We start from the raw sequence: 144,179 nt of genomic DNA, 5'->3' as shown, positions 1-144,179 counted from the left end.
TACTGCAGGTACGTAACACATTAGTTCATCATAGCATTCAACCTATTCAATCCCTACTCTGAGGCACTGATTGGAATGACAGTGTGCATATTTAATGGAATAATGACAGAGGAGTGTTCATGACAGTCTGCGACCTGGTTGTTCCAGCCCTGGAACTTTGGACTATTAGATCGGCAACGTAGTACTGTTCGTTGAAAGTGAGAAAGTGGGCGGTTTTTCATTTGATAGAGTATTTTATATGACAACATTGCTTTCAATCGCTTCATTCCTACTGACGTTTTTGTAATGACCTATGTTGAGTTCAGTTAGGAAAACCACCAAGTCAGTCTTTCTGAGAATCCCGTAGCGAAGCACGGGTACATCAGCTAGTCTATATATATATATATATATATATATATATATAAAATAAGAGTTTTGTCTGTACTTTGCTCAGAATTTGAAAATAATGGTATTTCTGTATCGGTCATGTCCATAGCAACAAGGAAATGCACTTTTTACTTTTCCGTAATGTCTGTCTGTCTGTCTGTCTGTCTGTCTGTCTGTCTGTCTGTCTGTCTGTCTGTCTGTCTGTCTGTCTGTCTGTCTGTCTGTCTGTCTGTCTGTCTGTCTGTCTGTCTGTCTGTCTGTACACGCATCACTAGAAAACGGCTGAAGATAATTCAATGAAAATCGGTATGTGAAGTCGGGGGATGAGCCACTACAATCTAGGCTATAAATCATTTTACTCACGCTGAGTGAAATGGTAGTTTAGGGGAAGGCCTAAAATTGAATTCTCAAATATTTATATTATTAGCAGTCCTATCGATAAATATTACATAACTAAAGTTATACAGAATTAAATTTCCGATCACTTACTTCATACATTGTTACTGAACCGGCTTTGATAACACAGATATTCATGATTTTGTATTTTTGTTGCCAAGTACATATCAACGCCCAGCCACAAGAAATGGGTTAACAGAATTTAATGAATGAATGAATGAATTTATTGAACTGAACATAACAGGCTTTCGCCCAGTTACAATGTTCCAATAAAATAAACACTCACAGACTATTTATAGCTAGACACTAACTACTTACTACTTAACTACTTCTAAATCTACTTTGTAGCATCTTGCACATGGGCGGATCGCCAGCTCCACATGCAACACACCACCTAACTAAACTAACTACTTTACTACATGAATATACTACTTAACTACTTCTAAATCTACTTTGTAGCATCTTGCACATGGGCGGATCGCCAGCTCCACATGCAACACACCACCTAACTAAACTAACTACTTTACTACATGAATATATATTAAATCTATCCTAAATCTGTCTGGCCGCGACATCACCCCTGGTGAGGAACTGCTACCACCCTTCCCTGGGATGTCACGACCAGACACGCCTCATGAGGCTCGGAAACCGATACCTCATAGACCCTTTAAGCTGTCAATGTTATTTCCTCACCACTCCTTCCTGTAACAACCCACATGTGTGCGGATTGCCTAGCTCTACATGTAGGCTGTCACACCTATATTTCACTGCCGAGACGGATTCTATAACTCGCCTCATCTTCCACTGTCTCATTGACAACTTACTTCCTCTAACCTAACACTATTCACTACTTTACTCTACTTTACATGTGCAGACGTACCGAATCAACACTTTAGCTTGAGATAGGTCAGGCCTATCCCCCCCTCTTCCAACTCTACTGTACGTCAGCAGCCAAAAACAAACAAACAAAACCAAACTAAAATAAAACCAAAATAAAATAAAATAAAACGGGCAGACAAACAACCAACAATCTCATTAGAAGGTAGCCAAAACAAACTAACTAACAAAACCAAAGTAAAATAAAACAGGCAGACAAACAACAAACAACCTCATTAGAAGTAATACAGTACGGCTTACATATCAATGAACTGAATCTACTAATTAGAAATATACAATAACTAAGGAACAATGGAACAAAACTGAACAGATATAAAAAACGAAAATAATACTAAACTTATAATTATTGTCGCCCTTAGTTATTAGTGAGTTAAACTCTATAATGTTCCATATCTGTGAATCAAAGTTGTTTTATGTACATACATGATTACAAAACTTCGTTATTATTAACCCATACAGAGATGATACTTCAGAGATAACTATTTTCCGTATGTTTTCTTCTACTAACTATAATCAATTTTAAACTTCTTATTCAATGTACGGGTAACTGGTCGATTTGGAGTCTCCCTCTTCCAACTTCGGTCTTCCGAAGTAGGAGAGCCGAGACTTGGTTCATCCTGAAATACTAGCATGCATTCCTGAATGTGTAGCTTAAGTGTCCCATAATATCCTTTTAACCATGTGTACTCGTGCTGATTTCGCTGTTTCATTTTTTTCAGCAGCATGTGCCCCTTCCCTCATGCACTAATTTCATTTTTTCTCCCACAAGCTTTTTATAATTGTGAATAATTTTGATAGTTTCCCTGGCCTTCTCCATTCCCTGTTTATTAATTTGACAAGATTATAGTACTCAGATTCTCTTTCCATTTTATTTATGTCTTCCGCTTCCAAGTATTTAACCCGTAATGCTCTTGTACTTTCACACTGTCTCAAGAAATGTGCATTTCCTAACTCCTTTTCACACAATAAACATGTATTTGCAACTTCTGTAAATGCCTTATTTTTATAAACTCCCATCAACCACCATATCATTCCCCTGTATTCTCTTTTGGTTAATTTATCATGTATTATTTTCATACCTCGATACATATTCATGAATTCCTCCAGAGTTCTCCTATTATTACCCTCAGCTCTTAGCCTTTGTATTTCTATATCTGCTACCCTCTGTGCCACTCTCCCACAGACTTTTCTTTCTTCTAATCGTTGTCCCAATAGTTCCCCATCCCAATTCCTTCTAGTATTTTCTTTAAGTTGCCCGCCCAGTACCCATCCTGATACCTCATTTGGTGTCGGTAAGCTATATCTAGAATTTCTCCCCCTCATCTCCTTTTTAACCTAAACCAATATTTTATTAATCTCTTAATTATATCCACTTTTATATTAATGTCAGTACACATTAATCTTGCTCCACTATTCGCTGTACACATTGGTAAGCCTGTAATTATTTTAATAAATCTACTAGTGACTGAATCGAGCATTACTATTTCCTTTTTTGTGCCCCATACTTCTGAACCGTATATCATTTTAGATTTAATCACAGCGTTGTATACATTTCTTTGTGCCCTAAAATCAAATTAGGCATCCTGTTATCTAATATTCTTATACTAGCTAGGGCTGCTGTACCAATCAGTTTTGCTCTCTTGACGTGTTCAGACCAATTTCCATTTCCTGATATGATAATTCCTAAATATTCTCACTTGTTAACTACTTCCAGATTTATTCCTTCAAGATACCATTTTTCCTTTTTTGCTAATTTGTTCCCGTTTTTGCACACCATTACTCTATTTTTCTGTGCGTTAATTTTCATATTCCACTCTTTACAGTACTTCTCGATACCATCAATACTTTTTTGCATTGCAACTGGCGTTAGTGTGAACAGGAGTATGTCGTCAGCAAAGACAAGACCGGGAATATCCTGATTTTCTAAACACGGCAGTGCTAATCTTTCCTCAACTTCAAATTCTAGTATATCGTTAATGAACAATAGAAATAAAATCGGTGACAATTTACATCCCTGTTTCAAACTCATTTTAGAAATAATATCTCCTACTACTACTCCTTCTTTGACTCTCACAGTACACTTTACTTTAGCATATATCTTTTCTATAGCCCTTATCATTTTACATGACACTCCTACTTGTCTCAATCTAGTAACGACTGCCCCCCTGTTCACAGTATCGAATGCTTTGTCTACATCTATTGATGTAATATAGAGCTTTCCACGTTTTTCTTTACATATTTGTCAATAAAAGTTCTCACAATAAAACAATATCTGGTGTCGTTCTCCCTCTTCTGAAGCCACATTGAAATTTCGAGAGGATTGAATGTCTCTCTGCTCAGTTCTTTAGTCTATTTGCTAGTATACCCGTATATACTTTCCCCAATGTATCTAATAAGGTAATTCCCCTATAGTTTCCTGGATTTAATCTATCCCCTTTATTTTTGTATATAGGGCATATAATCCCCTCTTTCCAAGCTTTTCGAAATATCCCTTTCTCGAATATTTTATTGAATATCTTTGTCAAAATTTCCAACATGCCGCTTCGTTCTCCCACCTCTTTCCAAAATTCATATGTGATACCTGAAATAGCTCCTGATTTTCCCTTTTTGGCTCGTTGTAACAGGTTCCTTATTTCATGAGTCGAAATAGCCTCATCTAATTCAGGCAGAGTGACACTCAAACCCCTCGAAACAGTAATCCCCTCATGCTGAGCTCTCCATTTGTCTTCTTTATTCAATAATTTCTCGAAATACTGGACCCATGTACTATAACTTATATTGGTCCCCCCAGAGCCCGACTTCTTCTTGGTTATTTGATTTATTTTATCGCATACTTTCCTACTGTCATTGTCCTTGCACTTTTTATTTATGTCTGCAGCCATCTTTTGTTGCCATTCCAACTTCGTCTTTCTTAACAATTCTCTGTATTCTTTCCTTTTTTTACAAAATTCGTTTCTAGTTACTTGACCACCATCCACCCTGTATCTCCTAAGTGCCTTCATAACTTGTGACTTTTTCTTTACACATTCTGTATTATACCATCCACCTCTTATCTGCGTTTTACTTAGATTTTGCCTCATACCTTTTCCTGCCATTCCTATTAAATTTTCTATCCTGGTTAGGGCTTCCTCCACTCTATTCTCTTCTATCAATTTTACAATACCTATTTTCCAAATCTCAAAATTTTCTCCATTGAAGTACTCTCTGAATTCATTTCCTAATTCTTCTTTCCAACGATACCTAGCTATTTTCCTCTCCTGTACGCTATCGTAAACGATCTCTTGCGCTCCTATCTCTTGAATAATTAATTTTATAGATACTGGCATATGATTTGCCTCTGCTCAATCCTTAATGCTTATCTCTTTGATAATTTGCAAACTATCCCTACAGCATACAACTAAGTCAATTGTACTGCCCCCATTTTCTATTATATAGGTTAGTTTTCCACTCTCATCTCCAAACCACCTCCCATTCAATATATAAAGCTCCCCTACCGCGCATAACTCTAGTAGTTTTTCTCCATTTCTGTTACATTCTTTATCCTGGCTATTTCTATTAACTAGTAATACCCCGTCCTCAAGTTGACTATAAACTGGTTTCTTGTCCCCTATCCTCGCGTTAAGATCGCCCATAATAATAATGCTTGCCTGATCATACGTACTTTTCATTCGTCTAATTTCTGTCGCTAAATTATCAAAAAAATCATTCTGCGCAAAGGTGGATTATATATAAAAGCTATACATATTTCATTCCTCCAATTGACCCTATCTAATATTCTTATCCAGATTAATTCCTTAAACTCAGATTCTAAGAGCTGTATTCTATCTTTTAAGTTGTTTTTGATAACCACTGAAATTCCGCCCGATATCCTTCCTCTATTGGATCTCCTTGATCCATATTGACTCCATACGATACACCCTTCTATCTTTAAGTCTTTTTTGTAATCAGCCCAAGTTTCTACAAGCCCAAGGATGTCCATTTCTTCCAGTAGCTCTTTAAAGTCTTCGTTACCTATTTTGCTCCATACTCCTTCAATGTTAACACATGATACCTTTAACTCTAGTTATTTTTTACTTCTATGTTCTAAACTCCCTGACTTACTTCTAGTTATTCTAGATCTTTACACTTCCATTATACTTCCCTCCGGAGAGCAAATAACGTCCTTCTCAGATAGTTCTTCCGTGAGTTTTAATCTACTACCTGAACCCATCCCCTTCTTCTGAAAAAATTCTTTTAGACTCACTGACCTACGCCTGGAAGTATCCTCAGCTCCTCCACGCGGCGCCGCTGTTGACATCCGGCTCGCCTCGTCGTTCCTCCCACTGTTATTTAACTCCGATGGAAGATCTGACGTAGGCTGTTGAATCGCCTGTCCGGGGTTATCAACCCGAGCATCGCACGTATTCTCTGGAATCCCTTGTGTCATCACTCCTTCACCATGCACTTCCGCTGATGACCCAAACTGCTTACTTCGTTCCTAAAACATATCACCCAGATCACTGACCGTCCACCTTCTCGCCCAGGTATCTCCCATCACATGCAAGCGGTTTCCTCTTATAAATGCCCGTGGATTCGATTTTCTTGCTTGTCGTAAATGGAATTGTAGAACTCTTTGCTCTTGGAGGCTGTTTCTGTCCATATCCCTTTTTATCCAAATTCTGCTGCCCTTGAAGTTCCTCGCACTATTCAAAATTCGGCTTGCCATTAATGAGGAAACAAACTTAATTCTAATAGGTCTTCTTCCTCTATTCTTTCCCATCCTATACACATCATCTATCTCCCTTTCGGTACACTCAATGCCTAATTTCTCTCTCATTAGCTTAAGGACTGAGCTCATCAATTCCATCTTAGATTCTCCTTCCGTTTCGTCCAGTCCGTAAATAATAATATTTCTTCTCTTCTCCTCCTCCGTTCTTCTGCTATCTCGCCATTGAAGTACCTGTACTTGTTCTTCTAGCTCCTGGATCCTCTGATTTATTATAGCTCTTTCTTCCTTGTCTTCTCTTATCTTCGCCTTTATTTCTGTTAGATCTTTGGTTATGCTGTCCTTCATATCGTTGATTTGTTGGAACTGTGCTTCGAACATTTCTTTGGTCTGGTCAGCCTGAGAAGCATCGCGGACAACTTCCTTGATTTTCTCAATGTCCTCCCATGTCAATGGGCCTGGGTTCATCTCGACGCCTCCGATGACTAATAGAGTAGCCACTATAGCTGCCGCCATCAACAGTTCTGTCAGTCCTATTTCTTTATTAAATCCTGATTTACACTCCGTCTTGATCCACTTGACCCGGTTGTGCCATCGCCCTATCACACTCCTATACTGCTGCACTGTTACGCCCATATTGCTTTTCCTGCACTTCCGCACCGTTACCACGCACGTCTGCTCACTAGCTCAGCTCAGCAAAGACTGAGAATTTAATGAAAGTCAGTATTTAGAGTCGGGGAATAAGGAACTACAGTCTAAGTTATAAACAATTTTATTCGCCCTGTATGAAATTGTAGTTTAGGAGAAGGCGCCTAAAATTTTAAATACCTATGTTATTGGTCCTATCGAAAAGTACCACATCACAAAAGTTGTAGAGAATACAATTTCCGACCATTTATGTTTTATTCAATTTTTACCGTACCGACTATGATAAGAGTGGTATTTTAGATTCGGAATAAAACTAAATATGAAGGCCTACAATATTGAAAGCGCATAACATCGATCAACAATAACATTACAATGACCATTGTTTGTGGTGATGTTCTTCGTCTCTTATGCTGCCGCCCAACTCCGATGGATGGGATTACTGCGGCGTATCGACTATAACAGCCTGACTGAATATTGGCGGGAAATAGCTGGGGAGTTAGAAAACTTTCTTCTTTAGCATGTAATTCCTCAGGTTCATACATTTTCTGATACCGTACTGCTGGTACGTAACTCACTGGTTCATCATAGTATTCCAGCTATTCGATCCTTACTCCGACGCGCTGTTTTGTATGAGCAGTGTGCACTTTTAAGGCAGAGACTCGCTTAGTAGTAGTAGTAGTAGTAGTAGTAGTAGTAGTAGTAGTAGTAGTAGTAGTAGTAGTATGACCTGGTCTAGAATTGCAATTTAAGCATATTCAAAATTATAGCACCACAATTCACTAAATAACTTAAAATGCAACCCTGAAAGGAGCCGTTTCTTAAAAAGAGCTTCTTCCTCTTCACTTTTATTAAATTCTACATTCATTTTATTCAAAATTAGCAGTGAAGAAGGGGTTTCTCCTCTGGCTTGGAGGAAAAAATTGCCTCCAAGTCAGATAGATTTTTCCGCCGCCAGTGTAGTGAATTGAGATTTTCCGACTCATCGGGTACTCCTAGGAAACTGATTAGCAAAAGGGCATAGATTTTGCCCTGGGACTCTCCACTATTCGACCCCACCCTTTCCGGAAGAAGACATAGTCTTCACGGATCACGGCTGTCTGCAGCCTGGTCATTCCAGCTCTGGAACTTTGGACGGTTAGATCGGCAGGGTAGTACTATAATAATTTCGTGTGGCTAGTTCTAGCCGGGTGCAGCCCTTGTAAGGCAGAATCTCCGATGAGGGTGGGCGGCATCTGCCATGTGTAGGTAACTGCGTGTTATTGTGGTGGAGGATAGTGTTATGTGTGGTGTGTGAGTTGCAGGGATGTTGGGGACAGCACTAACACCCAGCCCCCGAGCCACTGGAATTAACCAATGAAGGTTAAAATCCCTGACCCGGCCGGGAATCGAAGTCGGGACACACTGAACCGAAGGCCAGTACGCTGACCGTTCAGCCAACGAGTCGGACAGCGTAGTACTGTTCATTAAAAGTGAGAAACTGTGTGTTTTTTCATTTGATTATTTCATGTGAAATCATTGCTTTTACTCGCGCCATTCCTACTGACGTCATTGTAATGCTGCTTGATGCTTGTTGTTTTAAGGGGCCTAACATCGAAGGTCATCGGCCCGTCATTGTAATGACCTATGTTCATTTCAGTTGGGAAAACCACTAAGACAGTCTTTCTGAGGATGTAAAACGGCAGGTGGAGAGTGAGTGTCTGCCATTATAATGCAATTCCCCAACCTGATTGTGACAGATGGTAGGCAAACGGGCGTACCATTACAATGAATATTCCCTAACGCAGTCTTCATTTATGAGAAGAGACGTTTGGTGATTTCTCCGTCGTGTTTCCAGGATAATGTTAAGAGCTATGCAATTTAATACAGTCTTGCTCACAACGTGTACACTACCTAACCTAGAATTTTGTATACAATGTAGAATTCCGTAGCGAAGCACGGGTACATCAGCTAGTCATTTATATATTCACGGGTTCAGAAAGTAAAAGTAGGAAATAATGTAACGCAGGAAGAGAAAGTTTGGAAGGGAATTGCACAGGGTAGTATAATCGGTCCGTTACTTTTCTTAATATACTTAAATGATTTAGGGAATAATATAACATAAAAATAAGATTGTATACAGATGACATAATTGTTTATAGGGAAATAAATAACATTGAGGATTGTTCAGAATTACAAAGGGACCTTGAGAGTATCCAACAATGGGTTGAAGAGAATAATATGAAGGTTAATGGAGGCAAATCAACTGTTACAACATTTACAAACAGGAGTTTTAAAACTGAATTTGAATATACTTTGGATGAGTTAGTTATCCCAAATGATGGCAAGTGCAAATACTTAGGTGTGAGATTTTTCAAAGATGGCAGCACGATGCTCTGTTGATTAAAGATGGCTGCTGTCAAAAAAAGCACGTAGATGTTTTTTTCAAATTACCCGCCACCAAATTTCAAAGGTAGTAGCTAAAGATGGTAGCACGATGCTCTGTTGATTAAAGATGACCGCTGTCAGGAAAGCACGTGGAAATTTTCAAATTGCCCGCTAGCACGTATCTAAGGTAGTAGCGAAAGATGGCAGCACGATGTTCTGTTGATTAAAGATGGCAGCTGTCAAATACCACGTGGCTTAGTTTACAATACAAGAGCACGCGGAATTTCAAATTGCCCTCCACCACATGCACAAGGATCTTCATAACAGCAGCTGCCATCTTGTGCAGTAGCCTCTAAGCTAGCTTTCTTCATAAGAGCCCATGCGTAGCCGCCATCCTGTGCAAGAACCCCTAGGCCGTGACATAAGGTGCAATGTAGGGTCACCACCTTGTAGAATTACATAGCCGCCATCTTGCGCAAGCGCCCTTAATCCGTCTCATAAGGAGCTGTGTATATCCCCATCTTGTAGAATTAGATAGCCGCCATCTTGCGCAAACACCCTTTAGCCGTCTCATAAGGAGCCGTGTATAGCCGCCATCTTGTGCAATTGGCGTAGGGAAGGGCATCCGGCCGTAAAACTGAGGTTAGGCCCCCTCCATGACTTTAGGCTTGCTCTCTTTCGCGTTAAAGGTTAGGTTAAGCCCCTCCAAGATGGCGGATGTGAGGTTAAGCATGCATTCTTAGCCAGCGCAATCAATGAGGGGGAGGCCTCTCCCGAGAGCGTGTGGAATCATGTTGGCTGCCACTTCTTGGCCTTGATAGTTAGCCCTATTATCACTTCAATGAGTTGATGAGATTATATGTTATTGCAAATTAAAATGATATCACCCACACTCTCGTTTATTGTCTCTTCTGTATTCGGTTTCATGGTTTCTGCTACTTATGGCTACATTCTGAGAACTGCTGCGCAACAAGCAGCACATACAGTACGGCCGTTGGTTGCGGCGTAAAATACCTCTACAGCATCCTCTCACTGTCGTAAGGGATCACTAAACGGGGTAACCCCAGCTTCTAAACTTGAGACCACCCGGCCCCTGGCTAAGTGTTGCGTTCCTTCCACACAAGTTTTACGGTACGGTATTCTACCAGCTTCACCGCTTTAAAATGTCTATCGGACCTCTCTTGGTCAACCATGGCCTACATTTATTTATTTATTTATTTATTTATTTATTTATTTATTTAGTTAGTTAGTTAGTTAGTTAGTTAGTTAGTTAGTTAGTTAGTTAGTTAGTTAGTTAGTTAGTTAGTTAGTTAGTTCGTTCGTTCGTTCGTTCGTTCGTTCGTTAATTAATTCATTTAGTTAGATAATTAATTAATTAGTTCAGTTAGCTAGTTTAACCTTGCACGCCTTCCCAAAGACCGTACTCCATCACACAACAACCTCTCCGGATACTTTTTATGGCAGATTCAGAGGAAATAAGCATGTTTTGACTTCCAGTGTCATGGCTGGCAGTGGTCCAAGTAGATTCAAAGATGGGTATCAGATTAGCAGTCTATATTTTAATGTCGTTGGTTGCGAGAGTATGGAATTTGAACTTAGCCAAAAAATCAGCTAAGGTTAATATGATGGCAAACATAATTGGCAGCCATATCAATTTTATGGAGCAATGGAAGGATATGCATAGATACTTTGGGGCAGAAACAGCTTCCTCGAAGGACATTGCAGCGATAGTTAATGAACAAGGAGATTGTACGTGTGAGGTCTTACAGAGGGCAGAAATCTCCAGTCAGCAGCATGCAAATTTAGTTGGTCATAAGGATACTATCCAGGCAGATGAGGCGAATAATACGAGCGAATTAATGAAATATACCTATAATTAAAGAGACGTTAACAAAAAGATACAAAAGTTGAGATTTATAAAGGCAGCTGATATTGATTATATTTCCGGGGGTATGGTCCCGTATGATATGATTGGGATATAGTGCAATATCTGAAATAATTATTTCATTACTGCCTGTATGAAGGAGCGATGACAAATAAATAAAATGTTGCAATAGTAACCCCAACGTACAAGGGAAACTGTGATAAACATAAAACGGATAATTACAGGGCAGTCAGCTTGACATGTGCTGTTGTAAGCTCTTGGAAAGCAGTTTGTGTTATATCAGACACGGTTCCGACATTAAAAATTGGTCTGATAGAAACCAGTTCGGGTTAGGAAAAGTTATTCCAGTGAAACTCAACCTACAGGATTCCGGGAAGATGTAGCAGATATTTTAGATTCAGGAGGTCAAATAGTCTGTATCGCTAACGATATATCAAGGGCTTTTGATAGGGTAGATCATGGGAGGTTACTGATGAAAATGAGGGCTATTAGACTATACATATGAGTGATTGAATGGATGGCTAAATTTCTGGGAAATAGAACACAAAAATAAGAGTAGGTGAAATGTTACCCTATCCTGCAATAATTGAGAGGGGATATCTCAAGGCAGTATTATTGGGCCTTAGTTTTTACTCATATGTATGTAATAACACGAGTTTTTTAATTTGCTTTATGACGCACATATTATAATCATTATAAAATATCGAAGCCATTTCTTATCAACAGTGCTGATGTAGTTAATTTCATTATTATTATTATTATTATTATTATTATTATTATTATTATTATTATTATTATTATTATTATTATTATTAATTATATACAGTCGTATCAGCACACACTTTATTAAAACATAACCGGTTTTTGGACACTAAGGTCCATCATCAGTGTTAAATTTAATTTCACGTAAGTGTGTCGTCAAAATTGGTTAAAATGAGTTTAAAATGTAGCCCTGTTGACATCAACTGTAAAATAAGAAAAAGAAAAAACAAGTGTAAAAATTATGAAAAGAATACATTTAAACTTACAATGTTGTTGTAAAAGGTATGGATTTGCTGACAGCAACATTAAATTCATTATGGTAAAAGTTAAATTTCTTGGACCTCACATTAACAAAAACCGACACTAGGATAGATTTCGATATTTTTAGGAAACCCACACAGGCCATCACCACCATAAATAAAAATTCCAACCACCCAGGAACTCACAAACAAGCAGCTTACAACAGCTATATTAATAAATTATTAAAACTTCCCCCTGAGTAATGAAAACAACTGAAAGAAATTAGAATAATAAAACAAATTGCTAAAGCAAATGGCTACAACCCAGAAATGATACACAATATTATACGTAAGAAAGGAAATGGAGGAAAAAGGAAAAACCCATAGAAAAGAAAGAAAGAAAATCCATAAACTTAATCAATTTATAACATTTACATATTTTGGAAGTCAAGTTTTAAAAACTGCGAATATATTTAAGAAATTTCAACTTAAAACAGCTTTTCGAACCAGAAATAAAATATCAAAACACACACACACACACATATATATATATATATAATGCACATAGTGTCAATAAAAAAGATATATATACCAATTTGGGAGTATACAGGCTCACTTGTAACGACTCTAAAATGTTTTATATGGGAAGAACTGGGCGAACCTTAAATCAAAGATATCAAGCATATTTCAAGGCAGTAAAATATAACAGATATTCAGCTTTCGAGGAACACATTTACTACAAAAACCACAGCTTTTTAGGGATCGAAAAGGACATGAAGTTAATTTTTAAGGGTAATTATAGATTTGAATTAAATACACATGAAAACATTGAGATATTTTTGGCGCAGATAGGGGAACAAGATAAAATTTTAAATGAAACAGTCGCAAACAACATTTTGTTTACAATCTTGAGTTGACGTAACATCAGGTGCTTCCAACGAAACCTTAAGGTGACGTGACATCAAGTGCTTGCAGCCAACGCCACCTAGATTACAAAGCCTTTTAGCTCTCTGCTCTGAGCTGGTGACGTCACTATCAACAGGGGAACGTGTGTTCCGTGGTCGTATTGTCGAGAGTGGTGTGCACGTGGTGTTTGATTTATCAATGGAAATATTTTAAACAGGTTATTGCTGTTGATATAATAATGGTTTTTAAGTGTTGTGTCCCTAATTGCAGAGGGAATTACGATAGTGCAAACAATGTGCATGATTTTAAATTTCCCCAAAATGAAGATTTGAGGAACAAATTGTTAAGAGGCATTAAGAGGAAAGGTTTTTAAACCTACAAAGAATTTAGTGGTGAGTACAGTTATTGACTTTATTTATCGTGCCATATGTTATACTGTTCGGGACAACCAGTTTCCCTCTTCCTCAGATATGAGCAGGTTTATAGCTTATAATTATAAGAATAAGAGATTCAGCAATGAGGTTATGTCTAGATGATATAGGTCACCGTGTAGTTAAGCCGACTCATACAGATAAAAAGTGACGTTCTGTCATCCCCTGGGTTATTACAGAAGGTTCTTAAAACAGGAGTAGGTACATTTAGGCCTATCATTATAATTTGTTTGGTTATGGTAATCTACCTAGCTAATGCCATGTTTTTAATTTTCAACAGGTGTGTCACTTACATTTCATGGAAAATGACACATCGTGGGAATCGAAAGCTGTAGATTCAAAGACTAGGAAGACCTTAACTGTGCCATTAAGTAAACCACAGTTAACTAAAACAGCTATACCATGTAAACTTCCAACACATTAAGTGAATTCAGAGAAAATATTCCTTTCGAACATTTTATGACTTAACTGAGAGATTAAGTTATGTAAGAGTTGCTGATAAATGGTCAGTTGTAAATAAGAACCAGAGTGTTATTTTTCTGTACATAGATTCTGACAAAGTGCCACATGATATTGTATATATAATTATTAATTGAAACCTCCGTGTTAGTGTATTTTTAGGTGGTTATGAAATTAACTGTAAAGATATTCCTACAGTAGTGTCTTCTATTCCAGAAATAGAAAATATCATGAAAACCTGTCAGAGTTTCATGTTAGAAAGAACTAATAATCACCAGTGCAGTGATCTCATTGTGCAACTTATGGACAACTTAAATTGTGGAGAAAAAAAGCAAAACACTGTTGAATTCTTAAAATCCCAACTTCAGTAATGTGTTACACAACCTGAAAGACATAGGTTTGACTCAAATGTATTGATATTCACATCTTTACTGTTTTTCATATCAGCCCATGCATATAAATTCTTAAGAAGTTATGGATGTATTATTCTACCTCATCCAAACACTATAAGAAAGTTATGTGGATATGTGAATGTTGATCCTAGTAATGAAAACTTTTGTCATACATGATAGATAAGGTGCAATAGCTAGAGGACTATGAGCGTGTAGTAACACTCATGTTAGATGAAATACACCTAAAAACCATACTTAGATTATAAAGGTGGTAATGTTGTTGGTATGGCATATGATACAGCCATGCTTGCTACAACAGCACATGTGTTTATGGTTCAGGGTGTTGTTTCCTCTCTCAAGGACGTGGTTAATATTTTGCCTGTCAATAAAATGACTGCAGACAAATTGTTTGATGTAACAAAAAAATGTTGTGGTTGGCTTAGAGAAATTAGGTTTTAAGGTAATTTGTATAATTACTGATAATAACTCTATAAATAGGCGAGCTATTTCTAATTTTGCAAACCCACCTCAAATGAGTATTGTGTACCCCCACCCAGCTGAACCTACAAGGCCATTATTCTTTTTAATTGATGCTGTCCATATATTTAAGTGCATAAGAAATAATTGGATAAATTTGAAGAATGATGGCTGTGCATTTGTCTATCCTGATTTCATTGAAAGGGACAACACTAACTATGTTACATTTTCTGCTCTTCGAGGTCTGTTTGACTCAGAAAGACATAAATTGTTAAAAATTTGGGTATGGATTGAGTATTAAGGCTGTATGGCCATCAAATTTAGAGAGGCAAATGTCAAGCTTGTAATGCAAGTGTTTAGTGGTCATATTGCGAACAGTCTCTTAAAGCTAGGTCCTACGAACAATCTCCAGAACTATGAAGGCACTGCCAAGTTTATAGAAATAATAAACAAATGGTGGAGTATAGTAAATGTAAAGACACCACTCAAAGAATTACGATCAAGGGAGGAGATGCAGAAACCTTTAACTAACAATCCATCAGATGAACGAAGAAATTTCTTGAAACAGTTTCTGCTTTGGCTTGATGATTGGGAAAATGTGAATTTACCAGGTGGAACACTAACAAAAGAGATTCACTCTGCTCTTAAATTAACCACTTATGGTTTAATTGAATTGGCTGAATATTGTCTGTCTTGAGCTCAAAATGTCATATCTTCTACCTGGTAAATTTCAAACTGATGCCTTGGAAGCAAGGTTTGGTTCTCAGTATCATGTTTCTGCTAGACAGATATTTGAAGCTGAAAAAATTAAGACTTTCAAGTTCATTTTGCAACTATCTTTAAAGCATGGCACCTCCAGTAAGCTATCCATAAGCAAACTAAATGTAGATGAAGAAGATTATCCATTCCATAATGATTGTTTATAAACTGAACATTTCAAGCACATAAATGTATCTGAAACTGATTTGAAAATATCTGATTCAGACTTGGCAGTGCTGACGTATGTTGTTGGCTATTGCTGTTATTCTATTTTAAGGAAGCTCAAGTGTCAAAACTGTTCTGAATTTTTAGTACTGGATAAGAAATTGGCATGTGGCAAAGAGCATGAGTTAATCACAGAGTTAGATAGGGGAGGATTAAAATATCCTCAGGAATTGCCAGTAATGATTGTTATGTATACATATCTGTTCATGCAGAAGCTGTTAGGTGAGGAGAACATTGAAACCTTTTTTAAATTAAAAATCAAAGGTCAACAGCTTTGAAACTGATATCTGAATGAATCTGGTCAATTGATGAATTTGTTATGTATCAGTTTTGTACACAGCATGAATGTAAGGAGGTTTGGGGAAAAATTACATGGATTTGTATTAATATCCTGATGAACAATTATTGCAAAATGGTGAACAATGACAAATCTGTCCAAAAAAATCTTGGTAAAAGAAACTTGAGTAAATACTCTTACCAGCAAAACAAGCCCATGTGTTATCAGAAAGAACCTAATTTAATTTCCATACTGTTACTTAAAAGCTCCTGCACATAATCATTGTAAATAAAATGTTCATGTTATTAGATAGTGGAAAATAATTTTAGTTATGTGGGCTTATTATAATTTGTTTAGTGATAAAGTATTACTTTATGGTAGGCCTATATTTTATAAGTATAGAGCTATTAGGTTATAGATACTTCATTATACAGTATTTTTGTATGGAAAAACTTGATTTGCTTACATTTTAAGTCTGTTATAATTATCATAATTGTCTGTTGTATTCTAATTATTGTGAAGAACAATTCCAATGGTAATATTTTCATGAAAATAAAATTGCATTTAGTTTAATACTGTCCCCTTCGAAAGTGGAAATAATTTATTAAGGGAGAATGATTTATTTCATCAGTGAGTTGAAACATTATTTCGATCGCCAGGAGGGTGAGATTTTACACTCCCGTGCTAGCGTGAACAAGCCGCCTGCGAACCGGTTTTCCCAACGTACCAAGAGAACGAGGAAGCAGGGTGAAATTCCTGTTAGGTGTTCTTCAGACACATGTGTGTTTGCCACGTGATCGGGCGGGCAGGGTGATTATAATCGATCAATAATGCAAGGTCGTGTGACGTGAAACTTGGGCAGCCAATAAAAATGACAACCTTCACAGGAATGCAACAGATCCACCAATCAGATATACTTAAGAGGCACACCTCCGTCTTAAGACTGAATTTATAGTAATCCCAAAGAAAATTTTATAGAGGGTTTTTTACCTCTAAACACTTGATTTGAGCGTTACTCTGAATGCAGCTACGGTCGATACTGGACGTCGTTTGCTTTACTGGGAGACTTTGCATTAGAGAAGGCACTGAGGACTGAATAAACTGCAATTCAGGCATTTGAAAAACTTCTCTACGATTTATTTATGACTGTCATAAGATAAGTGTCCATCTCCAAATTATTAAACATCGCGTGTGTATCCTGGACTATTGCTAAGACTTTTATTAGTTTCAGCTTTTCTACGAGAACTCAGAAGAAGGAAGGTCGTTGGTTCGAGCTCGCTTCAAGATGGCTATCCCTTTCCGAGATGAATCCTGCTGTTTCCTGTGCACCTTCGTCTCCTCCATGAGTCACTAATTATGTAAGGCGTCGGACATGGGCAAGACTTTGTTCGATGGAAGGTGATGTGACCATGTACTAGGTCATCAGCCACAATCCAGTTAACACCAGCCACATGAGTATTCTTTAAGAATCCATCTTTCTATCTTTCTGTAAAATGTCTGTAAAACGTAGCCTTACCTTATTCATTTAGATTTAGCAGTAGTTTGACTTTCCATTCTTCTTTCCTCGGTGGGAGGTAGTTTGTGCTCTGGAATGAATGTGTATTCGGTTCTATTAGTTAGAGATAAGAGTGAATGTCATCGAGAGAGACCTCAACTGTCCTAAAAATTTAAGACGGCAAGAGAAATAAAAGTAAATGACCTCCGCGTTAATCTTGAATGATTTTGAAATAGTTTGAAAATTAATTGAGACAGATTAGGACAGTGGTCTAGTGTTTTTCTAAGTGTCAAATTTCATTCTACGATTATACGACATTTCTGCGGACTTTAGTTCGTTTAGAGTCATCTGAATAATTTCGTACGATAGCTTTGCAAGTGTGATTAGGCACGGTCAATAAATATAATAATAATAATGAGTAAAAATAATTAAACCTAATTACGGGCTAAAATTTGAATAAGGTCATGGGTTTAATGTTGGGTTGTTCTTGGAAAGAATTATCGTGTGCTCACTTTATGTAAAGTAGGCCTGGAACATGGCATCCTCCGGACGGAGTAATGATGAATTATACGTATATTTTACTGTGCTATTAATTTGATTATGACTTGCAGATGGACATTATATATTGTGTGATAATTTATGCATCCATTAGAGTCATTTTGGAAGAAATGTGTCACTGGACAGGATTACTTCGAGCTTGAGTGCAGATTAATCGAGAGCCACGATATTGTAGGAGAATAAGAATAAATGCCGCAACTCATGTACCGTAAGCGCGTATTCTAATATTTTGACCTGTGCTGTAGGTATTTTACTTGCTTATTTTGAATGATTTCTGTTTAAAGGATTCCCTTGAACATCGTTGTATAATTAATTTCTGCATAAAAGTGATAACCTTAACTCTATCACGTTCTAGATCGATACCTGGAATATACATCATATTGTCATCTAGAGAATGATTTCCCTAATTTGGAATAAATCCAAAATTTAATAATAATGGGTTAGTATTCGTGTAAATAATATGATAATATTGTCGTGTACCTATGTGTGAATGTGTGATGTGTGATTTGATTATATTCTGTGTTTTGTGAATTTTCTTGAATGGTTTGATGATGTTCTCCACTGCGCGCGTCAAATTTTGACCGGTTTACGTTATTTTCGCGTGTCCGTGATTTGATGAATTATGAATCTTTAGAAGATTTTATTATAATTTAAGGTATATTAGGATCTAGTTCACTAAAATAAATTGAATAAGAGAAGGCAACGTCCGTGGATTGATGTCACGAGGCTGAATTTTTAGTTATTGTACAGTTACTTATTGCATAACAACCAGTAACGTTTAGGTTGATATGAGATCAAATAAGAATTAATTATGAGAAGGTCAGTCACTTAATAATTATAAAAATGAATTGATTGATTAAGGGAAAGTCTAAGGAAGACTTAGTAACCACAATTTCTTGAATTAAACATTTTTCAATAATTTTAATAAGGGAAAGAAAATGATCATTTTCTTGTAGAATTAAGTGAGATCCAGAAGGAATATTTTAATTTAAGCAATTTGATTATCATTATTGGAGAGAGTAATACCAGATAGCATTTTGATTTTCAATCCAGTTTATAGTAAATTATCCCTATTATTATTATTACAGACAAGAACATTCGTTGAGCTTTAATTTGATCAAGATTCCTTATAGACGATAGCACGAGGAGAAGAGATTTTCAAGAATTAGTCCCAGATTTTGTAAATGTAATTGTTTATTGGAAGAGTGATAGTTTTTAATAAATGTATAAACCTATTTTAGTTTCTTTTCATTTGTCGCTAGTCCTTCATCTATTCCTGCCTTTAAAATTTTCTGCACAGCCGATAAGCGAATGGTCTACCTCTGAGACTCTCGTTCACCGGCGAGCTGAGCCCGGCATGATGGGGACAATACTAAGGTGCAAATATTGGAAACACTGTGCTAATAAGATTAAGATTGAAATTAATGAGCCAAAGTACTGTTTCCAAACTTACCATTTTGGAATTTACTGGTTCGACACAAACGTAGGCCTAATAATATGTGGAACTGGTACTTTATACAGAGTATTACAAGTATATTCCTAGGTAGGCCTTTTGGAGTTATTGGTTTTATAAAATCAGCTAAACTGCTAGAATATCAAGTATAGGCAATTTTTTGTTTAAAAAATACATCTTGACTTACACTAAGATAGTGAGCTGTAATTCCACATGCACCAAGTTATTTATATAATAACTTAGCTCTTACTTGGTAATTCAATTTGACTGTGTTATACATAGTAGGTATTATGTTTCAGCACATTATAATCATATTTGTAAATAATGTGGAAGTCTCTGCAGCTGTAATACAGTAGGTAATTCCAGTAGTAGTTTTCACATCAACTTTTATAATTGATTTCTGAAAATTATTATGAACGCCTGGTTTTGGGGGACACAAATAAAATAAAACTGCCCCATTAGGATGCTCAGAACACATACAATCAATCATTTATTATCATAACAAATGAACTAAGTGAGATGGCTACGCGGGTCACGTAGTTGTCACCTTTCATTCAGAAGGTAGGGGTTCAAACCCCACTGTTCGCAGGCTTGAATATTCATTCTCACACGAGGCATATGCTGTGGCTGTCCTTTAATTAAGAACACAGTTGCGTGCTTGTTGCCATGAACCCTGCCTGTGTCAGTATGATTTAAAACATATAGAAAAACAAAAACAAGCAACAAATGCTGAAATATCTTCAAACTTTAACTCTTCGTATTGCAGTGTTATGTTTTCTTCCAGTATTTATTAGCATTTGAGTAACATTTTGTTGGTAATTTGTGTAAACTGATCGGAATGAAGGTATATAATCTCAAAGTTCCTGCCGGTGTTCTTGCGTTTATAAACAAATAAGCTCTTCTTGGCGATACTTTTAAGTTGTAAGGTATGGAACATTACAGCTTGTTATGATATTTTCTATGCACCAATCATAAAGCTGAAGAGTTGCCAAATTTGATTGCTGTGGTCTGACATGTGTAGCTAGTCGCATAACAGATCCTTTCCACACCATCATATGCCCTCTTCCCATTGGATGTTGCGTAGAAATGCCATTAACCCATACACATTAAAACCAGCCTCATTGTTACAAAGGTTAATCAAATCACTTTTATTCCACCGGGCGAGTTGTTAATGTGGTTAGGAGCGTGCAGCTGTGAGCTCGCATCCGGGAGATAGTGGGTTTGAACACCACCGTCGGCAACCCTGAAAATGGTTTTCTGTGGTTTCCCATTTTCACACCAGGCAAATGCCGGGGCTGTACCTTAATTAAGGCCACAGCCGCTTCCTTCCCATTCCTAGGCCTTTCCTGTCCCATCGTCGCCATAAGACCTATCTGTGTCGGTGCGACGTAAAGCATTTTATTTTATTCCTGCACTGTGCAGCTGATCCATCAGAAGAAATGGTATGTATGTTTCAATTTTACCTTTTTTCTGAGAAAGAGCAAAGTTCGAAATTTCAGTTGTGGTGGCCTATCAAACTTTTAATTGTAGGTATGTTACAAAAACATCGTGAGAGTAATTAGACCCAGAATGAACACACCACTTAACAAAATAAATAATAACAAGATTTTTTGAGTTCTTGCTTCAGACTTTCAGAATACAGTATGGCAGGAACATTTTTGCGTTCAACTTTTGACTTTAATTAATATATTTACAAAAGTAAGGTGTAGGATTCTGAGAAATTAAAATTACAGTTCTTGTCATTTTGTGCTTGAAAATTAAAACTTAAAAAAATGTATGGGACTTGAAAGGTGCTTAAAATGAAAGACCGATATTTTTCTTTGAAAATAAGCTGAAACTCAATTGAGTTTCTTAAGCAAAACCAAAGATATATCAAAATATGTGAAATGCTGCATCTCTAAGTTTAGCAATATTTCAGTAATTCATTTATCAATGACTCTTGAGATAATTATCTGGAAGGTACATAATTTTGTAAAATGCCATTTCTTGCTGTTTGTAACAAGCATTTAAAGTATTTTTTCAAATCGTAGGGGGTTAGATTGTTTTCCTTTCAAAGGTACTGACTCAATATGGTTTATATATTTTCAGTTATTTTAAACATCGAAATGTGGTAAAAAAAAATTAATGTAGGCTATATCTAACACGAGCATTGCTACTATACTATGGTAATAAAATCAATTTTAAATGATATTTTTGTGAGAAACTTACGACGTGATAAATCACCATAATTAAAATTGAATTCCTGACTTTGAAATGCTAACTTTGAATTATTCATCATCATCATCATCATCCAGGTTCGGCCACAAGGGCAGTGTCCTGGAGCTTCAGACTCTTGGTCGGGGGATACAACTGGGGAGTATGACCAGTACCTCGCCCAGGCGGCCTCACCTGCTATGGTGAACAGGGGCCTTGTAGGGGGATGGGAAGATTGGAAGGGATAGGCAAGGATGAGGGAATGACGCGGCCGTGGCCTTAAGTTAGGTACCATCCCAGCATTCGCCTGGAGGTGAAGTGGGAAACCACGGAAAACCACTTCGAGGATGGCTGAGGTGGGAATCGAACCCACCTCTACTCAGTTGACCTCCCGAGGCTGAGTGGACCCCGCTCCAGCCCTCGTACCACTTTTCAAATTTCGTGGCAGAGCCGGGAATCGAACCCGGACCTCCGGGGGTGGCAGCTAATCACGCTAACCACTACACCACAGAGGCGGCACTTGGAATTATTTCCATATATTATTATTGCATTTTATTTATTATGAAGAATAATACAGGTGGTGGCGGCTTTTTTCGAAACGAAACTCGATTTGGTTACTGGCCCTCTCGGATGTCAGATTGGCAGCGTTCGCCTACAAGCAGTGACGTCATGGTTGAGCTGGAAGGCTTTGTCATCTAGGCGGTGTTGTAGCAGCGCGGTTCCGTACTTAAAGCTGAACGTTTGTCAGTACTCGACCAACAGCCTGAGCACGAGGAAAAGACAGCCCTTCCTATGGTATGTCCATACCTTTTACAACAACATTGTAAGTTTAAATGTATTATTTTCATATTTTTACACTTCTTTTTTCTTTTTCTTATTTTACAGTTGATGTCAACAGGGCTACATTTTAAACTCATTTGAACCAATTTTGACGACAGACTTACGTGAAATTAAATTTAAATTTTAACACTGGTGATGGACCTTAGTCTCCGAAAACCGGTTATGTTTTAATAAAGTGTGTGCTGATACGGCTGTATATAATTAACAACAATAATAATAAAATTATGACGCACAGACACAGTTAGGTCTTATGGCGACGATGGGATATAAAAGGGCTAGGATTGGGAGGAAAGCAGCCGTGGGCCAGTCCGGCTCCATGGCTAAATGGTTAGCATGCTGGCCTTTGGTTCAAGGGGTCCGGGGTTCGATTCCCGGTCGTCTTAGGAATTTTAACTTCCATCAGTTAATTTCAAAGACTCGAGGGCTGGATGTTTATGACGATTTCAGCATTAGATTTCATCTTAGGTTGGGCCCCATCCTCACAGACGCGCAGGTCTCCTATACGGCGTCAAATCGAAAGACCTGCACCAGGCCCCTCCGGAAGCCACACGCCATAATTATTAGCCTTGGGATTAATTAAGGTACAGTGACATATCGTATATGCCCCATGAATATCACGTGCAATATTGCGTAGCAGTGTGAGCTCATTTCAAGAGGGATGGCTTGGTGTAAGAGGAAGTTACACAACGGAAGCTTTCTGAACGGAAGCGTGAAGTTGGAGACCAGCCGGTATCTTGCCTAGCAACAGCGTTCAGTTTGAATATTCCATATAAGTTAGCTGGGAATGTCACGAGATCGCTTGTGTGCGGTATATTTGAAAGAGACCAATCGCGAGCTTGGAGGCGGAGTTTCTAGCGGTAGGGATCCCCAGAACAAATGAATCCAGGTCTACCAGTTTCGATTTCTGCCGTGCTGGACCATCATCATTTTACGTATGACATCTGTTATCAAGCCACACTCCACGGTTTTGATAGGTCTAAGGAGTTAATTATGAAATTACAACTACCTGTATGTAGGAATATTGATTATTTGTGATTCTAGTAAAGAAATGACACTTTTGAACGAATCAGCTCTTTGCCCCCAGTATGCTCTTGGAGAGTCCAGACTATCGTGGGAGTTTCCCGCGTTTGATAGAAGCCAGGAAGTCTTCAGGAGAGCGTGTAGCGTGGGACGCGTCCTCGGTCTCACTCTGCTTCTGAATCTCGGCTGTGCTAGTAGGCAGTTGACGCGCCAATCACATCTTGTGCTTTGTACTTTTACAAGTGACGCTTTATTGAAGCTAGGCGTAAAGGACTATGTATCGCTAATTGTGAGACTTATTTTCGGACTAATTAATATGCATTATCCTTGTGCAAGTGAACTTATTTAAATACAGGTGTGAAAAGCATGAGTTATGAAGCAGTTACCTCTGCTAAGTGTGTTACATAACGGTAATGCCAAAGTGCGGGCTTGGCACGGGAACAATGAACTGTGAAAGACGGTGTAAGACGGTATATATTATCGATATTACAAAGCCCGTGGATTTAGTTTGCATTCGTGCGATGCATAAACTATAATCGCTTTCGTGGTCGCGAGAATTGTGAGTGCGTTTCGTTGCTTACCGCTCGGTATATTGCTATGCCTGGGACTCGAACCCTGAACTAACGGCGTATGAACGGAACTATTTAATATACCGGCTGTTACTTAAAACCAGCCATTATTTAGGCATATGCATAAGTATACGTGTACTTTGAGCGGAGAAGAGAACCTAACAACATTTTCATTATAGGAGCACCACATTTCAAAGACAGTGATTGCAGCAACCAGGACCAGCAGTGTGTTTTCTAACGTCATGAAGTGTGTTGCAATGATGGCTTAGACGACGAGACATAGCGGTCTGGTGACCGTTATGAAAGCAGAAACCGGCACAAGTTCAAGATGTAGGGGTCTATTAAATTATAAGCATGCCTTAGATACAAGAATTAGCCTAGTTCGATCCTTTGTAAATATTAATGTTAAATGTCAGTTTGTGGCTGAGTTGTGTTTTAAGTTAAAGTAATGTAATGGTTGATTCCAGAGGATCTGCATGTCTGAGCCCTTGGTTTTCCTTTTATTTGTATTTCCTTTTTATTGGATGGGAAGGAAGGAATTTAATAGGTATAGTTAGGAGTGTGTGTCTGATATGTTATTTCAGTGTATTACATTATGTGGCATGAGACGAATGACAGATTCTTTAATGCAAAGGCTCTGCGGCCTTTAGATTGATTGGGAACGTATTTCAGTAGGGAATAGATTAATTTTTTAATGCATGAAACATGCTTTACAGGCGACGTTGTACATATAGTGTCTATCAATCATGCAAAGAGGAAAAGGTAAACGGGAATGTGGTGAATGAGAAATACAAGAGAAATGCAGGAATAGCCGGAGAGACTTACATGTATCACAGGAGTGGTGAAAGAAGAATTTGTAAGCTACGAAAAAGTTAAAGATGAGACACATGAAATTCTAGGTGTAAGGCTCATTTCTAAAGATAATAGGCAACTTGATATATTTGAGTGTACAGATCGGGAAGGGGTAGCACTGACGCGGATTCGGAATTATTTGATAGGATAGTCAGCTATGTGGGAAACGACATGGAAAGAAATGTGATTGTAGCGGGATATCTGAATTTGCCAAGTGTCAATTGGGAAGGAAATGCGAACGACAGGAAGCATGACCAACAAATAGCAAATAAGTTAATATGGGAAGGACAGCTGATTCAGAAAGTGATGGAACCAACCAGAGGGAAAAATATCCTGGATGTCGTGCCGATAAAACCAGATGAGCTCTATAGGGAAACTGAAGTAATAGATGGTATTAGTGATTATGAAGCTGTTTTTGTGGTAGTTAAAAATAAATGTGATAGAAAGGAAGGTCTTAAGAGTAGGACTGTTAGGCAGTACCATATGGCTGATAAAGCAGGCACGAGGCAGTTTCTAAAAAGTAACTATGATCGGTGGAAAACGGTAAATAAAAATGTAAACAGACTCTGGGATGGGTTTAAAGAAATTGTTGAGGAATGCGAAAACAGGTTTGTACCATTAAGGGTGGTAAGGAATGGTAAAGACCCACCTTATTATAATAGAGAAATAAAGAGACTAAGAAGGAGGTGCAGACTGGAAAGAAATAGAGTTAGAAATGGCTGTGGAAGTAAGGAGAAATTGAAGGAACTTAGTAGAAAATTGAATCTAGCAAAGAAGGCAGCTAAGGATAACATGATGGCAAGCATAATTGGAGTCATACGAATTTCAGTGAAAAATGGAAGGGTATGTATGGGTATTTTAAGGCAGAAACAGGTTTCAAGAAGGACATTCCAGGAATAATTAATGAACAAGGGGAGTGTGTATGTGAAGATCTTGAAACGGCAGAAGTATTCAGACAGCAGTATGTAAAGATTGTTGGTTACAAGGATAATGTCAAGATAGAGGAGGAGACTAAGGCCAAAGAAGTAAGAAAAATTGCATATGATAACAATGACATTTACAATAAGATACAAATGTTGAAAACTAGAAAAGCGGCTGGAATTGATCAGATTTCTGAGGATATACTAAAAACAATGGGTTGGGATATAGTACCATATCTGGAGTACTTATTTCATTGTTGTTTGGTCGGAGGAGCTATACCAGATGAATGGAGAGTTGCTATAGTAGCCCCTGTGTATAAAGGAAAGGGTGATAGACATAAAGCTGAAAATTACAGGCCAGTAAGTTTGACATGCATTGTATGTAAGATTTGGGAAGGCATTCTTTCTGATTATATTAGACATGTTTGCGAAATTAATAACTGGTTCGATAGAAGGCAATTCGGTTTTAGGAAAGGTTATTCCACTGAAGCTTAACTTGTAGGATTCCAGCAAGATATAGCAGATATCTTGGATTCTGGAGGTCAAATGGTCTGTATCGCCATTGACCTGTCTAAAGCATTTGATAGGGTGGATCATGGGAGACTACTGGCAAAAATGAGTGCAATTGGACTAGACAAAAGAGTGACTGAATGGGTTGCTATATTCCTAGAAAATAGATATCAGAGAATTAGAGTAGGTGAAGCTTTATCTGACCCTGTAATAATTAAGAGGGGAATTCCTCAAGGCAGTATTATCGGACCTTTATGTTTTCTTATATATATAAATGATATGAGTAAAGGAGTGGAATCGGAGGTAAGGGTTTTTGCGGATGATGTTATTCTCTATAGAATGATAAATAAGTTACAAGATTGTGAGCAACTGCAAAATGACCTCGATAATGTTGTAAGATGGACAGCAGGGAATGGTATGTTGATAAACGGGGTTAAAAGTCAGGTTGTGAGATTCACAAATAGGAAAAGTCCTCTCAGTTTTAATTACTGCGTTGATGGGGTGAAAGTTCCTTTTGGGGATCATTGTAAGTATCTAGGTGTTAATATAAGGAAAGATCTTCATAGGGGTAATCACATAAATGGGATTGTAAATAAAGGGTACAGATCTCTGCACATGGTTATGAGGGTGTTTAGGGGTTGTAGTAAGGATGTAAAGGAGAGTGCATATAAGTCTCTGGTAAGACCCCAACTAGAGTATGGTTCCAGTGTATGGGACCCTCACCAGGATTACCTGATTCAAGAACTGGAAAAAATCCAAAGAAAAGCAGCTCGATTTGTTCTGGGTGATTTCCAACAAAAGAGTAGCGTTAAAAAAATGTTGCAATGTTTGGGTTGGGAAGAATTGAGAGAAAGAAGAAGAGCTGCTCGACTAAGTGGTATGTGCCGAGCTGTCAGCGGAGAGATGGCGTGGAATGATATTAGTAGACGAATAAGTTTGAATGGCGTTTATGAAAGTAGGAAAGATCACAATATGAAGATAAAGTTGGAATTCAAGAGGACAAACTGGGGCAAATATTCATTTATAGGAAGATGAGTTAGGGATTGGAATAACTTACCAAGGGAAATGTTCAATAAATTTCCAATTTCTTTGAAATCATTTAGGAAAAGGCTAGGAAAGCAACAGATAGGGAATCTGCCACCTGGGCGACTGCCCTAAATGCAGATCAGTATTGATTGATTGATTGATTGATTGATTGATTGATTGATTGATTGGACTGAGATGTCTGTGAAATTTCAATAAAGGAGAATTATGTGTTATAGCTGCGTAAACAGAGAAGGGCTTGATTTGCCTAAGTTGTTCATTTGTACAGCAAGTGGTCGAACTCCCGTACCGCGAGAAAGAAGACCGGATGTGCCGTGAGTCTTATAATGTAGCTGTGTTTTATAGAAATGTATGATTGAGGCCTTATAAATGCAAGGTGAAGAGCATTGAGATAGAGCAGAGGCCTAGTCTTTTTTAAGATGAACAGAGCAGAAAGTTGCAGCGTAAAATGAAGAACCCCAATGTGATAGTTTATCTCAGGCAAACAGCGAAAACCACCGTTAGCTGATGTCACCCTTTTGCTAGGCAGGTCGACTTACTGCTGGGAGCAGTGTCATAGTGACGGTGGAAATATGCCATTACGAGCCCGGTGATGTAATCTACCCTCGACGTGTATGCAACTGGGCCAGGATTTCCCAGTAGCCTCAATAAGAAAAACTGCATTATCTCATGTTTATTTATTTCAGATATATGGATACACAGTGATTTTCTCCTTGTTTTTTGTATTTTTATTTACAGGTTTAATTGAGTGGTTTATGTTTGATTGTGTCAAGTTATTCTATTGATGTCAATGTGTCATAATTTCAACGTTGTTTAAATACTTGCATTTTACATATTAGCCCGATGCTAATTTTAATGGGATGTCAGCTTCATGCTATCCAATTTGCGACAGAACGTTCTGTCTGTAAATTCAGTGTTTTTTAATGCATGAAGCATGCTTTACAGGTGTATTTACATGGCAGATGTATCCAGTATGAACGTACGACGTTGTACAGGCAGTGTCTTTCAATCATGCAAAGAGGACAATTGAACATCTGTGCTGCACCAAGGAAGGGAATGAGTTCCTGTGACGATTGGTCGCTGGAGACGCGGCACGGCGTCATCACTCCGAGCCCGAGTCAAAACGACAAAATCTCCAGTGGAAACAAGCAGGGTCGTCGCCACCCAAAATATCCAATGTGAACTAAAGACGGCTCTGACAAGGAAATATCAGCAATGGTTAAGTCGCCGATCGCGATGAAACTTGGAAAACACATTGAGGTACCCGTAAAAATGATGTCAGCATCAATTTTTGGTGCCGACATTCATTAGGGCGTTAACTAAGGGGCCTAAACTTTGCGACATTTCAAGGTCCGCGCGAACAACAACCGAGCTCGATATCTGCAGTCGCTTAAGTTCGGCCAGTATCCAGTATTCGGGAGGTAGTAGGTTCGAACCCCACTATCGGCAGCCCTGAAGATGGTTTTCTGTGGTTTCCCATTTTCACACCAGGCGAATGCTGGGGCTGTACCTTAATTAAGTCCACGGCCGCTTCCTTCCCACTCCTAGCCCTTTCCTGTCCCATCGTCGCCATAAGACCTATCTGGGTCGGTGCGACGTAAAGCAACTAGCAAAAAAAAATACTACAATTGTCTTTAAGTACTTCAAATTCAATATTTCATGTATTCATAATATAACAGGGGTACCGTACGGATTTCTAAGCTCCAGTCAATTACGTTACGTATTTTGACAGACAATATTAATAAAAATAGAGTAAACCAAGTTGTAAAGAAGTAAAAGTATATACAGTACATCAGCACTTTTGGTGATTCTTGTTTCTCAAGAAATGAAATTTTGGTTCTATTAATCATCTTCCTATTCAATGTATTCATGTCATTTACGAGTTATACAGTTATATATACATGAACAATAGATGCCCAGTAAAATTCTACATGGGGAATAGTTGTTTGTTTGTGTTTATTTCAGTGTTTGGCACCTAAATCCTCTAAATTCGAATACACCTGCCTTTGGTTATATATACTGTACTTAAAGACTCAATATCCACCGTGTCTGACCTTGGTCGCTGGCGTAGGACGTGTTGCGCTCTGTAGGCAAACATCAACACTATTTTTGCATGGTGTTGCACTGGGTGCGTCCGGCGCGACGCAACAAGCCTGTCTCTAGGAAAACAGCCTGTAGTGAAGTACACAACACACTGAATCCACTTTAGCTACACTTTAATTTTACATCACAATTATCGTTACACAAACGTACAAAAACTGCTCACTCCATCTTTACTTTTATCTGCCGCCTTTCTCCCTCGGCAAAGATCGGTTATCTTCGGATTTTAGTTCAGTCACAGTCCACTAGGGGCGGCCTACACCGCTTCCCCTCCAGTAACCAAGTTACGATACAAAGATAATACCATAATTACAAGAATATTAAATATATATAACGTCATCTAGCTGTCATTTCTTTATGGATACAGTACTTTGCATCCATCTCTTGGCACAGGCCAGAGTAAAGTGTAGCTTCCACCGAAGTCCCAGTCAACATCCATGGCTGTGACAATATGGAAGTTGCTGGGGTATGGATAGTGCTGAGTAATGACATTCAGAGCATGACTAATGCATCTGAGTGTTATGAAAGGTGCTGCTCATAGGGACAGTCGTGCTGCAGTAGTACTTTCTGACCCAGTGAGGAAAGCAATGGCAAACTACCTCACTCCTCATCTTGCCTAGTACGCCTCATTTTGGTGCTGTCATTGGTTTTTGGGGTTTCCTTACAACCACATAACCTTTGGTGGTGCTATTTGAGGATCCAACCAGCCTCTGGGCTGATGACCTAACAGACAACGTCATCTAAATAACGAGTGGGAAACCTGACAGTCCTTCCACTATGTGATTTTGTTACCACTTTCTCCTTGCTGGGCTTGTCCTGGGAATCCACCGTTGATCCATCAGGGGGGCAGAGTCCTTGCAAGACACCTGGACGTTCGTTCTTCATTACATGCTGTAGAAATCCCATCATCTGCTGCTATGAAGCAGGCTGGTTTCAGGCGATCAATGGAGACATTCACGGATTCAACCAGGAGGCCATATAAAATGTCTTCTGGAGCAAGTCTGACCCACATACTGAGCATCTGTTTAGAAGAAATGATGTGAATAAGCACTCTGCATTTACCACCCCACCTTTTTTCGCAATGAATGCTGAAATTAAATGTATTCTTATCTACCGGTACTGCTTTGCTTTATCTTGATACTTTCTTGTCCAGTGTTTGAAAACATCACTTTTCCTGCCATAAATGATATAAATATCAACAAACAGTACAAAACTTACCATATTCTGCAATACATAGAAACAGTTCCTAAAAGCAGAATTATAATTCTTCACCATAATAAATCAAGCCTTCAATGAACATACACTTCTTTCTTCTTCATCCATTCCCTTTTCCAGATTCTCTCTGGGTAGAGTAGTGTACCAAAGCCCTCCACTTTACTCGATCTTTCCACCACTCCTCTTCTAGTACTTTATTGCTATCGACTACTCTATTTGCAATACAGTCCACAACAGAGCTCCTCCATCTCATTCTAGGCCGTCCGCTAGGCCTCTTTGCATTCTCTATATCCATGGATGTTCTTGAAGTTTACACACTCCCACGCTTCTCCCGCACATACTATTCTGTATAAATGGCATCCAACATACCAAATTAACCTCTTATGTGAAAAATAGGCCCAACAGTAGGTATTTTATTTCTTTAGAAAACTACATCAACATTTGATCATAATTTAAAGTATTCATACTAAAACACAATAAAAACTCAGAACAGTAACAAGCTATAAGCATGGGACAAAAGGAAAACCAGTTTGACCACAGCGATGTTCGCTTTTCATTTTAAAGCCACCAATGACGTTTTGACTTTTCGGTATATGACAGCCAATAAGATCACCTTCAGCTATTCACAGAGATCAATAAGGACCTATAGCCATTGAAGAAACAATCAGAAATGGTGGAATTTTCAAAACAATTTTAAGTTCTGTAATCATTGGCTTAAAACTGGGAGAAACATCAACTGAGTGCGTTTGTAGGCGTTACCGAAAGACAAAGAGCACTCAGTAAACTAATCTTAACACAATGAGCAATACTGCCGTCTATTCACGGCAGTGTTGCGCGTGGCCCACGGGAGTACTGCCGTCTATTTACATTCTCGAAGTTCGCGCCTGAACAGTACCGCCGTCTTTTCACGTTTCATGTTGAATGTTTTAAATTGTTTTCTGACATTGTACGGGCGGGTTTTCAGAACAAAGTTGGGGGATGTTTTGACATGTTCAGCAAACTTTACTTCGTGTTTTACCACATCTCGTATGTCCTGTCGCAGCATCCGTAGTTACATAACCTAACCTCTTACGCGATTGTGCTACACATTACAACACTCCGGAACTGCTTTATATTATTGTTTCCTGTGAGTGCAATGCATGACTATTCCTTGACACACACGTTTCTTTCCCCCTCATCTCTGGTTTCCGTAGAAGTAAATACACGCGATAATGGCGGGATGGAATCGAGGATGTGAGCTTGCTCCGCAAGATGTAATGTTTTATCTAACGAGGTGTCTGACACAATTTTTGCGTGATTCCTTTTATTAACAAGTGTAGTGACTGGGTAACAGTAAAAGAGCCCACAAGCCTCAAGTAAGAAGAAGAAAAGAGGGGTCTGACAATGAAAATCAACAGTCTGTTTCTAGTCATTCGACCAGGTCAGGAATGGAATGAATGAAGCCCCATCTGACGGCGAGGATAGGAACTGTGCCGGCTGCCGAAGCCTGTCGCACTCCCCTGGGGCAATGATTAATGAATGACAGGTGAAATGAAATGATATTTGTGTTGCTGGAATGAAAAATGACAGGGAAAACCGGAGTACCCGGAGAAATACCTGTCTCGCCTCCGCTTTGTCTAGCACAAATATCACATGGAGTGACCGGGATTTGAACCACGGAACCCAGCGGTGAGAGGCCGGCGCGCTGCCTCCTGAGCCACGGAGGCTCTGGGTCTGACAATTAATTTGATATTTATGATCGTGATTGCATTGTGTCCGATGAGAGTGAAATTGGTTATTCCTCGAAACACAACACTGAAATTGAGGACGAAGTGCAGCGCCCCGCTGTCGCAAAGAAGCCTAAGCTGTCAGCTGTTCAAACTAAAGAAGAAAATGGAATTCTGTAGCCACTTTTCTCCCTACGCTTTCTACTCATTTTGATCCATCAAATTCGGGGGTTAGTGATAATCTTCATTTAAACAAAGACGAGTCAAGACTTTAAGTGTGGATTTTCAAAGTTGTTGATCGCAATATGAACTTTAGTGTCAGAAATAAACAAGTACTACTTGTTACGGAAAATTCAGACGTAAAGGAAAAGTTGAAGTTAGTGGCAAGGCATAACCGTAGAGACTGTTTTCCTGGCGACCGTTTTGTTGATGGGCCATGTGAAGAAATGCGGGATGAAACACTACTGGTCAACAAATAAAGAAATTGATCAAAACACCGATGTTCGATTAAGTGACCAGTCTGGCATCTTAGTCGACATATACTTAAAATTCCTTATAACATCATAAAATATCAACAAATATAAAAGGCCTCAGCCTTTGGCTCAGATACATAGATGACATGCCTTTGCTGGCAAGATGTAGTGTTTACAGTGCACTATGTCTTCTGGTATGGGCTAGAATAAAATTGTTACTTTCATTGACCTGTCTCAGTCTTATCCTTGGCTTAGACAATATGAAAGTTTCTGAGGTATGAATGACGCTAGTAATGCCATTCCTTATGCAGCCAGTCCCTGCTACGAATGGTGTGAAAATGTCACTCATAGGGTCGGTTGGTGCACGCATTTCAGTGGACTTATCAGACTGATATGCAATAGCAACTTCTGGCTCAGTGAAGAAAGCAATGGGAAAGTACCTCCTCCTCATTTCCCTAGTACGCATCTTCAGTGGCACCTAGGCCATCTATGACAGCTACTGGTGAACCTGTTGAAGATTCGACCAGCCTTCGGGCTGAATACCCTACATACACGTAGATGACACATTTGTAATATTATTAATAAAGAACTCAATACTGTAACTGCGATATTATTTTATATTTCCTTAATAACCTAGACAAAAATACAAAATTCACCAAGATGAAATCAATAGATCCTTAAACTTCCTAGATGGCACAGTAACAGGTAATATTGACAACTTTGACTTCCAAAGTTATAGAACCCCAATCCACACCGCAATAATAAAAAAATACTTCATTACATTCAAAATTCCATTAACTAGCTACTTCCACAGTTCCGTAATTTTTAATGAATGTTATTTGCTTTACGTCCCACTAAGTACTTTTACGGTTTTCGGAGAAGCCGAGGTGCCTGAATTTAGTCCCGCAGTTATTTTACATGCCAGTAAATCTACCCACACGAGACTGACGTATTTGAGCACCTTGAAATACCACCAGACTGAGCCAGGATCGAACCTGCCAAGTTGGGGTCAGAAGGTGTTGTAGGACAGATATCCTAATTATGATAAAACCTTCAATAATCGTATTTTGAAGTTTTACGATGAGCCGAAAGTATTACGTTAATATATTTATGTTTCGTGTCCATGGACGTATAACGTACATATGCTTATCCTGGTTAACATAGCAACGGACGTACGGACACACAGACTTTCAATATGGCGTCAGGAAATAGCACCATTAAGTCTCTGATGTGAAACATGTATATATTCTATGTAGATTGTTTTAGAGAGCGATTGTTTTCTCTCGAGGGATTGTTTTTGTTTTCTTCTTTTGGTAGGAAAGAAATAAGGTTACGACTGTGGTGTTTTTGTTTAAAAAGGAGAGTTTGACGAGACTAGGATAAGTTTCGTAGTGATAATAAAGTCGTTTAGAAATACGTACACGTGTTCTCGTGTGATATTTTTCCTCCGTAAAATAAAAAGTCGCATATAGAGAACGATAAATTGGCGACCGCGACAGGATTTCGAAAGTTAACGATGAAAATTGATCAAATGACCGTAGTGATTTTACGAAAGGCGCTGATATCCCGAGGGTTACCGACGGCTGGGAGCAAGTCGGAACTACAAGACAGACTACTCCAGGATCTGATAGAAACTGAGGAAGACCCAGGCAGTTTCGATTTTGAAGTCATCTCGGAGAAGGAAGCCAACGACCGGGTAAGCATTATGCTTACGCATTTAACTACTTTGATTGGGACACAATCTGAAAAACTCGAAGGGAAAATCGAGGCCCAGGCTCAAGAGATAAAAGGCCGAATCGATTCCTTGGTAAGAGATCTGAAAGAGGATATTTCAAAAATTTATGACAAAAGCAACAGCGTAGAATTAGATGTACCGGTAGATAAAGTAGTAAGTGATATGAACACCTTGGAAAACGAAGTCAAGAAGAAGAAAGGTGAAGAGAAAACCATTTCAGAGGCTAACAATGCAAAAGATCAAGATTTTGATGCTCATTCTACAACTGAAGAAGGTCAACGAAAGAAACCTGCGTATGATCTGTCCTGTCCTCATTGCTTAATACAATGTGACACAGTACAGGAGTACAAAATGCACCTCTATTCACCTAAACACATAAATGCCGTGAGGAAACAATCATTATTACATAAGCAGACCTTGCAGCGAATGCGTATGAATCAACGTCAAAAGCAACGCATGCTAGAGGAAACTGAAGAGTTCCGGCATACACTGTCTGATAGAACGAAGTTCTGTGCCATTTGTAAGCTCAGTTACAAGCAGCCCAAATCAACACACATGACTTCTGAGGATCATGAGAATATGGTGAAATTCTTGAATCCATATTGCCGGGTGTGTAAACAAAGATTCAGTACACTAATGTCTTATGAACATCATCTGTGTTCCTTGGATCACATCAAGTTCAAGGCACTCTTGGCTGACAAATCCAAGAGTGACGAAGAAGAAAGTGGTGGAAAGGATGATGAAAAGGAGCTCAACCTTGTCAACTTTAAGATTCTTGATTCAGTAGGTTCTGTTGATGGTGAGGAAGGAGAAAGCGGAGGAGATGAAAAAGCTGAAAAGAAAGCCGGGGGAGAAGAAGAGAAGGAAATCAAACCCAAATCTAAAGCCAAAACTGAAACCATAGGTGCTGAATATGCCCGTAATATGGGGGTGTATTACTATGATTTGGGTCGTACCTACTTGTCATGGTATGAAGAACAAGAGAGAGTTCTAACCATCCATTATCACTCAAGGGCACACTTACGGCGATATGTACGTTATCTTAAAGATAGATTTCTTAGAAAAGAGACTGAGAGACTTCATCAGAAAAAGTTGGCAAGAAAAAGGCTGAAAAAGAAGCAAGGGCCGAAAAGGCATCTGGAGAGAAGGATCAATCAGATAGTAAAACAGCTGAAAATAAGAAAAAAAGCGAGAAGAATGGTGAGAAAAGCTCAGAAGATACAACAGGTGAATCTTCCAAGAAAAAGAAAAAAGACGACTGAAATGGCAGTGAGGTTTCTCAAGGAGAAGATGTTATCTCGACCCAACAGGAGAGCAGAGGGACCGGAGAGTGGGCACTCTCTGGGGGGGGGGTCCCGGAGGAGTACGGACTTCGGAGAGGATCAACATGCACCGATGCCTGTCCTGGAGGATGGAATAGCTGAAGACATAGATATCAAGACGCCTAGATGTAATTTGGGACCTGGAGAAGAGAAGGTCCGGGATGAGTATTGAAGGTTTTAGGGGGGATAATTGTCGTAGGACAGATATCCTAATTATGATAAAACCTTCAATAATCGTATTTTGAAGTTTTACGATGAGCCGAAAGTATTACGTTAATATATTTATGTTTCGTGTCCATGGACGTATAACGTACATATGCTTATCCTGGTTAACATAGCAACGGACGTACGGACACACAGACTTTCAATATGGCGTCAGGAAATAGCACCATTAGGTCTCTCTTTTTTTTTTTTTTTTTTTTTGCTAGGAGCTTTACGTCGCACCGACACAGATAGGTCTTATGGCGACGATGGGATAGGAAAGGCCTAGGAGTTGGAAGGAAGCGGCCGTGGCCTTAATTAAGGTACAGCCCCAGCATTTGCCTGGTGTGAAAATGGGAAACCACAGAAAACCATCTTCAGGGCTGCCGATAGTGGGATTCGAACCTACTATCTCCCGGATGCAAGCTTACAGCCGCACGCCTCTACGCGCACGGCCAACTCGCCCGGTCATTAGGTCTCTGATGTGAAACATGTATATATTCTATGTAGTTTGTTTTAGAGAGCGATTGTTTTCTCTCGAGGGATTGTTTTTGTTTTCTTCTTTTGGCAGGAAAGAAATAAGGTTACGACTGTGGTGTTTTTGTTTAAAAAGGAGAGTTTGACGAGACTAGGATAAGTTTCGTAGTGATAATAAAGTTGTTTAGACATACGTAAACGTGTTCTCGTGTGATATTTTTTCCTCCGTAAAATAAAAAGTCGCATATAGAGAACGATAAAGGCCAACACCTCAACCGTCTGAGCCACTCAGCCTGGCATAGTTTAATTTACAGAGCCTTAAAAATCCCTCTATCACCTAAGAACCTAAAAGACAAACTCAATTACATAAACGATTTGGCAGAATTTATGGGTAGAAACCAGGAACAATTAACCATTTAATCAACAAGATAAAACTCAAATTAACAACCAACCTCATCTGTGACAGACCCAAAAAATCCAATTTTATTACTTTCACTTACAACAATCCAGACATTTACCAAGTTTCGAACCCCTTAAAAAACCAGAACACTTGCATAGCCTTCATAACAAATAACACCAACCAAAAATTGAAGGGTTGGATGCAAGAACCAGGCAGCTCCACTTTTCGTCAAAATGGACATTTTCACATATATCGAATGTAAACAAATAGGCGCACATTTCTATGCAAGAACCATGCAACTCCAATGACTTCCATTGGCGATACAAAGGAAAAGGAGCCACATGGAGATAGCATTCATCATAATTTTAATGCAAGAACAAGGCAGATCCAGGAGCCACCTGGTTCTTCTATCGATTTTAGTTCAGTGCATCGTCACTGGTGCCGAAGCTTCGGAAAAGTAGAAAAAGAAAAACTGAAGAGAGAAAGACTGTATGTTCCTAATGACTATGTGAACCTCATAAGAGGGGGTCAAGCTCAAAATTTGTTGTCAAACAAATTGAGAGAGACAGCTTTCTAGACTATAAAGGTACTTTTGAAGAATCCTTCAAAAAGAATGTTAGTGGTGTAGGTAAAGAGAAGTTCTACATGTCAAAATATCGGTTGTTTATTCATAGCGAAGAATTTTGTGGAACTGTTAAATGTTCAATGAATGCATCAGGTTTTTCTCTACAAGAGTTTCCTCTCTTGAAAAATAACAGTACTCCAAAGTTTCCTCACACGAGTCAGAAACTGTATCCAGAAGCCCTGCACATCAAGGAAGCAAAATTTCGGGATGTAATGGTACTGGCCAAACGCTATGTACCTCCCACTGACAAGTGGAATTACAACAACATAACCAGCCAATCAAGAGAAAATAATGTGAACACCTCATCTGGAAGTGAATAACATCAACTGTCATACTGTAATAGTGGATACACTTAATATTCAAGGTTCTTAAAATTTCTGTGACTTATTATGAAGTGTTTGCATATTGAAATACTGTAATTTATTTTGCAAAAATACAGTTTTTGGCGAGTAAAACCACAGAAATCAATGAAATGAACATTTTCTATGCAAGAACCACGTGGCTCCAAAATTAATTTATTGCTATAAAAGGCAAGAAAATTGAAAATTCTGCTGCAATACAGACTAAATATATCAAGGTCATAATTAACATACTGACAGAAATAATTATTTACACCATCATTGATACTTACTTTATACAGTTTTTTCTTGCTCCTGAAAAGTTAGAAAAAATGGAGCTGCCTGGTTCTTGCATCCAACCCTTCAATTGTTTTTCAATCACAACACAGTCAGTTCAAATAACATTTACTCAGGTTCAGGCATTTACAGACTCGCACCCAGTGGCGTCTCGTACATCGGACAAACTGGCCGCAGCTTTCCCACTAGATACCAATCACTACTGATCTGCATTTAGGGCAGTCGCCCAGTTGGCAGATTCCCCATCTGTTGTTTTCCCAGCCTTTTCTTAAATGATTGCAAAGAAATTGGAAATTTATTGAACATCTCCCTTGGTAAGTTATTCCAATCAATAACTCCCCTTCCTATAAACGAATATTTGCCCCAATTTGTCCTCTTGAATTCCAACTTTATCTTCACACTAGCTGATGTACCTGTGCTTTGCTATGGAATTCCACATTACATACAGAATTCCAGGCTAGGTACTGTACACGTTGTGAGCAAGATTGTACTAAACTTCATAGCACCCAACGCCACCCCAGAAACGCAATAGGGAAAGTCACCAAACGTCCCCTCTGATTTGAAGACCAGGCTAGGGAATCTTCATTGCAATGGTAGGCTCACCTCGCCCACCATCAGTCACAATCAGGTTGCGGAGCCCCCACTATAATGGCAGACACTCACTCTCCACCTGCCCTTTTACATCCTCAGAAAGACTGTTCCAGTAGTTTTCCGAACTGAAATGAACATAGGTCATCACAATGTCAGTAGGAATGGCGCGATCAAAAGCAATGCCCTATATCAGATGAAAAACCACACACTTTCTCACCTCCAATGAACAGCACTAAGCTGCCGATCCAACAGTCCAAAGTTCCAGAGCAGGAATGACAAAGCCGCAGACAGCCGTGATCCGTGAACACACTTAGTCTTATTTTGGCTGGGTGGGGGTGTCTAATAATGGTGACTCCCAGGGCTAAAAGTATGCCCTTTCACTGATCTGTTTCCTAGGAGTACCCGATGAGTTGGAAAATCTCAGTTCACTACACAGGCGGCAGAAGAATTGGGAGGTAAATTTTTCTTCCAAGCCAGAGGAGAAACCCCCTCTTCACTGCTAATTTTGAATAAAATGAATGTAGAATTTAATAAAAGTGAAGAGGAAGAAGCTTTTCTTAAGAAACGGCTCTTTTCAGGGTTGAATTTTGAGTTATTTAGTGAATTGTGGTGCTATAATTTGGAATAGGTCTAAATTGTAATTCTAGACCAAGTCATGCTGCTGCTGCTGCTGCTGCTACTACTACTACTACTACTACTACTACTACTACTACTACTACTACTACTACTACTACTACTAAGTGAGCCTCTGCCTTATGTATGCACACTGCTCATTCAAACCAGCGTGTCAGAGTAAGGATTGAACAGCTGGAACACTATGATGAACCAGCTTGCCACGCACCGGCATCAGAAAATGCATGAACCGGAGAGATACTTAGAACATTATAATGCCTCCAAACAACAAATTTTCAGCTCTCACATGAAAGAAGCAGCTCATCATTTCACTACTATAGATCAAGACCTCACTATTATTAAAAAAGTAGGTGAAGGGAAATTAATGAACAAATTACAAAACATCTATAATAATTTTAGACCAAAATTACAACAAAAATTTGAACCTCAACGATATTACTGAAGTAAAAAACCCATTATACAAGATTTTACTGAAATTCTTGCAATCACTAAACCATAAAAAATTAATATCTAAAATTATCTTTCAGGACCCCTCCCACTTTAAGAAACACAACTCCCTCCCTCCCCATCCGCCTCCACAAGCCAACTGCATCCAATAGCACATAAAATAAACCCCCCGCCAATCTCACATCCATACAACACTAGAAGCCCAAATGCCAGTCATTTAAATGCTACATACATACATACATACATTATCATTATAGACTGTTATGCCTTTCAGCGTTCAGTCTGCAAGCCTCTGAGAATTTACTAAACGTCGCCACAATCCTCGATTTGCAACTAGTGTTGTGGCCTCATTTAGTTCTATACCTCTTATCTTCACCGAAGCCGGTTTATGCGTACAGCTTCACCCATCGAGTTCATTCCTAAATTAGCCTTTATCTCCTCATTCCGTGTTCCCTCCTGCGATTGTTCCCACCTGTTTGTACAAGCAATCATTCTTGCTACTTTCATGTCTGTTACTTCTAACTTATGAATAAGATATCCTGAGTCCACCCAGCTTTCGCTCCCATAAAGCAAAGTTGGTCTGAAAACTGACCGATGTAAAGATAGTTTCATCTGGGAGCTGATGTCCTTCTTACAGAATATTGCTGATCGCAACTGCGAGCTCACTGCATTAGCTTTACTACACCTTGATTCACTCTCACTTACTATATTACCATCCTGGGAAAACACACAACCTAAATACTTGAAATTATCGACCTGTTCTAGCTTTGTATCACCAATCTGACATTCAATTCTGTTGAATTTCTTACCTACTGACATCAATTTAGTCTTCGAGAGGCTAATTTTCATACCATACTCATTGCACCTATTTTCAAGTTCCAAGATGTTAGACTGCAGGCTTTCGGCACAGTCTGCCACTAAGACCAAGTCGTCAGCATAGGCCAGGCTGCTTACTACATTTCCACCTAACTGAATCCCTCCCTGCCATTTTATACCTTTCAGCATATGATCCATGTAAACTACAAACAGCAAAGGTGAAAGATTACAGCCTTGTCTAACTCCTGTAAGTACCCTGAACCAAGAAGTCATTCTACCATCAATTCTCACTGAAGCCCAATTGTCAACATAAATGCCTTTGATTGATTTTAATAATCTACCTTTAATTCCATAGTCTCCCAGTATAGCGAACATCTTTTCCCTCAGTACCCTGTCATATGCTTTCTCTAGATCTACGAAACAAACACAACTGCCTATTCCTCTCGTAGCATTTTTCAATTACCTGGCGCATACTGAAAATCTGATACTGACAGCCTCTCTGTGGTCTGAAACCACACTGGTTTTCATCCAACTTCCTCTCAACTACTGATCGCACCCTCCCTTCCAAGATGCCTGTGAATACTTTGCCTGGTATACTAATCAATGAGATACCTCGATAGTTGTTGCAATCCTTCCTGTTCCCTTGCTTATAGATAGGTGCAATTACTGCTTTTGTCCAATCTGAAGGTACCTTACCAACACTCCACGCTAATTTGACTACTCTATGAAGCCATTTCATCCCTGCCTTCCCACTATACTTCACCATTTCAGGTCTAATTTCATCTATTCCTGCTGCCTTATGACAATGGAGTTTATTTACTATCCTTTCCACTTCCTCAAGCATAATTTCACCAACATCATTTTCCTCCTCCCCATGAGCTTGACTGTTTGCAACACCACCATGATGATTTCCTTTTATATTGAGAAGATGTTCAAAATATTCCCTCCACCTCTCCAGTGATTCCCTGGGATCTGTTATGAGTTCACCTGAATTACTCAAAACACTGTTCATTTCCTTTTTCCCTCCCTTCCTAAGATTCTTTATTACTGTCCAGAAAGGTTTCCCTGCTGCTTGACCTAGCCTTTCCAGGTTATTACCAAAATCTTCCCATGACTTCTTTTTCGATTCAACAACTCTTTGTTTCGCTCTGTTTCTTTCATCTACGTACAAAACCCTGTCTGCCTCGGCCCTTGTTTGGAGCCATTTCTGATAAGCCTTCTTTTTACGTTTACAGGCTGCTCTCACTTCATCATTCCACCAAGATGTTCGCCTTTTCCCATCTTTACACACAGTTGTTCCTAGGCATTCCCTTGCTGTTTCTACTACAGCATCCCTGGATGCCACCCATTCACTTTCTATATCCTGAACCTGCTTACTGTCTACTGTTCAAAACTTCTCACTAATCATATCCATGTACTTCTGTCTAATTTCCTCAACCTGGAGATTTTCTACCCTCATTCGTTTGCAGACAGATTTCACTTTCTCTACCCTAGGCCTAGAGATACTTAGTTCGCTACAGATCAGATAATGGTCTGTATCATCGAAAAATCCCCGAAAAACTCGTACATTCCTAAAAGATTTCCTGAATTCAAAGTCTGTTAAGATATAGTCTATTATGGATCTGGTACCCCTAGCCTCCCATGTGTAGCGGTGAATAGCCTTATGCTTGAAGAATGTATTCGTAACAGCTAAACCCATACTAGCACAGAAGTCCAGCAAACGCTTCCCATTCCCATTAGCTTCCATATCTTCCCCACATTTACCAATCACCCTTTCGTATCCTTCCGTTCTATTCCCAACTCTCGAATTGAAAACGCCCATTAACACTATTCTATCCTTGCTGTTGACCCTGACCACGATATCACTCAATGCTTCATAAAACTTGTCAACTTCATCCTCATCTGCACCCTCACATGGTGAATACATGGACACAATTCTTGTCCTAATTCCTCCCACTGACAAATCTATCCACATCATTCGCTCACTTACGTGCCTAACAGAAACTATGTTGCGTGCAATGGTATTCCTGATAAAGAGCCCTACCCCAGACTCTGCCCTTCCCTTTCTAACACCCGTCAAGTATTACAATGGCAACTAATTAATATTACGACAGTCGAAAAGATAAATTAAATTACACACAACATATTTTCAACTCGCCTCACCTTTAACCAAATTAACATCACAACTGTCGAAGGGGTAAGTAATTTCACACACTTTGTTTTTTCTTCGTTCTCTCCATCTTTAATTTCATACTTTAACATTTCACTCTCCTCTAGTTTCAGACGTAACACCACAAGCTCTACTCAACCTCGCACATTTTCCTTTTGACTTATAAGAAGCTATAACCACATCTACCTGCACATATATATAGTTACGTTTCTGACGAGTACTAGTCCTCGCTCCGAAGTGCCTTAAGAAGTTTTCCGTCCTATCTTTTCACGTAAGATTAACAACTTTGGATTTTAACTTAACCATCACTAAGATTGAATTTTATCCTAAATATTAAGCTATTATAAGCTCTTTATGCCATCTCCAGAATAAGGCACCATATTTACCAAATTTCATTTCAACACAGTAATTTATGTATTTAAATTAGAACTTTTCAAAAATATGGTAACAAGTAGCGAGTTAAAAGGACATTAGTAAAAATCTATAATAAGGATTATTATAAGACTGTCATAAGAGTACTTGTAACTACTGTCTTCCACTTGCTAGTCTTTTTTTATACATTTGTACCTACAACAGGATCCTGTTATTTATATTTTAGACCTTCGTTAAAAACTACGAATAAGAATCAGGATCCTGATTTTTTCATTCTTTCAGGTATGAGATTTTTAGGCTGATGCCCTCATTATGGGCAAAACATATCCCTGTATCTAATAAGACCTATTTCTTAAATTTAAATAAAAAACTCTTATGAACAGGTGGAATTTATAATCTAGTATTATTATTTGACTTAAAGTGACCTCTCGACAATTTCTGCCTCATTTTTCTGACAATCAACAACCCCCAGGCGACAGACTTAACAAAATTAGGACTGTAATCAACTATTTCAGAGAGAAATTCCAATCTATATTCTACCCCTTCGAAATTATCTGTATTGATGAGAGCCTAGTTGCTTGAAAAGGTTGCCTAAAATGGAAACACATCATTCCATCAAAGCGACATAGGTTTGGTGTAAAGATGTTTATACTTTGCGACAGTGAAACTGGGTTTAACCTTGATTTTATTGCTTATACTGGAAAGGATACGGTAGTGTCTTGATCAGTACCATACCCTAAAATTATTTTGTTAGGTGAAACTGTTGTAAAATCAACTCAGTGTGTTGTAAACGGTACACACTTCATCACATATACAGACTAATTATATTTTTGTCAATTTTACTATTCCTTTAATTATTTTGAGAAAAATATTTTATACGGCACAGATTTCAATTAATCTGAAGGTATCAGTTATGTACCGTTAAGTGTAAATTATGTACATTTATTAATAGAGTAAAGTTAGAATCTAAATAACTTAAAATTAAGAATAAAAAATTTAAGAAAAAATTCACTCCTGGTGACCTGTCACCATAACTAGTGATGAGCAACGCTCTCGCTCGAGACTGGCGTCGCAGATCTCGAGACCGATCGTCCTGTAGTGCAAGCTGCGCGACGTACCAGTAACTACGACTGTAAACTTGATAGTATATCATTGGCAGTTATTGCGTGAAATAACGTTCTCATATGAAAACGTGTGAGCCAATACATTTTGTCAAAAGCCAGGAAAAGTACTGCATGTTCAACTTTGAACCCTTTTAATTACATTAACGTAGGTGAAAACAGAATGTCAGTATCTTAAACGGTTCAGGACTTATTTGGAGTGGACGTCTTAGCTGAATAACCATGCATAATTTGTGAATAACTGTAGATAGGATGTACACCTACTTGGATGCTAGAGACGTGCATTGTTCGAACCTGGGACAGGGAAGATGTGCTTTGCTACATATGCAACCCCTATTACACACGAGTGAAACGTGTGATCTAAAATGCCCGACTGCTCCAATTCTTTCAGCAGGGGTGATGGGCAACGCTCTCGAGACTGATTCTCATGTGCTGCGAACTGTGCGACGTCCCAGTAACTAAGAGTGTAAGCTTGATAGTTATCAGCAGTTCTCATATGTAAATGTGCATGACGATAAATTTTGTCAAAAGCCTAGGAAAGCACTGCATGTTGAAGTATGAGCTCCTTAAAATACCATTAACGAAAGTGAAAACAGAATGCCAGTATCTTAAACTGTTCACGAGTTATGTCAGGTGGACTTCTTAGCAGAATAACCTGTATAATTTGTCAATTGTTATTAGGATTTAAACCTACCTGGACGCATTACAATCGTCGGCAGGGTAGCTTCTTGTGATTCAGACTGGGTCGGAGGTGTTATGTGACAATTCCTCTTCATTGATAGGCTTATGCGTTTGTAAGTGACGGATCATCCCAGAAGTATTTACACCGATGTATTTTACTTCTTTTTAATAATCAACACTGTGGCCTGTGTTATGTGACATCTCTTAAAAATAACAGACATCCACAACTTACGTTGCATTTCGGACATCGTCTTCAAGTTGTCGCGTACAACTAGACACAATTTCACATGGCACCATCATATATTGAAGTACCTAATTATGACGCGAATACTCTATAACATAAGGAATTATTTCCTTCCTCACCAAAATATCGGTAAACCCAAGCAATGGTCATGTCATTGAACGCGGGGTCTGATAACTATTTACACCTACCTGTCAAAACAAGTGGAGCAAACTGAAGCATTTTAGATTACATTCCACTCATGCGTAATGGTAGTTGCAACAACAAGGTGCATCTTGCCTTGTCTCGAGTTCAAATAACCCATGCCTCTAGTATCCAAGTACGTGTACATACAGTAGCCGTCAGCTCTGTACTTAAACCACTCATTCGTGTACCTACCAGTGAATACAATGCCAGAATGCGTAACCTTTATAATTATGTTATACTGCATCAAAATAGACCTCGGTAGAAGTGAACGACCTAGTCGCATGTTGACACGTATTTACAAAATTGGGAAGGCCCGTGGTTGGCTATTCGCATACTTGGCACAAACAATATTCAGCTCCGACTACCTGTACGCCTACGACACGCTGCTCGCCGCACAATGTGGGGACAACGCTCTTGAGATCTCTCGAAATTTCTCGCGAGAAATCCTGAGACCTCGTCTCAGACTGCCCATCACTAACCATAACTCACCGATCGAAAGATTAAAGTAGAAGACATTTCAAAGAACAATGGAGTGCTATGCTTTTCTATAGACAGGCTGACATGGCCACCAGTGGCATGCCTGTGTATAGACTGTGTGAGAAATCATTTGTTCATTTTTCCTGTTCTTTATTGAGGGCTGGGTTGATACTTGGTATGTTCCGTCATCTCTTCGGAACTTGAGCTTCCAGAAGTTAATAAATAATAAAGACACTTGTCTCTACAACTGGGATTCATCTGTGATGTTAAACAACCTGAACAATGACAAAGTCCCTCGGCTATGTTGTGATTTTCAATAAATCTATCACTAAATTGATTAAAATGTGAACTCTTTTTACTTGTTAATCGCAACATGTTCTAGTTTCCAGATTTTGGGAAATAATCTTAATTTGGGCCTTTTAGCTTTTGCTAAAGATTAGTTTATAAGTGACCAAAGAACTCAACACAGCATAGTATTTTGCATTTAGATTATTAAAGACCCACTGTTTCTATACAGTTTTAGGTCTCAAACCCACTTTTATTTTAAAAATTATAGATGCTAGATTTTTTTTTTACATGGGAATGAAAAAATCAGCACTGAGATAGCAATATATTGGTAACGCAGCACTTAAAAGGTTAATATTGAAATTTTCGATACAGAAACCAGCAACTGGAATTTAATATTTATCTGAAAGGAAGCTAGAGGGCAGGATTGGTAACAGAAAGACTAAGCAAAGCATGAACCATTTGTTATAGTCTTAGAAAATCTTTTATTTGGACTGAATAATTGTTTTGCAATTGTCTGAAGCATTAATTACTCAATGCTAACTCAGGATGGCAAATTTTCACATGCAGGCAATAATATATCTTCTCCCATCTTCCAGTATAAATAAATATACAAAGCACAAATGCTGGCAGTTACATTATGTACAATAATACAATTGAAAAATTACCACATTAAAAACAAGTGTACAAAGAGACAAAACTGTCTTGATGGATGAAATAAGACCAAATCTGCCCAGTCTTGCATCTCCTGTTGGAATCTCATCTGTAACAAACACACAGAAAATCAATACAAATGACCTAAAAATACTGCTATAATTATCATACACTTATTGAAATGTGTAGGCTGAAATAATGGGACAAGATCAATAGTTCAGGCCCGTTTCTTCCAACCTCTATTAATGTTGCATGTTTAGCGCCAAGCACACACTATATAAACGTACTTGGTATTATTACATGCATGAATCATATAATATGCCAATTGTGTAAGAAAATACCATAGCAAAGAAGCATTCAACAAGATGAATTCATAACAGTCGGCTTACCGAGGATCTGTTGTGCAAGGAGCGATAAGCACTATGTCAAGGTCAAAGGACCGGCAAGTAGGAATTTAAGCCAACTTCAGCCAAAATGGGTTAGGATGTTTTTGTGGGGACCAAAAACCTTTATATACAGACATGTTAAAGAACGAACGAAAAATTATGCTGTTAAAATTTAAGGTTACGTTTTAACATAAAAATAATTATGATGAAAACAAAGAAACAAGTGTTTACAATTATAATTAATGAAATAAAGAATGCCATGGAAAAAACTATTTCCAAAATGTATCCAACAAGGTGCATTTACAGTATTCAAATAATGCACTTGGGTAACTCGCCGGCAAACATAACCTCATGCAGTGAAATCATAAGAAAGAAAACATGATTCAAAGACGAGAAATCTATACGATGCACTGAACTAAAATCGATAGAAGAACCAGGTGGCTCCTGGATCTGCCTTGTTCTTGCATTAAAATTATGATGAATGCTATGTATCTCCATGTGGCTCCTTTTCCTTTGTATCGCCAATGGAAGTCATTGGAGTTGCATGGTTCTTGCATAGAAATGTGCGCCTATTTGTTTACATTCGATGACATTTTGTCGCCCACCGCTCGTCTGCCGTCTCTTTGCCGACAAAATACACGATGATATACTGTACTGCCATCTTTTGGTTCCATGTGGAACTTTGTAGAATCCAGATACTATTTGACAGTCAGTCAAAAATCTATTATTTAGATGGCAGTGTAGCCATCAGCTGTCCACTCACGCACACGAAAGCTTGAGCGATAGTAAACAAACATGGTCGCCATGTGCTCTTCTAGTCATATGTATGTTGTATATGTCAGGCAACACGAGACGACAGTATTTTCACACCTCTGCTGCTAATGAATATATCTAATAGCATTTCACGATGCCTAAAAGTGAAGTGATGATGGTTGGTTTGTGTACCATAACCCAACATGTACCTGATGCTGATGGCTGACAATTATAAATCAACAGATCCAGATTTCAAGAAATCGCCGTTTACAGTGGTTTCAGCCTACAAACTACCGCGAGATATGAAACCAGAGACTGAATAGAGTTTTTCAATTGCTTTTTAGCGATAATTTGTACACTGAAATTATTAACGAAACCAATCGGTATGCGATAACGATAATAATTATTATTTTAAAAATGCTAAATAATCTGTCTTAAATTCCACATATTGCTTTTATTTGCTCCAGTAAAGCTTACTGTAAACATGTATAGCCTAAACATCATCTAAAAGCAAGCGCTATCTCCAAAATCGTGAAAGATGAATACAGGTCTTCTCAATTCTCAATCCTAAGATTGGTTGGCAGCAATTCGTCATACAGGTCATACAAGATAAAAATTTGCATTTAAAATACCAGTAGTAGAGACAAAACAGAGAACTTGAATCGAGGGGTAAGGGTTAATTGCTTAAGGCAACTTATTGGTTAAAAGTGGTATATTAACATCTTCAGCCACACACTCTTTAGATGAAAAATTCATATACTGACCAAGTATCAAGGTTTGAGAGGAAGTGTCCTAAAATCAACGTTTTTAATGTTATCATTTAATCTTCTTACGTTAATTTTAACAACATTTCCTCTCAAGCAATGATACTTTGTCAATATATGAATTTTTCAACTAAACAGTGTTTTGTGGCTGAAGATGCTAATAATATACGAAACATGTACCACTTTTAACCAGTAAGTTGCCTTAAGCAATTAATGTATCGACTATGTGGAAAATAAATACTTAGTTGTGAATCTGTTAAAGTGCGATATGGACTATGAAGCTGATTTTATGTAATCATTTTAGTGAATCATTTCAAATTATTTGGTTCTTCTAAATGAATCAGATTCCCCTCTAGTGTGCACTGCATAGCAACACAGTACATTTCCTGGTTGGCAATTCTCTCCTTTAAAACTAAGTCCGCTTGGCCTCAGCATTTAAAACAATAAAAAACAATGCAGTTTCATCGGCACTGACAATATTGTTTGGCGAGTACGAATTGATTATAGGCTATAAGCCACGCTGTTTCACCAACTGACGGCATTGCCTGTGTTCACAGATTATACCTCTCCGCATCCCCACACTGCCTGCTACGTGATACTGCGGCGTTCCTTAAAGCGCCGAATACAAAATAATAACGATTCCGCTCGAACATAGCAGATACAAAGCACACTGACAACACGCCGAAGTAGGTGAAAGCGCGCAAAGTTACCCCTTCACGTTTCGGAAGACTTGTTCAAATTTTGAATTTAATTTACTCTGTAAAATACTACTTTTTTGAAAATGTAAAGGCAATTTCAAATTAAAAGTCTGAATTTCGGTAACAGGAGAGACAATGTTCTTCGAATTATGAATTATCCGCATTCCAAATTAAATGATTTAAATAACATGCAAAACCGTACCTCATGTTTTCGGGAACAAGAGCTGCTTCGAATTAGGCGAGATTTTGAATTAACCGATTTCGAGTTACCAAGGTTCTACTGCAAATGGTCCATTATTGGACATTCAGGTTCCCTATGTGAATAAACATCTATATCATATATTGAATGTGATCGATCATCTTTGGTATAGATTGTTCGCTACGTGCACTAGCAAGCTATTTTGTAGACACTTGAACGCAGAGACGATATCGTAGTCTATTAGTTATACTCGCTGACTGGCGTTCATAAACACAATTCGAAATGAAAGAAGACGTGGTTTCATAATAAATGAGTAAATAACGTGGCCGATAGCAGTCAACTCTCGCTGGAAAAAAAAAGGCTGAAGTATGTTATCACTTAATTTTAGAACTATGTACAGTGGAACCTTTTATTCTTAGTTTTTGGAGGGACCACATAAAAAAATACGAAAACTGGAAAATGGAATATCCGGGAATGAATGAACCATCAACAATATGGCTAAACATACAAAAATAAAACATGTATAATTATCTTACAAACACTCCTAAACCAAACTACAGACCCAATGGGCCTTCGTCTACCAAGTGACCGCTGCTCAGCCCGAAGGCCTGCAGATTACGAGGTGACGCGGTCAGTGTGACGAATCCTCTCGGCCGTTATTCCCGGCTCTCATAGATCGGGTTTGCCATCTCAGCAATCGATAGCTCCTTACTTAAAGGTAATTGTAGGCTGAGTGGACCTGGAATCAGCCCTCACATCCAGGTAAAAGTGCCCGACTTGGCCGAGAATTGAACCCGGGCCTATGGGTGAGAGGCAGGCAAATTAGACCGTGCTGCAAACATTGATTAACGGTACACGAGTTAAAAATCTCTAAACTTTACATTCCGTTTTACCTGGGAAACTTTGTTTCCCGTAAGAACTTCTTACAGTTCAGAAACTTTGATCAGACAAACTCTTCGAAACTTCTAATAACGCCAAGCCCAACAAGAGTCGACCACAGGTAGTTTTTAATTTTCTAGTCTAATAAAATAAAGTACATCAGATACAAAAGCACTGAACATGATAGCAAAATCCCTTTTTTTAAACCTTCTATTGTAATTTGGTCACCGGTATACTGTTCACTCCGTTTTTGGAAATCATTTAGCGCGTAAATTAGGCTTACATCGGCTTTTAAATGTTATGTTGAGCTTGAAAATAAGGTTTCGAATGTATCGATTCCCATAAGTTCTTGAATGCATTACATTACATTCCACCCGTCGCTAATCACAATCAAATTGGGAATAGAAAAAAAATATAATCAAAACTTTAGAAATTATGGTTATTGGGGACCTTGAGCTCAGCTGGAAAGCACGCTCGTGTAGAAGTCAGTAAGAGTGGGAAATGATGGAACTTTTTAAATGTAAACTACTGCCGTTTTTATAACATATTGATACAAAAACAAAATTCCCCATCTTATAGTAGAACCAAAACAATAATAGGCAATCCCAAGCTCATCCATGGCATTATGCATGTAAGATGCAACATGTTCAGGTCTCCATAACAATCGTGTACGATAATATTAAAATACTAGATTTGTGTTAAGAAGTAGTTTCGATTCCTGCCTGAAAGCCAAGCGACTATACAATGCCCTGAGAGAAGTGCCCAAAAACCTGTTCGCCGATGCAATAGAAAAAAGTAAAAAAAAAAAATAGAATAAACATAACGCTGGACATACTGGCAATGTAGACATTTAACAAGTACGAACATTTGACAAAACTCGTTCCGTCTTCAGGTAGAGCTGTCGAAATGCGCTCTGTCTCACTCTAAATGTTGTAGCCACCATCTGCTTTACGATTTCCCAGGATTCTCTAAACAACACCACCGCCGATCGCTTTTCCAGTACAGTACTTGCTTTAGTTATCGTAATGATGGGACGTTAACAGCAAGATCCATAAGTATGCTGTAGCCGTCCTTTCGTGAGATACAGTTTCTTGAAAAAGGCTTGATCGACGATTTAGCGTCAATGGGAAAAATTTCTGGATGGTTGATCCGGGAAATTGTTTCGAGTAGCGGATAATGCAGCATTTTTACGTGATTTAACCTGGATCCGCCCAGCGTGCATATATATGGCACGGCAAACTACACCGTCTTCTTGGGCTCTATTTATTGAAACCGCGTGCACTGTTTTGTTTACTACAATACTGTCGTGTTCGGAGAATTCCCGCCTAACATCTTACGTGGTTTGTTTTAGTATACTGTGCTCATTAGTACAGTATAGCTACATAAAAAAGAAGTTTTGTTTTCACGAGTGTCAGTAATGGCTGCACGTTTGAAGTAATTGATCCCTGCATTACTTCTATAGTTATTTATATGGACCCTGTTGTACTATATTTTTCTCTAAGGTGCTTATATGTATGGGGATTAGCTAAGATATGTCTTGGTGATGATTGGTGTCCTTTCATTTGAAGTATAAGTTTGGTGTACTTATCTGGCATGCTGGGCGGAAGTGCTGTCTTTCTGCCCGACACAACTCAGCCTATAATTGTTATAGTTCTGATGTTCCTTTCCGTTCATTTCATTCTTCTTTATCAACCTGGCAACGCATAATAGTGTGGGCAGTAAGTTATATGTTTAAATTTAACAATGTTTAATCACACAGAGTAAAATTTTCACATTAAATTGACACTACATTGCGGTTTTCTTGTTGAAATGTATCTTTTATGCACTTATTCATCCCATCTTTCCACATGTTTCACTTTTATGAGCTAATACATTTTTCTAGGAGAATTTCATTACGATAAGTACTCAACTTGGAAAATGATGAACTTTCCGACGTAGAAAAGATATTCATCGAGCCTCCAGACGCTGCATTTTTGTCGGAGGAAGACAGCGGGGATGAAGTTGGAGGTGGGTTCGCCAGTCTTGTACCCAGATTTGAGCAAACGCAGAAAAAAATGGTGGTGGGCAATACTTGCCTGGGCCGTCGATGTAGAAATGTATAATGCACGGCAGCTGAAACACGTCTCAAGAAGGCATTTCTGACTTTCTACAAGTCAAGGAGCGAAGAGAAAATAACCTTGCTAGGCCTAGAACCCTGTGTACCAAGTGCAATGTAGGTTTATGTGTAGACAGTTTTACTGATTATCATACGCACGAAGGTAATAAGTAGTGTGTACTTGCCTTTCAGAACATCACCGACAGTGCAATACTCACATGAACAGGTGACATCTCTGTATATGCCGCTGCTATAATTCCTCATACAGACTGTCTTATTGCCTCAAGATGTAATAAGTGATTTGGGTACCTTGTGAGATTTTATCATCATTATTTAAAATATAAATTAATTTCTCCATATAATTAAAAACTCAGGTCATTTACAACCCGTATAAATCATCTCTAGCACCAAAAATCAAATATCTAGGTACTTTTAATAGTTCTGGAACATAATTTTTTTAATATATACAAATATTGAAGAAACCGTGTATACTGATTTAAAAAGGAAAGTAATGGATAAAAGGTTATCAATAAGCCAAATGCGGAATAACAACCGAATTCCCGTATGTGAAACAAAAGACAGCACTACCGCCCAGCGTGCCGTGCCATATATGTGTAAATTTATTGAATAATAAACTTCCTATAATATAAGCTACTAGAACAGTAATTATTAATAAAATAAAAAGTGTATGATCATGGAAGAAAATTAATTGTTCTATTAAAGGAGAGGCACTATTTTGTAGATTTAAATTCGATCAGGTTGCCATCATGGCACGGGTTTTTTCTTGGACGTTACATGTCAAATAAAATTAAAGCTTTCCGGGATCTTCATACGCACATTATCCAACGCTAAAAGTTACAAGTAGATTCTCAAAAAATAAAATCTTGGGCGGATCCAGGTTAATTAGGATTCTCGCAGGACCATGTAATTTGAACAAATAATCCGGGAAAACGTAGTTTCGGGGAACGTATAATAGAGGTTCTACTTAACTGAAATTAAGCAAGAATGCGATACACCTCAAGATACTGTGCAGAGTGGGTGATTGATTTCAGAGGTTACTTTATTTAGTAAAATCTCTCTAGGTGTTTCTGCAGGGGACAAAGAAAGATGTGTCCAAGCGAGAAAACATATTGAATACACAAATTAAAGCCATCCAACACAAATATGGTTTTTTTCAGACATGCGTGATTTTTACATGTATGTACGGGTGGAGAAGGACATAGGCTATCGTTTCTGAAGATGCGATGAGAAAGGCATGCAAAAGACTAGATAATATGGAAACCTTTTCCACTGGGGCTTATTGGATTACTAGTAAACGCCCTACAAACCGCCAGAAAATTTCGTCATGTTCAAAGCAGGCTCTTCCCTTCTCGACAGCAATCTATTTAAAAAAAAAGTATATCATAATAGACAAGATTTGCAAACTAGCTGTTAATTCAGAGATAAAACATTCCTTGTAGCTATTTTCGCACCCAGTAGCTGCTTTTCAATGAAAGTTTTCTTGAAGCATCCTTCCCCCAGTGACCACATATTCGTCTTCTGAACCATAAGCAATTCCAGTGTATTTGTGCTTAATGTAGGCCTCAATTCTGTCTCATTCTATCAACTGTCAGGTACACTCAATATTGCAAATACAACATTACTTAAGAATTTATAGCGGAAAAGAGCAGAGTAAGTTCCTCTATTCACGATTTCCACACCACATATTGGTAGCAAAAGGAAGTGATGATTGGATAAGCACTGTTGCCAACACACAAGCAATGAAACGAGAAGGCTTTATAAGAAATGCTCGAGGACTGAACATTTTCCCGTTTCTTTAGTTATTGCATCTCCAAGTCCATTGAGATAGAGTTTAGCGTGTGAGGGCGAGTTTCCCAAGCTGGAATGTGTTTCTGAAGTAGATTAACGAAGCCAGTACACCTAATATTCCTGGATGGAATAGAAATTCTAGCCCAGACAATTCGTTTATGACAGCAGCCAAGGCTCATATTTTCAATGGTTGGATTGTGAGATTTAAGAACAGGCCTACAATTTAAATGTTAAGACAGGCAAAACTGCTGGTATGAACTCAGAGTATAGAAACATGGAGACTACACTGCAATCACAGAGAATTACAGCCCAAATAGTTTTCAAATCATGAAAAAAAAAAAAAAAAAAATCTGATCTTCTACATGACAAAACATTTATGGGCAGGAAATGTCACAGTGGAAGTTGTTTAAAAAGAGACTGACAGCCCTACTGCAGGACAAGATGGAATAGAAAATGTGGTTCCACTAATAGGAAAAGCAGAGCATCCAGACATTTTTATGCGAGAACACTTCAAGTATGAAAGCCTGGGTAACAGCAGCAGTATCTGGGCAATATTTATGTGCACAGGATGCCCAGACAGGGCAGAAAATCCTTTCTTTTATTGACCAGTGTGTGGTGCATCCTACTGACAAATCTATCATCGCAATATAAAAGTCATTCTTCCCAGCGAATTGCACAAGTCATCAGCATCCTTTTAATCAGAGTATCATACAATTTATTAAGTAATACCACAAAAAGAAGCTCATTCAAGAACGAACGGCTTCCCTTCATTCCACAACGAGGCAGAAATATCCAGGATGAGATGTACAATCGAACCTCTATTACTTACAGATACTGAAAATTCGAGCAACTTCAATTTTCCAACCGTTTGTCCTATTCTTTAGGGTATTTATTTCTCTATTACTCTAAATTAAGTTACACGAATTTCTCAATTTCACGAAGCAACGATTTCCTCCCTTGAAGCAAAAAGTACCTTTGCTTCATATGACTTGCCCTTTATTAGAACACCATATTAAAATCAGTCCCCCTTTTCTCTAGGTTTCACGCCCCGCTTGAACTGAGGAACCTCCGTCCTACGTATCATCCTAGGACCTACATGTACACTGAAAACTACTTTTCAACGTGCATAGTACAATTTTAAGATAAGAAGACTATGCCACCAACAGCGCTCAGATTATTCCTCAGTGCCGCATTTCACTATGATTACGACACTAAAAAAAGATTTTAACGTGTTCATTAAGTTTTATCATACCAAAGCCCAACTTTACAGAAAATGTCTCTACTTATGTACCAAGACAACATTACGCTATTACGCCGCCAACGCATAGCAATCTTCATATATTTTATATAAACTACTTTAAATGTGTGTCGTTATACAAATTTTACCTACTAGTGTGTGTATATTGCTGCTATATGTGAATTTATTCTCTTGCTTGGTTTTACGAAAGGCTGATGACATTGATAACATGTCGAAACCGGCACCTTCATAATAATACAAATGTTATATAGTATAGGATTTCCTTACATAAAAATTACTTGTGTAATACAGAAGTGAACGTTGTCCGAGATAATGACATTATCCGAGTTTTGGAAATCTAAGATAACAGCAAAAGTAACGGACGTTTGTAAATACAAGCCTAAGACTTGTATCTAAACAGCCAAGAAAATTACACACACTGATGAATTGTCATACCAAAGGCAACCTCTACATATACATTTATGACACTAGAAATAAAATTTACAATAAACAAAGTGAATTTTATATACAACCATTAAGTTACATTTCTCGCTTGGAAAGGGCTCTCTAATTCACATGAACCCATACGTATTTTCTAGCTTTGATTCATTGCACCACGAAACGTACCAATGTTGTGTACGATTGCCTTGTAGTTAATTCTTTCAGTTCTTGCGTAACAGCACTGTATCCTTTGAACACTAAGTTAAAATACTGCTATAAGTTTTGTCATGCTGGTATGATGGGATTGGTCACTGAACTTCAGTCTGTAACTTTGACATAAGGTTTATGTTAAGTCTTCGTGACAGTGACTAATATTTTCAGGAATATGACAATTTTATAACATTGTGAGCCGGATAGAGACTGTATTTTAAATCTTTCTAGGAAATAAGTCCTTTTCTTCGGAATGCTGAGTAAACATAACCTTCAAACAGTTGTGGCATTTTATTTTCTTTCCCACCTCACATACATTACATGTTATGTATTGAACATATCCAGAGTACTTGGTGACAATTTCTTGCACAGTAATCATGATCAGTAGAGGTGCTGTCTTCAGAAGAAGCCATAGTATTAGACAAGAAAATCTCATCACTTCCTGACTGTTTACAACATGCAGGGGTCGATGGATCAATCTGTTCCAGTAAACACTTCCTTTATGCTGATCTGAATTGCTCTGCATTGGATTACTTCCGTTTCCTCCCCTATTACATATGGATGAGAAAACCAATTCTAAATTATTGGTAATGCCTTTGGCAGCAAACGTCTCCTGTCATTAACTAAATACTTGATCCCATGGAGAAAGTTAGAAAAAACACACACACACACTCGTAAGTACCCTACAAAATGTTCTGAACAGTGTACTTTGCTGCTTGGGGTACCACTTGTACCTTGTCATGTTATTAACCCACTGCCAAATCAGCTACTAGTCTAAGTGAGAACCTGTGACGAGAATTTGTTCTTTACAGTGGCGAAAAATAACATCCTTCAACGAACATACATAGCATTTTTAGAGTACAAAAGAGATATTATCTGAATTAAGATACAGTGTATTTTGCTCAAACAAAAACATGTTAAAAAAGAATGCAGACATATTCACCCTTTAATACATAAAGCCAAACTATGATGAACTTGCACACATGTGAGATTACTCAGACAGGTGTTGTTAGCTGGTGCATTTCAATCAAGGCGGCCGTAGTGTTGCTTGCCTCCGCCTGGAGCTCTAACTGAGCCGCTGTAGCCACCCTACGTAAAGTATTATATTCTAACTCTTTGACTGTAATCTAAAATCGTTACATGCATTTGAACTACAGTAAGTCCGCTATAATGAGTACGGCACATGATAACCCCGGTATATTGACTGTTCTTGTCTGTCCCTTCGGAAAGCCAATATTAAACTGTGTATTATCCTTCGGTTACAGCGAGAGCCCCATCACCGATGCATCCGTTATTACGAGCGATTAAGCGTACGCGATTTTCTGTTACAGATATTTACTCATCCAGCGATTGTATCGCATGCGATCGATCAACTTCGGCATCGCTGTGTCCACTAGCAAGCGTTCTCGTCAACGTTTGAAGGCGATGTCAGATTTGATTAATAATACCTGCCTACTGCCGTTCTCTAAAAGAAAATTAAAAATGAAAGAGGATAACACGTTTTCGTAATGAAGTGGCCGATAGAAGTTGGCAACTCTTCAGAAATGAAGACTGAAGTACAGCCAAAACTGAGGACATTTTTGTGGAGACCGAAAAAAGTAAAATCACACAGGAAAAGAAAAAAGCACACAAATAACTTATAAATTGAAAATGAGAAAGAAATACATCAAATGGGTGAGAGAGGGCCTACTTTTACTGTCTAAATCCATTTCAACCTTCTTATATGTCCACTATTGGGTTCTGATACAGGTCGCAGTACTGATGTCGCGAGCACTGTCAATTCGCTGTGAATGACATGCATAAAAACTAATGTCTAATAACAAGTAAGTGGGCATGGGACCGTGACTCACCACGGACTGCTCGCTCAAACATTTTGAGTATTTCTGACAATTTTGCCGAAATATGTTGTTTTCGCCAGTAAAATAGCACATTTTTGCAGAATTCGCACCAAAATCGCATATTCATACTAATTTCGCATTTGGGCCACAATTTGCATTTTGTCGCACTTCTATTTATGCGTAAAAATGTATTCCACATTAGAATTACCGTAAGCTTGGATTCACCCCAAGATTCAAACATTCACATTTATCACAAATGCGTTTCTTTTCAGGTCCCTACCAATAACATTATTATGTGCTAATAACTTACACTTCTGAATATAATTCGAAGCTCGTGAAATACTGTATCCCTGATCCGATACACAGTAAATACGAAGAAAGAGACAAAATGGTTGGGTCACTTGCTTCCTTCGCTTACGCTGCCTGAACTGTCAACGGCAGACCCCAAGTGTAAGCGTACGAATTGCAGAGCATAGAAGCCTCTACACAAAAGTCCGCGATGATATACACCTATTTCCAACCAGTTACTCTCTAGAAGCGATTTCATGTTATAGTTCGCAGTAAAACAAAACGCTTTAAAATTAAATAAATATTTCGATATTATCCTCGAGCTCCTCATCGAAATAAATTGACTTCCTCTACCTCTTGTAAGGATTACAATAATGTTGTCAGACATCATTTGCATGAATGGTCCAGATGTCATAACCATTTTAGATTGTAGTGGTAGTACCTTCCCTCTTGTCTGCTAGCAAGTTGCATCTACCTTGCTGGTATAAGTGCTAGTGTTGCTCCAGCTGTCCAATGGACGAACCTTCCTTTTATTAGAGCTTCGCGACTGGGTTACTAGACTGTGGTGATACATCAATTTTTTTCAGAATACAATTAAGCATACACTTTCAAGCAGTATCAGATTTTGAAAAATAAACGAGTGAGCAGTAGTGTAGATATCACCTGTGAAAACTCTGGTTTTTAACAATTATTGCGGTTTCATAAGAATTTTAATGTGTTTGGGGTTTATCCAGACTTTTACGAAAAATCAGATATAACTACAATCGCTATAGCGAGTAAATTTTTCGCAGTTATAAATTCTCGCTGTAACGGACTTCTGCAGTAGTTTTGGTCTTGCTAGAAGACCATCATCAGTGAAAATCAAAGTTAAGACAAGACAAATTATAATAAATAAAATTTGTAAAGTAAGAGTGTTTTGCTGACATTTGGTGCAAGACAAGTGAACAGTTGAATGCTAAACACTGATTATGATCATATATGTTCTAGAGTCAAGTTCGAATTACCGGTATTCTCAAGGTTTTCTTCTAATTTGCAGAATCTTCTTGTATTTAACTCAGTTGAAATAAGGGTGAAAAGAATAATGTTGATGGGAAGTGTTTCAATGTTCAATATGGATCGCTGCAAAAGCTGGAAGAGCAAAAGTGAGGGGAAATAGAATAAGCCGAGTTGCAGACGAGAGTAGAAAGAGAAAGGAGGTATAATGTAGCCTAACGTGGGGCCAAGGGATGCGGAATGGTGGGCAATTGCTGAAGGGAAAAGAGGGGGTTAAATGACTTAATTTTTTAAAATTGAAAGTAGGAATTAATAGATCATATGAATAGACTGGTATAAGAAAAAACAAACTAAGCTACATTATTCTGTTCACACTTTATTTCAACTGAATGGAATTCAAGAAGATTCTCCAAGTGTAAATGTTACATGTTCAACCTAGTCTGTTAATGAGAGCAATGTTCAAATTAGAAAATAATTCAAAATACACTAGAGCAAATATGATCATGAGTGTTTATCATTCAACTCTGTCTTGCACAGAATGTCAACAACATTGTCTTATTTTATGAATTTTATCGATTATAATTTATATTTTATCTTAACTAGGATTTTGACTGATGGTCTCTAGCAAGACCAAAACTAGTTTCATCTTTTTTAGGTTAAAATAAAAAAGCATTAAATAGATGGAAACCTTTTATCTATTGTTTTACATTATAACGTTAACTTAGTCAAATACACAGAATGTGACGACTGTAGTGGTTTATCAGTCTATATAACTGACAAAATCCTGGATCAGCACATGCTCAAGAAGCTGCAAGTGAAAAGTGATCACAGGGAAGATGAAAGGGAACCAACATAGTGCCTATGCTGTTGAATGCCATAGAAGCCGATCAGAAAAAAATAGGAAGTATTAAAACTCACATATTTTTTCTTTGCAGTTGTGATGCCTAGAATTTTTCTTCTTCTAAACCATGTTTGAAAAACATTAGAACAGGGACAGACGCCCCATCGATATCTCTGTACTCCAATAAGGCAACCATCCCATCGATGTCCATTGAATCTCCTAGAAAGAATTAAAATAAAATAAACAACCAGCAGATATTGTGACACTTCATCAGGCATCAGTACTATTTTAGTGCAATCATCTTACATGAGTAAAGAACACAAAGGAATAACTATTTAAGGCAACAGAAGCAGGACAGTAGGATATTTTTTTGTTACAATTTGCTTTACGTCGCACTGATACAGATAGGTCTCATGGCGATGTTGGGACAGGGAAGGAATTGTCTACGGCACTGATTAAAGTACAGCCCATTCGCCCGGTGTAAAAATGGGAAACCACAGAAACCTCATTTTCAGGGCTGCCGACAATGGGGTTTGAACCCACTATTTCCTGAATGTACGCTCATAGCTACGCGACTCTAACTGCCTGGCCACTCGCTCGGTAGGACAGCAAGACAAATAAGAACAAACTCCCATAAATATCAATATTTCTCTTAACCCATATACTGTATGTATGGATTGGGCAAAAATAGAATTGTGTAATCCTGTATATCACCCTCATCCTGAATTTGACAAAATTTGAGGAGAGAGAGAATCACGTTTTTTACTTACCAATTTTATTAAATGTCTGCAAATGTATTGCAAAATTGATGATTTCAAACAGTTTTACCAGTAATAAAAACACCCCACAAACAAGAAATAAAATTAATATGCTACCCGTCGCACCAGTCTCTGAAATTTAGTTGTGTGTGCGCAGGAATCTGTTCACTGAAATGTACAAAAATGAACAGTAATGGTGGATGCTATGTATTTGTCTCTCACAATGTGCTGCCGGTAATATGTCGTCCACTCTTTGCAAGCCATGTGCCTGGGCTCGCTCAGTGGCAGACAAGTGCTAGCAGGCACACCCCTTTCCTTAGTTAAATCTAGCCCTACCCAAATGAATCACAAATTAATTTTTAGTACACAAGCCACAGACATGGCTGTTTCGCCTGCCAATTACAAATCACTAACTTTATACTTTCTCCAGAACTTTCTCGAAAACACCCACAGACATGATAAAAATGGGAACATTCTGGAACTGATTGAGAAGAGATAAATGCAAACCAACTCAATTCAACAGAAGATTTTGTATTTGACATTTAGCAGCAAAGAATCATAAAAAGTTAAGTTTGTTTCAAGTAATAGTTTTGTGTTCACACACCTGCCAACTATTAAGAACCAAAAATAGGAAGATTTTTTAATTCTTGGATTTCATCACATATATTCCACCACGGTCTAGGTGAAAAAATATCAAGATAAAAGGCATACATATCTAGTTACAATGCGAATTGACCATTAAATTAAAAATCATTAAACTACCAAAACATAAAAATGGTTACAAGAAAATGTACCAAATGATTTTCATTTATGACACTTGTTGCTGTTTGAGTCATCAGTCCATAGACTGGTTTGATGCAGCCGTCCATGCCACCCTACCCTGTGCTAACCTTTTCACTTCTACGTAACTATTGCATCTTACATCTGCTCGAATCTGCTTGTCATATTCATACCTTGGTCTACCCCTACTGTTCTTACCACCTACACTTCCTTCAAAAACCAACTGAACAAGTCCTGGGTGTCTTAAAATGTGTCCTATCATTCTACCTCCTCTTCTCGTCAAATTTAGCCAAATCGATCTCCTCTCACCAATTCGATTCAGTATCTCTTCATTCGTGATTCGATCTATCCATCTCACCTTCAGCATTCTTCTGTAACACCATATTTCAAAAGCTTCTATTCTCTTTCTTTCTGAGCTAGTTATCGTCCACGTTTCACTTCCATACAATGCCACGCTCCACACGATCTTTCTAATTCCAATATCAATGTTTGAAGTGAGCAAATTTCTTTTCTTAAGAAAGCTCTTCCTTGCTTGCGCTAGTCTGCATTTTATGTCCTCCTTACTTCGACCATCGTTAGTTATTTTACTACCCAAGTAGCAATCTTCATCTACTTCCTTTAAGACTTCGTTTCCTAATCTAATATTTCCTACATCACCTGCCTTCGTTCGACTGCACTCCATTACTTTTGTTTTGGACTTACTTATTTTCATCTTGTACTCCTTACCCTAGACTTCATCCATACCATTCAGCAACTTCGAGATCTTCTGCAGTCTGATAAAATAACAATATCATCGGCAAATCTCAAGGTTTTGATTTCCTCACCTTGGACTGTGATTCCCTTTCCAAATTTCTCTTTGATTTCCTTTACTGCCTGTTCTATGTAAACATTGAAAAGGAGAGGGGACAAACTGCAGCCTTGCCTCACTCCTTTCTGCATTGCTGCTTCTTTTTCAAAGCCCTCGATTCTTATCACTGCAGACTGATTTTTATACAGATTGTAGATAATTCTTCGTTCTCGGTATCTGATCCCTATCATCTTCAGAATCATAAATAGCTTGGTCCAATCAACATTATCGAATGCCTTTTCTAGATCTACGAATGCCATGTACGTGGGCTTGTCCTTCTTGATTCGATCCTCTAAGATCAGACGTAAAGTCAGGATTGCTTCACGTGTTCCTACATTTCTTCTGAAGCCAAATTGATCTCCCAACTCAGCTTCAACTTGTTTTTCCATTCTTCTGTAAATAATAGTGTTAAAAGCAGGCACGAGATACTAAACTAATGGTGCGGTGTCAGCACCGGCTTTCTTGGGAATAGGTATAACAACATTCTGCCGAAAATCGGATGGGACTTCTCCTGTCTCATACATCTTGCACACTAAATTAAATAACCTTGCCATGCTGGTTTCTCCTAAGGCAGTCAGTAATTCAGAGGGAATATCATCAATTCCAGGTGCCTTGTTCCTATTTAGGTCACTCACAGCTCTGTCAAACTCTGACCTCAAAATTGAGTCTCCCATTTCATCAGCATCAACAGCCTCTTCATGTTCCAGAACCAAATTATCTACATCTTTACCTTGATACAACTGTTGGATATGCTTCTGCCATCTTTCTGCTTTGTCTTCTTTCCCTAGAAGTGGCTTTCCATCTGAGCTCTTAATATTCATACACCTAATTTCCTTTCTCCAAAGGTTTCCTTGATTTTCCTGTATGCAGCATCTACCTTTCCCAGGACCATACAGCCTTCGACATCCTTGTACTTCTTCAGCCATTCTTCCTTAGCTACCTTGCACTTTCTATCCACTTCATTCTTTAATCGCCTGTATTCTTTTCTGCCCTCTTCATTTCTAGCATTCTTGTATTTTCGCCGTTCATCAATCAGGTCTAGTACCTCCTGAGTTATCCACTGATTCTTAGTTGATCTTTTCTTCCTTCCTAACATTTCCTCAGCAGCCCTACTGACTTCATTTTTCATGACCCTCCACTCTTCCTCTATAGTGTTTCCTTCAGCCTTTTCATTTAGTCCTTGTGCAACATGTTCCTTGAAACAATCCCTCACACTCTTTTCTTTTAACTTGTCTAGATCCCATCTTTTTGCATTCTTTCCTTTCTTCAATTTCTTCAACTTCAGATAGCATTTCATGGCCAACAAGTTGTGGTCAGAGTCCACGTCTGCTCCTGGGAAAGTTTTGCAATCCAACACCTGGTTTCTGTATCTCTGCCTAATCATAATCATGACACTTAAACGAATAATATTTATGTCACACCGACACGCAACAAAATGCATAATACCGTATTATCTCGCGTAATTAACGCACTTTTTAAATGAAAAATACAGGTGAAAACTTCGGATGCATAAATTATTCCAGGTATTCAAATATTTACAATTCATTTATAATTAAATGATACATCAAATATAATATAAACACAATTGGTTCAACTCGTTTGCAGTTAGCGTCATTTGGCGTAAAATTCCAGCGTGACATTTTTTCTGAAAAGTCAAATAGGGTACATCAGGTAAGTCAGACACGTGAGATTGAAGTAATGACACTGCAAAATATTCTTCCCATTACGAACTGACAATAAGACCTGAACTGAAATAAACATGAACTAATAAAAGTACATCTCATGTAATGTCACGACATACCGGCAAAAACAATAAACCTGAACAACATCAGAAGGGCTGGGCATCGAAGGAGGGACCCTGCTACATTACCCCAAACTGTTCGTCCGTACTAGAAGTTATATTGGTCAAAAGTAGGAAGTAAAAATAAATCGGAAAATCAGAAGAAGAGTTGAAAACCGGGAAGTTTCCAGGTAAATCGGAAAGGTTGGCAGGTATTTGTTCATATGTGAAGAATATAGACATCAGCTTGCATTTGGGAGATAGTAATGCCCTAAAGATGGTGTTCCATGGTTTCCCATTTTCACACCAGGCAAACGTGCAAGTTCGATCCCTGCCATCGGCTTTCTGGAGATTTGCTCCGATAGAGCGTCTTAGACTAGTTCCGGTTACCAGTGTTCTCGGTCTGTTTTCTGCAACCGCGTGCTATTCGCTGTGTATTGTGCTCAGTTCTTTCCGAGGTCTTTGTTAGTTCACTCAGTCATTCTTGACAAAGCACCAACACTGGCGGCTAGAAATAATGAGTCGACTGGGCAGTTGAAAGAGCACAATATTTTGGTTCGTGATAACATAAGGAAGGGGGGAACTCTTGCACCTTGTGAAACAAAAAGCCCTGGAACCCAATTTACGTGTTGGATGAAATAGTCATAGGATTTTTTTCCTTCCATAGGAGAAATTGAATCTATCAGCAAAGCAATCTCTTCTAGATGGTGAGTACAAATTTCATTTCTTTTTTTCGCGTTTTATCTGTTCGAGCAATGATCTTTTAAAAAAAAAACAGATTAGCCTTATTCTGAACATGTTATGCGTTATTGTTCATTTCACGTGAGTTATGCATTTTGCTACAAAGAATAATTGATTCTGGACTTATATTCGAGTATATACATTTCCGTTAGTGTTGTGTGTTGGAAATCAGCTGTTTGTACTCGTAACAATTTGGCACCGTCTGACCTCCGGTTAACTATCAAGTCGAAACTCATAGAAACGGAACTATAGAAGTTAACCATTGTCAGATCACTTCATGGAGTGTCCCTGGTGCCGTTCTTCCAGTGAAAAAATGAGACTATATTTTGTCTTTAGACCATTTCAAAGTCTGGTTTCCACTCTTAAACAAGGTATGCAGTTAATTTTGGTATAATTCCATCTTAGTAAATTTTCCAAAATTGTTCATGCATTTTTAATTCTTTTTGCAGCCTACGTTCATGACTTACCGTCACCTGCGGATGGTTAATAGTGTGTTATGACTAAAATGTCGCAGATTAAAAACCCATTCTTCTTTATCTACTATCTAAAAAAGCTCCATCTTGATATTTTAGTTGACATAACAGATACAACCAGTAATGTTGTGTTATCAAGTGAGTGGAACAGTCAATTCGTTAAACCTAGTGGTTTGTTTATATAATCTGTAATGGAAAGGATGAATATTGTACTGTATAAGGGGTCTAACAGGATAAATGTGAGTGCAAGTTGTTTATCGTGTTGCCCACTCGAACAGCCCGATCTCATTCGTTTGAGAGTCTTGTCCTCGATTGATGTGCTTCTAACCGGTGAGGTAATGCTGATGTGACTAGTGAGGAGAGCGATGTTGAGCAGACGGGCGGGGGCATGTTGGGGAAATTAAAAGAGTATTTTATTGCATACTGGGTGCAGGGCTTATTCTTACTGATAGTTTATGAGTGGAGTCAAGGTCTCAAATACTATTTTTTTTTGTTTGTAATTTTCATTTAAATTATTGGAGGGGTTCCTATACAGTTCAGTGTTGATGTGAATATTCCCCAGAATTAAGGGGCCCTTTTGATCAGATCTTGACTTGCTTATTGTAAAATTGTGATTAGAAGTCTGTGGCATGCACTCATGGCTGAAAGACTATTATGTTTTATTGCGTTAAAATGTTCTGCGTATCATACTACAAAATTCCAACCTGTTTATCCAAGGAAAGAAAACCCAAAATAATTTCATCTTTTTAGATGATAACCCTGCCTGCTGTCATTTCTTGATGGATACAGTACTTTTGCATCCATCTCTTGGCACAGGCCAGAATAAAGTGTAGCTTCCACTGAAGTCCCAGTCAACATCCTTGGCTGTGACAATATGGAAGTTGCTGGGGTATGGGTAGTGCTGAGTAATGACATTCAGAGCATGACTAGTGCATCTGAGTGTGATGAAAGGTGCTGCTCATAGGGTCAGTCGTGTGCTGCAATAGTACTTTCTGACTGAGTGAGGAAAGCAATGGCAAACTACCTCACTCCTCATCTTGCCTAGTACGCCTCATTTTGGTGGTGCCATTGGTTTTTGGGATTTCCTTATAACCGCATAACCTTTGGTGGTGCTATTTGAGGATCCAACCAGCCTCTGGGCTGATGACCTAACAGACAGATGATAACCTGTATTGAATAGGATTGTAATAAATTATCTTGTAAGAGTTCAACTGTCAATATGGAATGAAGTCCATAACCTTGTACGTCTTCGCATTCACAATCTGTTTCTTCAATGAACTTCCTTACCACCCATGGCTTGCCTTTTTTTCTAGGTTCCTGTGCGATCTGATGATTTTCATCGACACATTTCAGTCCATACACTATAACCTAGTCCAAATCTTTCAGTCATGTATTCATAAAGCCATTTTTCAATTTCTGGAAACTGCGCACACTGCCCTGGGAAAGCTCTACGATATAACTTTCTGGTTCAGTACACAAATAAGATGGGCATGTTTTATTTTGTAAATTGTGCAGCATTTGAGTGCAGAAAGGTAGTTTGTTGTACAACAGCACAGAAAACAAGAAAAAACACCTGAAAGCCATAACAAGTACGAACAACAAGAGTTTCCAGGTTCTTCAGGAAAGTCCTAGCACTACATTCAGCAAATCATGTTCATAATTATATACATTTCCGAGTAAATTTGGAGATAATTACCGTATAATCTCGAACACCACCTCATCATCATAGGTTGTTCTACCATTCGGCAGGCCCAATCATGGCTGTGACCTCCATATCTCTCGATCTTCTGCCCTTTTCTTCACTTCTGCATAATCTTCCGTTCTTTTTCTAATGCTGTCTAATAACTGATATCATCTCCTTCCCCTTCCTCGTTTTCCTTTTATCATCCCTTCAATTGCTACTCGTAGTAAAGCACTGTGTCATAGATGATGCCCTATCCAGTTTTTCTTCCTATTTTGGATTACGGTCAGCATGCTCCTCACTTCTCCCACTCTCTTCAGAACTTCCACATTTGATATTTTATCTTCCCACTTTACACCTTCAATTCTTCGCCAAATCCATATCTCAAATGCCTCTATTCTTCTGTTCTTCCTTCCTTAATGCCCATGTTTCAGTGCCATATAGAGCTATACTCCATATGTTAACACCTTGCAAGTCTCTTCCTCAGATCTTCATTTAGCGGGCCACAAAACAGTTTTTTCTTCTTGTTGAAGCTTTCCTTGGCCAAGGCAATTCGAGCTTTTATGTCTGTTATAGAGTGAAGGTCTTCAGTCACAATACTTCCAAGATACTTAAACTTATTCACCTGTTCAATAATTTCCCCCTCGTCTTGATTGTCGCTTTTTCACCTTTACCTCCAAGTATCATGAATTTGGTTTTCTTTTTGTTTATGCTCATTCTATACTCTTGAAAATATCGCTTCCAAAATTGGGTGCGGGTCTTATTTAAAATCTTGGGAAATTTATCTTTCCGAATGCGCACAAATCAGGCATCACCGCCGGTGCGGCTTGGCAACAATGCTCTATCAGTTCTCAGTATATGCTACTTCCGCGCTTGGTGTCGGTCCCACGCACGTTCCCGGAGTATCAACATGAATTCCACAAAGCGTTTGTGATCTTTTACTGCGAGTGAGAACTGAACGTAGTTCGGGAAGCCGAAATTATTGGAAATCGTGCCGTTGGAAGGAAAGACAACATTACGAGTCGCGATGGAGAAAGAAGAAAAATATGCTATTACATGTAGTGAAGATCGTAGAGCTTTTCATGGACTGAGTGTACAGTTTCCAGAAATTGAAAAAAAAAAAAAAACTTTATAAATATGTGACAGAAAGGCAGGAATTGGGATATGGTATGTCAACCGAAATGTGTCAGCTAAAGGCATTAGAGATCGCAAAGGAACTTGCATCGGAAGGGTTTAACCCTGGAACCGGCAATCGTCGCGATCGCGACTCATTTCCCTGTTACTCAACCGGCAGAGTCGCTATCGAGATGCATTACGCCAGCACTGACTAATTTTGAGATAGCGCCTTGAAACTCAACATCTTTATGACATATCTTGCATCATATTGAAGAGGAAACTCTACTCTATAAACACACCACAATTCTAAAGTAGTTTATTGTGACAGAGTGTGCGGTATACATGTGAAAAAACGAGAACGCTTTGCAGACGGTCGTTCTGTTGTGCTTGCTGTGTGTCCGATGTGCATTAGCTTTCATGGCGAAAACTGAATGAATTATCAGGGAAGTAGTGAAATTCGTAATTGTTTGTTTGATCTGGACGCCGAAGGTGACAGTGACGTACTTTTAGAAGGAATTGACGATGATGTTGACAATAATTCGTCAGGTAGTGGCAAGTTATATGAGCCTGGGCTAAGTGATTTCGACACTGTTATTGACGATGATGTGGAACATAATGAACCAGCCACTGATGATAATAGTGATAATGACGGCAATGCAGTTGAGAAAACAGAACCGAAGTGGACAAAAGTTTATCCTCCAGAGCCAGAAATAAAAGTGGAAGAGAAGTTCAAGGTTAGAAACGCAGGTATATGAAATTGCCCTCCCAGGAGCAGTCCTCCCCTAACATATTTCTATTTGTTTTTCTCCAATGCTATCCGTAATCGTTTAGTGACAAACTAATAAATACATACGCACAGGAAATTATACGAAATAAAACGAATTCCGGAAATATGGGTCCGTATTCACATCTGCAAAGATGGATTGACATTACAGTATAAGAAATGAAAAAAATCATTTCTCTATTTATAAATATGGGTCTGAACCCTAATAACAACATTGAAAAATAGTGGTACACTTCAAAATCGCAAATAACGTATTTATATTTTTTTCTAAAGTCATGCCACTCAAACGTTTCGACTGGAAAGAAATATTCTAACCTGTTGGTAATGGTAATTTTTGATGCCTATATACTCTATAGTTTGAAGACCGACAAACCCCTTGAACAGGAGGAATTTATGATTAGTATTGTCGAAGGTCTTGTAGATGAAGAAACTCTTCAAAACATTCCACCTTGACCTTCAGGAGAAAAGGGACATCAGCTGGTACGCCTCCCAGGAAAGAAACTGGGGTTGTGCCCTGTCTGTTCGACTGCAGAAAAACAGGCACGCATCCACTTCTTGTGCCCAGGATGTAATTGTAATGTTCATCAACAGTACTGTCATAAATTAGAACATTTTTGGAGACCTATGAAAGCAGGAAGAAAGATGAGCCACTTCGAAGGTAGCGAAGATGAATCTGACTAAGTAGACTCACGTCTTGATGCAATGTGCTTGTGTTACTTCAGTTCTATTTTACTTTACAATACTTCAATGTTGTGAAACCTTTTGCACATATTTTAATCAGCATAAAATTGTGAAAATTTTGTATATAGTAAAATTGTCATATAATATTACTTTTTATGTACACCTTGCCCAGAACTTTCGGATTATTTTGGGATACTTAGTGTGTGTTGGATACTTCATCCATACTGCTTCAGGATACAAAATTGGTAAGTTTAATTTCGTACTATAGTATTCTTCGTTCTTTTCTGAATAAAATGACATGTTGTACGTAAAAATAAATCGAAAAACAACTTTTTTATGAATTTTTTAAAAGTTGCTTGCAAAACTCGCCTAAATGCTTGCCGCTTGAAGGTGAACTGCTTGCCGGTTCCAGGGTTAAGACAAGCCAAGGACGGGTTTGTAATTTTTACAAAAGAAATGGGTTGAGCGTACGAAGGCGTACCTCAATTTCCTGGTGCCTACGATGAGAAGTTATTGTTTCAGCGTCACATAACTTGGTTGCGGAAGGAAAATGCATATTTGCTTTCCCAAATTGGCCATGCAGATCAGACACCAGTCAACTTTGAAATGCCAGTGGACAGGACTGAATGTTGAGGGTGCGAAAAGCATTACCATTAGAATAGGTGGTAATAAAAAACAACGGTGTACGGTAACGCTGTGTATTCTCGCTGACAGGACCAAATTGCCACCGTACATTGTTCTGCTTCCTAAAAATCCACCCGCTGGTGTTATAGTCAGATCTCAGAACTCTGGCGGGATGGACAGTTCAGTTGTGGAAGACTGGGTAAGTGTGTCTGGCAACATCGCCGTGGTGCATTATTGGACAAAAGTGCTTGCTTGTTCTCGACAGTTACCGCGGCCACACATCAGACGCTGTGAAGAAACATACCAAGGACGGGAAAGCCGACACAGCAGTCACTCCGGGCGGGATGACGTCTATGCTACAGATGCTGGATGTCTGTGAACGGTCCATTTAAAGCAGCCTTTAAACAGCTCTATACAGAATGGGTGGCGGCTGATAATCACACACTGACGCTAACTGGTCGCATTCAGCGCCCGGAAGTTCAGCTGCTGTGTTCGTGGATTTTGACGGCATAGAATCGTATCCCTGGAGACCTCATACGGAAGAACTTCAGGAAATGTAGTGATGACATTTTGTGGGAAGGTGATGAAAATTCCTAAGTTGGTACTGATGATGAATGAACTCTTTGGATATCGTTCTGGTAATGTTTGCTTACTTTTATTTGTATTTTCTAATCATCTGATGTGCGCTAGTATATTGTAAATAATTTTGACTTCACTTTTTTTAAATTTGTTCTTTCAAAATATGGGTGCGGGTCTTATTCGGTGGCGGGTGGTGTTCAAGATTATACAGTATTTCTGTAAAAACAAGAGCTGCTCAGTGAATACACAGATATATTACATGTGCAATCATTGTTAGACAACCACCAGAATTCAGTTTTGTCAAATATTTTGAAGGTTTACTTTATAGCATTTTCCCATTAATTTAAAGGCATTTTACTAATTCCTTTCCACTGATTTTTTGGGTCATCAACATCTATCCATTAATCATAACCATATTGAAATGGCAAGTGAGATTTAAAGAAAGAATCTAGGAAGTAAAAGAACCAGGAAGTAAATTGATCTTGCTAATGAACAACCAAGTTTCCTGAATACATAGTATTAAGATAGTCCTTTAAAGTAAGGATATGGAAACTATCCTCAGAACAGGTCATAAAATTACACCTACCTGTAAAGAACTGGAGATCTTTAAATCTACCAAGGATATCTTTCATTACTTTGTTGGTGTTGTTCTTGAAAACATTGACTTGGTCAGGATCTTTCTCCTCCAGCCTCTGGACGAGCCTGTATCAATAAACAAGCAACATTAGTCCGATAATGTTCAAGGAATATAAAACTATGTTGGATGTGCACCACCTCATTAGCAATTCCCTTGGGATTGGTGAAATGAATGCTATATTGTCTACGAAAGCCGATCTGTTGAATCTGATAAAAAATAAATGCACACAACATTTACAAACACAAAAAGATAAGCTATTATGCTCCAGATTTCATCTAAAATAAACTTCCCGGGAAAATTATGCTGTTACTCTATCTCTGTAAACTCACAATTGTAAACCTGATGCAATTTTAGAATCTCTGTTCAATGGAGCCTCAAATTTAACACCCACATGTCATTCACAGCCATGTGTACAGATGCATACTTAAGAGGCAAACATGACTGGTCACAGGTCTGATGCCCAAGTGAACCGACTATAAAACTATAATCTGTTCACTTTACCACACAAAATAAAAGACATGATTCACTCACTAAAGCTTATTATATTTTCTTAAAAGCACACACAATAAAAAAAACCAACTACTTTAGCAAGAATAAAAGTTCAACCATAAGTTCAAATCGTTTGCACCGTCTTTCCTCAAAAGCTACAACAGGTTACGTAGATGTATCACAAAATCACAAGGAACAGAATGTTGGGAATATCACACAATAATTAAAAAACAACCAAAACAACTATTTGTAACTCAATGACAATAACAAACTGCAACTAAACTAACCTAAAAGTAACGAACCAATAATAAGCTAATCATGAATAGTAAAAACAATGCACACTAGGAATGAAATATGTCTGGCAATAAGGAATACTGTATGAACACACAATGATAAAATAATGTAACAAAACAAGAACAGAAGTTGCTGGGAGAGGGCATCACGTGACAATGAGAACTCAATACTTTGGTTAGCACTGTAAGCATGCCAATGCTGCCTAAGTTACCATGAAAGTGCACTATTTTCCGCAACACCACCGCTAACGCCATACTCCAACTCTCCAAAGATCGTCTAATCTTATTGAAAACGGGCAACTTCTGTAAAGACTAGGTGGTGTAATGAAGGAAAACAAACATACTGTATAAGAGTAACTGCTGAAGAAAATGTACGTCCTCATCCTCCACGAATTTGGAGGTCAGCACAGCAGTGAAGAAACTACTCACTTGAATCACTGGCAGCCATGACACTTGAAAGCAAAACATATGCTTTATTTCCTCTGAATCTGCCATAGGAAGGATCTGGAGAAGTACACTATGTGATCAAAAGTATACGAACACCCACAAAAGCATACGTTTTTCATCTTAGGTATATTGTTAGAGTTCGTGGTTTATAGCATTTAAAAATCAGAGATTTAGCGTTTCGATTTTCAAATTTAGCGTTTTGTAGCATCTAAACTTCTCAAATTTAGCGTTTTGTAGCAAATTGGTTAAAAATAGGCATAATTTGCTAAACTGCACACACAACAGTTGGGAGTAAAATCATACTGTTTAATCACACATTGCTCGTCATGCAGTTTTGAATTCACTATGGAAAATAAGACAAACATCAACATAAGACTGCAAGAAGTATTATCGCACACACAGGAATATGCTTATTTTCAAATTTACAAACAATTTCAAAGTGAAAAATACTATTCTGAACGTATTTATTTATCACAGTACAACACACCTACAAGGAAGAGGAGTTCCAATGATGATTAAAGTACAACATGCCAATTGCTTAAAAGGTGTCCTCCTTCATTTGAGACCGCTAATCAGTTACAATTATGTTGTAGTTGCTAAAAACAACTCTACATCGACACTGTTCGTAGAGGCCCAAATGGACAGAAGTGCTGCCAAGGCAAAGGAAGGACTGCAAAACATTTTTTTTCCTTCAAGTCGGCACATCAATACAGACCATCTGTATCGCTTACATGTCCCGATTTGTGACTTTCGGCATGCTGTTTGATAGTCACTTCACTTCTACCCATGGCTACCAGACAATAAAATAAATCGCTACCGTACTTTTAAACCGAACTACTACTCAACACCGATGTCAAGAATAACCGACTAAGATCAAGGGTCAACACACAAAGAGAATGAACGTGGTGCTTGAAAGTGTATTTGCTGTTTGATTGATTGTTCCTTGCAATGCTCTTTACCCACTGAAAGAAATTCCACATTGAATTATTTAACCCTTTGGCCTACCATTACTTGTGAAAGGAAATATTCCCTTACATACCATTTATTTTTTCGTCACTTTAACATAAATTTGATTAATCGCATAAGAATACACAAAGCAAAGTGAGCTTTTAGCTCGTCTATAGTAACAGGAAACCAATGTTTTTGTTCGTAAGTATCACTGGTGTCAAGGGAAGCAGATAAATTAGCAAGAAATGTAGAGGCATAGGCAGTGGTTTCCTTAGTAACGTGATCCCAGAACTGTGGGGTTAGAAATTCATTCCGTACGTCCATTTTTTCGTATTATTACCCAACCCCCTCTCCACTATAGTGAATTTCAAAAACTGGTTTACATGTTACAGAAAGAGGCTTATTGTCAACAAGATCATAATTCCAAGTATCATTTTACTATACTTCTCACCGGGCGAGTTGGCCGTGCGGTTAGGAGCTCGCATCCGGGAGATAATGGGTTCGAACCCCACTGTCGATAGCCCTGAAGATGGTTTTCCGCGGTTTCCCATTTTCACACTAGGTAGTTTCAACTGGCACTATCATCTCAGAACTGAAATCGGAATCACTTTCATCACTGTCAGTTGAAGAAGAAGATTAAGCATTTTCACTCTCCAGAGAATCATTTCCACTTTCAACATCACTATTTTCAAACCAGTTACGGCAATAAACCAAGACCGACTACAATAATATATTGGAGTCGGTCTTGAATAAACTCATCCATGCCGCGCTTGGATGCCGCCATGATTGTTAACGAGAGGCAAAATGAGGTGCTTTTTTATTTTCCGTATTTCAGCTCAGAGTTACTATTTACACAGAGAAAATAGCTTCAGGTATCATCTGACATCAACCGGGTAGGTTTCAAAACAAAGAGAATAAATCTCTCCGACCAGCTAATTGCGATAATGAACTTATAAACTTCCGTGCAGCAGGACGGATGTGTCCGTCAAAGCATGTTCACACTAAGCATCAGCAAGCAAGCAAAGCATGTTACCGCTTTACGATCGCAATGGGCGGCGTAATTATTTATCCTGAAATAAATAACATATCTTATTTTTAAGAAAAATGCATCGTTTTTAAAAAGATATATTTTTCTTTCGTATAAAACTGCGAGTTTCGCATCTATTTTGCATAAATTGTATAATTTCGCATTTTGAATCAATTTCGCATTTTATTACTAATTAGAAATCGCTAAAAACCACTCGTACGGGTCAAATAAGACGAAGGCACATACACTGACAAAGTTGACATATTTCGCATTTATCGCAAATGCTAAAAATCACAAACTCTATGCATTGTGCTGCCACCAATTGCCAGGTACTCCATAGCAGCGACCTCAGTAGTAATTCGACATCATTGGAGTACTATACTGTATGCATTTTAAATGACTTGTATTTACACAGAAAGTACCCAATGCCCCTAAAATCAAACTTTCCTATGACTCTATCCTTGTACAATTTCCCGCCATGGCACTTCTCTCGTACTTCAGAAATGTAAACACTTGCCGCGTCACAAAGTATTCTAAGACCCATCAATACATGCAATCACCTTGATTCACAGTTTAAACCTTTCCAATGCCATGGAAAAACTATTTCCGAAATGTATCCAACAAGGTGCATTTACAATGTTCAAATAATGCACTTAGATAAATCACTGACAAACATAACCTCACGCAACTAAAGGAAAAAATCACACAATTCAAAGACTAGGGTAAATTATGCTGGTTCCCCTGTGCAAATGCATTATTAGATGCTTTGTACTGGCATGGAAAGTGCCCGACGACTTAAAACATAGTAGCTCATCGAACTTTTCTATGACGAGGGGATAAAGTTTCTCACTTCCATGTGCATTGCAATTGCAACGCACTACAATGACCCCCATCCCCCACCCTTGTACGATTCTCCGGCTGGCACTTTCTCCTTTAAAACCGGCTGGCACTTTCTCCTTTAAAACCATAAGACCGTTTGGGCTCGCATTAAAATAAAGCAATGCAGTTTCATCGGCAATTACAGTATTGTTCGGTGCCTACGAATTTATTATATGAGCCACGTTTTTTCGTCAACTGTCGGCATCGCCAGCGTTCGCGCATTCTGTTTTCCCGCACATTGCCTGTTGCATGATATTACGGCGTTCCTTTAAAAGGTTGAATACAAAAGAATTCCGATTTCATTCAACTTGGCAATGATGAAGCGCACTGTAGGCTCACCGAAGTAAGTGCGGAAAGCTACCCCTCCACGTTCCGGAACACGTTCTATAATGACGCGGATAAATTTCGAGTTGATATTACTCTGTAACATACTATTGTTTTAAAATGTAAGGGCAGTTTCGAATTAAAAGTCTGAATTTCGGTAATGGAGCCGACATTGCACTTCGAATTACGAATTATCCGTATTTCGAATTAAACAATTTAAATAACATGCAAAACTGTATCTCATGTTTCCAGGAACGAGAGCTGCTTCGAATTACGTGGGATTTTGAATGAACCGATTTCGAATTATCGAGGTGCTACTGTAGACATTTAAATTTTGGAACACATCCAGAGCTGCGTGATGGATGTTAGAAAAACTGGGTGCGTCAAATACGGGAACATTTCTTTTCTCCACTTTGGACCCAAAAATATTGGGATGCGTAAAGGCAAGTTGTAGGAATTAAGGAATGAACTGGATAAGTATGGAGTGAAAATAGCAGCATCACAGGAGCTAAGATGGAAGGGGCAAGGGATGATAATATCTGATCAACATATCCTGATGTACAGTGGAGAAGAAGGTAGTAATGGCACAGGATTCCTCATACAAAAGTCTGTAAAGCAAAGCGTGATTAACTTCAATGCAATCAACGATAGGATGGGCTCTTTGAGACTTAGAGCAAAGTTCTTCAATGTTACAATGTTTTGTGTGTATGCCTCTACATTTTACACCAAATTGGAGGATGAAATTAACAAAATTCAAAGACATGACATGAAAACGATCCTTGGAGATCTAAACACAAAGATTAAAAGAAAAGATGTGTATTAACATATATTAGGGAAAGAAAGCTTGTACGAAGTCAGTAATGATAATTGTTTGAGACTTACTGACTTTGCGAGTGGGAAGCAGAAGATAATCAAAAGTACTTGGCACCCGCAGAAAAACAAAGGAGACGTGGATATCACCAGAGGGTGTAACAAAAAATCAAATAGAGCATGTTATCATCGACAGGCGGCATGCATCAGACATCATGGCTGTTACAAGTTGAGGAGGTGCTGATGCTGATTCAGACCATTATCTTGAAAGAATAAAATACAGACAAAAAATAGACTTGGCAAGGACGGAAAAAGTAAGAAGAAAGGCAAAGCATAATGTAGAGGGCCTGAAAAACGAGGAATTGCAAGCAAAATACAAGAAAATAGCAGAATCTTTGGAAATAAGGAGTTATGGGAGAAAGTGGAAAGTGGGAGATACTGAGAACAGGTATCAGTGAAGTTTCAGATAAAACTTTGGGGAGGAAGGAATGTGTAAAGAGAGTAGAATGGTTTGATGAAGAATGCTTAACACTAATTCGAGAGAGGAATGAAGCTCGGAAAAGAATGCTTCAAAGGAGGACAAGGCAAGCAGTGGAAGAGTACAGAGAGAAGCGGAGAAGAGCCAATAAGATATGTAGATCCAAAAAAGAGAGCTTTTGAGAGAAATAGAATAAAAGAACTGGATTAAATGAAGGATAGAAATGTGGTACGAAAGTTTTATGAGAGAACAAAAGATCTTAACCCATTATTGCATAGCGTCCAAAAAATTGAACGTCTTAAAAATGATGAAAAAGTACAAACGTTATGCATGGTTTTAAGCCCACACCAGTTCAGAAAGGCTGTAGCTAACCGGAAACAAGAATACATTATTCTCAATTCTTAGCGTTCATTGTTGAATAACATTTGTAGCCAGGATGGCGGCAAGACATAAAACTTTATGCGCTAATGGGTTACGAGAGGATTTCAACCAAGAACTGTTTTCTTTAAGGACGAGGATGGAAACCTCATCGGTGCAAAAGCCAACTGCTCGAAAGATGGCAAGAGTATTTTCATAATGTACTCAATGGAAATGAGGATGGTAGAGAAGAGGAAAATATCAGTGATGATGGGGAAGGAGAATTGAATGGCGAGTTAATAGAGCAGTCAGATTTAGAAGAGGTCAGGATAGCAATTAAAGCATTAAAGAATAACAAAGCCCCAAGTGAAGATAGGATGGAGACAGAACTGTTGAGATATGAGGGAGAAGGAGTAGAGAAGGCTGTTGATGAGTTGATAAAGGAGGTTTGGATGCAGGAGGAAATGCCCAAGGATTGGACATTGGGCATAATATGTCCAATACATAAGAAAGGAGATAAGGCAGTATAAGAAAATTACGAGGGATTACTTTGCTGGATGGAACTTACAAGGTTTTCATTAAAATATTAGCCTCGAGACTGGAACCATGGATGGAAAGGATCCTGAAAGATTACCACGCAGGTTTTAGAAAAAACCAGCTACATTGGATCAGATTTTTTTTTTTTTTTTTAGCTAGTTGCTTTACGTCGCACAGACACAGATAGGTGTTATGGCGACGATGGGACAGGGAAGGGCCAGGAGTGGGAAGGAAGCGGCCGTGGCCTTAATTAAGGTACAGCCCCAGCATTTGCCTGGTGTGAAAATGGGAAACCACGGAAAACCATTTTCAGGGCTGTCGACAGTGGGGTTCGAACCTACTATCTCCCGAATACCGGATACTGGCCGCACTTAAGCGACTGCAGCTATCGAGCTCGGTGGATCAGATTTTTATATTGCAACAATTTACTGGAGAAGTTTTATGATTATGACAAGCAGTTGCACCAGCTGTATATTGATTTTAAACAGTCATACGACAGTCTAGATAAAGGCAAAATTTATAAAATTATGAGAGAGTTTGGAATCCCAAAGAAATCCGATAGATTGACAGAAATGACCTTGAAAACAACAGTATGCAAGGTGAGAGTGGAACAGGATCTGTCAGAGGCATTTGTAGTTGATAATAATAAATAATAATAATATTTGCTTTACGTCCCACTAACTATTACGGTCTTTGGAGATGCCGAGGTGCCGGAATTTAGTCCCGCAGGAGTGTTTTTAAGTGATAGTAAATCTACTGACACGAGGCTGTAGTATTTGAGCACCTTCAAATACCACCGGACTGAGCCAGGATCGAACCTGCCAAGTTGGGGTTAGAAGGCCAGCGCCTTAACCGTCTGAGCCACTCAGCCCGGCATTTGTAGTTGAAAAGGGGGCTAAGATAGGGGGATATTCTCTCCACACTCCTATTCAATTTAGCACTGGAAAAAGTAATATGCCGACTACCCACAACACAGGGGGAACCATCCTAAACAGATTAGTACAAGTGACAGCATATGCTGATGATGTGGCAATTATTGCACGAAATGAAAGAGCTCTTGAAGAGAACGGAAGCACGGGACTTAGGACTAGAAGTGAATATAAATAAAACAAAATATATGAAGATGGGAGACAGAGGGAGCAAGAGAAAGGACCAGTGAGAATACATGAGAAGGAATACTGGAGAGTTACAACTTTCAAATATCTAGACTCAATAATAACTGCAGACAATAAAACCTCTGTGGAAATACAGGAAAGGATAACAAATGGGAACCGATTGCTTTTACGCCTTGCAAAATATATTTAAATCCAAGAATGCCAGTAGGAATACTAAAATAAAAATATTACACACATCAGTACTAAGACCTGTAGTGATGTATGGCTCAGAATGCTGGGTGACGACTACTAGAGAAGAACAGTGGTTGTTACGGGGTGGTAAAGGAAGATATTGAGAAAGGTATTTGAAGCAGTTAGAGATAAGGACGGATGGAGAATGAGGACAAATGCAGAGCTGCAAGGATTGTTTGGCCAGCCAGATACTGTTTGTTGTTAAAATTAAGCAGGGAAGAATTCAGTGGGCTGGTCATGTTCAGAGAATGGCAGAAACCAGTACTGTCAAAAGTCTTTATAGGAAAACCGGAAGGAAGGAGGAGGAGAGGAAGGTCCCGGAAGAGATGGATTGATGATGTTGAGGATGAAGATGGGAGTTAAATGCCGGGGAAGGAAAGCCGAGAACCGGGACGAATGGAGGCAGGTGTTTAAGGAGGCCAAGAACCTGCATGGACTGTAGCGCCGACTAGTAAGTAAATTATGCAATAGCACTCATTATTCGAGAAAATACAGTGATTTCTTTTTGTAAAGGATCTAAACTTGCTCTGGCATGGACAGTATTGATGTTGAGCACTAGCCACAAAGGAACAAAGACAGATGTTACATCAGTCCCCTCCTAATACCCAAACCCAATATGACAGTATACTACATGAAACACATGGATGGTGTGGATTGTAATGATCACTATATAGTCTCTTACCACTTCATGCATAGGACAATAGAGTGGTATTGAAAAATTATATTCTGGCTTCTTGAGATAATCATTGTCAACTCATTGCTCAATGTCATGGTCCAGAAAATCTGCAACTCCAAAACAATTACACCTGGAAAGTTCCGGCAATGACTTGCCGAGTCCCCAGTCCTCGAACGGGTGACCTAGCAAAAAGAGAGATGTTCCAAAAGGGGAAGGCCCTTTTTTGGTCCCCAGAAAAACGCCTGAATAGACTACCTCACTTTATGGCTAAAAGGGAGAAAGATTCCATAGCTTGCATCGTGTGTAAAAAGAGCGCTACGCAAGGAAACAATTTATTACTGCAAAACCTGCAGCCAGAAGACTTTTCTGCATTCCGATCGATGCTTTGAGGTGTACCCACACTTCACGACATTTCTAAAAAGCTGTGGAAGTGTTGTGTGTTTTGTAGAAAAATCGTATAGTGTATACCGCATAATCCCGAATACCACTCACCAATAAGATCAAAAATTAGATGGATGGCTTGTCCGGCGTTTGCTCTATTAACCAGCGTTTCGTCTTAGGTCTGACACTAGACTCTTCAGAGTGGAAAAGAATCTAATTCCCTCCATGGGAACTTAGAATTTCCATTACCACTCACCACCCTAAACCTGAGACAGCAAAATACAGAGGAAAAAAAAAATCAAACAACTTACATACCTATGTAATTTTCTTCAAATATACCACAAATATGAATTCGAACAGCTTACAATTAATAAAATCATTACAAAAATGGTATAGAAAATCTGCCCAGCACTCGGATCATTCACAATTCACCGCCGTCATCTGAAGTTTCACCGTAGGAAATTTCGTTGCTGGCATCTTTCCACAAATAGTCATTCTCACTACCGTCCTATGAATTTGAAAGTCCACATTTCTTAAAGCTTTTGGACACTAGATAGTTGGGAATGCATGCCCATGCAGTCTTGATCCAGCTGCATATTAGTCCAACTTCAGGCCTCTTCACTCATCCGATTGGTGTTAACGCGTGATCACCATCAAACATCCATCCAGCGCACAACTGTTTCATTGCAGTTTTGAAAGGCCGGTTCATGCACACATCCAACGGTTGTAGAATAGAAGTGAGTCCTCCAGGAATTATCGCCGGATCTGTTCTTCCTTTCCTCGTCATATCTTTTACGGCGTCAGTTGTACATCCTCGGTAACTGTCCAACACATGCATGTTTCTTTCGCTTATGTAACAAAGCTCCCAGGCGACAATACCAAATGCACTTCACCCAGTCCTCAACCAACGCACTGTCCATCCAGCCGGACCTGTGTTTTAACAATAACATCGGATGGCAAGTTTCCTTTCGGAAGGGTTTTCCTTTTCAGAACCACATATGGAGGGAGTTTGGCTCACTCCGCCAATACGCATAACATTACCGTGCATCATTTCTTTTCGTTACCACCCGTTCTGATGGTTACACTTTTAGAAACCTTCGTATCCATTGTCAGCATTTCAAAATACGCAGGTATCTGGTCAGCATTCCCAATTTGCGACAGCAAATAAGAATTTTGCTCCCGCAAATGAATGTGACGCTGAAAGGCCGTTAATTTTTCTTCATAAGCCCCAGGGAGACGTTGCGAAATAGACGCACGTCTCCGAATGCACAATCCCTTTCTCCGTAACAGTTTCGGATCCATCCGCGGCTTGCAGTAAAACCCTGTGTTTTGAGTGCTTTCAATAGACACATTTCACTAGAAACACCATATCCTAAGTCATGTTTTTCTATCACAAATTTGCAGTGTCCTTCAATTCCCGGAAACACTGCAGTCCGCCCGCAGAACGCTCTGCGATCGCCGTTACTTTTTAGAAGTTATCCCTTCTGCCAATCACGAATACACGAATTCATCAATATCGTGCTTTCTGCCAACGGCACGATTTTACTTACAACTTTAAGTTTCTCACACACAGTAAATCACCGCAGACGCTGTTTTGAATCCATCGCTTACTATCGAGACAGCACTTTCACGGAACAGATATGGAACTCAAATGTAAGGGAGGTAGACTTCCGTAACCAAAAGTCTCGACTCTCGCAAAATATGATATCCCGCGAGATCAGCTATTTGCGCACCCAACATGCCAGCAACACTTGTGAAACAAATGACGATCCAAGCATCCGCGGCAGCAGATAACATATTTACCGCACATTTAGCTATATAATATAGATGTTGATTCCCATAGGGAATCTGAAATATTTGTCCCGAATGAGTAAATTTATAATACCAATATAAGTGGCCCGTTATTGGACATTATAAATTTTCCAGCTAACTCATTCCTGGTTGCCAGCGTTTCACCCCCGTGTGCTAGGTTGGGCTCATCAGTTGGTACCTAGCACACCTACCAAGACACATGGCTAGTGCATACCGTGGAGGCCACTGCGTAGGCTACTTTAAGGCACCGGCAGTGCCAATGCACTATGAGAGACTGTCTCAATACCATACCATGTGTCTTGGTAGGTGTGCTAGGTACCAACTGATGAACCCAACCTAGCACACGGGGGCGAAATGCTCGCAACCAGGAATGAGTTATCTGGAAAATTTATAATGTCCAATAACGGACTATTTATATTGGTATTTAGCCATATTCTTTGATTTACGTATTTCATTACCTTACATTTCGTGTTTGCATGCCACTATAACTGTACTGAGAAAAAATCAATCTTGTTTTCTAGAACGTAACTAAAACAGAATAAGACCTGAGTGCTCGTTTACATGTGGTATAATGAGTACGGTAACCGCATTCAGATCTATTTCAATACTCCACGTAAAAGTAGTAAATATTTACGAGAATGAATGGCTTGAATACGACCGACACCCAAGATTTAGACCAATATTTTGGGGAAAAAAGTGCAGGTGGTATTCGGGATTATACGGTTATATGTAAACTGTAGTGGCTTGTGCCGTTACTGCACTAAATGTAAGGACATAAAATAAGAAGATATAACTTTACAACCAACAGAGGCTGTTCAACCTTCCAGTACCAACAGGTAAGCATAATACAGCTTTAGTATAATTAAATTTAGCACACGAAAAAATATATTCTACGTATTTTAATATTCAGGAAGAAATATTCCGCTCAGAGCCAAAAAAGCATCCACTTGGGAACGGTTAAAATGTCAGCAACTATAAAAGTGTTAGTGATAGTTTCCTACAAATCTGAGCTATGCCGATTTAAATTAACGATACCTTCATAATCTTCTGTACTTGTATGACTATTACAATGGCAATTCTAAAACAAGAAAAGGGCAGAAGAGAGGACTAACCAGCTATAATACCTTCGGTACAATTCGTTTGGCAAATTAAACCTCAAGATTCTTGAAAAATACAGGGAGAAATTTACAATTTTAAATAAAACAATTACAGCATTATCTATTACTATAATATATAGAGGTAAAGTTTGTTTGCACGTAATGGCTAATCTGTGGAAATACTGGGCCGATTCTAAAAATTATTTTACTAATGTAAATATTCATTATCACTGAGGGACACAGGCTGTCTTTTTTTCAAAACAATTCAAGGGGGAGGAGGTAACAGGGAAATATAAAAAAACACTAGGCTAATATAGGCGAAATATCAAGTTTGTCGTATAAGGACGAGGCAAAGCTCAATTTAAGGCCCCTGAAGCAAGGAACTAAATTCTGTAAGCCCTACGGGCCCAAAAACCGCATTTTAAGGCCCTAAAACCAACCGTTATGGAGATATTGGCACCACACTACCCTGCTCTAGGAATCAGATAAAGAAATGAACTGCCGTAACCATGCAACGTCAGTTACAGTATTCTTACAGCAGCGAGATTACAATATTCACAAAAACGTAACATGTTAGACATGAAAAAATGGCATTTTGAATTTCCTTTAAAAATTTAAGAACACAAATTTCTGCTTTCAGAAAATCCCCTTAAAGGGGTGAGGGGTAATAAGCGAGGAAGGAGTTTAATTCTTTATATGAGGATGCATATATCTCAGAAACTGAAGATGTTACAGACGTTAGAACTGGTACTTGGAGTCTCTTTTACAAATAAATGAATGCACTTTTTTGAAAACTCCACTTAAGGGGGTGAAATAATAAAGCAGTTGAATCTTTAAAATTAGTATCACCTTTTTCTTGCAAACTGTGTTGCACATGTGGATTTGACCGTTTTATGGCTGGATGCCCTTCCTGACGCCAACCCCTTGTGTAGGGATGTAATTACTAGTGTGTGTTCCTGTTGTGGTTGCTAATGTGGTGTGTTGAGTGAAAAGGAAGAGGAGAGTGTTGGGACAAACACAAACAACCTGTCTGAGCCAGATGAATCAATCACACGTGATTAAAATCCCCGACCCAGCCCGGAACCCTGTGAACCGAAGGTCTCAACGCTGACCCCTCAGCCAAGGAGTGGGGCAGTTTTTAAAATGAGTATATCTACAGTATATCTCATACACTTAACACGTTACAGATGTGAAAATTGGTATTTGTAATCCCCTTTAAAAATAAAGAAACACATACTTTTTGTTTTTGGAAAATCAACTTAAGCTTGAGAACGAAAATAAGTGAAGGAGTTTAATTCTCTTGATGAGGATACTCATATCTCAAAAGCTAAGATGTTAAACTTGAAAATCAGTATTTGGAATCTCCTTTAGAAACAAAGAAACCTCTTTTTTAGACATAAAAAAGGGTTGTTTTTCACATGCAGAGTTCCAAGTGGCATCTTCCAGATTCAGCTCTGCCAGTAGCCTGTTTAGCCCCAAAAGGCAATGCCACAAATGTGGTTTACAAAGAGGTTCTGGGGTAAATGAAATGCAATTTTTTGACGAGTTTTTATACTTCAGGGATTTTCAGATAATGTCTTAGTGCAGTACTGAGGAACAATTAATTTTTATCATCATACCAAATCAATTTAGTACACAGGTACATATGAATCATATTAGTAACTCGTATGCAATTTAAAGTGACACACAAGGCTGTTTCACTAATAAATCAACCATGTGTAGAGCATTTTTTTTAAATGCCACTAGATCTCTATCTGCCTTTTCTTCAACATTATATACAGGTGTCCCTAAACATTCTATACCATCCTTGAGGAAAAGGGTGATCAGTATATCATAGTCTAAGGAGGTCATTAAGTTGAGCATTTTCCATATGCACCATGTCTATTATTATAACACTGGTTTTATGTCCCACCACCTCCTTTTATGGTATTTGAAGACGATGTGCCGGCATTTTTCCCGCAGCAGTTACTTAGCGTGCCAATAAACCTATCAATGCGAGACTTGTGTATCTGACCATTTTCAAATACCACAGGACTGAGCCAGCATCGAACTCTTCAAGACAGGGCCAACGCTCTACCATCAAAACTACTCAGCCTGGCTCATCACCTACAATAAATAATCGCTAGCAAGATACAGTAGACCCTCGATAATTCGAAATCGGTTAATTCAAAATCCCGCCTAATTCGAAGAAGCTCTCGTTCCCGGAAACATGAGATGCAGTTTGCATGTTATTACAATTGTTTAATTCGAAGTACAATGTCGGCCCCATTACCGAAATTCAGACTTTTAATTCAAAACTGCCTTTAAATTTTAAAACAATAGTATGTTACAGAGTAATTTTAACTCGAAATTTATCCGCTCCGCGGCATAATAGAACGCGTGTTCCGGAACGTGGGGGGGGTAGACACTCATTTCGGTGGGTCTACAGGGCGCTTCATGATTGCTAAGTTGAATGAAATCTGAACTCTAGTGTGTTCAACCTTTTAAGGAACGCTGTAAAATCATGCAACAAGCAGTGTGCGGGAAAACAGAATCCGCGAACGCTGGCGATGCCGACAGTTGACGAAAAAGCGTGGCTCATATAATAAATTCGTAGGCACTGAACAATACTGTAATTGCCGATGAAACTGCATTGCTTTATTTTAATGCGAGCCCAAACGATCTTATCGTTTTAAAGGAGAAATTGCCAGCCGGAAAATCGTACAGTGTGAGGGATGGGAGTCATAGTAGTGCGTTGCAATGCACATGGAAGCGAGATACTTTATTCCCTTGTCATAGGAAACTTCGATACGCCACAATGTTTAAGAGCGCAGGGCACTTTACATGCCAGTACAAACCATCTATAATAAAAATGCAAACAGTAAAGAAATACAAAAATAATGCATTTGCACAGGGGAACCGGCATAATTTATCCTCGTCTTTGAATTGTGCGATTTTTTTCTTTCGTTGCGTGAGGTTATGTTTGTCAGTGATTTATCCAAGTGCATTATTTGAACATTGTAAATGCAACTTGGATACATTTCGGAAATAGTTTTTTCCATGCCATTTGAAAGGTTTAAACTGTGAATCGAGGTGATTGCATGTATTAATGGGTCTTAGAATACTTTGTGACGTGGCAAGTGTTTACATTTCTGAAGTACGAGAGAAGTGCCATGGCGGGAAATTGCACAAGGATAGAGTAATAGGAAAGTTCGATTTTAAGGGCATCGGGTACTTTCTGTATAAATACAAGGCATATAAAATGCATACAGTATAGTAATCCAATTAATAAAGCACTTGCAAATGGGAGTGAGCATAGATTTCTCCTCGTCTTTGAATCGTGCTTTTTTTTTCTTTCTTTCATTGCGTGAGGTTATGTTTACCAGTGAGATATCCGAGTGTATTATTTGAATACAGTAAATGCACCTTCTTGGATACATTTTGGAAATAGTTCTTTTTTCATGGCATTTGAATGGTGAATCAAGGTTAAATGCATGCGGTAACGGGCCTTAGAATATTTTGTAACGCGGCAAGGGTTGGTACTTCAGAATTGCAAATTGGCGGTTAATTCGAAATCACGTAATTCGAAGTCCGATTGAGTCCCAACGACTTTGAATTAACGAGGTTTTACTGTATTTGGTTTACATTCAGTAATTTCCATGTCTTCAAACTGCCAGCAGATTGAAAACAGTTGTAGGAACTGTCAAAACCAAAACATTCAGTATGGCCAACACATTCTGCTTCCTTTTGAACTGGTTGACAAGAACGGACTACTGATCGACTAGTACCTATTTCCAAGGTGTCAAAAAATCCTTCTGGAACCAATGAGAACCTGTTTTCCACACAATGCAACTTGTAGGAGTCAGTAGGAATGAGTTACGCTGGAAAATTTATAATGTCCAATAACGGACCATTTATATTGGTATTATAAATTTACTCATTCGGGACAAATATTTCAGATTCCCTATGGGCCAAGAAGGCATCATTTTTTGGTAGTGAGACAAAGTCTCTCATAGCGCATTGGCACTGCCAGAGGCTTCATGTAGCCTACGCAGTGGCATGCACGGTATGCACTACCCATGCATCTTGGTAGGTGTGCTAGGTACCAACTGATGAGCCCAACCTAACTCACATAGGCGAAACTCTGGCAACCAGGAATGAGTTAGCTGGAAAACTTATGTCCAATAAGGGACCATTTATACTGGTATCACCATACATCATGCCCATCAGGGAGGAGGATCTATCATGTTTTGGGGTGGCATTATGTATGTCCGTCGCCACTCGTTGTAGAAGGCAATATGTCTGGTACACAAGACCGGAACAGAATCCTAGGCATCTATTGTTCAACTATACTGACAACATTTTGGCGGCAGATTTGTTTAGCAAGATGACAAAGCGTGCAATGCTGCTCCAATCTTGTGAACCTCTTCCTCAGCGAGGCCCACATCCAACTGATGGACTGGCCTGTGATGTCTCTGGACGTGAATCCCATTAAAAATGCCTGGGATGTGCTGAAACAGGCAGTGCGACTAACAAATCCCCCTCTCACCTGGCCAGCAGGCTGCTATCAAAAAGTGGGACAGCCTCAACCGCCTTGTGGACAGCATGCAACAACGTATCCAATTATGCTTCACTACATGGGGTGGGGTGACACCATACTGAGAGGCACAATCAGATTTCCATGATCTGTAAGTGGATGAATATTGCCAAAGAATAACGTTTGTGTTGTACCTGTCTTTACACCAACCATGTTATGCTTGAAATAAAAATGTAGATTTGCATCCCATACATTCCCTGGAGTCCTCAGCAACCTAGAAACTCGAAGTAGGGAGAGGATGAAACCCAGTGCCAGCACACAGCCTACTCCTGTCGAATAGCACCAGGGGGTCTGCTCAAGGCTTAACGTCGCCATCCGATGGACGAATCACCATCAACAGCGTCATATGCCCTCACTCCATATGAGCACTGCGGAGAGGTTTGGAATTTAATCCAGACTTTCGGCACGCAATCTAGTGATTAGAAAGTGTATACCGCCACCTCCCATACCCTGCCAGGCAACATTCTGATGGTGAAATTTTTTTCGACCAACGGGACTCGAACCGGCTAACCTCGGTGTCAGACCATTCAGACTTCAGCGCCTTAACGATCATGTCCACCTGAAATAATTTAATGCTGTTACTCATATAGTGGAACTACCTCTCAAGACATTCTTGAATAAAAGTGACTATAAGGTAGGATCATGAGAGAATAATACAGAACTGGTTATTTTTATTGCAGAACTTCGTAACGGGCCAGAGGCAAACAACACAGAGATGCCTTCTTTAATACAGAATTCTTCTGATAGAATATACAAAATTCAGTTCACCAGATATGATTCAATATTGACCACTAATACAATTATGTAATAAAGTAGCTGAAATACTTTTCTACTTTTTTCTTTAAAAGGAAGGCTAAATAAAACTACCTCCTAAAAGAATTATCTTGAAAAGTCATGTAATACATACTTCTTCATGTATTCCTTAAGGTAAGCAGTGTAGCTCTTCTTATCACCAAAGGCAAAGGTCTCAACCAATCTGTGGTTTAAAACTACATCCACACCAGATTCTACAGCTTCTTCTGTACCCTCAGATGCTTCCTCAGCTGATGGGTTGAAACCTTCCAGTTGAACATCACCGTGCTTTCTCGTCACCAACTGCCAAACAAAGTTTGAAGCACCATTAAAAGGTTTTTATAAAAAGCTATCACTGAAACAGGGTTGGTTGTATTACCGTGATAGAACAGTCTGGCCCTCATCCATCTAAACAACGGTAAGCAGCGAAACCTAAATGGCAAGCGGTACCCCCTAACAAAAAGTACAATACAGTAATTCAAAATTTACCACAGTGTTCACACAAATAGTTATAGTAACAAGTTTTCATAACATGCAAGCTGCATTTCTTGCAAACAATCCATAAATGTCATTGATATAAACATACCTTACACTTATAGGAAAGCACAGTGGCCATATTTAGCTAAATAAGCAACTTTTACACAATTGAAGGGAAGAACTACAGATGCAGACTGTATCACCAACGGGATAAGTCAATTAGTATAATTTGTTTTAATCTAATACAAATATATGGGAAAATAATAGAGAGTTCAAAAAAATTAGCAGAACATGTTTTGTAACGTCTGGTATGTGAAAGTTAATTTGGTAGATGGGGTTCCAATGGTCGTACAGCATACCTCGAGACCTTTGCTATTCAGGGTATGTCAAATGTTAAATTGCATTAAACTGTCAGGTGACCCCTCATAACTAAGTTGAACAGCGGTGCGCCCGTGTCTCATTGTGAGGTACACAGACTACTGCGGTCACCTGAGCACGTTGTACATAAACCAACACATCCCATGAGACATCTTAACGAGGTCCAAGTCGCAAGGGCAGTCATTTTAATCCAGAGTCGTTCAACAACTGCCAGAGAACTGCAACGAGACCTCAGGAGGGTCACTGGAGTCATGGTGTCTGATCAGACAGTAAGGAACAGGTTAACAGAAGTGTCCTTACGACCCAGACGTCCTGTTCGGGTGTCCAGTTTAACACAGCAACATCGCGCAGCTCGACTCCCTTTTGCCTGTACCCACATCAACTGGCAACTTCGTCAATGGAGACCTGAGTTGTTCACAGACTAGTTCAGATTTCCCGACAGCGTGATGGACGTCAACGTGTACGGAGACTCCGTAGTGAGCAGTACATACCAAATGTTGTCCCGGAAGGCAACCGATTCAGACAAGGTTCTGTGATGGTGTGGGGTGGCATCAGTATTGATGGCCGTACGGATCTTGTCGCCGTCCGTGGTAATCTTACAGCTGAGGGGTATATCGAGCAGATACAGATACAACATGTGTTAGTTGCTGGATACGGTGTTGGCCCTGAATTCATACTCATGCACAACAATGCCAGGGTTCATGTAGTGCTCATCACCAGAGCTGTCTTACGAGAATTGGAAATTCAAGAGATGGAATGGCCAGCAGCAAGTCCGACCTTAATCCTATCGAGCATGTGTGGGGTAGGCTTGACAGAAATGTTTGTGTGCATCCTGTTCCACCACAGACTCTCCAAGACCTTGAACAGGCTCTCATTGAAGAATTGGACCTGATACCGCAACGTGACCTCCGTCGACTTATACGGAGCATGCCACATAGGTGCCAAGATATGATAAATGCTCGTGGAGGACATACACCATACTGAAGCTCTCCAACTTGTGATAAAAGGACTGTCATCACTGTTTTTGCTCCTATTTGGACATTTCCGTTTGTGTTCTGAAAATGAACGCGAATCCATCGATGTTTTGTATACTTCAATGGTAAAGAATAAAGGTTTAGTTGGTAATATACCTGAGTGTGAGGTATTGTTTTGTGGAGCATGGCATACATTCAAAAACATGTTCCCCTAACTTTCTTGAACTGTGTATGGGCAAATTAAAATCCTGGCCCAAACCACAGAACATCTATGTGACGTAACAAGGCAGGTGACATGGCTTATGTAATATTACCTCAATTTAGGTACTGGAAATTGATCAATCCATTTCTGGTGGGGAGAGAAGGAAAAATAATTTTAAGAAACCAACTTATTTTTCCATGAAAATCTTCAACAGTGCAAACCATTTAAATTATCAACAGGACACACAGATGTGACCATTACAAAAAAGACTGCAATCTCACTTAAAAAACTTATAGATACGTAACAGTCCAATTCCTTAAGAGTTGAGAGCTCAATTATAGTCAGTACGAGCAAGAACATTTTGCAAAAGTTTCTTTCTAGTATATAGTGATCAGGCATTGGCATGCTGCATATCTGGGATAGTTTTCCTAACAGGTGTATTTTGTGCTGTTCTCCCCTCTTGTGAAGTGCTCATGCCACATTTAGGAAGAAGAACTAAGCTGGATATCCACTAGGTAGGCTGACCGACTGGCACAAAGTGTACCTTGTCCTCTAAACGTGGCTTGCTTGCATTCAAGCAAATGTTACTGCTTGGCAGACATACCATGCACTGTGGTAAAGAACAACTTAGTTGAGTTTCTGCAAGAATATATAAAACCATCAGTTCTAGAAGTGCGATGTAAATTAGGAAGAATTATATTGCCAAACTCTATAGTGATATTAAGCAAACTAAGAAGGTTGAGGAAAAAAGAACATAAGATTATGTTAGACAAAACAAAGAACAATGATCTGTAACTTCAAAATGTCAGGAGAGGAAGAAGAGAGAGGGACAAATCATATCTACTAATGATGAACATTCAATAACTACTGCATATTCAGTGATGCACTAAATCTTTGCACCAACGTCATGTTTTAGCCCACACAGATGAACAAGATCTAAGGGATGTTATCCTAATTCACAATTCCAGACTGCTGAAACAGTATACAGTCTTCCTTCCCTGAAGTGAATGCCTAGATTTCCGCACTGGTGAGTTTTCCTGACCACACTAAATTTTTGGATAACGCTAACAATGAGTCACTACTGTTTATGCTAGTTAAAATACAATGGGGAATTTAGCTCCAATCTGTGGTTTATTACACCAATAATTTTGAGTTAGTAACATTAGAAGTTGAAGATTTTAAATCTGAAGCGTGTCCTTTTTAGGAAGAAATGCTGAGGTGGCAGTTTCTTTAAAAAGTGCAACTAGGCAATCACCCTCTTAAACCTAATCAGACCAGGCAAGTTGGCCATGCGGTTAGAGGCACGCAGCCGGGAGATAGTGGGTTTGAATCCCACTGTCGGCAGCCCTGAAGATGGTTTTCCATGGTTTCCCATTTTCACACCAGGCAAATGCTGGGGCTGTACCTTAAGGCCACGGCTGCTTCCTTCCACCTCCTAGGCCTTTCCTACCCCATCGTCGCCATAAAACCCATCTGTGTTGGTGCGACGTAAAGCCCCTATCAAAAAAAAAAAAAAAAAAAAAAAAAAACCTAATCAGAAGTGAAAATCTAACCCTTCAAAGAATCTCCTCAAGTAAAGATGCAAGACAAATGTGAGCACAGAAGCAATGCCAGATTCAGCTACGGTTGATGTGATCCACAAACTATCTCAAGCTGAACACCAAGTACCTCTTCGCAGCCTCTTACAACAGGGGAACTTCATGTATTTTACTCACCCACCCATAGGAAGCATAAGATGTGTTTAGCAAAGATAATCTAACAGTTTATTACTTTGGTAAAGTACTGAGAACACAACTTAAATGTTTATAATATACACCTAATTGAACATTAAGATTTATGCTTTACATTTCAGCACATATTTAGTCAATTTTAATGCATATTTAAATGTATACTTTGGAATTTTAAGTGCAAAACTATCCAAAATCTACTCATGAGGGTTCATAAATATATTGTTCGTCAACAAATTCAGATTAGAAAGTAAGGTGATCTAATCTGCTTGCAGTTGTTGACATTGCTCTTGCATACATTGCTCCCAATGGTTACAGGTACATAACCACTAGGTATTAGAGTATGCACCAAGCGTGGACAAGCAATGCTAGGATAAAACAAAATTTCATTACAGGCCACAGATCTTAAAAGATTCATCCAATACCAAGTCATCCGATCTTTTAGAAATGAAGTCATTAAGTTGTTTGTTGATTCCTGCATTGTTCTGAACTTAATCAGTTAGCAGACAGAACTGCTATTTGGCCTTTTCAGCACTTTTATCACATAGAGTAAGTAAGAGTAATGCCATTGCGGCATTCGCCCGCTAGATCGCACAACTACTGCTTCCCGTGTGCACAGTGTGTACGCGAGAACTAAAGCCAGTTGTTGGATGTCACATGGTGCAAGTGATTTTACTTGAAAACATGGATATTTCTTTACCTTCAAAGTTTTGCTAATGCATGATATAAAAGCCCACTGACTGGGTTGTTCAAGCTAAAAAAACTTTGCATTGCCAGGGACGGGTGACTAGGTTAGTCAACGACTATGCTGGTGTGACATGCGCCATGTTGGGCCACCACAGTTCCAGGAGCAGAGCCGCCTCTCACCCCAAACGTCGGGTGAGATGGCGCACTACATTTCTGGGAGAGATGGCGCAGTGTTCTTTGAATTTCCATTTATGACTAAAATGTGTTTTCATTCTCTGATCAGTTTCTTAATAAAATATATGTAACCCAATGTATTTTGCACAATTCTGTGTAAGTTTGTAAGAGACGCCATGCTGTATGCCAGATTTAGTCACAGTATCAGTTACATAACTATCCAATGGTCTTGTCACTAACCAGACCTAACAAATCCAGCCCAAAGGTCTGGTCACTACCTGGAACAAATCGATCCAGACCAATGGCCTTCTGACCTAGACAATCCAGATCAACAATCTTGTCACTAACCTGACCTATCTCATATTCCATCATGTTCTTGTCACTAGCCTGACCTAAATAATCCAGACTAACAATCGTCACTAGTAGGAACTACAAAATCCAGACTAACAATCGTGTCGCTAGCCAGACGTATCTCGTACTCCATGTTCTTGTCACTAGCCTGAACTAAATACCTAAATTGGCAGATTTGTGTAGCAGTACTTCCTCTTAAGGGGAGACCCTACTGAGTTTTTCAGTCAAAAATGGTCCAGGAACCGAAAATGAGATTTTTCCATCAGATATTTCATTCCTTGTCGCGCATTGTGATGTAATTTTTTGCCTGTACGGCCATTTTTAAATGCTCTGCGGGGGCTTTAAAATGACACGCTCATTTTAGTTTGAATGGACACGCCCACTTCCCTGCAGATAAAGTGGCATAGCTCAAAGATTCTTTTGTGCTTCAACTTGATCCTTGAGCATGTTTAGAAATGGCCTAGTGCTGCCATCTGTTATCTTATTTCAGAAATGAATATCTTCAGATAGGAACACGTCAAGTCAAGAGCAGTACTTTATCTGAGATTTCAGTTCCAGGTAAATCTACTTTTGAGTGTCTTACATTCATTATTCATCGTAGAAACTGCATATTTGTGTCTTGTATTATTTACACTCAAACTTGTGAAATAATGTGTTTCTATGGTAACAAGTGGCAGTTCTTTTGATTACTTCCATGCCGGATAACATGTGGTTTGTTTATATTTTGATGTGAGATTGTTGTGTTTTGCTCAGAGAAGTTTTTGTTGTATATTTTGTTTAGTTGACCAGTTTGTGTTCTGTTTTTTTTAATAAAATGCATTCAGTGCCTAGTCGGTCATGTAAACCTAAACTTCGTAAGGGTAAGAAGTCCAGAAGTGCAGTTTGCAATGTAAATAAACGGTGGGGTAAGGTTAACAGCATTGGTGCAAGCTCTTGTGAATCTGAGGTTAATCCTGGTCCTTCAACTTGCAATGCGTATTTAGAGGTTGAAAGTGAGCCTTCAACTCCTGTTTCTGCGAGTGCCGGAAAGCTTAACTTTTTTAAAGATGTAAATAGTTAGATCTAATGTGGTTAGTGATGACTATGTAATCATTCATTGTGGTGCATTGCAAAACTTGATTTCCAACCTTCAGTGTGGTCAGTGTAGCAGCAAATCTTTGTGTGTGTTTATGAGAGAGATTTGGTTTTAGCAGCAAGGTGGTGGTTAAATGTAAAAATTGTGGTTTTGTCAATTCAATGGGGTACAATAGTCCACGTGCTAATGAGAAATCTCAGAGGCTTTCGTTTATTAAAATATGTGTTTTGACTATTGTAAAAAAGTTTCAAGAAAATATTTCAAAAAATTGTTGTAAATTGAAAAATACCCATTCAAATTTTAAAATTAGCTTAAATTTACTTATCTCAATGTACTACCAAAATTAAGTGAAAATCGGATAAAAATTGCAGAAAAATTAAAACTCAGTAGGATCTCCCCTTAAAACAATCACCACCACCATCACCTTTTATAGCATGCTGTGACATCGTGTGAGCTACGACTTAGTCTGTGAAGTTTTACCCCGAATCTCATCTTACTTGCGGTAACATACACAAGACCATTACTGACTTCATGTTTTATGAGTATCTTCAGTTTGACACCATTCAGCCTAGCAAAATTCTTGTTCTCAAGCACAAGTGGGAGGGGCTGGGATGCATAGCTGACCCAAGTAGACAATGTCCAGCCAATCTTTACAATAAGCGGATCAGCGGTAGTCTAGTATAGATAAGTACCAGTAAAATATTGCACTTTGCTTTTTAGTTAGTGACAAAAGTTCATGTTATTGTTCATGATTCAGTCACCTGCCTTTAACCTCCACCAATTGGTCAGGCTTATAAAAGCCCACAGGGAATATGTAGAAACACACACTACTAGCCAACCCAAAAAAGCAACATCACGCAGTTGGTGTGCCAAAAAAAGTAATGTAATAATAATAATTTGTTTTACGTCCCACTAACTACTCTTTTACGGTTTTCGGAGACGCCAAGGTACCGGAATTTAGTCCCGTAGGAGTTCTTTTACGTGCCAGTAAATCTACCGACACGAGGCTGAGGTATTTGAGCACCTTCAAATACCACCGGACTGAGCCAGGATCGAACCTGCCAAGTTGGGGTCAGAAGGCCAGCACCTCAACCGTCTGAGCCACTCAGCCCGGCAAAATGTAATGTATGCAGTTCTCAAATGATAAGGATTTTCAGAAGTAGGATACCACTTCCAAATTGCAGTGCCACACACCACCTTGCTGAAAATAAATCAGGACACAAAGAATGCAGGCTTCCACAGCTCATAAACTATGCTTTAACCACTTGACATACTTTGACGGATGTGACCGCCCTAGCTCTCAACTGCACTCCGGTACAAAGATGGATAACTCTGTCCGCGTGTAGTGTTGATTTCCACACCCGCTCCAAGCCAGTTTCCTTTGTGAAAGGATATGATATTAGTAACGTAACCTCTTGACAGATGGAAGAACTGTTTTAATCCATTGATCTATTCGATAAACACTTCTGTAGAGTTATTCCGTGGAAAGAATAACCAGTATCTTAGAAACCTCATCGTAATCGAAATCATGGCTGACTGCAAGTTGAGTGACGAAGCGATTATAAGGGAATTTTTAGAAGAGAATGATACTGATATAGAAATAAACAACGAAGAATTTAGTGGAAATTAAAGTAGCGAAAGTAGTTGGTGTGATAGTGATGTGAGCGCTGGTAGGGGTGAACAAAGTGCTGTTTTGCTATCAAATATGTCACTGAATTTTAGGCCTACGACCGACGCCAAACCAACGGCTTCTAATCATATTTTATGCGATAGGGAATGGAACTGGGAGCACGTAAGTAATACTCCAGAGTATCATTCATGCATCGCAATTGGTTAAATAGTGTTGTTCAACGGCACCTAGGACAATGCCCGACCGAACTCCAAGTTGTGAGCGAATTTCTAACAGCAGACATATGGGAACATCTAACCAATGAGACAAATGCTTATGCAAGTAAATGTCTTGTATCAGCTGCCAAGGATATAAATAGGGTACCGTAACGTCATTTGAAAAGGAACACGGGTTTCCTGTATCTGTGGATGAAATGAAGGCCAGATTACGTTGAAGTGGTAAAGTATGATGGAAAACAGAAATTCAGACCCAATCTTGTTGAATACAACTGTGCAATAGGTGGCGTTGATTCCCATGACCAGACACTTGCATCATTCCTCTTGATGAGGAAGTATGTAAAACGATACAAAAAAGTATACTTCTACTGCTAGACATGACACTTCGGAATTCCAACATCATTCATCGCCTCCTCAACCCTGACAAGAAGCAAGCAGGCTTTACTAGTTTCCAGATCAATTTGGCCGAACAGCTGTTGGCAAGTGTGACCTTGCCTGACTATCCAAAATGAGGACGCCCAAAATCTGGGGATACACCCCTGAGGCTTTAGGGGAGGCATTGGGGACTCTTTCCAGCCAAAATAACCCCAAGAACGAAGGTTATACCATCACGGAGATGCAAAGTATGTGTGACACGGGAGGAAGGAATCTTCATTTGAATGCCACCGGTGCAAGGTGGCGCTGCACGTATATGACTATTTTATGATCTACCATACACATAAAGACTTCACAAAGTACATCTGACAGTAGTTTGGATATTTCTTCTCATTAAATTGCTGTAAACCATGCTTTTTCAGTGTCGGTAATAATATCATGTAAAGTAAAGAAAATAAATGGTACACCAAGGCATAAATAAGTTCAGTTAAATGGTATGTGAATGCGTTGATCATGGCAAAGGGTACAGGTTTCAAAAATGCAATATTACTGCCTAGGCAAATTCCTATATGCATTAAGAGATTTTTCAGAACTGAAAAAACCTACCTATGGTACTGTACTGTTGGTAGCCAAGTGAGCAATGAATTTTAAAGTAAGTTTCCTGACAGTTTTCTGCGTCAAAATACACGCGACAGTTGCTGCGGTAACCCGTTCCTAATACTGACAATGTATTGGCAGTGAGAACAAACTCATTGAAATATTTTGGCCCTAGTAAAATGACATATAGCAAGGAGCAGTAAAGAGTTTAACTTTCGTTACATTTACTTGATTTTGTTCTTTGATGGATGTGTGCTACAAACCAATTCATTTTTTTCTTCAAGATTATAAAAATTACTATTATTACTGTTGTAGATGCTCCCTTTAAATACTGTAGGTTATCCTTTAACAGCACTTAAATGCTGTTTACATTAATGTGATTATTGTATTTGTAGTGTAATCTTATTACACCACAGGGTGCATAACACTGACCATGGCCCAAGTGGTGGTGATATATTATAGGTGGGCCGGCACAAGGTTGCACTTGACAGTTGTAAGTCATGTTGGCACCACTGAAAAAAATGAAATGAAGAATGTCACCCGTCAATCAGAATCACCAATCTACTACTTTTTATATGTCAGATATAGTTACGCATTTTATTCATGTTAATTCGTATTTAATTCCGTACAGTGCTTATAATCTTTTATTTGCTTACACAAATATGAGCATTTAAAAATGTTATAAGGTTTAAGCGAGCCACAAAATAAATAGGAACTATTTTTAGTTGATTGTTGTTGGCAATATGGGTAGTATAGTGGTGCCATCTATAACTAGCTTGACTACCGCATTGAAGTGTTGCCGTTATGTCTGTCGTCGCTAGCACGTGGTCAGGTGTGATTCGCGCGTTTATGAAAGTTTTGTTTTCATTGCGAGATAACTGTGAAGTTTCATTTTAACGAATGCAGTGCGATGTCTCGGAAACGACAACATAGTTATGAAACGCGAAGTGATAATTCTTTGCGCCGTGGCGGTGTGTCCCTTAATAGTCAGGCATTAGAATTAGTGCGGCGAACTCGCGAGTTTTATGACAGGGAGAAGAAATTCGTACGCTTGTACAGCCGTCTCTCTGTTCCTGCAGATCATGTTGTGGAACGCATACGTCAAACATTTGGGCTTTCAAAGCGTACTGTTATTCAGAGAGGTGTCCGCCTCCAAGAATAGAAGTAAAAAGGGACTGGATACATAGCAGTAGCGGAAACGGGGCTGATAGTAGGGACTTATTTCACAGCACTTCGGGAAGAAACGAATTAAGCTATCTCCTGTAACAGGAATTAATTATTTCCAGGCTGATGCAATAGGAAAAGACGGTACCGTACGATGATTACAGCTCAAAGTTCCTTCTGTCATTGTTATGGACAATGTACCTTACCACTCCGTAATAATGAACAAGACCCCTCCTTCGAGCATCAGTAAAGAACTGTTAGTGGAATGGCTGCAGTAAAGAAATATCCCAGCGCATATGTGTATGACTAAATTAGTCGACGAGGTAGCGAAGGAACAAGGGCACGAGGTTATTAGGTTGTTGCCGTACCACTGTCACTTCAACCTCAATGAATTGGTACGGTATGGGATGAAGTAAAACATTACGTACCGGTACGCACTAATATCAAGTCCTTCACAATTACTGAAGTGGAAGGACTGTTTCGGGAGAGTATTGCTCGAATGGATGCGGCTTTGTGGATGAAGAAAGTTAGCCATGTCGCAACATTCATTAACTCGACAATGGCAATACATGGCATCATCAGTGACTGTCAGGAGTTGATGATCTGCCTAGACGATGATGACAATGACAACGAAGGCGACGGTAGTGATAGCAGTGATCTGGAGGGTATCGAGCCTCTACATGTATGAATCAGGTATGAAAATAAGGATTCTGAATTTTCGTAAATTTTATAGATTTTACTTGAAATATTTTGTGTTAGTACCGGTATATATTATTCTAACATTTATTGGTGTATTCAAAGTGAGATTCGTGTCGACCGATTTCTTTAGTATTTTCTAACATCGCGATAATAAGAATTTCGTAGTATATTTATCTCGTATCATTTTGTGTGATAAATAATCGGTGAGTTGAAAGTTCGATTTTTGTCGGCGAATTTCATTTGTTTTGTGTATCATTGCGATGATATTAAAACATTTCTTCCATGTTTTTAAAAACTCACGTGTCTTGCAATCAGCTGTTGTTGCGGCGGCAACATCGCTTCGTGCGCCATTGCAGTGTGACCAACATTGTGCGCAGCTGTCATGTGCAACCTTACGCCGGCCCACCTATAGTTGTTTAAAGGCGCCAAACAGCTAGGTCATTGACCCCTAATGGTAAGAGGTGAACGAAACGAAAATTAAAACCTCAACATTTATCCACTGACTAGAATCTGAAACAAATGATGAAACAATCAGTGGATCCAATTCACAAACCCTGAATTACTGGGATGATGCATATTTATCTAAAGGGGTCCAAAATCACAGGCAACACTCATGGTGGTACTAATCTCAGGAAATGTAGACCTATTGTATGTCACACACAATGGCATCACTCATAGGTAACACAAACCCATGGTGTTTCACACATAAGGGTACTACTCACAAGCAACAGACCCATGGCGATCCACTGTGAGACTAATCATGGGCGCCGGTATTCCTGTGATAAGTGGAACTAATCACAGGCAACGTATACTCATGGTGTTGCTCACATTGTGCTACTAATCATAGGCAATGTAGACCCACGGTGTACGATACATTATGGTAACAACCACAGGCAATACAAACCCAGGGCATTTGTCACATAATGGAACCACTCTCACGTAACGCACATCCACGGTTTTCACACATAGCGGTACTTACCACGGGCACCAGCCAAACCCGTAGTTTTTCTCACATAGTGGTACTAATCACAGGCAACGCAAACTCATGGTGTTTCTCGTACAATGGTACTACTCACAGGTAGCGCAGTTCCATTCTAAAACCAGGGAACAGACATTCCAGCACAGCGTTACAACACATGAACAATAGTTCGCGCAGCTGAATGCCCGCTGCCCCGCTTCGGTGGAATGCCCACTGTCATAGACCCTACTAACCACAGAACCCTGATGTTTCTCACATAAAGGCACTTCTCACTGGTAACTTAGATCCAGGGTGTTCCTCACGTAATGGTACTAACCACAAGTTAGTTTCGTGGTTCTGTCATCATCCCTTGGTCGCCTCTTACGACGGGCAGGGAATACCGTGGGTGTATTCTTCGTCTGCCCCCCCCCGACAGCGGGGTCATGACCCAAGTTACCATAGCAAATGTCAGGAAATGCATGTTTAAATTAGACTAGTTATCACCTGGGAGCTATCTGTAAGATGACTAGGATTGTCAAGTTATTCCACATAGGCCATTTATTACAGAGGTGCTTCCATTGAGCATACATGTTTAGGAAAGGGGAAAACCTAGGAAATGACCAAGCGATACCTGAAGTAACAATTTTGTTCACTCTCAACATTAAATGTGCTGTTCTTAATTCGCCCATATTGGCAGCCGTGTTTACTATTAGTGAGAATGTCCAACCTCTGCCATGTCATTTACGCATGGTCAACATAACCTTTATTACCTATATTCTAACTAAGCTTATGATAAAAATATGTTTAAACCAACAAACATTGCACGGCACATTCGAAATCTGATCCAATATTTAACAATGTTCTACATTACAACTAAATTCTGGACAAAAATATCAGTTCATAAAACTTCCAATGTTCTCTAGTTCACCACACGAACTTATAGACAGCCAATTGAATGTTATTTGGGTATAATTTTTCCTTCCACAGCCCGAGTTTTTAACATTATAACGAAGCAAAAATAATGCAAATCTTACTTGGAATTCCTTTTAGAGGAGAGATGTGTTCATTTGCGATGTCTAGGAACCTACCTAACCGCCCCCAGAAGTAAATTTACTATCAATGCTTTATTTCTCGCAGCCCAGCACTTGCTACATTCAGCTGCGCGCGGAACGACTGTCGTTTGTTTACACGCTCGCGGCCTTCTCGGGAAGGATGTTGTGAAGCTATGCTCAGAGCTGCCAACCTCTGTACGGAGGAACTAATGAGTGAGGTGCTTCGATAGCTGGTGGCAAGACGATTAGTCTGGACGGTTAGGATTCTTGCCGTGGACAAGACGATTGGTCTGGACGGTTAGGATTCTTGCCGTGGACAAGACCATTGGTCTGGACGGTTAGAAGCCGCGAAGCGGCCTTAGGCCCCTAGTTTCATGTGGAAACACGATTGGTCTGGACGGTTAGGATTCTTGCCGTGGACAAGACGATTGGTCTTGACGGTTAGGATTCTTGCCGTGGACAAGGCCATTGGTCTGGACGGTTAGAAGCCGTGAAGCGGCCCTACGCCTCTAGTTTCATGTGGAAACACGATTGGTCTGGACTGGTTCTTGCCGTGCGGACGGTTAGGATAAGACCTGGACAAGACCATTGGTCCGGACGGTTAAAGCCGCATTGTAATTTTACATGGTGTTTTTTTTGTTTGTGCTTTTATTCAGCCGGGGTTGGTAACGCAATGTATTTATCAGCATTGATGGCAATGACGTCACATTCCGTTCACCATGACCAATGAGAATGCAAGAAACTACTTGAGCCACGGACGATGGCGGCTACTGCTCTTTATTAGGTTATAAAAGTAAATATATTTCTCGGGGCGGGCTGGTGGGTTCCTAGACATGGCAATGAACACATCTCTCCTCTAAAAGGAATTCCAAGTAAGATTTACATTATTTTCACTTCCCTATAATATTATAAACGTTGGGCTGCGGGAAGTAAAGTTTTACCAATTTACTTTTATAATCTAATAAGAGGAGCACCCGCCATCGGCCATGGCTAAAGTAACTACTTGCATTCTCACTGATGAACGTTAACAGAATGTGACATTGCCATTAATGCTGAAATACATTACGTTGCCAGCCCCAGCTCAATAAAAGCACAAAGAAAAAATACCATGTAGAGGAAATAATGTGAAATACACAACAGCAGTAATTTAATACTTACATTAAGGCCCGGTTTCATCAACACATGTTAGTACTTAACAAGGTGTTAAATCATTTTAACATACGATTTAAGAAAATTTGCGTTTCATCAACAAATGTTAACATTAACAAATGTTAAACTGCGTATTAAAGTTAACATCAGCCATTTCCAATGTTAAATGCCTAACATTAGCATTTAGCAACCTGTTCCAAAATGGCTGCTGTGAATCTCGCTTTCGAGGCGGAATTGCTCTATTTACATCTTTTACAAAACAATCCTGATCGAAGAAGAGTTCAGTGACTTAATGACTTAGAAAATTTGACGGATCCGAAATTTCTTCGTAAATACAGGTTATTGAAAACAGTCGTTGCTAAGGTTGTTGACGAAATTCAAGTGAGGTTAGAATATCCTACGAAGAGAAACTTACCTCTTTCTCCAATGTTGCAGGTACTGATAATATTATGAGTTTTTGCTATTGGTTATTTTCATATAATGGCCAGAGACAATGCTGGAATTTCTAAAGCCACTGTTAATAGAGTTGTTTGTCGAGTGTCTGCAGCAATAGCATCCATGAGGAGGTATATAACATTCCCTTCAGTAGAAGAGTGTCAGCAAATTATCCGCGACTTCTATAAAATAAGCCGTTTTCCTGGTGTTTGTTCTACGTGCAATAGATTGCACACATGTAAGAATCCAATCACCTGGAGGCAAATGGGCCGAAATATATCGTAATCGAAAGGGATATTTCTCTGTTAATGTTAAGGTGATTAGTGAGCCTAACCTCCAAATCAGGGATATACGTACTAGGTAGTCTGGTTCTGCACACGACAATACAATATTTAATAACTACCATATCGGAGCACAGTTTGAAGTTGGATAATTAACGAAGTGATTTTGTTAGGTGACAGCAGATACACGCTAAAAAAAAGTATCTGTTTACCCCATTGAAACCCTCGCGGACTTTTCCCGCGCCTCGTCCTTTTCTTTTATCGTCAAGCCATCTGTGCGCTTGCACTCAATAACTTGTACATATTTACTAACTAATTCAACTAACAACTCTTTTTCGAAGGAGGAAAAATTAGAACTTCACGCGCCACGTTTTACAGCTGTGCTCAAACAAAAGCGCATCGGAGCGCGCTGTAAAACAGCATGTTCGTACCACTGCCTCCTTGATTCGCACCAGTTCGCAATATTGGGAGAGTTAACAGGCGATTAGTTAACATTTCACAAGAAAAGTTTGAAGAAACGCAAGAAACCTAACAAGATGTTAAATTTCTAACTCCTTATTACCTAACTACTTGTTAGTATATATTTAACATGTGTTGATGAAACCGGGCCTAAATGGTCTTGTCCAGGTTCTACCCAACCGTCCACACCAATTATGTTTCCACACGAAACTAGAGGCCTAGGGCCGCTTCGTGGCTTCTAACCGTCCAGACCAATGGTCTTGTCTATGGCACGAATCCTAACCGTCCAGACCAATCGTGTTTCGTCACGAAACTAGGAGCCTAGGGCTGCTTCTAACCATCCAGACCAATGATCTTGTCCACAGCAAGAATCTTAACCGTCCAGACCAATCGTATTTCCTCACAAAACTAGAGGCTATACTCCATACGGCTCTACTTCTAAATTGACGTTTTAGCAGATTTTGGCTCTGTCTGGTGGTTATGCGCTGAAGCATAGACATCCAGCCAATCCCAAGCTGCCATTCATATCGATTTATATCGGCACAGCACGATCTCGAAACCTAGTTGCCAACTCTAATATTTACATTCACCACGTGGTTAACCTATCTCGCTCAGCGTGTATGGTATTCGGTACGGTTCGCGATCTTTTGCATTTTCCTTCAATAGTTAGTGTTTTTCATATTGTTGGAGGGTTCCAGTGATTCTGAGATCAGTAGAGTGTTCCCTTTGTAGGCCATAACCTCCTTTCTGTGCCAGCCATGAGCCGTTAGTGATGTGTTATTTCCTCATTCTCTTTTGTTAATAATATATTCTCTCTTAGTGCCAGATATTGTTAGAAAGTATAGTTCTTGTGAATTTGTTTTCAATCCATATTCATTCGTTTTTCTGAGTACTGTATTACAATTTAAAAGGGCTGTTTACCGCGGTCATATAGCATCAGCTGTTCTCGCAGGCGTAGCGCGCTGGCAACAGAGGGAAGGCGATGCTCATTTGTTTCGCGAAACTTCAATTTAGAAGTAAGGCCATGCGGAGTATAGGGCCGCTTCTAAGCGTCCAGACCAATGGTCTTGTCCAGATCCTATCCTAACCGTACGCACAGCAATAACCAATCCAGACCAAAAGTCTAACCAATGTAACAACCAGCACCACCAGCTATCGAAGTACCACTCAGTTTCTAAGTACGGAGGTTGGCAGCACTGAGCGCCTCTTGACAACATCCTTCCCGAGCGTGTAAACCAACGACAGTCGCTCAGTGCGCAGCTGAATGCAGCGAGTGCTGGGCTGCAGAAGGTAAAATTATGTTATTTGCTTTACATTAACTCTTAAATGTTTCTCGGGCAGCCTATGCGATCCTTCCTAAATAGAAATGTGCAGTCAAGTTTTGCTTTAGATCCATCTTACCTAGTGCAAAACAAATAACCTTAAAATGAACTGAAAATATTAAAGCCATTTCGGGTGCAAGTGATCAATATCCAATTTATCGTTACTCCAGCCCGTTGGACAAGACTTTCACATTCGCGGAACGATTGTCTTTTGTTTACACGCTCGCGGCCATGTCGGGAAGGATGTTGTCAAGCGATGGAGAGCTGCCAACCTCTGTACTTAGGAACTAATGAGCGAGTGGAGCTTCGATAGCTGGTGGTGGTGGTAGGGGGATCTGAGGGCGTAAGCCCACAGGTTAGAAGCTGTAAAGCTGCCATAGGCATATGCTTTCATGTGGAAACACGAATGGACTGGTTCTTGCCATGCGGACGTCAGGATAGGATATGGACAAGACCTGTGATATAGGAACAGCAGCGCATTCTATGGGGTCTAGTGTTTGAAATATGAATTACAAGTTCTTCGTGTACTTTTACTCACCACTTCTCTGAATTTGATTTTCTTCTTGCGCTTTTATTGTGCTGGGGCTGATAACGGATGATTAACATTACTGACGGGAACAAGATCACGTGCCACTTTAGGCCTACACTGGCCAATAGGAATGCAAGTAGCTACTTCAGAAATGAAATGTAATACTCTACATTACGTTATAGATGTAAATGTACATCTTGGGGTGGAATATGGGTTCCTGGACATTGCAATGAACACATCTCTCCTCTGAGATGCACTCCAAGTAAGATTTCATTAATTCCCACCTAGTTATAACATTAGAAATATGTTGTCCAATGGGATGGATTAATATTGCAACCTGCATGACCTAATTCTCAGCAGCAGTATAATAATTTCTATAGCGGATGGTACAGGAGTGTAGGTCTGTAGCACACTTTTCGAGGTCATGCACTTGCAGCCAGAATAGGGAGTGCAGTCTGATATTTTAACTTTGAAAACCTTAGTACATACACCTTTCATCATAAGCTTTACAAATAGGGATTAAGAATTTCAACACAGCCTTTGCAAAATAAAATCTGCAAACCAAATTCACATCCAGCTTCACTGAATCCCAGAATTATGCATAACTATCAATTCTTCACTGCTTTATCCCAAAATACAGGGTTCTCCACAACAACAAACTTCTCCATGTGAAGATAAGTCGGTTAATAGCAACAATTACAATTTGGTCCAACTAAAATTGACGGATTTACGTCCCTGAAACTCGCAACGCAAGATCTGAACATAAAACAGCATATAAAATTCATTACTCAATGTTACACGAGAATAATATGTGACACAGTCAGCTAGACGAGGCAACTGTCAACGCCGACTTCACTAAGCGAAACAACTTGTCAATGGTGAAATTACCTTTCCATAAACTTCATACATAACTTCGTCGACCAGCTTCATTTTGTAGGTATCGGAGAACATTTCGTCACCTGAAAATGAGAAGAGAAAAGAGAAAAAGTAGGCAACTTCGATTTAGGTTACTAAAAAAAAAAAAAAAAACCCATCAACATTATACATCACAAACTAAAATTACCTGCAAATAAAACATAAACATAAACATAAGCAGAAATTAAATAAAAATGAGTTCAGTCCATGAATTCCTGCAACCAACTTCCCTTTAAACGATGTTCAGAATGTCACACAAAAGACATACGCGAACAACAATTATTATCGAAGATTCTCGTAAAATATGAAAGATAACAACTTCATAAGATGTACAGATGTACGAAAAACAATACAATCTTCAATAATACCTGTAAAAATATCCTTGTAGATCTTCATGATGGAAGATGGGAAAAGATTTTCACTCAACGTTTGACACAAACGTACAGTCACCCTGTTGAGCGCACCGGAAGGAATTTTAAGGCTTGCTACGATGGTGACGTCAATTCCGGTCAAGATTCCAGTGCCTTCTAGATACTATGCAAAATGAAATTGATACCAAAGCCGAACCGAACTATCCTATTTGAGCTGTTTCAGAGCCATTTTTATATGATCGTGTTAGCGCGCCTAAAACTTCTACTATAAAAGCTACCCAAGAGCAAATACAGTAGAGACTACTGTATTTCCTACTGTATTTGCCAAGAGGACGTCGCCATAATTCTACTGTGTTGGATGATTTGGAGAAGGCTTTACAGGGAATTCCGAGATTCAGGAGAAGATTGTCAGGACTTGGAAACCGTAACAGAAGATAGAGAGGGAGAGACACAGAGGGAAACAAGAAGCTTCTCATTCACAAATGAAGATATTTTCAGAGAAATCCAACTGCTTCAGCAAGAAAAAGCAGCAGGAAGTGATCAAATTACTGGGGAGGTATTAAAGACAATGGGGTGGTATATAGTGCCTTATTTAAAATTTCTCTTTGACTATGTCATAAATAATAGTGTGATACCAAAGGAATGGAAGGAATCTATAATAATACCAATTTATAAAGGAAAGGGTGATAAAAGAAAACCAGAGAACTACAGACCAATCAGCCTGACCAGTATAGTTTGTAAAATACTGGAAAGTTTAATAGCAAAGTACATCAGAGGGATATGTGATGATAAAAATTGGTTCATGAGGAGCCAGTATGGATTTAGAAAGAAATTTTCTTGCGAGGCACAACTGGTGGGATTTCAGCAGGACATATCAGATCAGTTAGATTCAGGAGGCCAGTTAGATTGCATAGCCATAGATCTTTCCAAAGCCTTTGATAGAGTGGAACATGGAATATTATTAAAGAAATTGGAGGGAATAGGATTGGATGTAAGGGTTATACGTTGGATAAGAAGATTTCTAAATTCAAGGGTTCAGAAAATCAAAGTAGGAAATAATATATCACAGGAAGAGAAAGTCTGGAAGGGAATTGCACAGGGTAGTATAATCGGTCCATTACTTTTCTTAATATACGCAAATGATTTAGGGAACAATATAACATCGAAAATAAGATTGTATGCAGATGACATAATTGTTTATAGGGAAATAAATAACATTGAGGATTTCAAAAAAGGCTTTCACAGCCGCAGCTGGTTCTATTCCTGTGATTTTAACATTGAGGATTGTTCAGAATTACAAAGGGACATTGACAATATCCTAGAATGGGTTGAAGAAAATAATATGAAGATTAATGGAGGCAAATCAACTGTTACAGCATTTACAAACAGGAGCTTTAAAACTGAATTTGAATATACTTTGGATGAGGTAGTTATCCCAAAAGATGGCAAGTGCAAATACTTAGGTGTGAGATTTGAAAGTAATTTGCACTGGAAGGGTCATGTTGATGACATTGTTGGGAAAGCATACAGATCGTTACATGTCATAATGAGACTACTTAAAGGATGCAACAAAGAATTAAAAGAAAAAAGTTACTTAAGTATGGTTCGTCCATTATTGGAATATGCAAACAGTGTTTGGGATCCTCACCAAGAATACCTAATAAAAGAACTAGATGGTGTGCAGAGGAAAGCAGCAAGGTTTGTAACAGGGGATTTCAGGAGAAAGAGTAGTGTATCAGAAATGTTAAAGGAACTTGGGTGGGAAACTTTAAGTAAGAGAAGGGAGAAAACTAGACTTATAGGATTATACAGAGCCTATACAGGAGAAGAAGCATGGGGAGATATCCGTGAGAGGCTTCGGTTGGAAAATAATTATATTGGTAGAACTGACCACAAGTACAAAATTAGAAGGAATTTTAGCAGAAGCGATTGGGGTAAATTTTCTTTCATTGGGAAGGGTGTGAAGGAGTGGAACAGTTTACCAGGAGTAGTGTTTGATCCTTTTCCAAAATCTGTACAGATATTCAAGAAGAGAATAAACAACAACAGAGATAATAAATTAAATGTTAGAGGGCATTCGACCAGTGCAGGATATTGTAAATAATAAATGTGTGTGATTAAATTAATTCCATCCCCTGGTCTAAGGAGTTTGGACAGCCGAAGTAGGGGACTGCCTGTAGGGGTGAAGTACAGTGGGGACTTCGAGGGCCCTGGGACCGCTACGGTAGCTGTGAAGGCCCTTCAGGAACTCTGAAAAGTGGTGGCAAAAGGGGCTCTGGTTAAGACGCAGCAGGTCGTTATGCTACTTAGAAGTAATTTCACATACCGTACTGTATATGAGTTGACTATGTTGGTAAGATATTATAAGTAGAATTTTGTAAACAATATAAATTTATTAAGGATAAAAAATTATTAGCGTAAATTGTATAATATTGTATTCTAGGAAAATTTTCTTTGTCTCCTGTTAATTTAAAATTTAGTGCTTGACAATAATGTATTTTAGTGTACCATTTGCCACCGAGGTAGACACCTCATTAGCAAATAAAGAGATTTTGATTTTGATTTGATTTTGAGGAAAGTGATGTCACTCTGATATTTTGCACTAAAGTTTCATATTTCAAAATCTGCTTTGCGAAGATAGGCTACAGTAGAATCACATGCCTCATCACAATTTTTTTCGCCCTCACATAATAATGTTGTAAGGATCTTGAGTAGAGGTGTATCACAAAAAAACTACAAATGTCTTTAACTACCTGGAAGAGGAAGGCTTCACACTTGTAAATAACAAAGCAACTCGCACTTAATTCTGTCATAACAGCACAAGCACCATTGACCTCATACTTGTGAACTCCAAACTTAAACTCCTAGAACAAAACATCATCCCAGAAGTGGAAAGGAAGCACCTGCCAGTAGAAACATTGCTGCAAATAAAGAACACAGTTGAAAAACCCAATTAAGCTAAGCAGAAAGGCAGACATATCAGCACTTGGCAGTGTCAACACCAGCACAATAACGACATTGCTACAAAGAGAGAATCTCAATGAAGCAGCATCATGGATAGAAGGACGCATCCCAAAGACCACTCACACAGTAGACAACACAAATCGCAGAGCTAAACCATGGTTCAACAAGGAATGTTACGAAGTCAGACAGAAAGCCATCAATGCCATGCATAAAGCCACAATAACTCAATCAGTGGATGACTTGGACCGCTACGGTAAGCTGAAGAAAGAGTACAAAATCAAGATTAAGGAAGCACAAAGGACATTCTGGGAGGAAGAGGAAAAACGTTCAATAGAAACAGCAAGGCAGAGACCGTACAAGGCTCTTCAGCCGAAGCAACCAAAATTCCCAGGGAACATCCCAATGGAGGTTTGGGAAAGACATCTAAGTTCAATCCTTCAGGCTAACGACACATGCCCGCCGGCAGCAAGCCCCACAGTGATTCAACCCTCTACGCAGGAGATTAGAATTTTTCACAGAAGAAGACATAACCCACACAGTTATGAGTGCAAAGAGCAATAAAGCATGTGGACCAGACAACATCTACAATGAGCACCTGAAAACTATGCTTCCTGCACTAGTGACTCCACTCACAGCACTCCTTAATGAGTGCCTGAAACGAGGAACTGTACCGGATAAGTGGAAACACTCAAGGGTGATAATGCTGTACAAGGGAAAAGGTAACATGGCTGACCCAAATGCGTACAGGGGCATTGTGCTGGAGAACACTCTGCTCAAGATCCTTACAACACTATTATGTGAGCGTCTTCGAGATATTATTGATGAGAAACTCCCCGATTCGCGATTTGGTTTCAGATGTGGGAGATCGACTACACAAGCTATACACTGTCTCCAAGCTGATATAGAAATGGCCTTAGCAAACCGTGGGGTGAAAGCTTCACGCAATCTTCATAGATTACACCACTGCGTTCGACACAATCAATAGATCCATTCTAATAAAGAAGCTGGAAACCGCCTTAGGCTCAAGATATTACCTGCTGCCAATCGTCAGAGACCTTCTCACTAATAACTGGGTGGAAATACATGATGGCATAGATAAATTGAGCCTGATACAACTTAACTGTTGGGAGTATTGCAGGGGGACCCACTAAGCCCTTTACTCTTCATTGTAGCTACAGCAGACATCATTGAGACAATAAAACATGACAGTGTAAACCTTCTAATGTATGCGGACGACATGGCATTGACCTCAAATTCAGAGAGCGACTTGCAGAAAACCTTCAACCAGTTGGTGGACTGGGCACAAGAAAACGACCTGCCATTGAATGAAGGGAAGACAGTCTCCATGACCTTCAGAAGAGGGGGAAGACCCGGCATTTTCTACACTGGCAAGACACCACTAAAGTCAGTCGCCACCTTTTCATACCTGGGAGTTATCCTTCAGACACAGGGAACTGTATTCACACGTCGCATAAACGACAGAGTTAGCGCCACGACAAGAGCCATAACTGACATCAAGTCAATAGGTAAACTCTCTCCAGAAACAGCCCTACAATTGTTCGAACTCAGAGTTGAACCTGTCGTAACATACGAACTGGAAAACATATGAAGAAGACAAACTTCGAAATGATAGAGAAGCTGAAGGCATCATACATGAAAAGGGTGCTCTGTCTCTCCAAATACACACTCTCTTGGCTCATGTATTAATTGACCAGAGAACCCTTCTTTATAGAACAGCTAGGACAGTGGCGTATCCTGGAATCTACACTGAGGCATGCAACTAGTAACCATGCAGTTAACACAATGTATTAAGTAAATTTCAATTCTACTCACCCTAATTACATGTAGGTGAACTCGAGCCAAAGAGTTTTACTGTAAGTTTCTGGATTGAACGTGCGTACACAATTCTTATTTTCTGTTTTTAAATTTACGAGGGTCTGCCTCTGTGGTGTAGTGGTTAGTGTGATTAGCTGCCACCCCCAGAGGCCCGGGTTCGATTCCCGGCTCTGCCACGAAATTTGAAAAGTGGTACGAGGGCTGGAACGGGGTCCACTCAGCCTCGGGAGGTCAACTGAGTAGAGGTGGGTTCGATTCCCACCTCAGTCCTCCTCTAAGTGGTTTTCCGTGGTTTCCCACTTCTCCTCCAGGCAAATGCCGGGATGGTACCTAACTTCAGGCCACGGCCGCTTCCTTCCCTCTTCCTTGTCTATCCCTTCCAATCTTCCCAACCCCCGCAAGGCCCGTGTTCAGCATAGCAAGTGAAGCAGCCAGGGCGAGGTGCTGGTCATCCTCCCCAGTTGTATCCCCCGACCCAGAGTCTGCCCTTGAGGCGGTAGAGGAGGGATCCCTCGCTGAGTCCGAGGGAAAAGCCAACCCTGGAGGGTAAGCAGATTAAGAAGAAGAAGAAATTTACGAGGGAAGGTGCAGGTCTCCCGGCTTTAACTATTTGAATCTTTTCATCAAACGAACAGCCAGTAAATGGCTTTTCAAACTGATTTACAATTATATCCGTTTTAGACTCATCCATCGTTAATACCACATGTGCGCAAAATATAATAAAACACAAAAAACACAATGAATTAATTCACTAGTTAGCCACAACTCAAGCACTGGAGGTAAGTCACTCCAGTGGCGTTGGTCAATTTTGTCACGTTGGGTTCTCGCAGGGGGGTAATCTGTGGGTCCTGTTCGCTGTAAAGATGACGACTTTCTCCAAGTTGCTAACAGATGGCAGAGGGTAGCACGGGTATGGGGTGACAAATTCTGACCAAGTTTCAATTGCAGCGACATCGTTCGGAGGGTTTCAGAACTACGTCTGCCACCGAATGCAATTTTAAGATTGAATGCCTTACATCCTTAACTCCTCCATTCGCTGTCTCTTTCTTCCTAGAGTAGAGTAGACGGCGAGACTACACCAGCACCACACGTAGTCAAGCAACGGAACCAGTACAGTTGCGCAGACCTTTTGAACTTCTGAGAAATGAAATCATTAATATTTGACTTGAAACAACCTAAAATCGTACATCAGACAGTTCTTTGTGTTATCATAACGCATGCAATGAATGCCTTGCATTCAAGGAGAATACACCCCTGAGCTAGGACTGAAGCTCATACAACCAGCGACATTAGCCTACCAGTACGTACTGAGGGAACTGTATGAGAAGAAACGCAAGATATGGGAGAAATTCTACATTAGTGATGCTATGACAAGCCATAAGTGGATGCAGGGAGGATATAAACTCTGCCACACAGTGACAAGACTCTCAGTGCACGGATTTCACCACAAGCTATGCAACATCCAGAGTTTTCACGAGGTCGGCACGAATAGTACATGTGCAAGGTGCGGTGACCAATGTGAGAGATACCATGTGTTAAACTGTAACGATGAGAACAGCCCAATGTGAGAGATACCATGTGTTATACTGTAAGATGAGAAAAGAGTCGCTGGTGAAATTCTGTAGTGATTAAGAGCTGTAAATATTTGTAAATTTATGTACTTCACATACTAAATGGCCAGTTCAGCTGCAATAAACATATTATTATATCTCCTGTTAAATTGTAAAACAGAAGAAACAAAGGTGGCCAATTTGAACAATATGAAATGAAGTTCGTGCAAAGTGAGTGGCATCAAATGTAACAAAATCTGCTATTCCAATTTTGGTCCATCTGCTGTCTTTCCCCCTCAGCGAAAAACAAATATGGAATGCAGTACAAAAAATGAAATGGCATATGGCTTTTAGTTCCAGGAGTGTCCGAGGACAAGTTCGGCTCACCAAATGCAGGTAATTTTATTTGACGCCCGTAGGCGACCTGCACTTTGTTCTGAGGATGAAATGATTATGAAGACGTCACATACACCCATTCCCCATGCCAACGAAATTAACCAATTATGGTTAAAATTACCGACAAAGCCAGGAATCAAACCCGAGACTCCTGTGACAAAAGGCCAGCTCACTAACAATTTAGCCATGGAGCCGGACAATGCTGTACAGTCTATTCCTTATGCAACAACCCACAATCCCTACTTTTCTCTCATGTATACGGTACTACTTTTGAATGTAGGAACATCAATGGCGTATGCTGAGTCTAAGACATGGGCGGCCACTAGATTTACGTTTCCCCTTTTCGATGGTTGGCTTAGTGAATGTCAAGCCTTTTAAGAGTTTTGAGCTGCTGCCAATAGCCAATGGAAAAGCCTGCTGTGTTGTCAAGGTTGCTTCACAAGCTACTGCCCTGGCCTCTGCTACTGTCAATACAGATCTCATCAATGGAGATGGTAGCCTAATGTTTAGCAAATTTAAAGTCCGACTTTGTGGCTAAATGGATACAATGCTTGCCTTTAGAACGATGGCCGCGGTTCAGTTCTCAGAATCAACCCCCTCATACTGTTAATTCCCCTGGCTTGGGGACTGGGGTTTATGATGTCTTCACCATTCAGTTCATTCTCATTAGGTCACCACCAAACCTATAACATGCCATGCACCATTATTATTATTAAATACAAATTTTGATTTTTACAGCATTACCAGAGTTTGTATGCAGCATTTGCTGGTTTATCAGCTTCCTTGGGAGATCAGTGGTGGTGTCCGACCCATGATCACAGGTTCGATTCCAACCAACAAAAAAGAACACTAAATCTGAAAGATTGCATTTCATTTTAGCAGATCTACCTATAAAAAGAAAACTGTATTACTCCTAAAACAGCACCCCTGCAGTGTCTTCCTACAAGGATGTAAAAGTAACAGGAGTGAAATATCAACACTCTGTTATCTATGAGTATGAGATGAGGAAGTATATATGGTACGATGAGGAGCGCATGGCTGTTAGTAAGCAGTGGTGATCTGATGGACCGAAGCCTTGCACACCTATCCCCCACTGGGACCCGTACCTACTGGGTACACATCAGCAAGCCCTGCGATGTGGGTCGAGGGGAGAAGGACGCAGAGCCAGGGCTGCAAGATCTGTCTCCGATGTCTTGCTCTCAGAAATACGTGCAACGTTTTTTCTCACTGCTTTGAAGTTTCGTAAACGGAACAATGTGTCAGATGCTTACATTATAATGTCCTTTAGATTTTCATCGTTCTCATTTGAGGTTTGGGCTTCACCGATAGCCTTGGTAGCCCTCAGTATACGCCACTGAGGCACATAGTCTTTCCTATTAACAGATTGCTTCTAGAGTTGGGTCGGAGTCGTTCAAAGAAAGGAGCGTGCTCCTTCGCTCCGCTCTCCAGATGGAGTCAGCTCCAGGGAGTCGTTCGAAGGAGCGGTTTACTCCAAGCATCGCACAGCTCGAAGAGCTTAGCCTCTTCCACACCCCGTCCCTCATTCACTCGCTCCTTCGACACGCTCCAAGGATTGTATCGCTCTTCCTTCCCTCATTTGAAGATGTGTGCGTCTGTGCCACTGCTGCCAACGACATTGTGAGAAGGAAAGGAAGGAAATGGTTGAAAATCTATATTATTAATAAATACATTCTAATGTATGTCCTTACATAGAATATTAGAATGATATAACTCCGAGAAGAAGAATATTTTTTCCTGTTAAATATTTTTAAAACAAAGACGACAAACAATCTGTGTTGGTAGGCTGTACCCTTGTTCACCCCCACCCCTTACTACAAACTGTGTTTAGGACGTAATTCATCAAGTAGCCAATAGATAGCATTGCAATACGGTTCTTCTTGAAGAATATCTTTTTTGGAAACCCGACAAATTGTGAGGAACACATACACAGGAAGAGACAGGGTATCAACATCTGTTAACCAGATATGTCACTCTCAGTGTACCTGCCCCTGCCATAAAGGCATTATGACCAACTCAACCCGTAAACCATTCATTAATAAATACATTCTCATAATTCCAGTGTACACTGAGAAAATTCATTTCTCTTACACAGAATGTGATCACTTCCATAACGCGACAAATTCCTATGTCTTTCTTTAATTGTTTTATAATAAAAAAGAATGCGTCAAAATTTCGAGTAGACAACATTATCTGCTTTTTCCGTTTTATTCATTGGCACCAATGATCCATTGTGAACTGGAGTTTGTCGAATATCGGTCTATGGTCAGTTTTGTCTACAGTGCTCAGTGGAAATCATGGCTTTAAGGCAAAAGAAAAAGAGTGACATTTGGAACTTTTTTAAAGATTTAGGCGATGGGAAAGCAAAGTGCAATTTTTGCTCAAAACATATTTCATATAAAAGTGGCAGTACGTTCAATCTCTCGCGCCATGTTCGAAATTTACATCCTACTATGTCGTTATCTATAGAACGGCTTACGCCCGCTCTTCCCTCTTCAGAAGAAATTTCGGATGATCGTAGGTCAGGAGTGGCTTCGATTGCAACTTCTAATGAAGATGATTGTGCAGTCACACCAGCATCAGCTGAGCAAAGCGGAACGCCGCACCGGAATTCAGGTCAGACGTCCATTAGTTCCTACATGCACCGACCTCTTTCCAACAAAGGGAATAGAGAAAATGATTTTTTAGTTTTGGAGACAATTGTGGAAAATTACTTGCCATTCCGCATCGTTGAAAGTAAAAAAATTTAGGACACTGATTCATAAACTCAATAACGCTTATAACTTGCCTACAAGAAAAACTCTGTCGCAATTAATTCTTCCACAATTGTATAACATGACTAAAGAATTTGTCAAAGAACAATTGGAGTCTGCAGTCTATGTGACATTAACTACTGATGGTTGGACTTCTATGAACAACGATTCCTACTTGTCCGTGATGGCTCATTTCATCAAGGGAGTCGAGTTGGTATCTGTTCTACTGGAATGTTTCAAGTACGACGAGAAGCACACGGCTCAAAACTTGGCTGAAGAACTCATAAGAGTTGCTCGTGAGTGGAAAGTGGAGACTAAAATAGTGTGTATTGTTAGCGATAACGCTGCAAATATTAAGGCTCCAATACATCTGACAGCCTGGAGGCATATCCCATGTTTTGCCCATAATTTAAATTTAGTTGTGAAGTGCGAACTCCACTGTGTTAAAGACATCATTGCAAAAGTGAAAACAATTGTGGACTTTTTCAAACGCAGCTCACAAGCTGAAGGCAAACTGCGAAAAATGCAGGAGCAGATGGGTGAACCAGTCTTGAGTATTAAACAAGATGTGGTAACGAGGTGGAATTCCACCTTCGTTATGCTCGAGAGGATTATTGAGGTCCAATGAGCTCTAATTTCAACAATTGCCTTAAACTACCCTGATCTGCCGCAGCTAACTAGCGATGACATTGAAAAGATTAAGCAAGTTTGTGAAGTGCTCAGAGCTTTCAAACTGGTCACTGAAGAGATGAGCAGTGAGAAATAAGTGACAGCCTCTAAAGTGATTCTGTTGAGCCAGTCACTTCAACAATGGTGTACCCAGTTCGTAAAAAACTCTGCAATGTGTACGGAAGTGCAGGAGATGGCTCAAAAGATACTGGAAGCTCTCACAGTAAGGTTTAGGAATATCGAAGAGAATGCCATATTTTCAGAGGCAACAGCAGTAGATCCGCGCTTTAAATTACATGGTTCCGCGGATAAGAGTTGTTATAACTCCTGCAAGCAAGGACTTATCCGCTTCTGTGAAAGTCACCAACTTCCCGTCAGCTCAGATGATGTTTCTCCTATTGCCCTCTCTGATAAGGAGTCCATTGTGTGGGGTGCGTTCACAGCTAAAGTTTCGAGTTTTGTCCGGAGTCCACACCCAAAATCAGCTGCGATAATTCAAGTGGATAAATTCTTTCAAGAGCCATTGTTGCCTCTGAAAGGAAATCCACTTGTTTGGTGGTCAGAAAGACAACATGTGTACCCTTCTCTCCACAAACTGGCATTGAAGCGCTTGTGTGTAGTCGCTACTTCAACGCCTTGTAAGAGAAATTTTTCAAAGGCAGGACAGACTATAACTGAGAGAAGGAGCCGATTCACAGGAAAGCGAGTGTCCCAGATTTTATTTTTAAATTCTAATTTAAGTGAGTGATGTATTTCGGGTGATGTGCTTTGTGTAAATAGTTTGTACATAAACTTTAGATTCTAGTTTTATATGCCTAAGAATATTATTATAGGAATGCAGCCGCATTAGTTTAGCATATTAAAAACTATTTCATTCCATTTTAAGTGATAATTTACGGGCACAAAACAAATGTTGAATAGCCAATTTGGACAGGCGCTGTGTGTTACCAAAGGGCGTAGTTTCAAACGTGGCGGTAAAGACAGACTGGTTACGTGTACGTGTCTAAGGGGTGGAGTTGGAGAGGGAAGAGCGTCATGGCGAGGAGCGGAGCGGAGCGAGCTTGGGGGATGAGCTGAAAGTCAAGGTAAGTTCTCTTCGCTCTCTCTCTTGACGCTCTCCTCTCAGTATGAGCGAGTGTTATGTTTGAACGGTCCGCTCTCTTGAAAGGAGCGAGCGGGGAGTCACTCCACAAAAAGAGTCGTTCATCAGTAACGACTCGCTCCTGAGCGACCCAACACTAATTGCTTCTTTATGAGAGATAGTGAGAGCTTTTTTAGGCCTAACTGTTTTATTTTGATCTGATCCTCCAGTGAAAGTTAAGTAAAAACAGAAACACAAAATGCACAACTACACTATAAAATATTTCAATACAATTATATTCACTTAACAGATGAAAGTAACACAACACAGCAGAATGCACACTCGCATGTGACTGTGAAACTTCCCTTAATTTTCAGTCACTCCACAGATGGGCCATGCTTGTTCAAAATGGGGTTTATCCGTTAAGTACCTTTGATTTGGAGTGTTTTGTGAACTACCATTTGACAGGAAAGGGAATGTAATGAAAATATTCACAAATAATTTTTGAGGCTCTGACATTCATAAATAGACATGCCAAAATATTTCACAGAGCAGGGTTAGTCTACACCACAAGATATTGAACCATATTTTGAGGAACTAAATCTCACTTTTGAGATTATTAAATTATTAAACTATGAAGAATCAAATTCTGCTGACCCTATACGACAAAGGCTTTTGTACAAATTATGAAGAATCAAATTCTGTCGACCCTAGACGACAAAGGCTTTTGTACAAATGATGAATAATCAAATTCTGTCGACCCTAGACGACAAAGGCTTTTGTACAAGAGGGGCTACAGATATCCCAAGAGGATCATAAAATTACTCAAAATGCTATGAAATGTTGATGTTTGCTGCTACATCTGATGGCGCATTGTTGGCAACTTATGTGATATATGAGGCTAAACATCTGTATGATGTACAGAATGAACAAAGCCCTGCTAGGACAAGATACAACAGGAGTAAATCAGGATAGATGGATGGCAATGCTTCCCAGACTAGTTTAAAGTGATAATTTCTTTGCATTGTGGGTAGAAAGGTTATTATTGACAAAAACTTGAGCTCTCATCTTTTTACAGCTGACATAGATTTCCATTAAAGTAATGGCATTGAATTTCTTCTGACTACCTAATTAGACTTGCCTTGTACAGCCTTTGGATGAAGCACTGTTTAGCCCTCTGAAAAGGGCATGGCAAAAAGTCCTGGAAAATTGGAAAAGTAGAACTAACAACAAATGTTCAGGAATTGATAAGAAGTATTTTCATTGTCAATGGAAAGGAACTCTTGAAATGTTATCTCTAACCATTTATAACATTTGCTCTAGTTTCAGGAAAACAGGAATCTATCCTTTAAACATGAACAGAGTGCATGAAATGTTACCAGATGGACATTGCTGCAGTGTTGTTCCACTTCTTTACTGAGTTCCTAAAGAAACAATGGTGAAGTGGTATTGACAGCCTACACAAACCTGGTAGAAATGTCCATGCATATGACTTACAGTCAATGGAGGAAGCGGAACAACACCACAGCAATGATGAGAGTGATAATGAACACAACACTGAACAGAAAGAAGCTATCACAACCAGAAGCCCTGATTACCATTCTGAATCACAGTCTGAAGAAATGGGAGCCAAGGCATTACACATCGATCAGTAGGTAATAGTGACATTTGAGAACCTTAAGGGAAATCTATTTTGAAATGTTTCACTGGGGAAATTTTCATTGTACATGAAAGGGTGACTTACGATGCATCGTTCGTGAGACAAACCGCCAAGGATGAAAATGATGTTTTTCCAAATGTGGAAGATGTGTGTGAATTTGACCAAGAGCAAGTAGTTGAAATAATGAAAGAACCAATGTTCAATGAGGCAGACATATTTTTAAGTACTGTTTGTTGCATTTTCAACGTATTCCAGTTCACCATACAAACTTACAGACAGCCAAAGTGAATAATGTTTTATGTTTCGTTACATGTTTCTGTGTTCCTAGTAACAGCAGTGGATGGTAGAATAGGATTATGTATTTTTTATTATAGCTATCCATAACGACCCTATCCTCATGGTGAATAGGGACACACTTCAATGGTGAACTATTCAACATTCTGAAATGCTGGGTTGATTATATTTGTTTCAAAAGATAGGATGTGTCATAACCCTTCGCTACAAAGAGCAAAAAGTATATTGCAATGCTTATCTCTGGATTTACTGTTTTAAAAATTCTGTCCCTATTTATCCCATTTCAGGGTAGGTAGATAGATAGATAGATAAAGAATGGGTGAGCCCTGCCTTCGCAGGGCTCCACACATAGGTCTGTGAAGACCCTTTATGTCTCTTAAGCGGGTTTGCCTAGTCCAGCCCTAGTGCTCCTATAAAGGATACCAGTGTCCAGATGATGGCATTCCTGATGTCTTCCAGGCTCACGAAATGTGAGCCAAGATATTGATGTCTAGTGCTTGCAAGAGCCTCGCACTGACACAACACATGCGCGGAGGTCTCTTCCTCCCTACCGCAACTTCTACACATCGGATCCTGACTGATTTTCATGATGTGTAGGTGTCTCTGTAAGGTATTGTGGCCTGTCAACAGTCCAACTACCATTCGCATTCTGGTCCTATTCAAATTTATCAAGACCTTTTTATAACTTTGGCTAGGCCCTTTGATGAGTTCACATGCCTGCCTTGCTATGGTTAACCTCTTCCAAATGTCTAAGTGGGACTGGTTTGTCCATCGGGACATTACCAGTTTCACGCTTCGGAGTGACACTCCCAGGAACGGCTGTGGTCCTATGAAAGGACCTTTTGAGCCTTGTTTCGCTAGTTTGTCAGCTTCTTCATTTCCACTGATACCTGTGTGCCCAGGAACCCATAATAAGGTAACTGAGCTAAGTTCACACAGCTGATCTAACATCCTTTGGCATTCCCATACCATTTTTGATGTTGTTCTAACTGCGCATAGTGCTTTAAACGCTGCCTGGCTATCACTGCAAATGGTGATGCATCTTCTATCTTCAGGCATGTTCCATATATATACAGCACAGGCCAGTATTGAATATACTTCGGCCTGGAAAACAGCAGCATATTTACCCATGGGAAGGGAGAGCCTTGTCTTAGGCCCCCAGACCCTTGGCGCCTGTGCCCGTCTCTGTCCGCGAGCCATCTGTGTACCATGTACAGCCCCCAGACCTAAGACGGGCCCCAGCATCCGTGGCCCACTCCTCCCTTGTGGGTATCACCACTGTGAACTTATAATTCAGATTAAAACTAGGCTTCATCAGGTCCCCGATCATCATTGTCATAGGGCAGGTCTGGTGAAGCCTTGTAAGAACCAGATTTCGCTTTTCAACTAAATTTCATTCGTTTTTTGGTGAGTTATGATGGAATGTGGTGTGGAACAATGCTTTTTAATGATTCCTTACAGAAAGTTAGGTGTTAAATTGTGTATAATGCATTGCTTCAAAAAGTTAATATCCTTGCCTAATTTGGCAACTTTAATTTTTAAACCCATATATTGATAGGCTTTTCTCTTTGCCTGGTATGCCGTCTTCCGTAAGTTTAAACTCCGACCGACCTACCTACCTACCTACCTATACGAATGTCATTCCATGTCATCTCTCCCAAGTCTTCTCAGCCCAAACTGTGCAACATTTTTGTAATGCTACTCTTTTGTCGGAAATCACGCAGAACAAATTGAGCTGCTCCTCTTTGTTTTTTTCCCAGTTCTTGAATCAAATAATCCTGGTGAGGATCCCCCTACACTGGTACCATACTCTAGTTGGGGTCTTACCAGAGACTTACATGCTCTCTCCTTTGCATCCTTACTAAATCTTCTAAAAAGCCTCGTAATCATGTGCAGAGATCTGTACTCTTTACTTACAATCATATTTATGTGATTCGCCCAATGAAGATCTTTCCTTATATTAATGTGTAGGTCCTTACAATGATCCCCAAAAGCAACAATCACCCCATCAATGCAGTAATTAAAACCGAGAGGACTTTTCCTATTTGTGAAACTCACAACTTGACTTTTAACACCGTTTATCATCATACCATTGCCTACAGTCCATCTCACAACATTATCAAGGTCATTTTGCAGTTGCTCACAATATTGTAACTTATTTATTACTCTGTACAGAATAACATCATCTGAAAAAAGCCTTATCTCTGATTCCACTTCTTTACACATATCACTGATATATATATAAAACATAAAGGTCCGATAATACTACCTTGAGGAATTCCCCTCTTAATTATTACAGGACAGATACAGCTTTGCCTACTCCAATTCTCTGTGTCCTATTTTCTAGAAATATAGCCACCCATTCAATCACTCTTTTTTTCCAGTCCAATTGCACTCATTTTTGCCAGTAGTCTCTCATGGTCTACCCTATCAAATGTCATAGATAGGTCAATTGCTATACAGTCCATTTGACCTCCTGAATTCAGGATATCTGCTATATCTTGCTGGAATCCTACAAGTTGGGGTTCAGTGGAATAACCTTTCCTAAACCCAAACTGCCTTCTATCAAACCAGTTATTAATTTTGCAAACACATATTATATATAATCAGAAAGAATGCTTTCGCAAAGCTTACATGCAATGCATGTCAAACTGACTGGCTTGTAATTTTCAGCTTTATGTCTATCACCATTTCCTTTATACATAGGTGTTAGTATAGCAACTCTTCATTCATTTGGTATAGCTCCTTCATGCAAACAATAATCAAATAAGTACTTCAGATATGGTACTATATCCCAACCCATTGTCTTTAATATATCCCCCCAAACCTTATCAATTCCAGCTGCTTTTCTAGTTTTCAACTTTTGTATCTTACTTTAAATGCCATTGTTATCATAGGTCAATTTTAACACTTCTTTAGTATTAGTCACCTCCTCTATCTGGACATGATCCTAGTAGCCTACAATCTTTACATACTGCTGACTGAATACTTCTGCCTTTTGAAGATCCTTGCAAACACACTCCCCTTGTTCATTAATGATTCCTGGAATGTCCTTCTTGAAACCTGTTTCTGCCTTAAAGTAATTATACATACTCTTCTATTTTTCACTAAAATTTGTATGGCCACCAATTGTGCTTGCCATCATGTTATCCTTAGCTGACTTCTGTGCTAGATTCAATAGATTCAATTTCCTAGTAAGTTCCTTCAATTTCTCCTTACGTCCACAACCATTTCTATTTCTTTCCAACCTGCACCTCCTTCTTAGTCTTTTTACTTCTCTGTTATAATATAGTGGATCTTTATCATTCCTTATCACCTTTAAAGGTACAAACCTATTTTCACATTCCTCAACAACTGCTTTAAACCCGTCCCACCAAGCTCGATAGCTGTAGATGCTTAAGTGCGGCCAGTATCCAGTATTCGGGAGACAGTGGGTTCGAATCCCACTGTCGGCAGCCCTGAAGATGGTTTTCTGTGGTTTCCCCATTTTCATACCAAGCAAATGCTGGGGCTGTACCTTAATTAAGGCCATGCACTCTTCCTTCCCACTCCTAGACCTTTCCTATCCCATCATCGCAGCAAGACCTATTTGTGTCGGTGCGATGTAAAGCAACTTGAAAAAAAAAAAAAAAACCTGTCCCAGAGTCTGTTTACATTTTTATTTACCATTTTCCACCGATCATAGTTACTTTTTTAAAACTCCCTCATGCCTGTTTTATGAGCCATATAGTACTACCTAATAGTCCTAATTTAGTACCTTCCTTTCTTTCACATTTATTTTTAACTCTACGAAAAGAGCTTCATGATCACTAATACCATCTATTATTTTGGTTTCTCTATAAAGCTCATCAGTTTTACCAGCACCAGATCCAGAATATTTTTCCCTCTAGTTGGTTCCATCACTTTTTAAATCAGCTGCCCTTCCCATATTAACTTACTAGCTGTTGTACCCGTACTTCACTACGGAATTCTACATTGTACACAGAATTCTATGTTAGGTAGTGTAAACGTTGTGAGCAAGATTGTATTAAATTGCATAGCTCTTAATGTTGCCCTAGAAACACGGCGGGTAAGTCACCAAATGTCTTTTCTGATATGAAGACTGCCTACCATCAGTCACAATCAGGTTGGGGAGTTTTCATTAAAATGGCAGACACTCACTCTCCGCCTGCTTTTATAGATTCTCAGAAAGACTCTCTTAGTGGTTTTCCCAACTGAAATGAACATGGGACATTACAATGACGTCAGTAGGAATGGCGTGATTAAAAGCAATGCTTTCATGTGAAATACTCGATCAAATGAAAAACCACACATTTTCTCACTTTTAACGAACAGTACTACGCTGCCGATCTAACAGTCCAAATTTCCAGAGCTGGAATGACCAAGACACAGACATCCGTGAACACGCTTCATCTTTTTTCGGCGGGGTGGTTCGAGTAGTGGATAGTCCCAGGGCAAAAACTATGTCCGTTTACTCATCTGTTTCCTGGGGGTACCCGACGAGTCGGAAAATCTCAATCACTACACTGGCGGGGAAAAAAACTATCTGACGTGGAGGCAACTTTTCCTCCAAGGCAGAGAAGAAACCACATCTTCGCTGCTAATTTGGAATAAAATGAATGTAGATTTAGTAAGAGTGAAAAGGAAGAAGCTTTTCTCAAGAAAGAGCTCTTTTCAGGGTTGAATTTTGAGTTATTTAGTGAATTGTGGTACTATAATTTGGAATAGGCCTAAATTGTAATTCTAGACCAATTCATACTACTACTACTACTACTACTACTACTACTACTAATACTAAGTGGGCCTCTGCCTTAAGTGTGCACACTGCTCATTCGAAACAGCGCGTCATAGTAGGTATCGAATAGCTGGAATACTATGATGAACCAGTGTGTTACTTACCAACAGTATCAGAAAATGTATGAACCAGAGGAATGGCATTCCAAAAGGATAAGGTTATCTAACTCCCCAGCAATTTCCCACTGTCAGGCCGTTATACTCGGTACGCAGCAGTAATCCCATCTATCGGAGTTGAGTGTCAGCATAAGAGACAAGGAACATCACAACAAACAGCGGTCAATGTAATGTTATTATTGATCAATATTATGCCCTTTCAATATTGTAGGCTTTCACATTTAACTGTCTTCTGGCTCTGAAATATCACTCTTATCATAGTCGGTACGGTAAAACTGAATAAAACATGAATGATTGGAAATTCTATTCTCTATAACTTTTGTTATGTAGTATTTTTCCATAGGACCAATAACACAGGTATTTAAAAATTAAATTTTAGGTGCCTTCCCCTAAACTACCATTTCACCTAGGGTGAATAAAATTGTTTAAATTCTGTTTACCATTTTCTCGGGGCTCAGCGTTGATATGGACTTAGCAACAAAAATCCAAATTCATGAATATCTGTGTTATCATAGCCGGTATGGTAAAAATGTATAAGACATAAATGATCAGAAATTTAATTCTATGTAACTTTAGTTATGTAGTATTCTTTGATATGACCACTCATAATATAAATATTTGAGAATTAAATTTTAGGCCTTCCCCTAAACTACCATTTGACTCAGCGTGAATAAAATGATTTACAGCCTAGATTGTAGTGTCTCATCCCCAGACTTTACATACCGATTTTCATTAAATTCTCTTCAGCCGTTTTCTCGTGATGCGTGTACAGACAGACAGACAGACAGACAGACAGACAGACAGACAGACAGACAGACAGACAGACAGACAGACAGACAGACAGACAGACAGACAGACAGACAGACAGACAGACAGACAGACATTATGGAAAAGTAAAAACTGCATTTCCTTGTTACTGTGGAAATGACCGATACAGAAATACCATTCTTTTCAAATTCTGAGCAATGTACAGACAAAATTCTTATTTTATATATATAGATTTGCCATTTGTTGGTCATGCTTCCTGTCATTCACATTATCTTCCTCATGAGCCTCATCAATGTCAAACAAAAAACTCTTCTATTTCTTCAGCAAGATCAGTACTCCAGCTCGAAGAAATCCCATTCTCAAGATCTTAAACGGCAATGCCAGTCTCGAATGAGGGAAATAAAGAACAACTGGTGGCAACAGAAAGCTCGAGAACTTCAAAGGTTATCCAATGCCGGAGACCTGCAAAACTTCCATGCATGGATTAAAGAACTAAATGGACCAATTTGTTCTTAAACAGGAACTCTGAAATAAGCCAACAATGCTACCACCTTTACTAATAGCAAGGGCACCTTGGAGTGCTGGAAAAAACAACTCTACCACACCTGAGGACTTCTTCTGAGATGTGTCACATCATCTTTCACAGCCACGGAGGCAATGTCACTGTCATATCAAGAATTCTGTGGGGCTCTTAACTGAAACCCAGAAAGGCACCTGGACCTGACAACATTCTATTGGAGCTGATTCAAAGGGAGCAGGGGTTATCCTTAAAGACAAGACTGTTCACACTAATCCTTTTAATCTGGGAAACTCAGCAAGTACCTGGTGACCTCAAGAATGTTAGTATTTCCTCCATATTCAAGAAAGGTGATCATAGTACACTATCGCTCATTAATTTCAATACACCGAATAATTGACATCTCTTTATCTGTAGATAAGGTCTAATACCGTGGGTACGGTTGAGGAAGCAAAGGAATAGTACAACAGTTGTACACATGACATGATTTTTTTTTGTGGTCATCCAGATACAATAGTACCCAACAACCAATGTTGAGTACATAAACGTTGTGTACCTATTGGATAAGTTTGTTTACCTATTTGCCGACGGACGCCGCATTTGGTGCATCTGTGTTGTTCCCTGTAGTGATGTGATATCTGCAGCGAACGGCAAACGTTGCTACAATACATAACATGTGGTTCCTGCATGTCAGTTCCTTCGTGACAGTTGAAGTGTGCACATCGCTAGTATGGCTCCACGAGTTGAGATATCCATAGAAAAATGTGCTGCAATTGTAGCACTTAGCCAAGCAGTTTTATCTATTCGCCAAATTGTGAAACAGTGTAGTGCGTCTATAGGAGAGTGCAATACACCCTATACACCCTTCACCGCCAGAAGACAACAGGTAGCAATAAGGACATACCACGACCAGGACAGCCTTGTAAAACAACTGAAAGTGATGATAAATATAACAGAATTACCAGTAAGAGAAACAGATTCCAAACAGCGCCCCAAATTTGTGCAGAATTGGTAGAAATAAATACGAGAAAAATATATGTTGCAACAGTAAAAAGGAGACTGATTGAAGCCAGCTTGAAAGGATGTGTCATAGCAAGAAAACCCCTTCTAAGGCCCATAAATAAACAGAAGAGACTGGAATGGGCTAGAAAACATCGTAATTGGACATCAGAAAAGTGGACGAAGGTGTTATTCACCGATTAATCAAAGTTCGAGGTTTTTGGAACCAGAAAGAGAATATTTGTTCGCCGATTTGTAGGGGAAATGGTATCCCAGCAGTGTGTTCTACCTACAGTTAAACATGGCGGAGATTCTATTATGGTTTGGGGATGTTTTGCTGGAGATAGAGTTGGCGACATTATGAAAATAGAAGGATGTATGGATCAGAAGCAGTACCACTGCATACTTCAGTATCATGCAGTACCAAGTGGATTGCGCTTAATAGGGAAAGGGTTCACCTTACAACAGGATAATGACCCAAAACATCGGTCAGCATACTGTACGAACTACATTGCATCAAAGGAAAAACAGAAAGTACTGAAAGATATGGTATGGCTGTCCCAAAGGCCCGATTGTAATCCCATTGAAATGGTCTGGGATGAAGTGGACAGACGTATCAGCGAAGTTAATATATCCAGTAAGGAACATATCTGGAATATTGTTAAGGATGTGTAGAATCATATAGATTCACGATACCTACAAAAATTGATTGACCACATGCCTCGAGTTTGTGAGGCAGTCATTAAATCCAAAGGAGGAGACTTTGATGAAAGTAAAATATAATGTTTGTGATTGTGTTATATATGTGTAAGTTAATTTAATTATCTTTTGTGAGAAATAATGTTTGATTTGTGTTTTAAATCTGAAATACCAGGGTGTATTGAAATTAATGAGCGGTAGTGTATATGTGGCAATTATCACAGTATCAGGCCCAATCGTCATGATCTTCTGTGCATGGCAACTCCAAGAAAAATGAAGAGAACAACAGCACCTCTCTACATAGTGTTTTATAATCTGAAGGCGACTCTGTCCCAAGGCCTGTTATATGGGCAGTGTTCAGATGCTCTGGTTGCTCTGAATGATTTGTTGGTCTGGTTCGAGCACTCCATGATGGTATGTCTGGCCAGGTTCTCCATCAGAAATATATCTCATGCTTTTCCTATTATACCTGGAGTGAAGCAAGGATCTGTACTTACCCCAACACCCTTTGCTCTGTAGGTGGCTGCTGTTCTTTGTGATTCATCATGCATCAACACTTCTAGCATTGATTTAAGGGATTGTCTTGATGGAAGTCTCTTCAACTTGACGAGACTTTGTTCATGTCGCTTACCTTGTGTGACCAGAATAACTGAACTGCAGTATGCTGATGATACTGAATCACTTGTTCCTACCTCTGAGAACCTGCAGTAGTCAATCAATAGTTTCAAGAACGCATATGATTGTTCTGGCCTCACTGTCAGTGCACAAAAAACAACATCCTTGCCCAACCTGTCCCAGGGACTAGCTTTACAGAGTTCAATGTCTCTGTCTCAGACGTCATTTGGAACAGGTAGATCACTTCTCATACTTGTGAACATCTTGTTTAAACGATGCACCTCAGAAAATGATGTGGAAAACAGACTGTGCTGCTCATTTAGAATTAGGTAGGCTATCCAAGCAGGTCTTTAGGAATAAAGACCTAACAGTTCATACGAAACTCATAGTGGATATAGCAGTCACCATTACATTGTTACTCTATGGATGTGAAACCCGGACCCTGTACCGCCATGACATCAAGAAATTTGAACATTTTCATCAGCAGAATCTTTGTTCAATCTTAAATATCAAATGGGAGAATCATGTCTCCAATCTTGCAATTTTTGAGAAAGCACGCATGCACAGTGTAGAAGCCTCTACCTTTGGCTATTGGCTTTGGTGGTTTGGGAAAGTGTGCCGTATGATGACATCAGGTTTCCTCACAATTCTTTTATGGTGAACTTTTCTCAGGCTCAAGCCCTGTGGTGACTGTTTGAAGCGTTATAAAGATCAGCTTAAACTATTAAGATCACAAACATCAACCCTCAAAAACCTGGGACATACTTGCCAAGGATGACTCACTTTGGCGCCAAACCACCTCTACTGTTGTTGAACTGTTTGAGCAAGAGCATCACAGGCATGAAGAGGTTAAACAACAATTATGCATACTCTGTCAGATGCAGCCTCATTCTCCCCTATCCATCTAATGCTATCTATGTGGATGCAGGTTTCATGCTAAAATTGACTTGTTCAGTCATCAGAAGTACAGGCGCAAAGAGCAGAGAGTGCTACTGGACTGTACGCAGGAGAATTTGTATACAGTATTCTGTAACAAGTAGCAGCTGCTGCCGCCGATGACCTGGCAAGTAGCATGTAACACCCCCCTCTCTTTTGATGACGGTGGTGATGCAGCATGGCATGGACTCCACAAGACACCAGGAGTATTGGGGAAGCTATACTGATCCATGATCACTGCATAGTCTCCCATAATACATAAAGACTGGTTGGAGCATGGTCCAAGGCAGTCTCCACAGCAACACAGATGTGCTCAATGGGACTGAGATCGGGGCTCTTCAGGGATCAGGCAATCATCTTCACATCTGTGGAACACTCATCAAACCTGTCAGCCATAATTCGGGGGCGATGGACTGGAGTAGTGTCTTGTTGTAGGTGCAGGTTGCTTCCAGCACCCTGGAGGCGAATAAGGGGTGAACATGATCTGTCAGAAGATTCCTGTAATGTTTGCCAGTCAGGAACATTGTCAGCTGTATCAGGGGTCTCATTTCATCCCACATAATCAGTCCCCATATGAGGATACCACCACCATTAGCCTGAAGTGTATCCTACTGGCAAGAGGGATCCCTTGTGTCACGTGATTGATGACACACTCATACTTGGCCATCGGTGTGTACCAAATGGTATCTTGACTTATGTGTACAGGCAACCATTATCCATGCTTCAAGCATCCAACCGGGCGAGTTGGCCGTGCGCGTAGAGGCGCGCGGCTGTGAGCTTGCATCCGGGAGATAGTAGGTTCGAATCCCACTATCGGCAGCCCTGAAAATGGTTTTCCGTGGTTTCCCATTTTCACACCAGGCAAATGCTGGGGCTGTACCTTAATTAAGGCCACGGCCGCTTCCTTCCAACTCCTAGGCATTTCCTATCTCATCGTCGCCATAAGACCTATCTGTGTCGGTGCGACGTAAAGCCCCTAGCAAAAAAAAAAAAAAAAAAATTCAAGCATCCAATAGTGGTGTTACTTTATTCAATGTGAGTTGTTATGAATTTATAGGTGATCAGCTGCAATGTGGCCCATCTATCCAATCTTATGATCCAAGCTAGCCAATGGAAACTCCTGTCATCAATGTGTCGTGCACATGACAGTTGACTTTGGCAGCATTGGTTTTACCCAAATCCACGTAATCGCAGTACACTCTTGATATAGTAGCCCTTTGAAAGTCCAGTGTCTCCACGATTTCAGAGATGGAATGGTCCATATGTGTGGTACATCATCTTATTTCGGGTTAGATATGTAAATGACACTTTAGTTATTTTAAATGAAGAATCATCCAGTGCAGATTCTACACTTGTTCTTCTTAACAACACTGACCCTAACATCAAATTTACCCTTGAATCTGAACATAACAAAACCCTTCATTTTCTTGACTTAACTATTACCAGACATCCTTCTTCTTTAACCTACAAAATTTTCAGGAAACCATCCCAAACAGCAACTTCTATCCGGCAAGATTCTATACACCCACAAGCACATAAACAAGCTTCCTGTAACAAACATTTTTCGTGCACTTAACACTCCAATGTCTAAAAAAGATTAAAATAATGAAATAAACACCATCCATACTATTGCAAAATTAAATGGCTTAAACAACTCTTTCATAAACTGTATTATTAATAAATTCAAACACCACCCCAAAACCACATTAACAAGAGGTAAAACCAAACCCACTGCATTTTCCACTTTTACTTTCTCTCAAAACGCTTATAAAATCACCAACATTCTTAAAAAAACACAACATGGAAAATATCTTTTAGAACCAATAACAGAAATCTTGATTTATAACACAACTCTAACTCAATTAATAAATCTAATGCTTTTTTCTAAATCTGGAGTATACAAACTTCAATGCAATGCAATAGCTCTTTGTACATCGGACAGACAGGACGTAACTTTAATATCAGATAGTCTGAACACCTAATATGTTAGTTGACTTCCTTATCCGCTTCTTCAAAACTGCTAAATTTACAAACCCAAATTCAATATTCCAGGCCTACTGACATTTTCCACTTCCTATAACCCATCTCCTCATTTATTTCCCTATTTTTCATTATTTTTCTACTTCAACTTTTTCTTTCCTTTTTTCCCCTCTCCTAATTGAATTATATTTTCTAATATCTCTAATGATTTAGACCACTCTATTGTTTTTTCTATGTCATACATTTCAATAACTTCAAGAATCTAACATACAAATTTCTTTAACTTGGATATATTTCCTTTGACAAATAATATACAACTATATTGTACTATTTCACTCATATCAGCAATTAAAGGCTTGATACTTGAACTTTTTATACAGTGCTCCCTAAAGTGTTATAGTGTTTCATAAAAAGCAACTGAAAGAATTATTTAATCTTCACATTTTGTTTACCTGTGTATCATCTTTTATACTTTTTTGTGATTGGATGCAATTTCAACACACAGTGCTCCCTAAAGTGTTTTAGTGCTTCACAAACAGCGACTGATGGAATTATTTAAACACACTTTATTTACCTGTGCATTGTCTTTTATACTTATTTGTGATCGGCTGATGATGACCTAGAATACCAGTCGAAACCGGTACCCATTATAATTAAGTGGTAATGTAAAACTTACATTTCTTATTTTAATAGTATTGAAAGGTTGAACCATCATATATCTTCTTTCAACTTAATAATGCCTGTTGTTGTCATATTGTTTTGCCTGTCCTTTTCAATAGTTCAATGAACATTTAATACCAGTACACAATAACTGATTCATTTGTTATGTAGTTTATAACACTTTTCTTTTTTTACAAGTTGCTTTATGTCACACCGACACAGTCATCACTGTCATCAGTCTTACGGAGACGATGGAACAGGAAAGTGCCAAGAGTGGGAAGGAAGCGGCTATGGCCTTAATTAAGGTACAGCCTCAGCATTAAATAATTCTTTCAGATGCTTCTTATGAAACACTATAACACTTTAGGGAGCACTGTATAAATGGGAAACCATGGAAAACCATCTTCAGGACTGCCAACAGTGGGGTTTGAACTCATTATCTCCCGAATACTGGCTGCACTAAAGCGACTATATAACACTTCTTTCCATACACTATTCACTGTGCTTCGAGCATATCTGGATCTTAACATTTTCAAACGATTTTGCCCGAAATAGTGCAACCTACAATTGGCCTGACTGAATACTGGTTCGAGTAAGTAGACACCCACATTTTCAAGAGGTTGACTCTGCGCTTTATCACTGGTAATGGTCATACAGAAGATTTCTGGCGATACATTTGGTACATACCTGACAAAATTAATTAAAACTCACCCCAGAGTTACCATACCCAGGATGTTGAACTATTGCCCGAGGTCCCACATCCAGGAGAATCTTCTCTGCACACATCCACATTTCCCTTCTACGATCAGTTGTATAAGGCTATATATTTCATGCCAGTTGCTATTTCTTGATGGATGGAGTATTATTGTATCTGTCTCTTGGCACAGGCCTTAACAAAATGTAGCTTCCAATCAAGTGTCAGTCTCATTTATGGCTGTGTCAGTATAGAAGCTGCAGAGGTATGGGTGGTGTTGAGTAATGACATTGAGAGTACGACTAGTGCATCTGTGAGTTATGAAAGGTGTTAGTTACTCTTAGGTCAGTTGTGCTTCAGTAACACTTCCTGGCACAGTGAGGAAGGAAATAGCAAATCATCTCACTTCTCATCTAGCCTAGTACACCTTATTTCAGTGCTGCCACTGGTTTTTGCAGTTTCACTATAACCTCATAAACTTTGGTGGTGCTATTTGAGGATCTAACAACCCTCTGGGTAAATAACCTATCATACAGGTTGTACTTGTCAGTTTGGAAGATGCGAAGGAAATAGGCTGCTCTTATGCATTTTATAAGGATTAAATTTTCACATGATTTCCTTGTACGCTGGAGTATCTCATTGATAATGTGGTCTACTCATGAAATCTTCAAACTCTGCAATACATCCACATTTCAAAGGTCTGCAGTTGGTTCAATGATGAAGCCTTTAGTACCCATCCTTTGACACCATAAAGCAGCTGGTAACAATGAACAGTTCACAACATGCCAACGAGTCATGAATCAGTGGTCATGGTTGCAGAAAGGTAGTTTTAATTTTACAAACACACTTTGTGAAATGCTGATTCTGGTTTTGATTTATACATCCAGATCCATTCTTGTATTAGCCAGTATGTGCCCTTCCAACAGTATTTCTATCCGGCTTTGAAGGGACATAAAACAAACATCACCATAATCATCATCATCATCATCATCAAAATTTAACAAAATAATTCAAAGTTATTTTTAAATCTGTGAGGATAAGATATTTGAAGGAAAAGTGGATATAGCAATAAAAGGAAATCCATTGAAAAACTCAAAATAAGCTATATTTATGTACAATATATATTTACAACCATCACACCTAATCATGACGTTTTAACAAATATATATTTATAAAAAAAGAATCTCATATAATCTTTATCATAGCAAAGTACATAAATAAGTTATCTTCAGACCTATGAAATGAACATAAAACACACATAATAAAAAGCAAAATAATTTAAACCAATGAACAAGTAATAAACAAGACAGCATGTCATTCAGGCAAGTGTATCTCGTATATAAAAAGTATTTTCTTTCTATATATTAAACATAACAGTCCACATGAACTGTTCTAAATTTACAAATTCTTGCTTATTTTATAGTAATAAACTAATACAAGTAAAATGAACATATAGTAACAAGGTATGGAAACATTAATATCCATAATATCACAGTCCATGTATTTTTTTTTAGATAGTGCTGCAACATATAAATATACTTTATGAAAATAAATAAGAAAAAAACTTACCGTACTTCACAAAATATAATGCAGCATAAAGATAATTTTAAAAAGAGGCAATTTTATATTCATTAATGCAACCAGTGTGTAAAGTAATCCTTTTCTATATAAGCAAGAAATTACAGGTATAATGAGGACTTACAATGAGCTAATGCTTTGTTGTTGCTAGGTAGCAGGGTCAGATCTGGTTTATAATCCTTAACAGAAGGCCAATTATTTTACAAGCACACATGGAAGGTTAATAAAAGATAGACATTGCAGAATGAGATTCAACTTTTAAACAACAAAATTGGAACCAATGCGCTCCAATTTTGCATGAGTAATTAAAGAAGATCTTACAGAATATACAAGAGATGATATTATCACTTATTTATGCTATATTTAACATATTTCACTATGAGCATGAATTATTAAACTGTTTTACATTTCCTTAAGAGTTCAAAAAGGTCTCCTTTACACACTGTAAACAATTTAAGAAAGTCTTGCTTTAGCTCACATTAGTGTAAAAAATAATTTTTAGATGATTTTATTTTCTCTAGTATATTTTCATAACAGCAAATAAATCTATTCAAAAAAGATAATAAAGAAGACTGACATTTTAAGGAGCTTAATATTACAGTCATTAGCCCCACATGGTAAGCATCATCATAGGAAGAGAGATCATTCTGAGAACAGACAGAAGGAATACACTTAACTTTCAAAGAACAAGGTTCTTGAGACATGGAACTATCTCAACGTTAGAGACAATGTACTCTACTCAGGAATACCATGGAGTTGTACAAGGATATGTAATAAAAGAAACCTATTCTATTTTTACAACATTAATCTGTACATAGGTATAATAAATTAAATCACCTAATTATTCTTGATTTCTGGAGAGTTGGAAAATAAGGATTGTTTATATTTGTGCATATATACTCTGGAGGACAAAGGTAATATCTTATCTTTCCACATTGTGTAAATGTGATTCTGGCAGCTAGCCTTAAAAAAAGACAAGGAAGTTCTTTTGAAAGTTATATTTTCATCCTGCTACACATAAACAACAGAATGGGGACAATGAGACTGCAGAACTACTGTTTAAAGTTTTTGTATGTATATATGTCTCAGTAACTCTTGTTGTGTAATAGCAAATAATGAAAAAGAGACAATTTTTTTCCTTATTAAACACATATTGCCAGATAACGAAAAAGGATATTCTTACATAAAGGTTAAAACAGGTATTTTACGTTTAGATCTAATTTTTTTGCTTGATGAATGAGCACGTTATAGTGCTAACTCGTATGAAATCATAATAAAAAATCAAAAACAAATATCACCCGCTTTTGATTAGCTAATAACAGAGATCACAGCTGAACTGAATGTTATTGTAAAGAATTCTTGTCCACAAAAAAAGAGGTTGTATATTAGAGAAAGTTAAAAGACGTAACTTTTAGACAAAATAGTAGAAATATGGCCTTACTCAGAGCTAATGGTGCATTCCTCACCTGGACGTATGCTTACTGACGCACGGAGGGAAGGGAGAAAAGAGACTGAAAGTTAAATGACCAGAAACTTACTACAGAGAGTAAGTTTTTCCTTGTCCAAAATGGAATAGTTTGATCTGAATGATCTCCACCAGCTTTCAGCACAGGTAAAATATAACAAAAACTACAACCTCTTATCTACCCTTGCAGCTTTATAATATGAGGGTTAATTTTAAGTAAACCCGACTAGCTGCAGCTATGTAAACTTTGCATGCACCAGCTCCAGGCATGCCATGTGCACAAGCAGACTCCATTTGCAATCATGGCATCATGTTGTGCTGGTTATACTGTAAGGCTAAAGTGTTTAAGATAATTGAATGGCCCTCTGGCTGTGAAATGTGGTCTGCGATTTGGTTTATGACCGCAAGGAACACATCAGCAGTGGACATTCACCACTAGATATGTGAGGTGAACGGTCCCAATGTGATAAGTGACAGCAAAGTGCATAAATGAGTAAAGTCATTAAAGGACGGGTGGGACAATATTCATGATGAACCACGATCAGGCCATCCTGTAATCACAGACTATTAGCGCAGTTGACGCAAAAATTCATGAAAACAGACAATTTCCACTTTGTCACTGGAATTTCCAGAAATTTAAATGTCAGTGCTTTACACATTATCTTTTCTGGAAATTTGCAATTCAGAAAATTGTGTTTGCAATGGGTTCTCAGGTTGCTTTCTGAGGAACATTAAGAAGAGAATGGCCAATGCTTTGAAATTTTTGACCAATACAGAGAGGAAGGAGATGAACTTTTGGACCACACTGCCACAGGGGACGGAACATGGGTGTCTCGCATGACTCCAGAAACAAAGTGGCAGCCTGTAGAATGGCGACACACAAATTCTTCAACCAAAATTAAAGCCAAACAGACAATTTCAACACCGAAGTTTATGACAACTGTGTTTTGGGATAGGTGTGGTCTTCTGCTAGTCAGATTTACATCACAAGGGACAACAACAAATGCAGCTGCATACTGCGTAATTCTGAGGAACGTTCGGCACGCCATCAGAATAAGCTATGTAGCCTACTGTCATCTGGAGTTTTGTTGCTGCATGTCATTACACAACCTTATTCTGCTGCTCAAACTCAGGAGTTAATCAGATCCTTCGGATGGGAGCAAATGGACCACCCACCATACAGCCCGGACCTTGCACAGCGCAATTACAAACTGTTCCGCTACCAGAAAGTGTTTTTTGCAGGTCAGCAGTTTGACACTGGTGAAGAAGTGAAAACTACAATTAATTAGTAGAACACTATGATAATTTTTTAAACAAAGGAGGAAATTACATAGAAAAGTAGCTTAAGGTGTAAGGAATGAAATAATTATTTTTGACAATATCTTTACTAGTTTTGCTTTTATTGAAAAACGGACCTTATTAAAAAAATAACCTTCGTATTATACACTGCCTGACAAAAAAGTTAAGCACCCAGAAGGAGTTGTTGAAAGTGCTGAAAGACCATGTGCTTATATTGAACTGATTACAATATGGAATGAAAGAGACAAGGCTGCTGGCAGTTACAGGTGGAATGCTGGTGCCAGATCACTAGGGTGTCGCACTGTCCCCGGCCGCAGTGCTTGCCCTTATGTGGTTCAGTATGGTGTCAAACAACCTTTGGATCCTCTCCTGAGGCAAGTTTGCCCACAGTTGTTGCAGCTGTCCCTCTAGATACCGCAGGTTTGTACTGGGATGGAGTCCCTTTCCATTGTCATCCCACACGAGTTCAATGATGGAGAGGTCCAGGGATCTTTCTGGCCACAGGAGGACCTCAACATCCTCTAGGCAGTCCATAGACACACATGCTGTGTGTGGACGTGCATTATCTTATTGGAGCACTGTCCCAGGTGCTGTGCCATAAGGGGTAGGACGTGCGGACTCAGAATGTCTGTGACGTATCGCTGTGCCGTCAAAGTCTGCCAAAGCACTATAAGAGGTGACCTGAACGCATATCCTGAGGCTCCCCACACCACGATGCCAGGGATTATGCCTGTGTCTTTCTACAAAATGGGCAGGATCTGCCCTCTGCCCCAATGCCGCCAAACCCGCATACGATTGTCATCTGAGGTTATGGAGAAGCGGGACTCATCAGTCGTCCTCTGTCTATGCCTCCTGGGCAAGGCACTACTCCAAACGCAGGCATTGGTGTTCTGGTGTCAATGGCAACCAACGCATGCAGTAGGACCCAATCCGATGGATGCAAGTCATAGAAACACTATGCAGGAACTCGTAGGAAGTTGTAGGGTCTCCAGTACATGTTTGCAGATGGCGGGTGCCAAAGTAATGGGATCCTGCAATGCTTTGTGCACCATATGACGGTCCTCCATCGGAGTGGTGTTTCTTCGTCGATCCATACCTGCATGACATGATTGGGTGCCCTGATGTACCCAGTGAGTCCAGCATCGGGCCAATGCGACATCTGAATGGCCCACATGCCAGGCAATTGCACAATACGACCAACCAGCCTCATACAGTCCCAAAATGCGGCCTCTGTCAAATGCTGTCAGTTGGCGGATAGGCTGTCTACCACGTCTGTGAGACATCGCGGGTGCTTCGTATTGTACATAGTTCTCTCTGCACGTCTTGCTTAACTGTCTGACTCACAGCAGTTGATTGGTAACAACTTAACAGGATGGTGCCTTCACGAACGCACTCTGGTGGGCATTCTACATATTACAGATCCTTGTAAATCTAATCATTTACTCCCACATCAATGATATGCATGTATACCAAAATGGAATAATACTGAACCACTCTTTGTGGGTGCTTAATTTTTTTTTTTTTTGTTCATGCAGTGTGATAAAAGGCCACAGCATCAGCAACGATACTTGACAACTTTGATTTTTGTCATGTATATGAATGAATAAGCAAATATAACATAATTTAAAATATGTAATTATTAAAGTTACCAGTAAAATTCAGGATTACAGTAATCTCTTTCAATTTCATTATCACAACCTTTAATAAATTACATTCCACCACTATATGCAATTTCTAAATATACAAACCACAACCTTCAACCATTTCAAAAGTCTTGGGGAAATTATTTTATAATGCTAAATAAGTACAAAATACTGCAGTTGCCCTTTGTTGAACATTCCTGCCCCTGCCTGTCACTATGTGGTGCATATGGGCAATTTTGTAGTGATGGGCAACTCTCTCGAGATGTCACAGATCTCAAGACGCCTGTGAGAATCTCGAGACCAATTCTCCTGTGCTATGATCTGTGCGACATTCCAGTAACTATAAGTGTAAACTTGATAGCATTCCATAAGCAGTTATTGCGTGAAATAACGTTCTCATATGGAAACATGTAAGCCAATAAATTTTGTCAAAAGCTTGGAAAAGTACTGAATGTTCAACCATGAACCCATTAATGCAATTAACGAAAATGAAAACAGAATGTCAGTATCTTAAACTGTTCACGACTTATTTGAAGTGGACATCTTAGCTGAATAACCCTGTATAACTCGTGAATAACTGTAGATAGGATATACGCCTACCTGGATACTAGAGGCGTGCATTATTTGAACTTAAGAGGGGCAAGATGTGCCTTGCTGCATATGCAACCACCACTACGCATGAGTGGAACGTGTAATCTGAAATGCCCGAGTTTGCTCCAATTCTTTCGACAGTGGGGATGGGCAACACTCTCGAGACTGATTCTCCTGTGCTGTGAGCTGTGCGACGTCCCAGTAACTACGGGTGCAGCTTGATACTATAGCAATTCTTATATGGAAATGTGTGGCGATATATTTTGTCAAAAGCCTAGGAAAGCACTGCATATTGATCTATGGGCTCCTTAATACCATTAAGGAGCCTGAAAACAGAATGTCAGCATCTTAAACGGTTCAAGAGTTATTTCATGTGGATATCTTAGCTCAATAATCCTTATTATTTGTTGATAACTGTAGATAGCATATACACCTTCCTGGATACCTCGCCATTGTTGTCGACAGGGTAGCTTCTTGAGATGCAGATCAGGCCGGAGGTGTTCTGTGATGATTCCCCTGCATTGATATTATGTGTTTAAGTTCTGGATCACCCCAGAAGTATTTCTGGGGACATATTTTACTTCTTTTGAAGAGACAACACAGCAGGCTGTGTTATGTGGCACCTTTTCAGAATAACCGATATCCACAACTTATGTTGCGCTTCGTACATCGTCTTAAAGTTGTTGCGTACAATCAATTAGACACAATTACACACTGCACTGTCATATACTGAAGTACCTAATTATGACACAAATACTCTATCACATTGTAAGGAATTATTTCCTTCACCACCAAAATATCAGTAAAGAGAAGCAGTGGTCATATGACATTAGACTGCCCCGTCTCGAGTTTGAATAATGCATGCTTCTAATATCCACGTAGGTGTACCTACAGTAGCCATCAGTTTCTGTACTTAGCCTACTCATTCGTGTACTTACCACTGCATACAATGCCAGAATGCATATCCTTTATAATTATGTTATACTGTGTCAAAATTGACCTGGGTAGAAATGAAATAAATGAATGCCCTAGTCGCTTGTTGACATGTATTTACAGAATGGAAGGCCCGTGGTTGGCTATTCGCATACTCGGCACAAACAACATTCAGCTCCGTCTACCTGTAGGCCTACAACATGTTGCTTGCCACACAATACAGGGACAGTGCTCTCAATATCTCTTGAAATTTCTTGCGAGAAATAGTGCCCACGATAGTCTTGAGAAATCTTGAGATCTCATCTCAGACTGCCCATCACTACAGTTTTGTACAGCCTGTTAAAAAAAAAAAAAAAAAAAAAATCAGGAAGAAATTTATTCTCTAACATTCATTCCCATCCTACAGCAAAATAAGGTACCTGGAAAATTGTATATACATAAGGCTTTTTACACTTTGCTTTACATCGCACCTATGTAGATGGATCTTACAGCGATGATGGGATAGGAAACGGCAACAAGTGGAAAGGAACTGGCCATGGCCTTATTTAAGGTACAGCCCCAGTTGCTTGGTGTGAAAGTAGGAAACCATGGAAAACTATCTTCGGGACTGCCAACAGTGGGGTTTGAATCCAATATTTTCCAAATGCAAGCTCACAGTTGTGTGACCTTAACCACATGGCCAACTCGCTCAGCAGAGGCACTAAGAATTAACCCTTAGAGACAGAGAAAGGACTGTTGGGTTCAGTGGACAATGAGTGGGCTAGGGTGCTGAATTATCTAGCAAGTTTACTTCTTTGTATTTGTAAAGAATGCTCATAAAAGTGCAGTCCTGATATTTAAAGTGATTAATTTTAAACTATTTTTGTTTTGAGAATAAAGGTGGCTGAGCTGCAATATCTTATGTATTTGCAAGCATTCATAGAATTTGGCCCCTGGAAGAAATATGATTTGAGGTGATTAAAATAGTAATGATATCATAGTACCAAGGAATAAGAATATAAGATTTCATATTTAAGTTTTGTACAAGGATGAAGACCAGCTTCTCTCACATTAATTCAAATAATTAGCTAACTACTACCGAGAAAGTAGTTCACTTCAGACTCTCAATGCAATTATTCAAATTAATTCAACACAGCAACAGAAGCAATAGTGCTCCATGGACTACATACAAACTACATCAGACACTAAAAACACTGAAACAAGGCTCTTCCAAGAAAACTTACAGACACTACATATATGGAAACAAGATAGCAATTTCTTGAGGGGACAAACAGCAAGGTCATAAATCAATCAGTCAATACTGATCTGCAATTAGGGCAATCACCCAGGTGGCAGATTTCCTATCTGTTGTTTTCCTAGCCTTTTCTTAAAAGATTTCAAAGAAATTGGAAATTTATTGAACATCTCCATTGCTGAGTTATTCCAATCCCTAACTCCTCTTCCTATGAATGAATATTTGCCCCAATTGAACTCAAATTTTATCTTCATATTGTGATCTTTCCTACTTTTAAAGACACCACTCAAACTTATTCGTCTACTAATGTCATTCCACACCATCTCTCCGCTGACAGCTCAGAACCACTTATTCGGGACAAATATTTCAGGTTCCCTATGGTAATCAACATCTATATCACAAACCACTTAGCTCATCTTCTTTCTCCCAAGTTTTCCCAGCCCAAGCTTTGCAACATTTTTGTAATGCTACTCTTTTGTTGGAAATCACCCAGAACAAATTGAGCTGCTTTTCTTTGGATTTTTTCCAGTTCTCGAATCAAGTACTCCTGATGAGGGTCCCCTACACTGGAACCATACTCTAGTTGGGGTCTTACCAGAGACTAATATGCCCCCTCCTTTACATCCTTACTACAACCCCTAAACATCCTCATAACCATGTGCAGAGATCTGTACCCTTTATTTACAATCCCATGTATGTGATTACCCCAATGAAGATCTTTCCTTATATTAACACTGATATACTTACAATGACCCCCCATAAGGAACTTTCACCCCATCAACGCAGTAATTAAAACTGAGAGGACCGGGCGAGTTGGCCGTGCGCGTAGAGGCGCGCGGCTGTGAGCTTGCATCCGGCAGATAGTAGGTTCGAATCCCACTATCAGCAGCCCTGAAGATGGTTTTCCGTGGTTTCCCATTTTCACACCAGGCAAATGCTGGGGATGTACCTTCATTAAGGCCATGGCCGCTTCCTTCCCACTCCTAGGCCTTTCTTATCCCATCGTCGCCATAAGACCTATCTGTGTCAGTGCGACGTAAAGCCCCTAGCAAAAAAAAAAAAACTGAGAGGACTTTTCCTATTTGTGAAACTCGCAACCTGTCTTTTAACCCCGTTTAATCATCATACCATTGCCTGCTGTCCATCTCATAACATTATCGAGGTCATTTTGCAATTGTTCACAAGCTTGTAACTTATTTATTACTCTATACGGAATAACATAATCTGCAAAAGCCTAATCTCTGATTCCATTTCTTTACTCATATCATTTATATATACAAGAAAACATAAAGGTCCAATAATAATGCCTTGAGGAATTCCCCTCTTAATTATTACAGGATCAGATAAAGCTTTACCTACTCTAATTCTCTCTTTATTATTATTTTTTTTCTTGCTATTTGGTTTACGTCACACTGACACCGATATGTCTTATGGCGATGATGGGATAGGAAAGGCCTAGGAATGGGAAGGAAACAGCCGTGACCTTAAGGTACAGCCCCAGCATTTGCCTGGTGTGAAAATGGGAAACCACGGAAAACCATCTTCAGGGCTGCCGACAGTGGGGTTCGAACCCACTATCTCCCGATTACTGGATACTGGACACACTTTAGCGACTGCAGCTATCGAGCTTGGTCTCTCTCTAATTCTCTGAGATCTATTTTCTAGAAATATAGCAACCCATTCAGTCTCTCTTTTGTCTAGTCCAATTGCACTCATTTTTGTCAGCAGTCCCCTATGATCCACCCTATCAAATGGTTTAAACAGGTCAATCGCAATTCAGTCCATCTGGCCTCCTGAATCCAGGATATCTGCTATATCTTGCTGGAATCCTACAAGTTTGAGCTTCAGTGGAAT

General features: G+C 39.2%; 1 protein-coding gene across 1 annotated transcript; it reads right to left on the bottom strand.

Annotated features, from left to right (window-relative positions):
* Positions 1–47,012: 47,012 nt before the first annotated feature.
* On the bottom strand, positions 47,013–107,724 carry Tctp (translationally controlled tumor protein). The gene is made up of 6 exons (XM_067147847.2): positions 107,580–107,724; positions 107,185–107,255; positions 89,502–89,689; positions 72,067–72,182; positions 60,714–60,855; positions 47,013–47,314 (listed from the first exon to the last, which is right to left on the bottom strand). The coding sequence occupies exons 1-5, from the start codon at positions 107,605–107,607 to the stop codon at positions 60,740–60,742; spliced, it is 519 nt and encodes a 172-aa protein (XP_067003948.1). The 5' UTR covers positions 107,608–107,724; the 3' UTR covers positions 47,013–47,314; positions 60,714–60,739.
* Between the last annotated feature and the right edge of the window lie 36,455 nt (positions 107,725–144,179).

Source organism: Anabrus simplex, chromosome 1, assembly GCF_040414725.1.
Source record: "Anabrus simplex isolate iqAnaSimp1 chromosome 1, ASM4041472v1, whole genome shotgun sequence".
In the NCBI taxonomy this organism is placed as follows: domain Eukaryota; kingdom Metazoa; phylum Arthropoda; class Insecta; order Orthoptera; family Tettigoniidae; genus Anabrus; species Anabrus simplex.
This window is presented reverse-complemented; position numbering and strand designations above follow the sequence as displayed.

What these genes read in the sequence shown, in the direction of transcription:
- Tctp (XM_067147847.2), bottom strand. Translation starts at nt 107,607, where the DNA reads ATGAAGATCTACAAGGATATTTTTACAG. An exon ending in CTACAAGGATATTTTTACAG is followed by an intron (nt 107,256 to 107,579) that starts GTATTATTGAAG and finishes TCTCATTTTCAG; the next exon opens with GTGACGAAATGTTCTCCGAT. An exon ending in AGATCTCCAGTTCTTTACAG is followed by an intron (nt 60,856 to 72,066) that starts GTAGGTGTAATT and finishes AATTCTTTCTAG; the next exon opens with GAGATTCAATGGACATCGAT.